The sequence below is a fragment of the Harpia harpyja genome, chromosome Z, assembly GCF_026419915.1.
Source record: "Harpia harpyja isolate bHarHar1 chromosome Z, bHarHar1 primary haplotype, whole genome shotgun sequence".
NCBI lineage: Eukaryota > Metazoa > Chordata > Aves > Accipitriformes > Accipitridae > Harpia > Harpia harpyja.
Genome location: NC_068969.1, coordinates 92,009,569 through 92,153,257, shown reverse-complemented (window position 1 = coordinate 92,153,257; position 143,689 = coordinate 92,009,569). Strand labels below are relative to the sequence as shown.

The 143,689-nt window shown below is 44.2% G+C and overlaps 4 protein-coding genes and 2 long non-coding RNA genes across 6 annotated transcripts; 4 read left to right on the top strand and 2 right to left on the bottom strand.

The window, feature by feature from the left end:
* Positions 1-78,255: 78,255 nt before the first annotated feature.
* Positions 78,256-97,046, bottom strand: LOC128137692 (uncharacterized). Its single transcript, XR_008233794.1, has 2 exons — positions 96,923-97,046; positions 78,256-80,172 (listed from the first exon to the last, which is right to left on the bottom strand). It is a non-coding gene; the product is annotated as an uncharacterized LOC128137692 (long non-coding RNA).
* On the bottom strand, positions 92,099-93,538 carry LOC128137693 (uncharacterized). The gene is made up of 2 exons (XR_008233795.1): positions 93,429-93,538; positions 92,099-92,681 (listed from the first exon to the last, which is right to left on the bottom strand). It is a non-coding gene; the product is annotated as an uncharacterized LOC128137693 (long non-coding RNA).
* A 1,154-nt stretch (positions 97,047-98,200) lies between the features above and the next one.
* Positions 98,201-120,829, top strand: LOC128137140 (zinc transporter 5-like). Its single transcript, XM_052777827.1, is given in 18 exon segments — positions 98,201-98,283; positions 98,576-98,698; positions 100,557-100,575; positions 100,577-100,624; positions 101,927-102,012; positions 103,991-104,078; positions 105,869-105,956; positions 108,698-108,774; positions 109,910-110,080; positions 110,695-110,983; positions 111,344-111,552; positions 112,639-112,796; positions 113,438-113,567; positions 115,047-115,245; positions 116,695-116,921; positions 118,856-118,881; positions 118,883-118,982; positions 119,589-120,829. Coding segments are annotated over 18 exon segments (2,283 nt in total). The 5' UTR covers positions 98,201-98,209; the 3' UTR covers positions 119,760-120,829.
* A 3,445-nt stretch (positions 120,830-124,274) lies between these two features.
* CCNB1 (cyclin B1) lies at positions 124,275-127,299 on the top strand. The gene is made up of 7 exons (XM_052776629.1): positions 124,275-124,523; positions 124,655-124,837; positions 125,226-125,384; positions 125,740-125,976; positions 126,381-126,518; positions 126,803-126,913; positions 127,195-127,299. The coding sequence occupies exons 1-7, from the start codon at positions 124,275-124,277 to the stop codon at positions 127,297-127,299; spliced, it is 1,182 nt and encodes a 393-aa protein (XP_052632589.1).
* Positions 127,300-128,050: 751 nt separating this feature from the next.
* On the top strand, positions 128,051-136,412 carry LOC128136691 (centromere protein H-like). Its single transcript, XM_052776628.1, has 10 exons — positions 128,051-128,093; positions 128,886-129,291; positions 129,443-129,498; positions 130,183-130,231; positions 131,137-131,211; positions 131,887-131,943; positions 132,841-132,904; positions 133,204-133,255; positions 134,424-134,587; positions 136,140-136,412. Exons 1-10 carry the CDS (start codon positions 128,051-128,053, stop codon positions 136,230-136,232), a joined length of 1,059 nt encoding a protein of 352 aa, XP_052632588.1. The 3' UTR covers positions 136,233-136,412.
* Positions 136,413-137,290: 878 nt separating this feature from the next.
* Positions 137,291-142,666, top strand: LOC128137633 (alpha-ketoglutarate dehydrogenase component 4-like). The gene is made up of 4 exons (XM_052778742.1): positions 137,291-137,367; positions 138,178-138,241; positions 141,092-141,294; positions 142,573-142,666. Exons 1-4 carry the CDS (start codon positions 137,341-137,343, stop codon positions 142,588-142,590), a joined length of 312 nt encoding a protein of 103 aa, XP_052634702.1. The 5' UTR covers positions 137,291-137,340; the 3' UTR covers positions 142,591-142,666.
* The last annotated feature ends 1,023 nt before the right edge of the window (positions 142,667-143,689 follow it).

The following is a 143,689-nucleotide window of genomic DNA, read 5'->3' as shown; positions in this document are numbered from 1 at the left end:
TTAACTATTAAAGCTATGTCAAGTGCAAGTGAGGGAAATAATAAAAACACAGTGTAGGTTTCTTCAGCGACGGGCAGACAGCAAAGATTCAAAGCTTAAAACTCTTTGCACAATCTCTAAATGAGTCACAGAAATCCAAAATAACTAAGCAATCATATGAAAGCTTTTTTAAGTTAAAAAAAAAAAAAAAAAAAAAAAGACGAAATTCATCTGTAGGAAACAATCTCAGGGAAATTATTCCAGGAAAGAATTTGTTCAGTATACATACAGCATTGTATGTCACATGGTCTAATTATAGGAATGAAAGCAACATAGGAATTAGATGGTCTTTTCAAGCCTCTAAGGAGTGTGAACAAAGAATATAATTACACATCAAGCCCGTTGATTAACCAATTACTAGTTAAAGCAGATTTAGACTTTAAATTAATTTGGTTCTGAATTCTGGGGATTTTGGGGCTAAGATAAACAGTGTTTGAAGATTAATTATCCTTGTCTAAGATGAAGGAACTCATTTCAATTTTGTTAGCATGTCGAAAGACTCTGGCTGTTGCATGGGAGAGGGTAGACTGTAAATTTCAGCAGTATTGAACTGACTGATTAAAGTGAATTCTGAGACTCCTGATCACTCTAATCCCCACAGAGAGTGGCGATATTACACACTACATTGTGTCAGCCCAAATTAATATTTAAATTAAAAACAGACCAACATTTACCTAGAGGACAAAGTGCACTGTCTCCAAAGAACCAAAGGAAGTCTGGTCAAGGAGTTACAAACTCAATAGTGAGGAAATACTGGAGCACGGCTCTCCATGCATCTTTGTCCAAAGAATAGTAACAGGTAAAGTAAGGGTGCTGTTGTGGCACCTGCCATTTCTCTGTACAGTACCAGTAGCACACCATAGCATCCTGATTGAACTGTGTGGCAGTGGTAATATGACATTTTACTTCTCTGTCAGTAAGCCAGCTGTAGCCCCAGGCAAGCATCTGGTAAACGAAAGACTTCACATTTCAATAGCTGTCCTGTAGTGTAGATAGATTTCCTCATCAGCATGCCTAGCAACGTACTTAGCTGCCTAAAGTCCCCTGGTGTACAGGGGAGCACGTACACTGTGGTGTTGGTAAGTGCCCTGGGTCAGCACAGCCTACTGCCTGCACCAGAGCATCCGGGTCCCCCACTGGGCTTCTCCATTAAATGTCCCCAGTTTGCCTCCATCAGGGGTCAACCTTTGGTTTCATGCTGGGAGTGTGTTGGAAGAGAATGATTTCCCCAGCAAGAAGGAGCCCAAACCCTAATCTAAATGCTAGGTTTATGTATAGATTGGTAAATACAATCAGCAAAGGATACCTTTTGGGAGGCCCCTGGAGAGCACAGTTGTACCGCTGCCTGCTGAGCACCCACTCTGCACCAAAACAAAGCATTAGTTTCACTAAACTTTGGTGCAATCCAGTAAGATCATTCCTTACGGCCACATTCCTTAGGCAGCATATTTCCACTGGATTCAGTATAAGGCATTGCAGTTTACAAAAACAAGCAGAAGGGAAACTATATTTTCGAAACCCAAGAGCCCATAAGAGGTATGGGCCTCCTTGTGCTAGGTTCTGTAACAGCATAAAGGGAGACAGCCTGTACCTTGGAGAAGATGGCAAAATAGATGCAAGATTGCAGAAAATTATGAAATAGATGAAAGACTGCAGCTTGCCTGCAGAATGAGGCATGTCTGATGGGGTTTCCAGAGTCCAGAGAAGTAAAAGAGCTCTTGCAAAAGCTAGGACCACAGGGACCAGGGCAAAGGAAGCATCATCCACTGCCACTGAACAATGTCCCCTCATGTCTCCCTGCTTCCAGCTCGGGTTGAGCCTGACCTGCATGTTTCCTTGCCCCAGCCAGCAGCACTGCAGGTGAAATAGCTGCCCTCGAGTGGAGTGTGCTGCCCCTCTCATCCCATTTTCTGGATGAATTGGTTGTGAGATTAATGACAACTACTTCTGCTCATAAAGCATTCACTGGGGAGGCTCCAGACCTTTGCCTTGATTAAACACTAAAATATATATATGTCCAGTATCTTCCCCTCAAAACCCTTCCCTTGAAACACCTGGTGCTTCCATGGCCAGGGCAATAAAACCCCAGCAAGCATGGGATCCTGCAGCATGAGCTCACATTGGGTGTAGGTAAACCTGGAGCCCTGGATTTTTTCCCATTAAGGTTGATTTTGCCCTTCAGCCACTAGAAGATTAATGAAGTTTTAGGCTTGTGAGTGTGTATGCGTGTGCGAGAGAGAAAGAGAGATATGATAAAGGCACAAGAAATATCTGATGTGCAAGCTTGTGGAATCTTATGTCATTTTCATATAAGGCGTGTCTTAAATGTACCCTTGCCTGAAATTATTGATTTTTATAATATTGCTATTTTATTACTGCAATTTCAGCCTAACTAGGAGTCTAGTCTTGGAATAAACCTCATTTTGCTAGATGCTGAACAAACATGTGGCTTCAAGGTTCCTGGCTTATCGCACTGGTGGCCCTAACTCCCACCTGGGGGGCAATGAACTGGATTACCCCCTGGTTCCAGACCCTGGCGGTAGCTGCCTTTCGGTCGTGTGGATGTGGCACACATATGAGATATGTTACAGGCTTCAGGTGAAATGTAAATTGAGCTACAGAATGGCAGAGAAGAGATCTATGTCTTTGTGTACAAGAACATCTTCAAAAACATGATTCTGGGCAACTGCTGTTGCATGCACCCTGCCAGTGTAATGTTTGACAGTTTCTAAGCACAGAGACTCTAGGGACAGCAAATGTATCTTACACGCACGCATCACTAACATCTAGGGAATTAATTATTTTTAAAGAAAACCTGTCCTGTGAACCCAAAACCTTGGATCCTCAACATTGAAATAAGCAAGTATCCTTATGCAAATAATTTTCAGAAATAAAGGAGCCAGCTTTTTTCCCCTCCTTCCTCTCCTCTCTGAGTCACACTCTCACATTCTCTCTAGTGCTCGCCCGCTCCTACACTACTCAGCCAAAGGTAGGGAAAATTCCTCTCCTGTGTTTCAAGAAGTCCCTCTGCAAGCCACAGGACCTACAAGCCCTGGTTTCCCATGGGTGGACATCCTGCAGCAAAGCTTCAGCTGCCTCTTTTCCCACTGATTTTAATTTCCTTTCAAAATCTCCTCCACTGCTTTCAGTCCCTGCCAGCGTCCCATTTACAGCTGGGTGGTAGAAACCCACTCTGTGACTGGGTTTGGGGTAGGGACGTCTGGCCAGTAGCTGTGCACCGAATGCTTACAGGAAGGACAAGGAAAAGGGATAACCAGGGCAGGAGAAGCATCAGCTGGATCAGAGGTATGGCAGGAGTGGGGGGCCTGTGCCACACTCCCCACCTTTCCTGCCGAGCCACGGGCTGGTGGGCTCACTGCAGCCGGAGCCGCAGGGAAGCCAGGTCTGCACACAGCTCCAGCAGTTCCCCACTGAGCCAGGGTGAACAGGGCTTGCACCTTGGGCAGGTTTGCACAGAAAAGGCAAAGTTCCCCGTGCTGATTGTCTGCACTCCCATCCCAGAGTGCACAACACAAAAGTATTATCAGATTTTACATATATATATATCTATATATATCCCCAGTTGTGTATGGATTAAAAAAAAGTATTTCCCACTGCCTTCACTTTCAGAAACAATTACATTGTTTTGTATGAAATTTAAATAAAACAGCAGCTTGAGGCAGATACGCTTGGCAAGAAGAGAAGCAGCGAGAAACAGACTCTTAGAATGGAAAATATTGTGCAGGCCTTTTAACAGGAGGTGCCACCAGCTCTGTCTGAAGCCATGAATTACTCATTTCAGCCCTTGCATCTCACAGGGGTTTCACAGGACCGGTGGTACAGCGCCTGACGGTGAATGGGCAGGCGGTGGGTACCCTGACAGGGTGTCAGGGCACTTGGTCACCAGATGGTGGTTTTTGATGGGGAGGTCTGGGCACCCCTGCCCTACTGACGCCCAAGGGCTGGCTGCTGCAGCCACCCATGCGTCACAGCCAGAAACCTCCCAGGCCCACAGCAGCACTGCACAGCACAGCTTTCCCTCAGCTGAAGCCATCCAGAGCGTTTATTTGATCATTGACATGCTGCTGAGAGCCATCATGCCCTCAGAGGGCCCAGTCTGTGCCAGGGACTCAGAAACATACATTTCTTGTCGGTGTTGTACCTGAGCGTTGACACATCTTCTGCTTTACCTGCAGCTGCTTGCGTTGCAGCATCCTGCAGTTTGGGTACGTTCAATTCCTCCAAGCACCCACCAGAAGTATGAAATGAAAACGTAGCTTGTTAGAGCATTGCTGCAGGACTGGGAACAGGTTCTGCTTTGTGAAATGGATACAGATCCCTGCTCGGGGAGGCAGGCGAATCCGCTCCCGGTCTCCCTCACCTTCCCAATTGCCCCTACTCAACAGGTATGGGGCTCTGGAACTTGAGGACCAGGCCAGTGAAGATCAGGGTGTAGATGAAGCGCTATCTAGGGAGGTGCCTAAGCCCAGTCGGGCATCCCCACGCATTCTCACATCCTCAGAAAAAAGAAAAAGGAGGGTAATTGTTGTAGGCGACTCCCTCTTAAGGGGGACAGAGGGCCCGATATGCAGACCTGACCCATCCCACCGGGAAGTCTGCTGCCTCCCTGGGGCCCGGGTAAAAGACATTACCAGGAAACTCCCTGGTCTGGTTCAGACCTCTGATTATTACCCATTGCTAGTTGTGCAGGTTGGCAGTGATGAGATTGCAGCGAGGAATCCAAAGGCAATCAAAAGGGATTTCAGGGCACTGGGACGATTAGTAGAAAGATCGGGAGCACAGGTAGTGTTTTCCTCAATCCCTTCAGTGGCAGGGAAGTACACTGAAAGGAACAGGAAAACACACCTGGTCAATACGTGGCTCAGAGGCTGGTGCCATAGGTGGAATTTTGGGTTTTTTGATCATGGGGAGACTTACACAGCACCGGGATTGCTAGCGACAGATGGTGTCCAGCTGTCTCAAAGGGGTAAGGGAATCCTTGCTCATGAGATGGCAGGGCTCATAGAAAGGGCTTTAAATTAGGTTTGAAGGGGGCAAGGGATAAAACTAGGTGCACCAGAGATGAGCCTGGGGGCAGCGTGCCGATGTTAGGGGTGGATTCGATGACCCAGCTCAAATGCATCTATGCCAACGCACGCAGCATGGGCAATAAACAGGAGGAGCTGGAAGCCATTGTGCAGCAGGATAGATATGACTTAGTTGCCATCACGGAAACATGGTGGGATGACTCCCATGACTGAAGTGTTGCAATGGATGGCTACAAGCTCTTCAGAAGGGACAGGCAAGGTAGAAGAGGTGGTGGGGTGGCTCTTTATGTTAGGGAATGTTTTGACTGTTCAGAGCTACACGATTCTGATGACAAGGTGGAGTGCTTATGGGTGAGGGTGAGAGGGAAAGCCAATAAGACAGATATTGTGCTGGGAGTCTGTTATAGACCACCTGACCAGGTTGAAGAGACGGATGAATCGTTCTACAAGCGGCTGGCAGTAGCCTCAGAATCATGTGCCCTTGTCCTTGTGGGGGACTTTAACTTTCCAGACATCTGCTGGAAATACAACACAGCAGTGAGTAAACAATCTAGGAGGTTCCCGGAGTGTGTGGAAGATAACTTCTTGACACAGCTGGTGGGTGAGCCAACCAGGGGAGGAGCCTTGCTAGACCTGTTGTTTACGAACAGGGAAGGACTGGTGGGAGGTGTGATGGTTGGAGGCTGTCTTGGGATTAGTGACCATGAAATGGTAGAATTTTCAATTCTTGGTGAGGCAAAGAAGGTGGTCAGCAAAACCACCGCTATGGACTTCCAGAGGGCTAACTTTGGCCTCTTCAAGGCACTGGTTGAGAGAGTCCCTTGGGAGACGGTCCTGAAGGGCAAAGGGGTCCAGGAGGGATGGACATTCTTTAAAAAGGAAATCTTAATGGCTCAGGACCAGGCTATTCCCATGTGCCGCAAGTCAAACCGCTGAGGAAAACGACCAGCCTGGCTGAATGGGGAGCTTTTGCTAGGACTTAAGAAAAAAAGGAGAGTTTATAATCTCTGGAGAAAAGGGCGGGCAACTTGGGAGGAGTACAGGGATCTTGTTAGATCATACAGAGAGAAAATTAGAAAGGCGAAAGCTCAGCTAGAACTAAATCTGGCCACTATCGTAAGGGACAACAAAAAATGTTTTTACGAATATGTTAACAGTAAAAAGAATCCCAAGGAGAATATCTATCCTTTAATGGATACAGAAGGGAACGTAGCAACCAGTGATGAGGAAAAGGCCAAGGTACTTAATGCCTTCTTTGCCTCAGTCTTTAATAGTGAGTCCAGTCATCCTCAGGGTACTCCACCCCATGAGCTGGAAGGTAAGGATGAAGAGCATAACATACCCCCCTTAATCCAGGAGGAATTAGTTAGGGACCTGTTACGCCATCTGGACACTCACAGATCTATGGGACCTGATGGGATCCATCCAAGAGTACTGAGGGAACTGGCAGAGGTCCTTGCCAAGCCACTCTCTATCATCTATCAGCGTTCCTGGTCAACAGGGGAGGTCCCAGAGGACTGGAGGCTTGCCAATGTGACTCCCATTTATAAGAAGGGTCGGAGGGAGGATCCGGGGAACTACAGGCCTGTCAGCCTGACCTCGGTACTGGGAAAGATTATGGAACGGTTTGTCTTGAGAGCACTCACACGGCAGCTCCAGGATAAGAGGGGGATCAGGCCCAGGCAGCATGGGTTTACGAAAGGCAGGTCCTGCTTGACCAACCTGATCTCCTTCTATGACCAGGTGACCCGCCTAGTGGATGAGGGAAAGGCTGTCGATGTTATTTCCCTAGACTTCAGCAAGGCCTTTGACACTGTCTCTCATGGCATACTCCTTGAGAAGCTGGCGTCTTGTGGCCTGGATAAGTGCACTATTCACTGGGTGAAAAACTGGCTGGATGGCCAAGCCCAGTGGGTAGTGGTGAATGGGGTGAAATCCAGTTGGCGGCGGGTCATGAGTGGTGTTCCCCAGGGCTCGGTGTTGGGCCCTGTTCTGTTTAATATCTTTATTGATGATTTGGATGAGGGGATTGAGTGCACCCTCAGCAAGTTTGCAGACGACACCAAGTTGGGAGGCAGGGTCGATCTGCTTGAGCGTAGGGAGGCTCTACAAAGAGATCTGGACAGGCTGGATCGATGGGCTGAGGCCAATTGTATGAAGTTTAACAAGGCCAAGTGCCGGGTCCTGCACTTCGGTCACGGCAACCCCATGCAGCGCTACAGGCTTGGGGAAGAGTGGCTGGAAAGCTGCCGGGCAGAGAAAGACCTGGGTGTGCTGGTTGACAGCCGGCTGAATATGAGCCAGCAGTGTGCCCAGGTGGCCAAGAAGGCCAATCGCATCCTGGCCTGTATCAGGAACAGTGTGGCCAGCAGGAACAGGGAGGTGGTTGTTCCCCTGTACTCGGCACTGGTGAGGCCGCACCTCGAGTACTGTGTTCAGTTTTGGGCCCCTCACTACAGGAAAGACATTGAGCTGCTTGAGTGTGTCCAGAGAAGGGCAACCAAGTTGGTGAGGGGCCTGGAGCACAAGTCTTATGAGGAGCGGCTGAGGGATCTGGGGTTGTTCAGTCTAGAAAAGAGGAGGCTGAGAGGAGACCTTATTGCTCTCTACAACTACCTGAAAGGGGGTTGTAGTGAGGTGGGTGTTGGTCTCTTCTGTCAGGTGTCTGGAGATAGGACAAGAGGAAATGGCCTCAAGTTGAGGCAAGGGAGATTTAGGTTTGATATTAGGAAAAATTTTTTTACTGAGAGGGTTGTCAAACATTGGAATGGGCTGCCCAGGGAAGTGGTTGAGTCACCATCCCTGGAGGTATTCAAAAAGCGAGTGGACAGGGTACTCCAGGGCATGGTTTAGGGGGCATGGTTAATGGTTGGACTTGATGATCTTGAAGGTCTTTTCCAACCGAAATGATTCTATGATTCTATGATTCTATGAAATTAAAGGGGTGCCCAAAGGCATCCTGAGCTGCTTCTGTCATCAAATCCTGCCTGCCCAGGACATGGGGTCTCAGGAGGCTGTGCTCTTCTCAGCGCTGGTGCTGCTGCCCTCAGCATCGCCGTCTGTAGCTGCAGCTGTGATTTATTTTTTCTACAGGGCTGGGGGTGGGTGAGTCACCCTGCAAAACAGCAGAGGAGTGAGAGGCCAGGCCCGTGCTCGGATATGCCCAGTTATACCCAGGACGTCTCCACTGCTTTCAGGGATCTTCCCTGCCAGCCAGGGGCCACTGGATGCACAGAGTGTTCAGGTGTGAATCACTCTTGCCTCAGCAGCAGGAAACTGGAAGCCACTGGGACAGCGATAGCAACAGGGAGAGACATTGCAGCATGCTGAATTTTCAGAGGCTCTGCATGCAATGGCACAGAGCTCCCAAACATCTCTGTGGTGGCCTCTGAGGGGCTTTGATCTCTGGAAGGGGAAGACAGTTGGGTTGCTGTACCACTGTTGCAGTGAGCTACACTCAGGCACTGCACAGGAGCAAGACAGGCTTTCCGCAGGAGGAAGGGTCTCCCGACCAAGCATGATCCCAAGGTCTCCATCACCCCGTGACTGCCCTCCACAATGCAGCAGGTGTGTGGAGAGGCAAGGAACAGCCTGCTCCTGCACCCCAGCAATTCTCCTCCTTTCTAAGAGGATATCTATGCTGTCATGTTACTCCATAGCTGGCTTGCTCTTAAGACCATCCAGAGAGCCAGGAAACCCAGGCACAGGGTGGGGACCGGCCCAGATTTGAATCGCAGCACTACAGGCAGCAGGTACGCAGTCAGTTCCAGCCACGTGGCATAGCAAAATCAACTGCATGCTTGGGCACAATTAACAAAAAACAGTAGAGATTTCACCTGCAGGATCATTGCAATGGAAGCACCTGGAAGCAGCTCTCAAGGTGCCTTCAAAATTATAGCAGAGGATGTTCTGAGTTCCCAGGGAGCAAAGATGACAGGAATTACTTTCCTTCCTGTCTCAGTTGTGTAGAGTACACGCATTACACAGCTGCTACTTTAGCCTATAGGATCAGACTTACCAAGACATTTAGGTACTAACTTCCTACTGAGTTCAATGCCAAGTTGGATACGCAAACAAGAAAGAGCTTGATTCCCAAATTCCTTTTTGGATCTGACTTCCAGCTTTGGACATTCTCATTCCAATGTTATTCCATTTGCTTCAGCTTCATATCTCTGGAGACATTCTAAATAAAGACTCAGAGGAAGAAAAAAACTTGCATACATGGAGCCGGTTATGCAGCTTTCCTACACAGGCACACTACTACCCCAGAGGTAATCAGTTGCAACACTGTAGGGTGAAATCCAGCCCTGGATTAGCTTAGTGCTACATGTGGTATCCAGTGATGATTAAAGTAGCCAATGCTTTTTAAAAATCCATCCATATATGCTTGACATTGAATGTCTGCATTAGTGAAGACCACAGGCTGTCTATTCAGTGTGCAAAGCGATATCCTTTGTAATTCCTTCTAAATTTATAGCCTTTAATGTCATAGACACCTATTGTTCTCATATTGTGGGATAGGGTCAGAAGGGAGGAGCTGATGAGTTCCCACTGTGCCCTTCAGAATTGGGAATATCTCACCTAAATGCTTTTTAACTTAACTCCTTGCTCAACTAGGGAAAGGCTTCTCTGGCCATCATTCTTACAATTTCTCATCCTATGGGACTTTTCTAAGCAGACCAGTTCTTTTCCTTAGTAGACCTTTCTACCTTTAAAGCAGGATTGAGTGGCTCCCAGGTCTTATTATGCCTCAAAATGAAGATGAGAGACTCAATGCATAGACAGCCTTTGAGATGCAGGAATGAGAAGTGCTAGAGGCACAATAAATATTCAGGTAGAAAAGCAGGACAGCAGGACTGAGCCCCTAGCTCTCCTCCAAGCAGTGCTGCCGCAAGAGCAAGGCCATGCGGCACATGTCTGCAGCCTCGGCACAGAGAGACTCCAGGTAGCTCAAAGCAAGCTTTGGCACCAGCGGTGCCAGGGGTGCCACTGTGCTGCTCTTCCTGGTCTAACTTAGCCAAGGCTAGGCAGTTCACCACACTAGCACTGTTCTGCACTGGGGATATATCATTTTCCATCATCTGCTAGCACAACAGAGATTACCCTCCACCAAATAACAGGTCGCAATAGGAGGCAAGCTTCCCCCATCGTACTGTACCAATGCCATTGAAAGTCCCAGGGGACATTCATAAACCCAAGGCACTTCTGCACCGGGTGAGATGCTTCACTCAGTACTGTGTAACGTAGCTGTTGAGGTTAATTAGGTGCACAAAGCAATGGACTTGCTGCCAACAGCAGGTTATCAAGGTACGAGCACTACACTGGCTGCACAGAAGTACACCTCTGGGACAGAAGACAGCTGGCCAGGTCTATGGGGTGGCACTCTTTTGGCTGGAGTGGTAGCAGGAGCTGCAAAGATATTGGATGTAGGTGAACAGGCCAGCAGTATCACTGGATACTCAAGGTCCCTGGGCACCCTGGGCTTGTTCGTACTGTACAAACACAGTCTTGTTATGCCCTGGCTCCCTCTGCACTGATTAGGAGATGTACAACCCATCGCACTCAGTTTGTAGTTGTAGATATATCATAAACCTATGCACTTCTCTTTCCTCAACTCTTACAAAATTAGTCCTATGTGGCTGACACTAGCAGCTACATTGTTTTCTGCGTGGTTTCAGGACAACTGATGTGGGGCCGTTTCACAATGTGGCTGGGTGCTGCCTGCCATGATCTTAAATCATGCAATGCCTCCTTTGCCAGTGTACTCCTGTTTGTTGAGTTCAAGTTAGCTGGGACAAGGTAAGTAGGTATCTAAGTATGCATAAAGGCAAATGGGAAAAGCCAAAATAAGTTACAAATGCTGCAGTCCTTATACAAACATTAGTCTTCAGGGCACTTTGATTACTTAGCTCTGGAAGTATGAGAGCTCCCGTGTTAGAAAGGAGGTTAAAGGACTTGCCCCAACAGTCACATACGGCAGAGGCAAGGTCAGGATTAGAGAGCCGGGTCCCCATCTTGCCAGACCACCAGCAGGCCAGTAGGCCATATTGACATTATAATTATACATTCCTCTTTTGCCCCTAGAGCTTTTTGCTAGAGCAAGATAATTAAGCTCTCCTTCTGGCTATCTTCTTTTAATGAAATAGTGCACGTAACACAGCTTGTTATTTATTAACGATAATGAGTTTTTAAAACAATTTGAGGCAGCAACTTACCTTTCACTTGTGTGGTTGTGGTGCATGTCCAGTATCATTCCCAATTTAATGATGCTATGCGTCTTGTGTCAGTTGCCTTTAGAAGGCAGTCTGTAACATAAAATACAGCAGCCTCCATTTGCAGTCAGGTCATTCTGAATGAAAAGCAGGTCCAGGCTTGAACTAACAGGACCAGATGCCAGTTTCCCCTCTCTTTGAGGTGCTGATGGTGGTTTATTAATTTTTAGCACAAGGTCACAAGTTTATTTGCCTGCTGAATCTCAGTTAGCGACCTCGCATCCTGTAGGCAAGTAAACACAAGCCTTCAATATCTGACACTCCCAATGTTTCTTAACATGGAGAAGCAAAAATATATACCTCGAGTTTACAAGAGCCAGCTGAGGTTATATATTAATACCTCAGTTGCTTGAGCTGAGATGGTTTGATTAGCGCAGATCAGCTGTCTGTCACAGAGGCTGGTGACAGTCAAAATCATGCTGGCATCTGCCTGCGATGGTGGAGGGCTGCAGTGCATGAACTACCTCACCAGTCATTTTTTAAAGATTCTGGTTTCCAGTGCAAACACTCTTGAAGTGACTCTGCTGCTTGGGATACATCCTTGGGAATGTCTCTGTAGGCTGATGTGAGAGGCTGCAATATGGTTGTCCTTTCCTGGGAGAGCAGGTTCTGGCCCAGAAACCCCTGCCCTGACCAGGATGGGACCTCTGAAAAGTCCGTGGTCCCTGGTCCCAGCCCAGAGACTGGATGCACAACCTTGATCAGGGCTTTTTCTGGAGAACTGGAGGTATTTTGAAAGCACATGAGGCCCGATTCCAATGATATGACATTTGTGAGATGAGGACACAGCAAAGGGATATATATTGCCATGTTACAGCTGCAGGGTGATGTGGCCGCAGGGGTAGCCAAGGCCAGATCCTGCCCCACACAGGCTGGCGCCATCCCTTCCAACACCAGGAACCATTGTGGGTTTCCCCCAGCTGCAGACCCCGACCGCTGGCTTTGTCTTGCCTCCAAGGGGCAGAGCCAGCTGATGGCAGCAGCTCCTGCCCTCCCCCCCCAAAGGGTGCATGAAGGGTGTGGGGCCACAGCCTCAAAGGCAGCCACGTGCCTGGGGATCACTGTGCTCTTCTCACCGCAAACTGGGAGCAGGCCAAGGGGACAGTGAGACCCTCCAGGACTTCCCACCGCTTCGCCAGGGCCTGGGGTCAGGGCGGATGCAGGATGCAGGACCTCAGCAGGCTTGCTCAGAGATGCCCTGCTTGGAAATATACCCTGCATCAGCTCCCAGCATGCTGGTCCCACTGGCTCATGTACCACAGGAGCACTGAGCAGCAGGCAAGTCCTGATGCTGTGATGGCATGGTTATTAATAAAAGACAGGAAAACTAACTGGGATGCTTTATAAACTGCATGGGCCCAAATCTGGCTCACCTGCTTACTCAGGGGAGCAACTCCACCAAGGACTGAGGAGTTGCACTGGCTGAAGCCCAAGCTGAGCTTAGCACAAATACTGCTTAACTTCTCAGTGAAACATTAGTGAGTCTAATAAATCCCTGCATAACACCTTCATTAAGCGGGATTTACTGTAATATGCTATATACGCTTTATGCCTTGCCTGCATAAACAGCCGTGTTAACGCTATAAATTACAGCATTCATATTAACATATTGCAAGCACCTCAACCAAGGTGAAATGTTTAATGGCTTCCAGTAAGCACCCAAATTGCAAGAAAGTGTGGAACAAGAGAGAAGCTTCTCTAGTAACTGAGACAGACTGCACAAGTGCTGTAAGCCTTACAAAATTATTCTTAAAAAAAAATAAAATAAAATAAGAAAAGACCTAAGCCCCCAAAGTTTTGCATATTGCAGTATTAGTGCTAGACTTCAAGGCTTTCTAACGGAAATTGGCTCTGATTTGTGAGATACACATTACATCATAGTCTTCTTTTAGGGCATTATGTCATTCCTGCTGAGACGCATTATCTCGGCTTGGCCCAGCATTAGCAATTTTTGCGGGCCTACTGCAGTGTTCCCAAAGCACTGCTGGGAACCACAGATTGAAATCTGAAACGTTTATCTTTTACAAAGCTGAAAAAGAGGAAAGATGTTAACATCAGGCATCACTGACTTCCTTAACCCTCTCCTGACTCTGCTTCTTACTGGGGCTTGGTTTTGATGTCTTTGAACACACTGCACAAATGAGGTAAACTTTAAAAATTCACATTAGAGGGGGCATAATACAGTCTTTCTTCCCACTCTCCGAATTGCCCTTGCAGCTGCCTGAATAACACCTCCCCGGTCTTTACAAGATGTCAACATGATCAGATTGTACCTACGTACACTGACAAGTTATATTCCACAGACACGGCTAGAACATGTATTAAGAATAAAACGGGAAAGCAGTGAAAAGCTTTATGTAACTCAACTCTTATTAAAATTTTACATAGTATCGAGCAACCCTGATATTCTATTTTTCAGCATGTACAGAGATCATGCATAACCAGACTGATACTCATATCCTGATCCTTTTGAGGACACAAAAGCAGAATTCCAGGAGGCTTATGCTAGAGAGCACTTTTTATGCAGGGAACTGAGCAGATATTATCTCTTCTGACTTCAACCATGAAATGAGAAGCCCATTTCGTCTCACTGCATCCACGGCAGGATTAGGGGCTGCATCATGGAAGGAACAGACAGGTGCTTTCAGGATAAAGCAAGGATATTCCCAAAACTTCAGAGAATCCCAACACCTCTCTCTCCACAAAAGCACCATTATAAAAAGGGGCTGTGAATGTTAAGAGGAAATAGGAAACATTCAACCATGACTAAATTATGATTCCCTCTTTTGTTATAAACTAACACTATTCATTGGAGGGCTTTAATTTCTCTGCTCCATTTTTTACTTAGATTGTGTATTTCAGTGAGTCGTCACATTTTGGTGCTTTAAGGCTCTCTGCTACAGCTGTAGCGTATTTTCTAGAAAGATTGCAACGGCAACTGTTTCCATCACAAAAGAATGATTAGCAGCATAACCAGAACTTGTGAGACAGGACATCATTTAAATCTGCCAGAGATCTCTTTCCCAGTTGGACTGAAAGCTTTTCCTTTCCTTCTTTTCCTTTCAGATTGCAGAGCCTGAATAACAAAGCATTAGGAAGAAGAACAAGTCCTTGCATGTACTTGACACCTGCTGTCCCCATCTCCATGTTTGCAAGGTGACTTTTTGGCCCTAGCAGTCTACTTTCACAGGCAGAAGTTTTATGGTTTGGGGGCCTAGTGCTTTTAATACTTAATATTCCCAAAGGGATGCACATGGCAAGTCCCCATCCTGCTACTCTTTGGCATTGTGACAAGGTTTTGCAGGTACCACCTCATTAGATGTAAAACTGCTACCCACAGGAGGGAAAATCCAGTTTGTTTTGTTAAAGAACTGGTCATGAGAGGTGGGAACAATTGGCTGTCCACATATTTTCACCAAAAATATACTCATGGGCTTTTTGGCAATGATTCCTTTCACCAAGAAAAAGTGATGATGTGCTGTAATACCTCACCCAAGGAAAACGTGAATGTCATGATAAGACAGTGAGTTACCCACCATCTGAAGTGGCAACAAGGCAGCCCACAGGCAGGTGGACTTGCTGGCTGTTAACCCCTTTGAAAGGTCAGGGTCTAATGTATATAACATGGTGGGACCTGCTAGATTCACTGAGGTGAAATGCTATTACAAACTGGTACTTTATGGCTCCTGCATGGCTCAGGACATTAGGCCACAATTCACCAGTGGAGGAGAATATATTGATCTGAGAGATCCACACTACTGAAAGATGCTTTAGTTAAGGTATCACAGCAAAATGCACTTAAAATTCAGAGCAAGTAAATACAACTACTTTTGGTCTGCACCCCAAGGACTAGTAAAACTGCAGTCACGGCATTATAAAATAACAGGATCAAACTCTGCTCCTAACCAACATAGCATAAATCTACATTATACCTCAGACTCTAGTGGAGCTACTCCAGTTTTATGCAGGTTTAAACAAAAGTGTAATTTGGCCAATGGTGCCAAGCGATGGATTAATACCAGACTGAGTTCATTAGGGAGGACTCACACAGGTTTCATGCATCCTCCAGGCTGCGCAAAGAAGGCCCCTGCTAGCAGAAGGTGCTGGATGATGGGTGGTGCCTGATGGCATTGCTCCGGCAGGAAAATAGCACCTGTGTGCCAGGGGGACACGGGAAAGGATGCTCTAACCCACAGCTTCCCTGCAGATGGAGGTCCACCCAATCTCCTGCTTCTCTCCCCAGCAGTTGTCTCTTCCCCCACATGCCAGATGTGGGATCCCTCCCTGCAGGGAGTGCAGGTCTGGTCCCACACCTCATGGACTCCTATGCCTTTCCCTCCACAGCTGTCTGTGCCTACATGAGCAGCAATCTCCAGCAGGTGCCTCCCCGTCTGCCTCTGCATGCCTGGAGCGCCTAAGAGGCCAGCCTGGGGTTTCCCCCTTGCCAGCACCCTGTCAAACACAGTGGGCAGGAGGGAACAGTCAGGAGTCCTCTCCAGCACCCAGCCCAAGGCAATGCACAAACTCAGCAGTGACTTCTCACCATTAGGGGACGGAGGGCTCCAGACCCTGCCTGCATCTTGGGAGCAGACCCTGCATAAGCAACTCCCCTTAGCTGCAGGAAAGAGTATGAGGCCAAAGGTGAGCCATACCAGCTCCTACCAGAGCTAGTTGGGTTCCCCGCCTTAAATATTCATTTGCCTTCTGTCCTTTTCACTCCAACATCCTCAGACATAATTTACAGAGGGATTCTTTTGATTTTAATTAACTTTAAACTCCTTTTTTTTTTTTTCCCCAACGGTGTGAAATTAGAAGCCTATGCCTGATTCCCCGCTGCATGGCTCCAGTTTTACAGCTGTGTAGCTCAACCGATTTTATACCTCCCTGAGTTATGAGGCTCACTGGTGAATTTATGTCAGAAGACACCAGCCTGCTACAGCCCCAGTGAGAAAGCTTTAACTCGCGGGGCTGCAGCTCACAGCATTAAGTCTAGCTTAGATGGGGAAGGAGTCTTTTTGTCAACAAGTGAATCTCTTAAATAGCTATTTTTGAAAGAATTGGGCCAAACTTGATACATTTCTAAGGAAAAAATATGTCAAAAGTATATCAAAGCTCAAGATTTTTGTGGGTTTTGACATTTGGGAATTTGCTTTAGAAATGCTGCACCATTTTCATTCAATGTTGAAGAATAAAACTTTTCTACTCCTTATTTTGAAACACCGTTCTCCACTACAAAACTGATCCAGGTCCCCCACTAAAATGGGAAAAAGGTTTTGGAGAGATTTAAGCAATGCCAAAATGAAACTGAAATATCTTTAACAAGTCAGACAGCATTTGGGCATTAATTTAATAAAATTTTCAAGCTTTCTTATTTTTTATTTGGAGGTTCCCCATAATTTTTGGTTTTGATTATCCACACAATTACAAAGCCTGTTTTTCACTCAGCTGTACTGCACAAGTCAGGCAAATAGGCATTGGTTCGGCACACCCGCTCAGGGTTGAAAACATTGGGACACGACAAAAGCCCAAGACCTCACAGTGGACACCTGAACTTCCATTCACCCCAGAGTGCTATAGATTATAGAATCATAGAATCATTTCGGTTGGAAAAGACCTTCAAGATCATCAAGTCCAACCATTAACCATGCCCCCTAAACCATGCCCTGGAGTACCCTGTCCACTCGCTTTTTGAATACCTCCAGGGATGGTGACTCAACCACTTCCCTGGGCAGCCCATTCCAATGTTTGACAACCCTCTCAGTAAAAAAATTTTTCCTAATATCAAACCTAAATCTCCCTTGCCTCAACTTGAGGCCATTTCCTCTTGTCCTATCTCCAGACACCTGACAGAAGAGACCAACACCCACCTCACTACAACCCCCTTTCAGGTAGTTGTAGAGAGCAATAAGGTCTCCTCTCAGCCTCCTCTTTTCTAGACTGAACAACCCCAGTTCCCTCAGCCGCTCCTCATAAGACTTGTGCTCCAGGCCCCTCACCAACTTGGTTGCCCTCCTCTGGACACACTCAAGCAGCTCAATGTCTTTCCTGTAGTGAGGGGCCCAAAACTGAACACAGTACTCGAGGTGCGGCCTCACCAGTGCCGAGTACAGGGGAACAACCACCTCCCTGCTCCTGCTGGCCACACTGTTCCTGATACAGGCTAGGATGCGATTATCAGACTGTGTGAACAGAAATCCCTTTTTGGTGTACTGACAGCTTTTGGCTTCCCATGCAGAGTCATCAACATGCCATATCCCAGCCATGCCCTGGATCCTGAGGAACCTGCACATTCATTCATCCCCCATTTAGTCTTGTAGGTAATTGAGCAGAATTGCCTTTGACTGCTGAGTTGTTCTCATCTAGTGAACATATATGTATTTAGCCAATTCTTTAATTTTCTGTTATGCTGCCCCATTGCAGTCTTGCTCCTACATCCACTGCCTTATGGGTTCTCCCCTTTACCCATTAATCTATTTTCAAATAATGCTATTTATAAAAGAAATTCAGCCTCTGTGTAGTTAGCCCTGATTGTGTAGGGGAGCTGTGTGAAGTCACTAGTGGTCACCTGCCTTGTGTCTTATTCACATGAGAATCAATATGGGTCTGACTCAAAGCCTGTTACAGCCTTTTTGTCAGCCTCGGCCAGCTTTGCATTCAACCTATCTTGAAAAGCAGGCTCTCGTCTGCTCTGCTGAAGCATTACTGGAGACGGAAGTTCTGTAAGAGGGCTCTGGTTTTGGTGAAGTTTCTTGACTCTCAGTGAGGGTGATTTTAAACTGGCTGTATGTGAGCAAAATAGAAAATTTTTTAAGTGTACCTGTAATGGACTACATCTGTCACTCATTTTATAGCCTTGTAAATTAAAGACCTTTAACTTTCAAACTATTCAGGAAAATTCACTCCAACTGAGTACTAATGCAGTCCAGTCATCCAGACAGAGCTTTCAAACCCTAGTACAAGGCTCTGAGTGGCACTGCTCTCTGCTCAGTGCAACATGAGCATTCAGACAAGGATGTGCTGGTATTTCTGTGGCCAACCTGGAAAAAAAAATTGCTGCAATATTATATTTCACTGTAATAGTTACTGTTAAGTAGACACATGTTCCTTGTTGCACCAGCTTGCCATTGGCACAGGGTGGGCAGCCAGGGCTGCAGGAATGTCGTGGTTTAACCCCAGCCAGCAACTAAACACCACGCAGCCGCTCACTCACTCCCCCCCACTCAGTGGGATGGGGGAGAAAATCGGGAAAAGAAGCAAAACCCGTGGGTTGAGATAAGAACGGTTTAATAGAACAGAAAAGAAGAAACTAATAATGATAATGATAACACTAATAAAATGACAACAGCAATAATGAAAGGATTGGAATGTACAAATGATGCGCAGTGCAATTGCTCACCACCCGCCGACCGACACCCAGCCAGTCCCCGAGCGGTGAATCCCTGCCCCCCACCACTTCCCCGTTCCTAAACTGGATGGGACGTCACATGGTATGGAATACACCGTTGGCCAGTTTGGGTCAGGTGCCCTGGCTGTGTCCTGTGCCAACTTCTTGTGCCCCTCCAGCTTTCTCACTGGCTGGGCATGAGAAGCTGAAAAATCCTTGACATTAGTCTAAACACTACTGAGCAACAACTGAAAACATCAGCGTTATCAACATTCTTCGCTCTGAACTCAAAACATAGCACTGTACCAGCTACTAGGAAGACAGTTAACTCTATCCCAGCTGAAACCAGGACAAGGAAGAGATGAATTTGGGTGATACCTGGAGGGACAGCACCTCGGAGCTAGTGATGCAAGGCCTATTCATTGGAAGCCTTGCTCTTCATTAGAAACTCATTAACCCGCAATCAGAAATAGTTGTCTGTGGTTAGCAGCAAAATATGGGAAATACTCTCCACTCTTCCCTACCTGGATTACAGGAAATTGCAAGGGGATGTTGGGTCATACCACAGATAGGTGCAAACAGGGACAGGCTCACACCTGAGAGAGAGAAGGGTTGAGGGGCATCCTCATGATGTGCAGAAGTAGCTACCAAAGTGCAGTGATATTTAGATTCTGTCACTGCCAGTAAAGCTGTGAGCTTGGTGGGCAGCCAGCTTTTCATTTGCACAGTCTTACAGGGGCTGCAACGGCAGGAGGAGAGGGAGCAGAAGGAGTCTGAGCTGCACTCCGCCCCAAAAAAGGGTGCCAGATTTGAAACAGGTGCTGAGGCTTTGGGATGATATGTCAGCTTTTGAAGCGCTGCCTGGAACCACCTTGCCTTTGTGCCCAGGTCCCACACTGCTGCACCAGGGGCTACTGAAATGCTAGGAGGTCAGGCACTCTCTTCATTGCCCCAAGGCTCCAAGGAGTCAGGGATTGCTCCCTTGCCCTCCCCAAGGACATGGAGAGATTAATTTCAAAGATGGTGGAGGGGCCAAAATACCATGTTATGGCTCTTGTCTTTGCTTACTGGCTGAATTGTTTTCTCCCTCCAACCCATGTTGCAAAGACTGAGAGGTGCCCCTTTGCTTTCTCTTCCTCTTTACAGCTGACAACTTGACCATCCTTGCTCTGACACCTCCCAAAAAGGAGAGGCTCCAGAAGTATATCTGAACTACAGAGCTGGAGCAGAGTCATCTGGGTGGAGTAGCACAGGGACACGGCTTGTGGGAAGGAGCAACATCTCTCAGCCATGAAGCAAGTGATGATCAAGGCCTGGCTCTAGAAGTCAATACAAGCAAGAGTCACAGGTAACAGTTGCTGGAGATTTGCAGCTCCTCCTTGAGCATGGGCAGCAGCTGTTGAAGGAAGATCAAGAAAAGGGGTTTTCACTCATTTTGCCCTCAGTCTGTGTACTCAGTGGCCATAGTGCATCTCCCCACCACAGCTGTAGGCTGCCTGTATGGGAGCAGACTGAGCTCAGCTGACACATTTTTAAAAATGAACTCAGTGAGGTGAAAAGATCATTTTTCTCTCCTGACATTTTCAACTACTTAGTTGCTTAATTATCTGTTACCAGAATATCTCCCTATAAGCACCAGTAATTTCACCCATTAGCAATTAGTGAGAACAGTTATTCTACTGAACTTTGTGCAGTTGAATAATAGATTAATACCATCCCTCTGAGTACGACTACATGGGGCAGATTCCCAGCTGGAGCAGGCTGACTTAGCATTATTCACATTAACATTTTACTTTCATATTTAAAAACCAATTTGAAAAAGATACATCTTTTTTTCAAGAAGAATGACTTTATCTCCTCCTGTTTGGATATTCTAGAAATGACATGCACTTTTGTCATGCAAACAGTTTCAGTACTGATCCAGTGAACAGATAAATTTCTGCCTTGCCCATATTCTGGTTATTGATATACACATTTTTAGAAACAGCAGCCAGTAGAAATCCCCCAAAATATGCAGGGTTAGAGTGAGCTTTAATGAAACTACCTTCACATTGCACCTTCCAGCTTCAAAATATCACAAAAATTTTAAAGAAGAGAACATCTAATGGAGTTACATCACAAGCAATAACTACACTGGACCATTAAAACTTGCCAATGGAAAATTCATACCACAAATAAGATATTGTAATTGATCGTTTTCATCTTCTACAGATAAAATAGCCATCTCCCTCCAGAAACTAAGCAATCAGGTCCTGTCTTTCAAAGACTTTGCAATAAAGCAAATTCAGTGTTTGTAAGTTAGGAGTTCCGTATAAAGAACAGCAAAAGACTAAAAAGGAGGGCTGAAATATACTTTAAAAGAAAAGAAGGATTCTTCAGAAACGTCTACAGAAAAAAAAATTAGAGAAGTCACTTTCTCTGGGTTTTCCCTTGTAGTTTTGAAGAGGCATTTATAATCATGACCCTGAGAACTGATCTGTGCTATTTTAAAACTGTTTCAACTTTGTGCAAGCATACATGGATTCTGTCACTAATTCACAAGGTTTCCTTTCCTAAGAACTGCTCCCTTGTTACAGGAACATTGCCTTTTTTTTCCTTAAGGCTGCACAGAGCTGCATGTGATTTCGATTAAAGTCAGGAGCTAGAGAGGTCAGCCACATCTGTGTTTATGTCTGTGATTACAGAGAAGCTCCTCTCTGCCGTGCCCGAGACAGACGCTGGGGGGGGAGGGGGTGGGGGAGGTGGTTCCAGCAGAGAAACATGAGATAACTATCAGATATCTCACAGCCTGAGGTGCAAGCCAGCCTGAGACACTTCTGCTGTTAGCTGACCCCAGTCATCACGGCCAGGCGTCTGAGGGCGGCCGCTGGGTGCCCGACACCTGTAAGACATTCAATCCCCACGCTGCCCGGGGTGAGGGGGGGCACATGCTGCCCCCGATGCACACATGTGCCTGGCTGCCCTGGCGTGGACCCCACGCAGCTCCCCGGGGTCTGGGCACCCGCCTCCACCCTGGGCCATCCTGCAAGGCTGTCTGGGCCACGCCACCTCTGTGGCCAGCCGAGGCACTGAAGGCAAATGGAGATTTTACAGCTCAATTTAGGCAGCTGCAGAAGCTGACCTGATATTCTCCACCACCCCCTCTGTGAGGTGCTTAACAGGAGGTATAAGCCCACCCTGCTGCCTTTGGGGCAATAGGTGGAGGAGCTCAGCCTCCACGCAAGGGTGGCTTATCCTTCAGGTGTGGAGGAAACAAAGTCAGGGGAGGCTGCGAGCACACGGAAAGGATAAATTCAAAATCTGGTAAGGGAGGTGATAAGTGTGGGTCCACAAGGTGCTCTACTCAAGAAGCCACTGGAGAAAGGCTCGGTAGGATAGGCATTGACCTGGCAGGAGCACACCTAGCTGGCCACCGGCCCCAGAGATCCTGGCACGTACCAAGGGACCCACGTTATGCTGGGTCCTCCTCTCTAAGTGTAATTCAGTCACCTCTAAACAGGACATTCACGCTATTAACAGCTGCTCATCAGAGGGTATTTATTTACAAGCAGCCTGTATTATTTTAACCCTTAGCGCTGGGAGTCTCTCTCTGTGCCCTGCCTCTTCTCAGTGTTAGCACCAAGGCAGGTGTAATGCAGGTATAACACAAAAGCAAACTATGCTCTTCCATGGATGAAAACTTTTAACAGAAAGCCCATTGTCTTCGCTTGGCAGCAAAGCATGGTGCATGTGCATGGCAGCCTTCTTTATTTCTAAGGAAAGTCACCATTTCCAGAGGGATGTGCAAGCTCATGCACAGAAACTGCGAAAAGCAGCTCCTGCGAGCAGCACTTGACTGCAGAAACAGGCCTGCCGCTGCCAGGAGGGAATGAGGGAGAAGAGCATCCACTCTTCTTGAAGCCAGGGAGGGACTGGAGAGACAGGACGTGGTTATTTGGGAATTTGGCCTTCTGGGCACCAAAGAGCTGGGGGATGGTAAACCATTTGCTGCTGACACTGACCCCTCTCTCACCTCAGAGATGCCCATGGGACACGCTCAAAAACCAAAAGCGAACCCCACCTTCCCGCCCCAGGCAGGTGCACATCCTGCTGAGAAGGAAGCCTTGCCTCCCCACAAACGACATCCTGCAGAAAAGGTCACTGCAGTAGCAAAATGAGCGGACACCTGCATGGCAGCAGGGGATCTTTTCACATGGTCTGCGTAGCAAGCCCCATCATTTCTCCTCAACCCGTAATTCACAATGGCAGTGCAGATACACTGGATTTTGACCTAACAGCTTTAAGCTCCTTTTCTCTGTCAGCTTGTTCAAAACATGCTAACAAGTCCTAGTTTCCTGAGCTAGTTCTTTAAATAGCTTTTCCCAGTTGTGCCTATTCTCTCCATTATCATTAAAGTTTTTGGCTGTTCTGGGAAAAGCTCTCTAATGATAGAGTTCTCTCATGGCTGTGCCATGCTGCCTCTGCAGTGCCAGCCCTGGCTCCTCCACTCCTCTGGCCACAGGGACGGCCAACAGGCTTCAGCTTTCCTACAACTATTTCTGCCGTGTGCCCTTTTAGCTAAATATTCCCCTGGTCCTTTTCCCCATTGAACCTGAAATGCCTCTCCACAGCACCGATGAGACATTTCTGGAAGCACCGTGTTTCAGCAGCTCTAAACTTAACAAGCGAGGCATGAGCCATATGTTCAGAACACATGTAGGTAAATGTGGGGAAAACCTGTCCCTGTGGGAATGTCCCTTCCCTTACTGTAACTGCTGCAGCATGCCCAAAGTTGGTTTGAATCCCTCCAGACCCTGGAGCAGAGTGTGTCCTCCTGGGCACCAGCAAAGGCCACCATGGTGTCCGCAGGCAGGTGAAGGCCGTGCACAGCGCACACCATGAGGTGTGCATGGCTCTCATTCCCGCTGTGTCACCAGGACACGTTGACCCCAGCCATAGCTCATTTGCAGGGCCCTCTCTGTCGCTCCTGCCCAACCTGGCTCTGTCCCCAAGGCTACGGAGGTCCCCATGCAGAGGCAGAGGAGGGACCTGCAGACCCTCTAGTGAGGCCAACCCACCTACCACGTGCAAAGTAACAGCATCTGGCTTTGCTGAGCCTGGGGTGGCAGAGATGAAGCAGAATAACCTAGATCAGGATCACACACAGCTTCTCAGACACATCCCCAACAGCTACTGAGAATCCGCCAAGAACTCTGCAGCAGTGATTTACTGATGACCATCAAGAGCAACCCGCTGAACTCTTTGCAGGCCGAGAGGACCTCCCTTCCCCTCAAGTTCAGTGTTCGTCAATGCCCACTCCTCACCTGCAGCAGCTGCTTTTGGGTTTGGTTCTTTCCAACATGAATTCCAGTGGAAGACCAGAGGAGTAAAGTGAAATGGCAAATTAAGTCTTTAATATGAAAAGCTCAGGGTGGTGAAGTGGTGGAGGCAAAATGAACACACAGGCAGACAAAACACATGTGTTGCTGAGCATGTTTGTGTTGGCCATTCTGCACAGGAGACTGCGGACACCTGTGGACATATCCGTAGGATAATCCTTGGAGACACTGGACAATGTTATTAGAGATTCTTTTTGCAGATACAAGAAGGGGATACCCTTATATCATTTGGTAGCAGCATTTTCAGCATTCCTCACATTTTATGTACAAGAAATGCTGCTCGTGATTTATCACCATGGCTCTTTACATACCACCTCCTAAAGGCCACCATGCCCTTAAAGACACATGAGCTCTTTTTCCTTAGCTTGCATTACTTAGCTACTGGTTATTCTGGAGCCTGAATTTACCTTAAAATCTCTTCCAAAATTTAAAGATTTGTTCTGCTTTGTTGTTGTTCCTTGCATATAAACATCTTTCCTCAAAGTGCAATTCTGCCTACCTTTGGCATCTGCATTTCTAAAAAGATGTTGAAAACCTGAAGATACTGCAGGTAAAAGCTGTATAAATTATTTCAGGGCTGGAAGAAGAGTGGTACAGGGAAAGGCTTCAGGAATTTGATTTGCACACTTTAGCAAAGCAAAGTGCTTTGCTGTGGTTCCTTTAGGCAATGAAAATGCTGAGTCCTAGAGGCCCTTTTAAGCTCAAGGAGAAAGGAACAGGCAAAACTAGCGGGTGGAATTTTAAGAAGGAAATGCAGCAAAGGAGCAGGTCACCATTTTTAAACAGTGTGGGTAGCAACTTTTGGACAAGCTACAGAGAAAAGTAACAGCTGCTTCTAATCAAGAGTAGGTAGCTTTTCAGAAAGTTTAGTTTCATCTAGCAGAGTTAGAAGAACATGCGGATAGCATGCAACGGCCTTCAGTGTAGAGGAAATAGAAGAGTCTGGAGGAAATAGCCTTTTCTTGCTTTAGCCTTGGTGATTAAAAAGCACTTATTCTTCACATCTGAAAAACAAGTTCAGACCTTCTCATGCTCACTGCAAAGCCCTGGGAAAATTCATCCGGTGACGTTTCTGATACACTGAAAATCGTCAGGTTTTGCAACAGAGAGGAAGGCAGAAATTGTGTAAAGGTCAAATACTCATACCTGAATGCCACAGACAGCCTTGTCTGCTCATCTTACTTATTATAAGAAATTAATAAAGCCATTACCTCATCAAGCCTACTCCGGACAGATGGTTATCTTGCTAAATAGATGGCTTAACACAGCAGATCGGGTTCATGCTGAGGCAGGAGTCCAGAACACTTTTGATCTGTCATCTAGAAGCTGCTGTAACCACTTTCCCTCCCTTCTAGGAACAGCAGGGCTTTTCTGTTCAGGCAGGTAATGATGGAAAAGGTTGTCCAACAGAAGCAGGGACTTGCTTCATGAATAACATGGACATCAGCTACTTCTGCAGCAAAATTTAGAAGCTACCACACCAAATCTGTGATTTAGGACCACCAAGAGGAGATGTTCTTTGTTTCTTTCTGTTTACAGTGCTTTAATGATCACAGGCAAATACAGTTGCAACTATTTTCTGATGCGGCTCCCTGGAACTATTATTTATAGCCTATATAGTTCCTCTCCAAATCCTGATTTTTTGGCAATGCAAAGCAGTAGCTAGGCCAGGCGTTAATGATTATGAGATAAGCATTTATCTCACTTGGTGCCATGTCAGCTTGTTCTACTTTCACATATTATTTGCTCTTATGCATGCTGCTCTTCTGCCAAAGCTGAAGAAAAATTACTATTCTTTTCCAAGAAAGAAAACACTGTGACTCGATTCCAATTAGCAGTGTGGGTTTTAAGTATAATCTTTGTATTGCTGCCTTATTTTTTTTTAATCCTATTTATCATTATTGCATACTTGTCATCTGTTACTCTGTACCCTTCCAACTCTTTTCTCATGTCTGAAGATATACTTGCGGTAGAGACATCTTGAGCAAAAAGTGAATTTTCAGGCTCTTGTCTGAAAAGACAGGGGCCCCAAGAGTTTATACTGTTTTTCTAGTGTGCTTGTGCACATTCAAGAACTGTCCCACTTACAAACACTTACTAAGTAGCTGTCTCCTGCACTGTACCCTGCATTCCCTTTGAATGTGTCCTTACCTTTCATTTTTTGTTCTGCATGATGGAGCCTCAGGTTACTGTCAGGTGGCTAGAGCTGTTTATTGCTTCCCAAGTGTTGCTGCTTGCTGTGCAATTGAAAATGGCAACAGTGTGAAGGACCAAAAAAAAAAGAACAACAGCCTCTGTTCATTTTATTATTTATCTAAGGATTGTTTCTTTGCGTCTTCTCGATGCAAGTGGATTGATCCAAGGATCAAAATGAAAGGTATTTTTCTCTATGGAACATGTTCTACTTTAAGAGAATATTTCTCTCTAAAGTTTTAAGTTGGCCACAGATTCACTGTCATATGCAAGTCTTTATACAGAGAAGCAACAAACAGGCAGTATATCCTATAACCCACCTGTGTTTATTAGTTGATATTTGACCGAAAACTGGAGTTTTGGTAAAACTCAAAACTTGAGACATTTAAATTACTCAGTCCTTTAATATACTGAATATGTAGTGAGAAATGCAGGGAGGTACCACTCCCTGTGAAGACATTAATTTGTAAATCCAGTACAAAAATCAAGCGATCACTTTCCTGATCGCTGCCTTCCAGAAGCAAGGTCTGCCTCTGCCTGTTTTTCACAGGTAGAAGGACATTAGTTCATAGCTTATATTCTTCTCTGGTTTCATTGATTTATTGTTTCTATAAGAATAATTCTGGGTTCTGGTCTACCTTTTGTTTTGTCATACTTTTCTACTGGCCCCATAAAAAGATCTTTAAAATTAAAAAAATTAATTTTGTTGTAACTAAATTTTTATTTGTACTTCTCTGTTTCAACATATTTTACAGACATTAACTAACTAGTCTAACTGGTATTCCTGTGAGTTGAGTCTAATTTTTTTATTTTTCCCTTGGTATTTAGCATTTTGTGAAATCTAAAGTGAACAGTAGTTTATGGTTTCAGGTTTTCAGTAGCTAATGATTTTTACCCAGAATCACTCACTCCACCAACCTCCAACAAATACTGGCTAAAACTTCTTTGTCAGGTTGTTGCTCTGGTGATCAGGTGACAGGAAACAGAAGGAAAAGTCTTCCAGTGACTTCATTCATTATGTATTCATCAAACTGCACTACCTACAAATACATTAAAAACTGCAGAGTTAAATTAACTCTTGTAATACATAAAAGGGCATTCCTCAAAAAATTAAGTAGATATTTAACTTCATACATGAATTTGTGAATCCATGAATCCATGCTTATGTCTTTTCAAAACTGGACAATAAATAGGATGTGCTTTCACTTTTGTAGCTAGAGGGATTCAAAATGAAAAATAAATGATAATATTTCTAGCAATGAATTCCAAACATTCAGAAACCACAACAGATAAGACCATTTTACTAAGATAGGCTATCTGCTAAATGTTAGGCCCTAAAAATCATTTTTCCTTTTTAATTTCCTCTAAAAAAATAGCAATAGGACCAGGGAAATAATCTAAAGTTCACTGCACATTTGATAAAAAAAAACTGCTTTAGCCAGTTTTCTGCCTAAAGGTGTATAATCAAGACTGAAAAACACATCATAAAATCTCAGCAAGAATATCAGAAATAAGCACATCTCTGCTATTTATATCTGTTTCTTCAGCCCCTCTTGTTCATACTGGTGTGGCGATGTCTAAAATAAGAAAATCAGTTGGCTAGAAATGTTACAGCTTATTCCTACTCATCAGGAATAAATAAAACCTTCTGAGTAGCTAGCATCCTGCCAGTCATACCTGGAGCCACACAAGCATGCACTGCCTTCCTTTTATCAAATAAACTTTGGGGTGAGTCAAGACATTGAAGTCTTCCTTACATCCCAGCAAAGGCATAGCTTCGGGAGCGGGGATAGGAAAATTGCCTGTAATGACAAAGCACATTTCACCCAAATCTACAGTAATGCCTTCAGCAGTGAGTGGGTTTGTACCTGTGCAGTGAGGCACCCCTCTGTTTGCAGCAGTGCACGAGCACCCTGCAGGTGCGTGCTTGCAGCCATGTCTATTAACTGCTAGTCCGCAAAAAAGTGTTTGAACTAAGAGACCAGCATCCAAATCACCTAACCTCCTTGCTCATCAAGTGTAAGGTGCCTAATAAAGCCGAATCTGTAAACAAATACCCATGCTCTGTGGAGCAAATACAACAAGGCTTCCAAAAGCTTCCAGGAGGGCCCTGCCTGCCAAGGTGTAGACTCCTGCCTCTGCCCACTCCACAGGCAGGGAGCACAGGCACTTCAGCAAGACTAGGATGCTCCACTAGGGGCCTAAAATTTAAGTGCAAGTCAGGTGCCAAAGTCAGACACCCAAGTTAGGCCAGCTAGGTCTCAGCCCAAGAAGTTAGTGGTCTGTTACACCCACCCTTCCTGAGAGTATAGGGCCCTCGGGCACACAGGGCTTCCCCACACACAACCTCTGTGCAGGCAGCTGCAAGCAGCACACCCCACTCACAAACGTTGAGCTCAGGATGGCTTTTTCAAACACTGCTGAGTGCAGAACAGCACAGCCCCTTCACCCAAGAGTGTGTTTCTTTAAAGGCATTGGGAGCTTTGGGTGGGGTTGAAGCCCATTCAAGACTGTCTCCCAAGAACTGAGGAGCATGGCGTCACCTCACACGTGCATTCCAGCCATCTGAGCCTTAAGTGAAGGTGTATTAGTGTATCAGTAATGGTATACCAAAGGCATGCACAGTGTCATATTCTGCTTCAAACTGGCTCTAATGCTTCTCTGATACATATACATGCTGAGGAGCTTTCTAGGTAGAGGATCTTGCCATTCTGTTTTTAAAAAAGCTGCTTGCAATGTCATATGATCCTTGCAGTTCCTCTAGGGGCAACCGACTCTGCTCCATGAGGGACGCTCTGCTACATCTGTCAGTGGCTCAAAAGCTGGCACGGACATGGCAGACAGTGACGTTGCCCGCCCGCTAGCGCAATGCCAGCTGGTGGAGTTGTGCATTTTGTCCCCAAAAGGTCCTCTCCTTCTGCACAGCACTCCTCCTCTGCAGTAGCCACAGCCCGAGGCAGGGGATGGTAATTGCACTGACAGCACAGGACAAAGCATGTGGCCATCGCTGTTGGATTTCAGCCAGCCTGGAGTCACTGTGGGGTTCAGCTCTGAGCACAGCATCCGTTCCTCGTGCCTGAAGCTGCACAGCACATGCAGGAGGACACGGGAGTGTGGCCAACACTGTTAGTCCAGCCATCTGTTAATAGACCTCCTACTTTCATGAAATGTGCAGGAACCTCCCTCTTGACCTCAAGTAAATCCGATTTAAATTGACAAACTAGTTCAAAAGTCACCAGAGTGACCGACAGAGGCTGAGGCTGTATAAGCTTTGTCTCCCCAGGAAAGCAGGGTAAACATTGGAGGAACGAGACAGAGAGACAGGAGAAAGGTTCTGCTAGGATATTATAGATCAAATATATGTAGAGTCTAGTAACCATACAGCTAAGCAACACAGGTCAACATTAGTCATCTGGCAGTAAATGGATTCTGACTTCTATGATGCAGAAAAAAGGTGCTTAAGAAATCCTGAAAATCCAAAGCGTGCCCTAAAAAAATCACATTTGACATCAACTCTGAGAAAATAAAATGGAGAAGACAATACTGCGGTACAGCGGAAAAAAAGAATGGCAAACATATTTCTGCGTCTAAAATAAACTTGGGCTGCTTCTGAAGTCCCTTTCCATTTCCCAGACCCAGAAATGAACGGAAGGAAAAATATGCAAACTTTAAGAGAACACTTATTTTAAAAATTGTCTGGCTATTTGCTGGAACATCAGAGAACTGAATCGCTAAATACTGTGTGTCCACCAAAAAAGGAAATGACAAATGAACCAAAGTTATTTTTGCTGGCAACTATATGTATAAACAACAATAAAAACAAAGACCTGTAATATCAAAAATAGAGTTTATTGTGTTTTACCTTCTGACCCCAATCAGGAAAGCAGTTCTGTTTCCTAACTGTTTAGTTAGCCCCACCTGCCACCTAAGTAGGTGACAGATCAAGCTGCAACCATTATACCATCGTCTGGGAAGGATTATTGTCACTGTACTCTTCAGAAAAACAATGGTAAAAGAAATACTGAGAAGTCATGATGAGGTTAAGCACAGTACAAACCAAACCCCATAATCCACTTGCCTACTGGCTCCCCTCTGGACTTCCTCCCCTCCCCTCTTTCCAGGATGCGGCTGAAGTTGCCAAGAATGGCTCAGAGTAAAGACAGAACATGATAAACTTGTTTTTCCATGTACCGTGGAGTGAAGACATGTTTCCATCTGGCCAGCTCACGACTCCATTCCACAATTCTGGATCTGAAACTCTCTATGACTGTCACAGAAGAAATATTGCGCTCCTATCTCACTCCAGCATGGGGTCTGAGCCTGCTCTCTCTGGTGCCAGAGGCCTCTGTCTAACATGTCCTCCCACTTTCTTCTGTTTCTCTCCCAGACAATATGAAAATCTGCAAGCAAGATGGCGTGAAGTCCCAAAAGCACAGTGGTTCACGTTGGTGTATACATCCTATTCTTTGTGCAGGTAACACACTGCATAAAGTGTTTCAGTATGTCCTTCAGGAAGATGTTTCATCATTTATTTTCTTTTTCTTTTCTTTCTTTAAAGAAAACATAAATCATCTGCTGTAAGGGTACCATCACCTGAGGTTTTATTCAGCCTTCTCCTTTTTATGGCTAGTGTGGATCATTACTCAAGGTAATGAGGTTAAAAACTCTTCAGTTTCTGAGCGAACACCACATCTGACTTCTCATCTTCCGGGGATTAGGCCAAACAGTAAGTGCAACAGTACTGTGGTGGGAAAAGCAAGAAGCTACAACATAGGAAAAGACACAATAGAGGGTGGTCTACTTAGTGATGGGACTAGCAGTGTGAAACAAAGTTAGGTCAGATGTGGAGACCCAGACAGCTATTTATACCAGCACTCGTTAAAGCAAATGTAAGCAACCAACAAGGCAGCCACACACAGGCTGCAGCTAAGACATGGGGATTTGTACAAACTGTTATTAGTTCTAGCCATGTGTCTTGTGCAACCCAGGTCTCTTGTGCCTGGTTGAGTGGGCCTGAGCTGGTTCTCAAGCTAAACATGCAAAGAGCATTTTTTAAAGTTCTTGGGGATTTCCCGGGCTTTCTTTAAGTGGCTGAAGCTCATGCAAGTCAGAGCCCACAGTAGCCATAAACCCCAAGTTGAACATATTGAAGTAAAAGCTCCATATTTTTGCTCTGCAGGTCCTATACCCTACTACCTCTGTCCAGGTAGCAGGCAGCTCCTCATTCTCCCAACCAAAGTTGAAGAAGAGAGAGTCACTGACACACGTTAGACCAGAGGGAAGTGGTTTGGTTGTAGCAGACTTGGAGTTAGAGCAGGCAGAGAGGCGATGCACACAGCAGGCTGTAGGAAGAGTACCCAAAGTGGAAAAGTTGGAAAACTGAGAGAGGAAACCTGTACAAATATCTGGGGCTACAGATTACTCAGGCCATAGAGGAGAAGAGCTGAGTATGAGAAGCAATACCCTTCTTCTCTTCCCTGCCTACTTATGTAGCTCTTCTGAGATGTCAGCCAGGCAGGGAGCCTGGGCTGGGGAATTGGTAGAGGTTACTCCTCCCCACACAAGCGAGGATTTCTGGGTTTGAGCCTAGCCAAGGCAAGGGAGCAGATGAAAGAAGGTCCTGCCAAAACGAGCAGTTGCTGGAAGGCTCCCCAGAGAGGAAGCCACAACAGTGGGGAGCTCCAGTGGGTTTTAATGGGGAGTTCAGGGACTAGCTGTAATTCAGTAACTGGTCTGGACAGAATGACACAACTCCCACACCACTGTCCTGTACCACCCTAAACCAGACTTTTCTGATTTCAGTTTAACATTGCAAGTGTTTTCACATGATATAAGATCCTTAAAAATATGTAAAGGAAAGAGAAAGGCTTGAGCCAACTTCCCACCCACCAGACATCAAATTTCGAGCAAATTTTTTCTATTTCCAAAATTGTTCTCCAGTGTGTTTAGAATCACCCTTAATGCCCAGAGCTGGCTACTAGTGCCTAAATAACCACTAGCATTCATTTGATACACTGGTGTTTAAATTTGTGTATTTCAATGTGTTGTATTTAACAATGTACTTCTGCTGCCAACATCCAGCTTTCTCAGCACCAATCATCTGGAAAACATGAAAGAAGAATCCCTTACATTTAATGTTTTAAGCTGATAACAGGTTCAAGATGAACAACTCTTAATACATTGAGATTACTGTGCTGATCATCATAACCTTTAGGTTTTTTACATGTCAGTGCCAAAATTATTGGTTTTCCTTTTCCTGATTATTTGACATTGATCTAGAACTTGGCCAACTAATATTTTTGTTGCTAGAGAAGGACCAAGAGGTACTGTCTCATTACTTTATCTCTTTTGTTGTCTCCTCAAAATCAACATATTCTGACATTTCCCACCAGAAGAAATCACATTGCAATGGTTTCCATCATAGTTTAAAGAGGAGCTTATAACTGTGTGGTATTCACATAAGTACTCCGGGCAAAACAGGAAGGACTATGAGGTATGTCTTTATATAAATGTACCTTCTATCCTATGTCACCTCATATGTATGTGAGTTGAAACACAGTCATGCCACTGTTCAGTTGCCCACAACTAGCCTGTGTAAAGCATAAACATGAGGTCAGGTTCTTAGCTGATATAAACCATCATCATTCTGTTGTCTTCCATGTTTTCCCATCATCCCCATCCTTGCATCTTAAGTCCAGAGGAGGAAATCTAGGAAGGGTCTACCCATTCCAGAAGCCCCGTATTTCCTTTCCCATTGATGCTCCTTCCATAGGATTTCCAATCCCTTCCTACCAAAAACTCCTGTTTTGACCACAGACAGAAAGCTGTGTTTCAGGATGACATGGAATTAAAGGAAAGGAGATAGTTGCCTGCAAGCACGTAATTAATAAAAACACCCACAAGAAGGTCTGGTAGTTTGCTATGCTCCACAACATACAATTAGCATTAAAAACAAAGGCAAAATTAAGTGAAGGACAGCTTATTCTGAGTAACTGAGTATCTGGTGGAATGTGAACTTAAACATATTTAGTCTAAGGTAAGATGGATGTTTTTAACAGCAAGCTTGATCGCCTGTGGAACAATTTATTGATGACCGCTGTAGATTCTTTACCACTTGAGGTCTTTAAAACAAGACTGGAGGGTCTTCTCAAAGTCATGCTCTAGCCAAGCATAAACTGCTTCATGCAAAAAGCACTTTGTAGCAATCTACACTGGATGTCTGTGAGAGGTCTGACCTGAAGGTCAGTCACGGTCCCATCTAGTTTCAGGTCTATGAATCCATCATGTGGGATGCCCCAAACCAGATTCAGTGCCATTAAAGATTTACACCAATAGACAGTCTGGCCCAGAGCATGAGTGCAATATATCCAAGTCCAAGATGCAGTTAAGATGTGTGGAAAGGCTCTTTTTGACATCTGTGAGTTTCGGATGACATCCTCAGAGGGTGGGTGCAGTGCAGGCAGTATGCAGTGACCAGGCATATCACTTCTAGTAAGTATTAGGTGACACTGCCCTCAGACGGTCAAGATGGAGTAGGTAAACACTTCCTAATTCTTAAAATAAACTTTAAGGTAGGGCTTAACAACTGCAACTATCTAAATACATTTCAAGTAATGCATGGTAAATAATTTTCTCCATCATAATGGACTGTTGAGGAAAATGGTTATTTCTTTGTCTACAGCCACCAGTAACCCGGAGTGTGAACATTCCAGCTTAGAAAAAAATGCAGACTTGCAACAAGGGTCAAGGTGGGAGACAGGCAGCTCTATCGCTCTTGCAGCTTCTTGCCATTTTTGCTGAATTCAACCTAGCAAAGAGAGCAATGTGCACTACAGACTCAGACTTTCAGCTGAAAAGGAAGAACAGGAAGGAAATTAAAAGCAAAATCCTGCTCCACATAAAACCTTTGTACCATAGCTAAATTTGTCTAGAAATTTAACATTAGAGAAATTAAATTGGCACTGCAAAGTCCTCCATTGGTTGAGAGAATATGATATTAACATCAGATATAGAATATAATTACATTTTTATAGCATCTTTCATGCTCAAGGTATAAGAGTGCTCTGCACAGTGTGTTACCGGGGATGCAGTGATAGGTTATACCACAGATCAGCAAGAACGAGGGGCACTGGGGAAGCAGTCAAAACAGACGGGGCTACAGGAGCAGATTTAGGCTCTTTCCGCAGATTTGGTATTTACAGGTTTCCTGCAGAATCTATGCTGTCATGTCACCCCAGAAACAGCGACGCAGTCCCTTGGAGGCACAGCAGCGCAGGTGCCTCCTCCCAGGCCTCTTGGCAGCCACAGGCTCCGGGTCAGGCTCCCACCACCACCCCGAGGAGGGCTGGCAGCACTGCCCGCGGGCGAGGGACCACCACAGCTCAGTCGACGGCTGTACTGGCAGGACGGCAGCGCCTGACCACAGGGTGATCCACACCACTGATCCTGTTCCAGCTCCCAATGGGCAACACGTGTTGGCGATCTTGCCAGCCGCTGTGTCCCCAACTCCTGCTCTGCACCAGAGGGGATGGCCGGTTCCCCTTCCTCACACCCGGTGGGCTGAAACAGGGTCCTGGTCTGTGGGCAGGCCGGGGGGAGGCCCTGGGCCAGGTCCCCAGGGACATCGGGGCTGTGAGCACCCTGAGAGGACTGATGCGGTGTGACACCAACATTCGGACCAAACACCCAAAGCATCCCGTGTAGTCTAAGCAGAGACTCAGGCTGCAATTCATCTGAGCTAATCTATGCTTGTGCTTCAAGATGGGATGAATCACGCTCCCAGAAGGCCCGCTCACTTCCTCTGCTCATGCGTGAGCCCCAGGTGCGCAACACAGACAGAGGCAGCTGCACGTCAAAGTTTGGGAAACTGTCGACAGCTGAGAAGTTGCCAACTCCCTCGGCTCTATTTAGGACAATCTGAGTTAGGAAGATAATTCACATTGCCGAAGATAGGGGCCAGAAACTCCTTTGCACAGGTAGAAATTCAAAGGGACTCTCCTCAAGACCTGGGCAGTTTAATCTGGAGTGGGAGAGGTCAGAAGCAAGCTCAGAGGGCACATTGCGCTGTAGTAAGAAACTGCCGTTTTCCCTTTCTTATTGGTAAAGTGTTCCTTACTACCTTCCTGCTTCTCCAGTCTACACCAAAAAGATGCTTCTGTCCAATCCTCTAAATTTCCATGGAAGGTTTTAATACAAAGCCAGAGACAACCAAGTCCTAAAATCCTTTTCATATATCTTCTGAGAGAACAAGTAAATAAAATCTCATCTTCCGGTTAAGCAGATTAATGACAGAAAACATGGCTGATTGCAGGAAAAACGTGCCTCTTTCAAATGCTTTCTATAAGGTCATTCCCATAATCAAAAGAAAACTAATCCTCTTCCACTAAATAACGGGCTTAGCTAGCCGGTGATTTTACTACCTCAGACAAAGGTTCTCTGAATTCAAAGATGAAAAGTGCCAGAGATTTCAAAATGCTTGAAGAGCATTGAGCAGAAAGTACTTGGGGGGGAAAAAAACCCCTTTTTTAACCTCTCTTTGTTTTGTTTTTTTTTAAAGAAGGAAAGTAGTTCCTGAGGGAAGAAGGACACTTTTCCATCTAGACTTCCATTATTACTTGTTGTATGCTGGTCTGTCACTCAGGGATTGAGCCAGCCTTTGCCAGCAGCTACCTCATAAGCGTTACAAAGGGGCGACTGTGCAAAAGGAGCTATGCAGGATATAAACGGGCCATTTTCACAAGACCTCATTTCTGCTGCAGTGGTGCCTGCCTTGACTGTTAGTGTATTGAAGAAATTCTGGTTTAGGCTGCAAGAATTTCCAAACTTTCCCAAAGCTAGGCAGATGCCTACAAGCTTTCCTGCAGGAGCTTTTTGCATACTTTAATTGACCAAGAAATATAAAGGACAAACAGCCTTCTCATTAAAAAGACAAAATGGTTGATTAAACTAAAGAAGTGACACCGGGTAATTCTAGCTGACTTCCTTTGTGACCTCTGTCACCTCTCTGAAATAAAATGTTCAAGACTGAAGCATCCAAATGCAGATTTAAGGCAGAAATGTATTTTCCAATGTTTGAAAATCATAGTCTTGGTAAATCTATTCTCCAGCATCTCTGTGAAAGAGGAATAATAGTCTCTCTCCCACAGAAGGATTTTGGCAATGAAACACAAATTATGTTCCAATGCACTTGAAACCCTGGACAATTAAGAAAACAATTGTCCCTTGCAGAAATTCAGTCCATCTCCTCAGGTTTGCTCAGGTCGCTCTCCCTCACCCCACCCACCCACACACATAGACATATTTATGCCATCACCTCCACCACTGCCATTTGGCTACTATTGGGTTTTCTAAATCCAGCCCACATTGGCCAGGCTGCCATGGTGCTGGGCTGGTGCTTACCAGAGGGAGATAAGCAGTTTAACAGGAACAGCAGCACAGGAGCCTAGACTCTGAGGTGCCAAGCATGGGTTTATACAGCAGACAGCTCTGTCATGATAGATCCTGTAAACACACCTGCAGGCAGCTCATTTAGCCAAGCCAGCTCAGGTATTATTGCAACCAGTGTAACAATGCTAAAATGCATTTTTTACATTTTTATGAAGCTTCCTGTACTGACCCTACGTTGCTTTTTGTTAGGTCCCCAGCTATCATTTTAATGTGACTGTGAAATATAAAGCCAGATTATAGTTGGTTCCTGCCCCATGACTTTGTTTCAGTGACACTCATGCAAACCCAGAGACACCACTAACACTAATGACATTTTACCAGATCCATGCTCATGAAGATCAAAGCAGAATCTGGCCTGTATAAATTGCTTCTTAAAAAATGTATTATTCCCAAAATTGGGAATAATGTGTTACACTTACTCCACTGAATTTATTCCAGATCTAACAAAGACCAGGATCAGTGCCTAGCACTCCTCTCTTGCAAACTCATCCAACTCTATTCAGAAAGCTATTATCCAATGTGTTAATTTTTTTCTTATCTGGTCTTACACTGATGAGAAATTAGAATGCTTTCTCACTCTCCTATCTTTTTATAAGTCAACAGCCTGCAATATGGTTTTGTATAGATAGAACACCCAATATATAAGCAGTAAATTATTCTGAAGCAAATGTTGAAATGTGGAAGGCTAGCGAATTATATCATGGTTTAGCTTGTAAATTAGGTGAAGCTCTCTAATGTAACCTGTGACAAAATTTGCACTTCATTGGAGTGTGATCAAGGTGTAGTTCTACGGCTCACAGGCTTATCAACATGAAGGAGGAACCTGAGTCTGAAATCTTAAAATGCAGACAGCATCAGTGGGGAAGGAATTGTGTTTTCCAGTACACCCATGCATTTCTATGAATTTATTCTACCCTATACTAGTTAGGCTTTTTCTTTACTTTGTCTTTTCTTTTTTCTCTCAACTACAATGTAACAATGACATGGGAAGGAAAATTTCTTGTGTTTTGAAAAGGGGTCAGCTGGCAATAAAAAAAAACAGGTCCTGTCCTGATACAGACTTATTGAACAAGCCCTTTAAAACAAACCTGCACCAGTGCAATCTTGCCAGCTAGCAGGAGGACTGATATTGAGTTATGATCAATGATAGGTAGGTGAACAGGTAAGTGAATACTCATGTGAGGAAAGGGTGAGGGAAGAAGACAAAATGGCAGATTGTTCCTTGGCTTGGCTAACACCAAACTGCTGATTAGCAAAAGTGGTTGAATCACAGGTTATACTTTTCTGCTCAAGCCTTAAACAACCAGATATCTTCACAGTGGCTCCCATAAAAACCCACCTTAATATCTCACAGTCTGCTGGGAGTGGAGTCTGTAGACTCCATAATGTAGGATGCTAACTAGGTCTACTGTAGGTAATACTCATGAGCTCCCTTGGTGACTCCAAACTTTCTTTTAGATGTCTGTTCTCTCCTCCTATGGATACCATTTTAAAGCAATTTCCTAAATGTTTCTGCTGGGTACCACAGTCAACAATGGCAGCTATACAGAGCAGTAGCCTGGTAGACACTAACCACCACAGGCTGTCTCTGTACCAGATCATGTACCCCACAGACTCCTGTTTGAGAAGCATTGCTTTGAAGTAAACACTATGTTATAAGTTTTAATCATCATCTTTTCATTATATTCACAACAAAGGCTGTTGTCAGAGTAGCTGCTCTTCCTAAGGCTGTGTTGCAACATCTGATTCATCTATCTTCACTTGACCCAAGAACTAGGACTGATTGAGAAAGATAGCCCTAAACCAAGATCTTCGAGCTGCTTCACCATACTACAGCTTGTAGCTGATCTTTGATCAAGTTTTTTGCCCTTGCCAAATGCAGTGCCTTGGCAAGGGTAAGGCAAGATATCTTGGCTGCTCATGGGAGGAGGCTGCCCAAAAAGGGCTGAGTTTTTGCATTCTTCCCTAATTAGGGAAGGTGAACAGTGAAATCACCAAAACGGCATGCTCACCCCCCCTCTCTTTCCTGCATTGTCTGGAAAGGTCTTTTCCACATGAAAGGGTAGCCAAGAGCCTGCCCTCACGCTATAGTGGCATCCAAGGGTTCCCTACACCTCAAAGCCTAAAAAAACTTAGCTGTCAGGCTATGCTCAGTTGGGCTTTAAGCTAGCACCTACTGTTCTTGTAATTACCTTCTTTTAGTGCTTTTGCTTCTAGGGCTTTTATTCAGGCTTGTCAGAAATTTGCCCCAGGTGTCCAGACAACTGCTATATGCTATGGCTTTGGAGCCATGTTCTTGATTTCATTGCAGTGATATGTGCCTTCTCTAACCTGAGGACCTTGCAGGTTTGTTTGGGTTTTTTTAAGGGAAGGAATGGGGGCTTTTACTGAATAGCCAGTTTTAATTGAGTGACTGATTTTCCTTCGGATTTGTAGGCACCACTGGAGCCCTAGTACATGAGTGGACTGAGCAGTACCTCAGCAGACATTTACCTAAAATGGGAATATTAGTTTTTGCAGTTTGCAAAGGGAACTTCCCTATTCAAAGCCACAAGCTCTAAGTGCAGACCAAATGCCTATAGTCTGATCTCTACCTCCAAGCACTGTGCCACTAGCTCTCACTGGTTTGCAACACGTGGCAGCACATTGATGGGCAATATAAGATATATGAAAATGAAGGATCAAAATACATGCAAGGCTTCAGTGGTGGTGCAAAGGGCTGGAAAATACCTTGTATAGTACATCATTTCACTGGAATTTCTGATTTTCAGGACATTGGTTCTAATATTACTGCAGTCATAGTGTTTAATGTCCCCATAGTGGAATTCCAACACTGAAAAAAAGAAAATCTATGGCTGCTAGTCAGGAAAGTGTACCTCACTGCTTTTGACCAGGCTGATAGTTTTAGGAGCTACACCCAGCTGTGCCAGGGACACAGCCTCCATGCTCTGACATGGCAAGTACCTGGTAAGAAAACCTATCATAAGCAAGAGCCCTCTCCATACAAATTCACACTTACAAATGCTGTTACAGGTAACAAAAATACTCTTGAGGGACAGCACGTATTATTTTAAAATTTTGCCTCTTTCCCTTCCTCTTTTTGTATTTAGCAACCACGAAGTTGTGATGTCTGCAGGAAGGACACTTTTTTTATTTGGGGCAGACCTTTTGGTAACTCCTCAGACTAGCCTGTTGATTGAAACTCATTCTTTTTATTTAGGGCCATCTCTGCCTGTGCTGTGTCTTTATGCAGTTCCTTATCTGGCCAGTATTAATTGATGCTGCTCTGTTGTGCTGAGGCTGGTGCTGTACATCTTTCAAATAAAATTAAAATTGGATAGGGGAACATTTAGAAGGGATTCAAATGACACACTCATTCCGATTATACCATTTCCACTGTTGTAAATGGCCTCTCTTTGGAAAACCAGGCACCATTATCCACTCTAGGAAGCACACCGGTCCCACAGCCACTTCTTAGACAGAACAGACTATTACAAAGGCTTTGTGAGCCTGCTGGGATGACACAGTGCAAAATTGAGAGGCAGAAATAACTGTTTCTGAGGATTCCCATGGAAGTGTCTCCCCTCTCCTCATGAATGCATCAGGAGGCAGGTAGGAAATGCACGGATGGGCGTTTCAGCTCCACCAGTAAACTGTTGGATTTGCAAAATACAACGTTTTGCTCCAAGTCCCAGTACTCCCGTGTGCTTACCTCAGACCTGCTGCCATGCATCAGATGTTTATGAGCATACATCCGGAGGCCAGGGCTGATTCCTGCCCAGAAGATGTCTTGAAGAGCTACAGAGCTAGTGCCAGACTCCAAGAGAAGCTCACACTGTTGGTCTGAGGAGCAGGTGATTGGCAGGACAGCATCTCTGAGACCTTTCCACCAGCTTTCCTCTCTCTTGAACTTGGGAACTCCCTTCGCCTGAATAAAGTCAACCTGTTCAAAAGATAGAATAAGCTTAGCTTTGCTCTGCCTTGTGCTGCCAGTCAACAGATGCTAAGATATGAAGCAACAAGCCACGTTATGGTAGAGGTGTCTCCTGGTTGTTCCTCTGTGCTGGGGACACCCTTTACCATGTGGTAAACTTACTAGAGGAGTAAAGATGACAGTAGTCCCACTGCCAGGACTGCCTAACACAGCAGGCAGTCTGGGTCCTGAAACGCTGTCAAACTGCTGTGTAGGCACACCCCAAAAAGTCCTGCAGAGAAGACATCTACATCCTTCCCAGCCTGTATCAGCCTACAGGTTCTCATGCTAAGGTGAGACCTTTCTGTGCTTGCTCAAGTTAGTTTTTAAGCCATTTTCCTGAGCTGGATTTGAAAGCTCACATGTGACATAAGCAGTTTTTATTTTTGTCATTGTCTGTAAAACCCTTATGTATAACTTGAGCCTGATGAGTGACACCTTCTCTTAAGCAAAATTCAAGGATTCCCAGAGGCTCACCTTGCTCATACCAAAACCAGTGCAAAAAGCTCTTTCTTCCACATCCACTTTTTTGGAGTTCTAATATACAGAGAGCAGCTTTACCTGTACAAAAACCTAATGAAAAATCTACACCACTTGGAGTAAAATTCTCCTTTATCTTGGATGTGGACTGAAGAAACAATGTCACGAGATGCAATAAATATTCAGAAACAATGTCACGAGATGCAATAAATATTCAGCTACCAAAATATCCAAGGGAATGGCTTGTGTCATGTTTTACAATATGCTTTAAACCATTTAATGGAACAAAGACTTTGGCACAAAATATCTCTGCATTTTGGCAGTATCGCTATTTATCATATTCAGTTTGGATTCACTTTCACCTAAAACTGAGAAGCTCAGGCAGCTACAGAAGGGGAAGCACTGAGGACCAGAGGCATTTCATGTAAGTGGGCATCAAGCATCTAAGCATCTTTGGTCTGAGCCTCAAAATGTCAATACCAACTTTTGGAAGAAAAAAAATCCCAACCACAGTGCTGGAGCAGGTAAAGGGAGGACTCAAAGACTTATGCTGGGATTGATAAGAGGCATTTGTGCCCCTGCACGGAGCTCAGCAGTGCCCACAGGGGAGAGGCGACCCCATGCAGCCCCGGAGCCACAACAGGAAACCTCTGCAAACCACCAACTCATTCTCACGCACAGGAGCCCACCTGGAGCTTTCTTATCCCAAGGTCGCTATTGCACCCATTATCACCAAATAATGGTATGTGTGGGTCTGTGCAGGAAAGGAGCTATGTAGACTTTTAGCCAATTAATTTCAGAATTGATTCTCTCTTCTGTTGGCATCCTCTACAGCCAGCAGGGCTCTTCGCTGCAATCCAATGCAATATACACACCTTTGAAAAATGATGCTTTCAAGCCTGCCCTGTGGTGCAGTAAATTTGAAAGTGCTCTTAATAATAATAAGGATCAACATTGACTTTAATGGTCTTCAAACCCTTCATGTAATTTCATTAGCTACCCAACACAGATGCAAGCAGCGGTGATGTCATACTTTCTCCCTTGCTCTGCAACCTGAGTCAGGCGCCAGAGATAGAAACCAGTTTTATTGCCTGTAATTGGATTAAAGTTTCTGGCAGCTGGTGATTGATAGGTCATTGCCAGAGTAATCTAGAAATACAGAAGGTTCTTGTGAAGATGCAGCACAGCTCAGATTGGGGTGAGGTCTTGCAGACTGCATGCAGAGCTGTGGATGCCATCAGATGTCTGTAAGGACTCTGAATCAGCATGGGCAATTTGGCATTTAATAGCATTCCTGTCAATGCAAGCACCAGAAGACAGTGCAGTTTCACAGCATGGAGCAACCTGTGTTTTCACACTGGTGGTGACTCACAGAACTCCCCCTTTTATTGCAAAGCCCATCAGCATAAAGACCTCGTGCAGCTACTATACCACCTTCACATGGTCAACCTAACACTTATCTGTGTGTGCAAGTTCTCTCCTGACCCCAACCCCTGTTGTCTTCCTCTGCTTGACACAGTGAGCAAGACTGAAGGTCTGAGTTTGTTAGCACCTTACCACAGGCTGCTATCTTTGCCAAGAATGGGATACAATAGTGGTAAACTTGTGATATCTGTGGACACAGAACAATGTCATGACCCCCACCCCACCTTGCAGAAGTCAGACCCAATGGATCAAAAAACAAAAAAGAAAAACCAGAACAGCCACCAAAGAGAAATGAGGAAGCTGGATAAGTCCATGACCATTGACTGCTTTAACAAGACTTTTTCAATAAGCTGATAAGATGCAATTACCTCATCGCCTGAATATTGCAGCAGTAAAATCAATGCTACTTAAGGAGTCTGACAATCATTTAGGCACTCTCTCGGTATTTGTGAAAGGCAAGGCAATTCTGTGTAAAACATTGATTCATGTGGAGATATCATTAAAGCACCACAATACTAGTCCCCTAATGGGTACTGAGAAAATTAATTTATACCAGCTATGGAATTCTGATAAAATCAGACCTCTGAATCTTCATCTTTAGCTGGATAAAGGCTTTTTCCCAGATGAGAGCTCTTCAGTGATGTCTCATTGGTGTTGGGTAAGAGGCATTCACACAAGACCCAGCACATACCTGCCTAACAACAAATTAGGATATAGACGAACTCTCTGGATGGGCTTGTTGTATATTAACATCATAACATCATTATCCAGTGGGTACTGCTAGACAATGTGATTTTGGCTTTACTTCAATGTATCTGATTAGTAAATAGACCCACAAACGTGTAACAAATAAAAATCAGGGTCACAAATACCCAAATCATCAAAATTATCTAACTCCCTAATATATTTTAATTGGTAGAAGAGGCAGGCATCTAGCCAACTTTCAGCAAGCCTGAATGTCCTGTGATTTATGTATACTACAGATGTCAAGAAGTGGAATAGATTGCCATGAAAGGTTGTGGAGCCTCCATCATTCAAGATTTCTTCATACCAGATTAGACAAACATCTGCCAGGAATAACCTGGGCACCATTGCTTCTGTGTTCCAGCCAGGAAATGGGCTGCACAGCCTCTTGAAACCCTCCAGCTCTACAACCCTAAAAAAGCCCCTGATATTCATTTCATGGTCTTCTGATTGTATAGAAGTCTGTCTGGCATTTTATCAGATATTTAGATAGTAAAGCAGTATTAACTTAGTCATAACAATCATACCTAGAATAACATGGATCAATTTTATTTCTGGCATGATGTGACTTCCCTGGAATTATATAAGGGATGAATTTAGTTCAGCATTTGGATAATTAATAATCTATCAATGTCTTACATTAATGTGTATATTGAGTTATTCTACCATTATTTAAAACAGTGGCATCACTAATGAGACCATTAACTATAGAGATTGTCCAGTCACATTGGATTCATGTTTTCATTATTTCTATCTAAGGTTAGTTTTTAGCTCAGCCAGTTAATAAATGCCAGGGTGATGCTGGCACAGAAAATATGCATCTCTTAATTTTCATTAAGATGTCATGGAGAATGCTAGTAAACAGACAGATATGACTGGTTTGTATCACAGGGTCCCACTAGACAGAGGAAAGCTTAAAGATGTATTCTCATTTAGAACATGATACACAGTTACTTTTTGCGTATTATTCCTGAAATTATTTGAGCTGTACCAAATTCAGAAGCTAATTAGGATCTAGTTCTGGAAAACACACCAGCTCAGTTTGCTGAACTTCAAATACACAAGTAGCTGCACTGAAAACAATGGCTAAATTTAAGCTCACAGCTGAGTATTTGCAGGATAGATTTCCGTGGCTCCTCAAGTGTGATTACAAACACAAATCTTATCCCAGCTCCCTGACAAATTAACTGAGCTTTACAACCTTTTCCAGTTGAATTGGGTTGTAAGTGAGTCTGAGGTCAGACAGCGGAATCCCCACCAGAAGCTCCATTTTAGACTAGTCGAACACCAGATCAAAACGTTAAAATGTTCTTTAACTTTGGTCGTCTTAAAACTCATACTTTAAGACCAACAATCTGAGCTGGAATGCAGGAAAAAATATTGTAAGAGCCTCAGTAAAGTGGAACTTTTAGGGCAAGCTTTAGAAATTACCTCATTTGGGGATGTTTTTGTTATTACATCTCTAGCAAAAATGAAATAAACTTCAAAAGATGAAAATTACACCTCAGTGCATCATATTATGTGCCAGACTGACAACGAAGAATCGGATTATAACTAACTGGGCACCAAGCCCATTCTTCATTGACACTCATAAAGAATAAATATTAAGAGATCAAGAACACAGCAGCAGTCAAGATAAAGAACAATCTGATCCCTGCTGCACAGGGTGGTTCTTTAAATATTCAGAATGTATCCCAGCAGTGATATCAGCCAGGCAAAATGAATTATTCTCTTGAGTCCATCAAAGAAAGAAAAAATGAGCACAGCTGAAAAAATATCCCGAAATAAGAGAGGCAGCAGTGGCTACAGCTGTATGGTGATTGGTAGCCATGCCTAAGTTCAGACTCAGACTCCATCAAGTGGTTTGCGCCAGTTGTAGCCACATTTTAGGCCTGGGTTTGTCTCTGACTCATGCGAGCTCCTTCCACACTGTCCTTGGTCCTCTGCCTTTCTACTGCTTTGCTCACCACTAACAAGGCCATCTAGCCAGCATACTTTCTCCCATGTTTCCCTGCCCCACACAACCTTGTATGTTCTCCTGTAGGATAAGAATAGCTAGGGAAGAGGTTGAACTGATCTATGTCTGTTCTAGAAAGCAGCAGTTCCAATGTCAGTCAGTGTGTATTAGTGTGGAAAAAAGAGAAGACAGAAATAGGGTGCTCTCCAGGAATTTTTCTTTCCATTTCTGTTTTTCCATTCTCATCCCCTTTTCATGACCTCCACTGGTAACGAATCGACATGGGCCCTCGCTGACTGACACCAGGCACATAGGTAGAGACTCTGGAAAGAATCACATTTTCTGTATTTCCCTGCCCTGTCACATCTTCTCAGAACAAGGCACAAGTTGCTTGTTTCCCCCAAACCCCATCTCCAGAGACATCTCCCGGTGATATGAAGCAGCAGCAGGAAAGTCCCACTAATGAGCAAGCAGATTTCTTCTGTATACTGCACTGTAAGTCTACATGGAGCTTCATGGACCAGTAAAACAAGAGATAAACTGACTTCTAATATATTCCATGTGGCTTCATAGATGGGGTAGAAGCTGTGCCCAGGGGAGGTGACACAGGTCCCCATGCATCCCCACAGCCCCGCTCCCAGCAGCAGAGCAAGAAGGACCCCCCTGTTCAGTGCTCCTGAGGTAGGAAGAAACCCTGTATAACCCAGATCAGAAGTGGGTGGGTTGTGCCCTCACCCCATGATTCCCCTTCAGCAGTAGCACTGCAGGAACAGGACTTCAACATGTAATGCATATATCCATCATTGAAGTTGGTTAAGTATTATCAGTAAGGAGTTGGGAATAGCCCTCCTGCAGGCCAGGAGAGAGTTACATGTTCATGCCCCAAGGATTTCCCACTCCGCACTGGTCTCAACCACTACTGTGTTATGGTTTCCTCAGAAACTGGAAACTGAGCATCTTGCAGAGAACCCTCTACAGGCTAAGCTCTTATATTTAGCATTGCACGCTGAAATAAATAAGGCTGTACATGAAAACCCACGATTTTCAAATGTCACTGAAATTACAATTCTGTATGTCCTGACTTTGCATGGCTTTAAATCTCATTTTTAACAGTGTAATAACACAAAAGCAGAGAAAAAGGGATGGGATGAATTTATATGCAACAGATAGTTCTTGTCTTTTGCTATTGAAAGACTTTGCTGCTGCTAAGAAATATGCTTCAGGCTTTCATGGGATCCTGATTAAAAATATTTAGGCCTAATTTAAGGGTGCAGAGAGAAACCAAGTGTTACTAGTTACACTGTTTACACAGCAAAGTGAAATAGTCCAAGTGCCAGTATCTTGTGTACAATTAATTGGCTCATTAACCTCAAACAAGGTCAAATACAAGAACCTAGCTGCATACATTTTCCTTCTTTGTTCCCACAGAAAAGTCACTCTTGTTGATATTGGGAGAGATTTAAGAGAAAAAGAAAAGATACCTGATGAGAGAAAAATATCAGTAAGGAAACACAAGTGAGAAAACATAAGAAAGTCCAATGACTGTGTTAGGGATGGCACACTGATTCCCCTGCTGTGCTGGTGGGGATGCTTGAGGGTGCTCCAAAACACCCAGGCTCTGCTGTTCCAAAGCAGGTTCAGATAAGCCTTAGAAAACTGTTCCAGGGAAAGTCCTCAGCCTGCGGAAATCACATAGATTTGTCGTCTCTCATGGTGCCTGGATGTCACCTTCAAACCCCAGGATACCTACTAGAGCCCATAAGAGCTCAAGATCCCTTTTCTTGGGAAGGCAATAGATAGCCAAGCTGAAAAGCTACAGAAGTATGAAGTCACTCTGCATTCTTAGTGACTTCAAGAATTAGGTAGTACATACAGCCAGACATATCTTTTATGCCATTTTATTCCCCATACATAACACAAATATTGTTATGGAATCTGTCAGCAGGTAGGTGATCCTACCATCCATGGAGTTACTCCTGAGTTCACCTCCTGGTCTCATCAATAGGGCAAAAGCAATTAGTTCTTACTGTTAGTGTAAGCAATTTCAACTATGGAACAAAGAAACATTTAAAAATTAAGACTTCAAATAAGGAATCACTATAATAAGGTCGTTTTGTGTGCTGACAGTGCTCAGACTTCATCCTGGTGCTTCTAAGTGCACACAAGGTATCCTGACTGTGCTTTCAGCACTCTCTTTGTAACAGTGCTGATTTCTCCTGGGTGTGGATCACGTTGTTACATCTCACACCATATGCAGGAAAAGATAAGACAAAAGGAAAAGTCTGTATTACAATTCCTGGGCAAGCTGGAATTCAAAATGCTGACAGTTGACCCGCAATAGTAACAGTAAAGTCCAAAAGGGATTGATAATTAGACCATAAATAGCCATTTTGGACATGATTAGCAGCTGTGTGTTCAGATACTGGGTAAGAGGAAGATCGCAAGCTTGCGTGGGCTGCTGGTTGGGCAGCAGTACTAAGCAGAGTCACACTTGGCATCATTACAGCAGCCCAGACAGATTCACAGTTGGTCATTCTCATCCATCCAAGGAAAAGATGGGCTCTGTGCCAAAGGGGCTTTCCATCTCTGACATTTCATGGCATGTGCCATCAGACAGATCAGGACAGAGAGTGGGAAGTTTATTAGCAGTGGCTGGCAGAGTTTAGACAGCTGTTGATTTCCACTGCCTTTCCGAAAGCCTTGGAGCACCAAAATTGTGGAGAATGTTATCTCCAAAACACTGATCAAGAACACATCTTCAGGGAATTCAACTTCAAATACATAAAAGGTTACAGCAAAGAGGAAATGGCTGTCCCCATGCTTGTGGTGGAACGGACCAGACAGAGTGGGCGTACTGCAGCAAGCTAGCTGGATACGAGCTAGACATTGTGAGAAGCTCTCTAGGAGCGAGGATAGTGAAGTCCTGGAACAGCTCACCTGCAAGGTCTGCCTGCAAATCCTCATATGGAGGGATGGTAACAAAAGTAACTCATCTTGTCACAGCAGAAGGAGATAAACTTGGTGTCCTGGTTTCAGCTGGGATAGAGTTAACTGTCTTCCTAGTAGCTGGTACAGTGCTATGTTTTGAGTTCAGAGCGAAGAATGTTGATAACACTGATGTTTTCAGTTGTTGCTCAGTAGTGTTTAGACTAATGTCAAGGATTTTTCAGCTTCTCATGCCCAGCCAGTGAGAAAGCTGGAGGGGCACAAGAAGTTGGCACAGGACACAGCCAGGGCACCTGACCCAAACTGGCCAACGGTGTATTCCATACCATGTGACGTCCCATCCAGGATAGGAACGGGGAGGTGGGAGGCAGGGATTCGCCGCTCGGGGACTGGCTGGGTGTCGGTCGGCGGGTGGTGAGCAATTGCACTGCGCATCATTTGTACATTCCAATCCTTTCATTATTGCTGTTGTCATTTTATTAGTGTTATCATTATCATTATTAGTTTCTTCTTTTCTGTTCTATTAAACCGTTCTTATCTCAACCCACGGGTTTTGCTTCTTTTCCCGATTTTCTCCCCCATCCCACTGGGTGGGGGGGAGTGAGTGAGTGGCTGCGTGGTGTTTAGTTGCTGGCTGGGGTTAAACCACGACACTTGGTGAGCTCTTGAGGGTCTTTCCAGACTTGCAAGTTTTCACATGTTTCACAGGCAATAAAACCATACAGATATTAGAGTTATACACTGCTAATAGTGACACACATCATTTTTAAGTCAGATCAGAAAGTTCGTTTCAGAGAAGTTTCCCCAAATGTGCGTGCATGACTTCAGCATAACTCAAATGGCTGCATACTTGGAAGGATTGTGCTGTACCTCTACCTCCTAGCACTATGCTTAAATACTCCTTTCCCTAGTCTCTGTGGAGTTACCAGGTCTTTCCTTCTGTGCTCTTCTGTGTCCACACAGACTTCAGCTAGCTTGGACCCCCAGGGCAAGCCACTTCAAACCTTTGGCAGGTATAGAAGATATCCAGCAGTGTGTTTTGCCTGGACTCTGTACTTCCCTACAACTTAACAGAGACACCTCAAAACCCTACTAGCATCTCTTTTTGATGCAAAGTTTTCATCTTTTGATTAAGAATATTGGTGGTCATTATCAAAGTAGATCAAGTGGCAAGTTTTTGGAAAGTACACAGCAAAAATCATTTTGTGGCAGAACATACTTGAGATTTGACTTTATAAGCAGCTAGAGCCAAGCAAAGAGTCTGGAGGGACTGCTGTGTCCTACCACAAGACTTAAATATGGGAGAAAACGAGAAGTTTAAAGCAAGAAGGGCTTCCAGGGAAAGACCACAGACAGTGCTGATAGAAGTCCCTGGAGGGGTCAGGACCAGCACAGGGCACAGCAGCCTTGCTGAGCTTGTCCCATGCATTTCAGTTTCCTTAAAAGGTTGAAATGGTCCTTGACCAGATATTTTTTAAAGAAAAACTTTTTAATTGAGGCAGTTTTTTCTGGTGCTAATGAAAACCCCTTCATGATTAATTCAATATCCTGATATTTGAAGAGCACTGATGTTGTGGTATTATATAGCTATCACAGAAAATTACCACTTCAGGACAGATGGTGCAGTGGTGTTGATGAGTAACAATTAAGCCCAATCATTAAGGGCTCTTCTGCTCATTGAAGACATCCACTGAAGACATGTATATGAGAAGTAGATATGACTTTTTTCTGCTAGCAATATCCTCATAGACTTTCTAGAGGGCCCTTTTTTATCTTTAGATGAATTAATTAAAGGGGCTATATTTGAATTATGACTTCTGATTCTCCTTCCTAAGTGTTAAAAGGTTTTAGAAAAAGTTTCATGTCTTAAGCTAGAGTTACAAAGTACTTGTAATCATTGAAGACTGATCCATTATACCTCACTGTTAAGTTTCTAATTTTGAACAACCAGGAGAATCAGATCTTTAAAACTTTGTATCCAAGGAACTCCACAAAGTCACAAGGAAGACTGTCCCAACTCCGTCCCCGAAAGGTACAAATGTGTTTTTATTTCAGTACAATATAAAGTGGGTAGTCTGTAAAATAAGGTGACTAGTGTGGATGGCTTAATGAACAAGGGCTTTTGGTATTTTCTTGATAGAAGTAGAAGAGAAGGATGATTGAAATGTCACATTAAATGGATAACAGTGATTGATATCGATTGAAATACAGGAAGTCCCATCAGACTCTAAGAGCAAATAGGTGACAAGCATCTCCTTACCAAGAGGAAGGTAGCTGGTGATAGGTCTGACCTCAGCCTGGTCAAAATGGTTGCCTGCACCATGCAAGTCTTCATTTACTTGTGGTAAATTTACACCAATGTGTATGGCCAGAGTGTTGCATCCCTTGCTGTGCAACAACCACAAGTGACGCTGGGAGCGATGGTGGAGCTGATCCAAACTCTAAGAGAGTCGTTACAGTCCATCCCTTTCACCAGGATCTGCAACAAGCCAGGCAGCTGGGAGGGGCAGCCAAGGGAGTAGTCTCAGCATTTATATCCAGAAAATACACATGGAGAGAGAAATCACTGAATTTGGTTGTGGCGGTAGGCTTGAAATCTAGCCTACATGGGCTGAGCACTGAGGCCTTTGGAGACACAGGGTCCAAACAAGACACAGCCAGGGGTCCTCGAGCAAGCCAAACACTGTGGTGTTGAAGACTGTAGCAGCAGCATGTTAAACAGATGTACTTAAACAAATCCGCATTGGAAAACAAGACCTATTCACACTCTGGGTCAAATGAGGAAGAGCAGAGCATTGCTTGTAACTGCTTGCACAGGGCTTGGAGGGAAGATCAGAACCTTGAGGTCTTGAGCAGAGATGCTGGTGGGGAGACCAGGTTCAACTGCAGGCTTTCTGTAACCGGGTCCCTTAATGAAAAAGAAAAGTTTAAACTCAGGGGTTCCTCTGTGCCATGTGTGCTGGTAATAACACAAATTACTGCTGCAGGAAGCCATGTGAATACAAATGAAATATCCATTTGGGGTGAAATATCCATTCAGATGTTTACAGAGATAGAGCAAAATTGCTTCATAGATGATAGTGACTATTCATCCCCAATTTTCTGATGAGAGCCTAGAGCTTAGAAGAGGGTCATGATAACCATTGCCCTCTTCTCCCCAGATAAAAGAACGTAGGATACCAAGGGAACAGAAAGCACATGTTAAATAGCTGACTTGCGCCTTGCTATTATCATCCTCCTTCCTACATAATAACCTCCTCTTCTCTATTTATATTCACATCTATATTTAATGCTCACTGAAGACTACAGACTTGTGTTTGATGTTCAGCTGAAGGCATGATTCATCACAATCCTCATTTTTAGTAATGGAAAAAGGCTGTGGTAGAAAAAAACAGATGAGACTGCTTTTCATCTTGGTAGCCATGTAACCTTTATGTGAACTTGGAAAGTCATACAAAGAATGGCAGCCTCAGCCTATCATGGGTGATTCACAAAGTTTTCTGAATGCTGCATGACCTCCCCTAGCAGTATCTGATCTCTCCTTCTTTAAAGAATGCCTGTTAAAAATGGGCAGCAAATCACCCATTCCTTAACCTACCCTTTCTGTTGTTGTTTTCAACATGAGATGTAAAAAACATAGCATTTATTATAAAAAGTTTTCAAAAAACCAGATGTTATCATCTCTATGTCTGTAGTCCCAGGAATGAAAAACAAGGAGCATAGGTCAATTATTAACTTGTTTTTCACGCTCTGCCCTGCAGCCAGAGCCACCAGTGTTATGACTCCCAACCAGGTGGCCAGAGGAGAGCATGGCACTCCCTTCATGGATACCAACACCACCACTCTAAGAACAACCCACTGCAGAGTCACTGAACGCAAACAACCGAAGAGCCACTGATATCAACTTACAACAAAAAATAGTCTAGTGCTCTTCCTTATGTGAATAACTGGAGCACCAGACTATTTTTTGTCATGGAATGTATATGCTCAGACTTTTCCTTGCATGGACAATGCCAATGTCCTTGGGGTTCAAAATATTCCTACGCACAGAAGCTAGTTGCTAGCTATTATTTAGCCACAACTTTATGAATCTTTTTGCACAGAAAATAGATTTACCTCCCTCTTTTCCAAACTAGCTAATTTGCCTTATAGTAACTAACATCAGCCTGTTAGAGATCAGACATAGCTGGGTTAGATGACACTATAATTTAAGAATATAATTTAACACTAACTTTTAATACCAATGTGAAAGATTGCAATTCCACTGGAATATGTGAATTCATTAAACTGAAGTTATTTTCATTCTTCAGAATGCGTTCTTTACAGAAATAAGCAATAGTATAAATGACCTCCAGATTCACAGTTGCTATTAGGGATATTGCAGTTTTGTTTGAATTAAAAACTCTTTTAGTTCCTGGAAAAAGAAAAGCGTGCATCCTTCAACTTTCTCATTCCCGCCTTCCCCAAAGGAGCTTCAGTCAAAGTGGGGTTACAGTGAGCGAGGAACCCAAAGACCTGGCTGAAACTGCACCTGCGTGGTGGTGAAGCCAAACCAGAAGGTGTGGTTTGGAGGCCTGAAGCAATACCTCTGGAAGAGGCAGGTGACTGAGACAGGTTCATCTGATCACCTCAAGTCACACCCCAGCACCGTTTGTTTGCTCAAAAGCGCTCCTCAGGTCCAAAATGTCCTGGAGCTGTTCCTATGCTGAGGAGCTGACACCCAGCTCTCAAACGCAGCTCCTCCTGGCAGAGATATCGAGCAGAGCCTGAGCCCCGGACACCTGCCATGGTGATGGGGCAGGGCAGAGGGCACACGCGGGTGGTCACTCAGGCACGCTGCCCCGCCATCGGGAAGGGGCTGTGCCCAGCAGCATGGAGACCTGAGCACCCAGCCTCCCGCCACCACTGCCTGGGAGCATTTCAGCAAGTGTGCCCACACAGCCCAGCCCTCAGACCTTGCCATGTGTCCCCCTCCTCATATTAATTCCCAATTTTTCAACATCCATGAATGTTCAAGTCCCCCAGTGAGCCAGCCTGTGACGTCCCTCTGGTTCAGGCATCATTCCATCTGTCCATCACTTATAGCGGGCAGTAAAAGTCATTTCTGCCTAACATGTAGGCTGCAGCTCCCAGTGTCAGTGCCAGTCCCAGCCACTCCTTTCTCCTTCCTCCCTCTTCTTCCTCCCGCTGGGGGTCCCAGCCCTCACACAGCCCCTCAGCTGCATCAGGTCTGCTGGTTGGCGTGGGCATAACTGGATCGTGGGACCAACCTGAGTTAAGCTGGTTTGTTCTGCTGGGCTGCTCTTCGGGGGCCTGGTTTTGTGATCCCCTGCTGGCCAAGGCAGCCAGGACGAGGAAAGCGGGAGATCAGTGCTGCTGAGCTGGTTCTGCTGCCAAAAGAAAGCCTTGTTCAAGTTTAGCCTCAGTGATACCATTAACTGGGATGTCTGGGACTGCATGCCTCATGCAACTTTTTAACCTGCACTGCCACTTTACGGAGATGCTTACAGCAACACCAGGGTGGGGTGCAGGGGGTGTCCTCTTTGCATACGTATGCTGTACCTCTGGACTTCTTTCCAAATAGCATGCCATTTCCCACCTCCCTTCTCTTCTTTCCGGCAGCCTTACCTCTTCCCTTCGTCTTGCCATCACTGCCTGCATGCCTGACTGGTGGGGCAGGGGATCTGGTGCCTGAGCAAGTGCTGTAGAGATGTTTAGGAAGGGACTCAGGCGATTCAGGATGACACTGGACTGGCCGTGCTAGAAATCAGGGAGGTCACATTTTATATGTGAAGGCAATTGTCAGTCGCAGCCCCACTCTCTCTTCTATCAGCATGGGCACTGCAGCACTGGGTGCTGCATAAGGGAAAATCCGGCCCATGCACCCCAGAAAATCTTCCCCCAGATGCATGAAGAGACTAAAACCAGACAGGCAGATCAGGTGCAGCTCTCTTTTCCTGCTATCCCCATCCCTCCCCACATCCCTATTAAAAAGCAATGATTGAAACCCATTTCCCTCCTTGTTATTCCTGCATTATAATTGTTTCTAAATGCCATTTTTTCTTTAATTACCCCTTCCTACATATACATGAGAATGATAGGGTAAAGAACAATCCAACATTGCAATTGAATTACAAAAAGCATTGCACACGGCTGTCCTATTAACTTCATAGCAGTGATGTGTTATAAAATGCAAAGTGCAGAAAAGGGGGTAGTAATTTGTTTATAAATATGTTAGTTAGGTGGAGCAAATGCCATATTGCCTGAGAAAAGAAAATCACTGATTGCAAAGTGTGCCTTCTAGCATAGATTTCACAGGACAAAATGTAGTTAATAAAACTACCTTTATGCTTTTTTTTACAGCTTTTTAGTATAAATAGCTAATAACCAATTTACATTAATGGTATTGGCACAAATGTAAATTAGGGTCTTTTTGTTTGTATTGCTGAAGTGCAATTCTATTGCCAGATGATTGTGTTTGGCTATTTCATTAACTGGAGAGATCTAAGAAACAGATACAATTCCAGGGCCTGCCCAAGGAATATTAATATGGAAAAGAAATTGCACCGCACAGCCGGTTACAAGCTGGGGCCTCACAAAGAGCGCGTGTGCTTTCCGCACCCAAGCCTGTCCCTCCATCACACGTGTTGGCATAGAGAGACCACACCTCGAGCAGGCTGGTAGTGTCTCAAATCAGGTGTAGAAACAAGGCTTTCCAGGCTCACACGGCATTTCAGGATTCCAGCTGTTTTCTTGTTCTTGTCACAAGCACCAAGGTCTTGGGAAGCTGGTTGCCACCAACCCTAACAAAAAGAGAAGACTGCAAAAGCACAACAGTAGTCTGGGGTCACTCACTTAAAAGAGGGGGGACTTGCCTCCGCAGGCATGGCAGCTCCACTGGGGACAAGGCCATCCGACATGCCAGAAACAGGGCTGTCCCCTCCCTAACGGGGCTGTGCCCTCCAGGTCCATCTCTCCTCTGCTAGGAAATACTCTCCTGCTCCTGACTGATTTAGAGCACCCTCCTCCTTGCCATAGCGAAACCGTTCTCCTGCAGCCGAGAGACATGCCTTGTATTTTCTCCAGCATAGTAAGCAACGTGGAACCTTGCATGGGATTTACACCACCACTTCTCCCCATTCCCCAGATGATGGCTTTCCTCCTTGACACCTAGAAAAAGGGATGGTTGCAACATAATGATTTTTATCAGTTTAGATGGCAGGTGGAGAAAGGGGCCTTTACAGCCTACTAAATCAATGCTTCTGCTAGCCAAAGATCAAATGTAAATGTTGGCAAATTACTGGCAAGGCACGTGGAAGCCACACAATCCCGTCTGCTACAGCAATAGCGGTTTTCCATTTCAGGCCTCATTCATCTGGGACCTTTCATATTCACGAGGTCTTTCTTTAGTCATGCTATGTAAGCAGCTACTGTATATACTGAAAGCCAATTTTCCCATATACTTAAGTGTGCTGCTGGAGGAACAATAAATCATTAATCTATTTCCAATTTCATTATCCTTTATATGATATTGATACAAAAGCATCCTGTGCCCTCATCTGCTTGTTTCTTAGATGAAGACTAGAAGAAAGGCTTCTTCTCTTTATACAAATTGGCAGTTAGCTGTTTTCCTTTCATCAATAGAGAAGGTGACAGACATTTTCTACAGCAAGAGGATTTTGGAAAAGGGATGTGTGTATTGGTTGTGTGTTGTTTTGCTTCCAAGCATGCAATACACTGGGCTAAATTTTGCTGCTGTTGACACCAGTACGACATCTGCAGAAAATCCCTGATGAACACAGAATAATTTTTTCGTTTTGAACATGAACAGCCATTTTAAAGAATCATTATGTAAATATACATATATATACATCAACCACAGCTCCCTCTCATCCTCACTATGAGCAAGGTCATTCTAGCAGATCAACAGAATTACGGTAGATCTCAGTCTTGTACTTATGCTACACTGCTATAAATCAAGAATTATTTCATTAAAGTTCATCAAATTCTGTTGATGCAGCCCCAATGTAAATGAGGTCAGAAACAGGCTTCATGACCTCTGGGTCCTCTTGCCCACTACATGCACAGAACATAATGAACTAAGCAAACATAGCAGGCAAGATAATGCTATTCCTGTAGCATACAAAATATTAAAAGCAATTAACAACGTCAACATTACGAGATGAGTGTTATGAATGGCCAAGACTTAGAAGAAGTAAAAGAGGAGAATCACTTCTCTGGAGACCTGGCACCAGGAGAGAGAACCCATCATATGAAGTCAGCACCCCAAGCTTGTTCTGGTTTGGTAATTACTTAGTTACCATCTGGTTGCAATTAGGTGGACTAAGTGAAAGACTTCATGGTTTCATTTCCATTCCTAAGCAACAAGACCAATGCTCCAGCTGGCACACGTGGCTCTCTTGCATATTATGAGCCATACAAATACCAAACCGAGCTACTTGTGATTCATGTTAAACTTATACCATCCGATCCAAATCCCATTATCTGAATACAATGATTCCCAAGGGGTTCCATGGGCTTTGGATCAGATCTACATCAACAAATGCCAAGTTTTTAGGGCCAAAATGAGCTGACTACACCAGCGTAATTTCAGCATAACTCTATTAAAGTCAGTGGGGCTACTCTGATTCCTAAGAGTCTGAGAGAAGAATTTAACCATTAGCGGCTTGCACTGGAATACAGTGTGCTTCTCATTTTATAGCAGTCCTAAAGATTTGGGGGTTATTTTATTTTTTTTAAAAACCCTGATTATTTTTTTCTTTCAGCCGTAGCTGTTACATGTTCTCCTGATGGTTTTTCAGAGGTAAGATAAGCCATTTAATGACCTCATGATTTCTTCCAGTAAAAATATTGGTTACAACCTATAATAGGACAGGAAAGCTTTTAGTACAGTGTAGCCTTTGAGCCAAACTTGGCTCTTACTCACACTTCAGTGGGATTCTGTTCTCACTTGACATCAATAATGTTGCCTAAGAGGAAAAGAGAGAGGGGTTTGGTCAATTATACATGTACAATTTTTACAGAACCAGCTTGAAAGTGACAGAAACAGTCATTAATGAAGACTAATGGGAAGATTCTGGGCTACAGAAATAACTATTTACTATTTCACTTTGAAAGCAAGAATGGGAGGACAAAAAATGAATGATCACAAGAGTTACAACCTGATATGGAGAAGTGTGTTTAGGAGTATATGGCTATTAATAAACTCATATGCCGGTATTTCTGTATGAATAATATCTCAAAGCTTTATGCAACTGCCACAGCCTTGGCTCACATTTAATGAGAAGGCACTACCTGCTGCTCTGAGTCACTGAACAGGTTAAAAAGCTGGGTAAAACTATGTTTGCTTCTCCTGAGGCTGGCTGGTTGAGGCAGCTCTGATACTGGGGAGCTGCCCTGTGCTGCCTGCTGTCGGTGTCACCATCCCCACCTGCCACCGGCACAGAGGAACCACAGGGCACCAGCAGCCACCTGCATGCCTCCCCAACACATAGGTGTCACAGTATTTTACAGGTAAATAAAGCTGTCTGCAAGGACAGGGAGTTGTCATTTATTTTCAAAAGTTATCTCATCTCCTGCAAGGGAAAAGCCTGTTTCTTTATCACTGGGAATAGTACTGTTTACAAGAAAAGGGCACCAAATCAGGCCAGTCTTCTCAGAGAAGCCCTACAGACAGACGAAGCTCAGGAGAGTTTGACTGCTGATTTGATGCTTCTTGCAATCCCCCTGAAGATTTGAATGCCTTGCCATCATTATTAGGGGATAAAACTGCATATTCCATAAACCTACCTTAATCTGACAACTTTTACAAGTGCTAAATTCCCTTTTTAAAAAGTGGTTAAAAAAAGTACCAAGGCACAGATTTAATAGCTGGGATTTAGTCAGTCAAAATCAAGGGCAGGTATGGAATAGCTCTTAAGAAAGATCAAACAGTGCGCACATCACAACCAGCGGTGGTGGGTGCAGTGATATATGGTGCAGTTCAAGCTGGCTCATTTGCCCAGAGTCACTGCATTACCAGCACTATATCCTAACTTAACTGCTCCGTAAAAGTGCTTTGGAATACGGAAGTGCGAGAGGAGCCATATAAAACCAAATTCTCTTCCGTTCTATCTAAAAGTTAAAGGCACCAGTAAAAAGAGAATAAATATCACTCCTCGCTTTATGCAGATGGGAATATCCATCATGAAATGATTGATAAGTCTTAGTTGAAAGGCAGCCTTCGGGGTGCTGCTCTGTGCCGCCTCGCTGAGAGACGCAGTGCCATATCCACGGGCCACGGCGGCAACAGTGGTGGGAAGCTCCCCACCAGCCTCTCTATGCCCCATGCCACCTCTGGGGCAGCCTGTGGAGGTGGCAAGCCTGCTGCAATATTTTGACTGGGGGCTGGGGCACGAGCCCTTGCATGTGCCCCATGGGTGGCCCTGCACTACACCATACCATATACCCCACCTGGACCATTTAATTTTGGAGAAGGAAATAGGGATGCTCTAGGCTATCCATGGCATCAGAGGAGATGTGCCAATAACTGTCCTGTCTCTGAGTGTGTCATTCCTTGGACGCCTTCTCTAGGAGAGGAAAAACTCTTGCCTGTGATCTTTAAGAACCCAGAGGGTGTGCAGGAACAAATAGTCTACAGCAGTTTCAGATGCCTGGAGACCCCTTCAATGGTGATTTGCAATACCTGCTGGGAGGAGTGAGGGAAATATTCAGTGGACAGCAGTCACTGACAAAGCCAAATGCACCTCATGAAGCGGACAGGAGAGGATTTGCACAGAAAGGCGAACAAGAAGGTGAAGCTGCCACACCAACACAAATTTAAATACCAACTTGTGGTCCAGAATAACTGCCTGCACTAGACATCATTAAAACTTCTGGGAAAGGGACAGCTAAATGAAACTTCTCACCAAGGAAAAATTATCTCAAGGAGAAAGATGCTTCAGGAGCACAGCAACCTCCTCCCGGCACTCAGCTCGCAACTGTCACTGTCTGCTGACGAGGCAGCAGGGCAGGGTGCCTTGGCAGGGAGGAAGCCCCGGTCAGCGCTCCCCACAGCCCTCACAGCCATAAGCCCTGCGCCCTGTGAGCCCGCAGCATCTCCTGCCAGCTCTCCTGGACATCTCTGCTTTTACCTGCTGGCACTCCAGTCTGCAGTCGCAACATGGAAGCGCGGGCATCTCGCGGTCCCCCCGAGGACTGGAGCATCGCCAGCCTTGGACACAGCACCAGGTGACCAACAGTATTGGGTGTAATTGCAAGTAAATTACTTAGATAAAGACCAGACTGTAATTGTGTTGAATTATGGGTCTGTCTTATCTCTAGCTCCTGTCAAACACAGTGACATTTCCCTTGCGCTAGCCTTGGCAGCCAGTGTCGCCGCATGCTGGCAGCCCTCCTCCTCACAGACAGCAGTGAGCCTGTCGGACCTGCACACCAAGCTGTCTCACACAAGGGGCACAGCCATCAGCCTGTGCTTGCCCCTGACCAGAGGCTCCGTTCACATTTCCAGCCCGTCCCTTCAAGAAGTTTCTGGAAGGTCTCGCTGATCGCCAGCTGACAGGCTGGCCCCTGCTGCATGCTTATTAATCCCCTCTAATTGCTAGGCGGTGGAATATATAAAACAGCTTCTTTTGTGACTGGTTTGTTGCCTGCAGTGTAAATTTTGTTTGCATTGTCCATATGGGGATGTTTATTTCTAAATTTTATTATTTTCTACCCATCTGTGTATAAGGACAGGTGTAAAAGAAATCTCTTATTTGATGTTACTTATGGATATGTTTCTTAGAAATAAAAGCAATTAAAGAAAGTGACCTCATATATGCCAGTCTGAAAATGGGCTTTATTAAATCACAAACATAACAAGTTTAACTGGTAAAGATACCAAATTATTTCTAGAGAAGGTTCCCTTCAAAGTTGGAAGCAGTGTCGCAGCCCCAGCGGGCCAGCACAGCGAGTTGCCACCTCCTTGGACAGGTGGCTGGTCTCTGCAGGGCAGCCAGCAGGGTGACAGCACAGCTGCCTGTGGCTGCCACATCTGGCAGAGGGGACGTTTGAGCAGCTGGTGAGGTGCAAATGGAGCCATCGTCCTTCAGACCATGTCTCTGAGTAAGGCCAGCAACAGCTCAGTTTACAAAAAAAGTTGCGCCAATTTAACATGGACCATCTTCTCTATAGAGGATGCTGGGCAGAATTCATTTCATTACCCAGTGAGTCCCTGAGATCCTCAAGGTAGGCAGATCCTACACTTTGCTTCGCTGCCCCACAGACCCCCACAACTGTATCTGCCAAAGAACAGCTTCTTTTGGTCTGACTGAGATATTTTGGTCTGTCTGGGCATTCAGCCTTGGTATGAAAACATCAGGAAATAGAAACTCCATCTCCCACCTCCATGGTTTACTCCAGAAATACCAGCACCCTGCACTACAGATCCAGCCAGTTACACCTTTCTCTGCTACATTAAATACTCTCTTAATAGCTACTATTCTCTCCACACAGAAGTGTTACTCATCACAAGTAAATCACCTCTCTGATAGATAACAGAGACAGCAAATGCTTTGATCCAGAGTCTGCATACACTAAAGTGAGGTAGGCCTGGTGGGAGCAGCCTCTCGATAACATTCTTTAGAGAGGATGAAGCCCTTCGGGTGTGAGTCACCTCCTTAACCTCGCCCAAGTCAGAGCTGGTGTCTGAGGTGTCCCATTTGGTAAGAAAGGACAGCAGCCCTCTGTCTTTGGTGTATGATTTAGTTTTAATACACTGAAACTTACTTGGTTTAAATGGGTGAATTTCTTCTGAGTTTGCTGTTCTCAGCAATAATTACTAATCCTTGTGGTAACCTCCACTAATCTTTGTGGTGGTATAGAATTTTCAACAGAAGCTATTTTACCTTTGGAAAAATGGTTACCAGTAACAATGTTGAATAACATGAGGTTTAGGACAGGTCTCAACATTACAGTCACCCCAACTCCGTAATGCTTCCCTGTGGCCACCCACTATTCCAGACCTATCAGTCCATTCCCAGTCCATGACCTTTCCAACTACTAAAAGAAAAAAAAGGCAGGCAGATTAGAAGACTTTCATAAAGTGTGAAGTCAAACACTTAAATGTGCTACATCTTTGCAGCCAGGCCTTGCAGGAAAATTTGTCCTCTCATCCAAGGAGTGTCTCAGAAAATCTTGGTTAGAGCTGTGTTTTCTGAAGCCAGCTCTGGAAATCAGATGGTTGTGGCCATTCTAATCGGTGACCACTTTTGCTGCTTCCCAATGAGACAGGGGTGAACAAGTGCACCTTTGTTTGCTGCTTCAGGGTCATCAGGAGATAATAAAAGTGCAGCCAGCAAATATGATGCAATGCACAGAAAATGCCTGTGTCTCATGCCTATGTCTACAAATAGTGTAGTGAAAACACACCAAAGCTCTTGTTGCTGCTTGTTGCCTCCAACCACATCTCCTCAGGAGCAGAAACATGGAGAAAATATAGGTTTCCTTCCACCGAATGGCTGTGTTTGAGAGCAAAGTTTCCAAAGACAAAAGGGCTCACACAATTCCAGCTGGAAGCACTGCCCAAGGGCTCTGCCAAGTCACACTGGGCCCACAAGGCAAACACATTCATGTGTTACCAGCCTGTTGGTAAGGCTGTCCCTTACAGCCAGAAAATGTCTCTTTACGCAGTCTCAGAGGACAGATGGTATAATTGTTACCATATGAGTTTCAGATGTAGAATTTCCTGGCCTGCAATAGCTCTGTGATCTTCAGCAAGTCACTTAATACCTTCCTGGCAATTCTTCACTCTTTAAAAAATATAAGGATGAAAATGCTTCCCTATTCACAGAGGTTGTAAGGATAAACAGCTCAGATGCTGAAGTGGTGAGATACTGTGATAACATATGTACCGTAAAAAGGAAATGTCTCATGAATACATTGAAGAAGACAGAAAACAGGTTAGACTTCAAGGAACAGCATATGTCAGTCTAGCAATGTACAGTCAGACATTTCTACAGCTTTCTCCTTTTCTGCCATGACGGACTAAAACCATGGCCCGCTAGCATCACTAGCTTGCCACCAAAGCAACAATGATCAGTCAACAGCATCAAAAGCTTCAGAGAAGATCTTAACTCTACACTAAAAATTAATAGTAAAACTTGCCTGGTGCCTGTAGCCTGTTACACAGAAGCAGCAGTGCACGGGGGACTATTTGCAACAGAACTAACTTTATATCATGACCTCTGATGAAATCTTGAAGTCAGTAAGGTGCCTGTGTTGTGGGGGAGAGGATTACCCACACTTACCATAAAGGTAAGTCTTTCTGGCAAGTCATATCTGCTTACCATAATGGCTGGGTCCAAATTTGCCTTAGCTCTAGGGAAGGGTTTAGGGCTTGCTTTGAAAGACAAGAGATGCTGGAAGGCCATGGTGTTCTAGGCAGCCTGAATGATCCTCAAGTAAAATTGGTAATGCTGGTCAAAAGCAACCTCAGGTACACCACCTTGGACCTTTGTGTCCAAAAACTGCCTCTGAGTTTAGTTCATTACTCATTTACTCAGACAGGTTATTCCGAGCCCCTACAGCGCCGTACATAGTTCATCCAGTGCAGTACATACAGGCTTGACCTTTACAGTGGAGCATCTCTACAACTTCTTGTATTGCCTTTTTTGCTATGACCTTCACAGGACTGTAGTATTAATAGCAAAATTGTTGTCGTGGTTGGGAATAAAGTCAGGTTCTCAAACAAAACAGTCTGTGACAGCTTATAGTACCAAAAGATAAATAAAAAGTCTGTAATTAGGGAAAAGAAAAATTCCATTAACCTGTAGCAGAACTTGGTGCTAAGTGGCTTGTAAAACCTTAAATAGGGCAATGGAAAAGAAGCTTTTGAAAGTTCCTGGGATAAGCTCAGGAAAATAGACAAAAACAGTGAGGGGTTAAACGTGATGACAAAATTGGATGGATTGAATATAAAACCAGTGTTAAAAGAAGAGTGTATGAACGAGGAAGAAAAAGGTAAAAAGCAAGACCAGAACAGGTACTCCACTGGTACAAGAATGTCCTTCTAGGAACAACATTAAGCTGTCAGAATTTGATTAAGGTGGAACCAATCTGTATGTCTGTTGTCATGAAAAACAAGAGGAAGATAAACACAATGAACAACAGCACAGAATATTGGGCTGCACTTAATCAGACATGAACACCTACGTCCAGGCTGTTCCTGCAGCTTGATCAGGGCACAGACTGCATTCCTCTGAATACACTAGCCCCGTGTTATACACTGGTGTACAGCAGTACTTTTGCCTGTCTTCTGTTTTTATCAGAAAAATGCAAGAAAGTATCAGCAAAATAACGATGCTTCTGGAAAAAAAAATTTCTTCTGATTCTCTAGCCTGCACACAAAAAGACAGAGTTGTATTCTCTTGGGAAGCAGATGTATTTGGATCACATGTTTTTTTCTTTTCCTTTCTCTTAAAAAGGAGAGGCATTTAAAAATAGTATAGCATCATTTTAAAATAGATTTATCATGTGGTTTTCCAGTTTCCCTTAGGCTTTTATAAGTGTGAAACTACGAGCATGAGAGGAACGCTCTGTCCTATGTAAAGAAGGCACCTCGCAGGGGACGCAGGCATGGCCACGTCTCCCACCCATGCCTCAAGCTCGTGGCTTCTCCCTACCAGAGCACTTCAAAAAAACACAGTCATGGTTTCCTTTGTCCCTTAATTTTCAGAACAAAGGCTGATAAATGCAAATAAATGACCCCCAGTTGTCATTCACAAAATGGTCTGTTTACACTTTTCTGGAATTTTAAAGAATTTCTCAAGGGGGTTCATGTTTAACGTTTGCTGCCCTTCCAGCACACACTGCTATCGAGAGCCTTGACTTAACAAGACTCATTGTTTCTCCATAAAGATGCCTTTCTAGATGAGCTTTCTGATCTTCTTGTTTCTGTTCGTGATTGGAAGTGTAATGTCTCCAAACTGCCAGTGTGAATCATTAGAGTGTAATTATCAAAACTGTTTTCTCCTCCAAGTAATCTTTGGCTAACAAGTCAATGTGACAAGTAAAGAAGACAGGAGTTTTTGCAGACAGCTTGTATGTATCCAGGTAAGGTGGACAGCAAGTGCACATGTAAGGTTTTTATTTCAGGAAGCTCTGCAGGATTAGATCACATCCTTCATACTGGAACAGGCAAAACGTGGTGCACAAACCCAAGCACTGCTCCTTTGTCTTCAGATGGTTGTTCCAATATGGGACTAACCGGATCTCACCCAAACTCATCTGCACAAGGAAACTCCACTGTGGCTCCTCTGGGCATCGTCAGGGGTCAGCTGGATGGAGACCCCTCTTCCACATTGGAACTGATGACAACAAATCTAAACACTGTATGTATGTTATTCAAAATGTAATGTGGCCCTGCAAGAAAGTGAGCAGTTTGGATCTGTGACCTTGACAGCCTGAAGTGCTGAATCTCTCCATTCAGGCAGTCCAAGGGCAAAAATGTGTGCATTTGCTACAACTGTAAGAATATTTTCAGTTAATAGGCTGCCTTAATGTCTAAAATTACAGTCTTTACACTTTCTCTGCCTTTCCTCTGAATACGCAGCTCCATTTGTGCATGTACAGACAAGAGAGATTTTGAATTAATAAATGTGGTATTATGACATGATCCTTTAAGCAACTGAGAGATGAAAGGCTGATTTTTGTTTCAGTCCTAAGCACACTGACATCAGGGGTAAATTTGGAGCTTGATGCAAGGGATTCAGCTGTGCAACTGACATTAAAGCTAATAGGAGCCACAAGAAAAACAAAATTACATTCTCTTCCTTGGACAAGAAATTAAATACAGATTGTAACTTATTCAAAGATTTCAAAGTCAATAACTTTTTCCAGTGAAATCAATGAGAAGGACTTTCCATTTCAGTTCATCAGACTCGCTGCCCGCTGAGAAGAGTGACTTTATCTAGCATCTCTATCACCATTTGCTTTCCTGCGTTTTGGGGTTTTCTTCTTTCTTTCCTTCTTTCTTTGCCTGATTGATGATCGGTGTCATAAATACAACATCAATTTTTTTCCAAAGGTAATTCCACTGCTTTCAATAACTGGCTAGAATTTTGAAAAATCACTGGAATTTTCCTTTAAGACACTGTAAATGCCACAACAAAGACCAATATTATCCGATGAAACATCCAAAGCACACATCCCCTTCCCCAACAGGCCCATTAAAATGTGGCTGCAGATCTATGGAGACACTCTGACCAGGATCAACTTTCATCCAGTAACCTCTCTAAAAATGGTGTGCATACTTTGCCTTGGTCTTCATTTGTCACTGTTTGGTAAGGTGGGTATCACTTGAATGGACTTGATCTTTTTCCACTGGCAGTAGTAGTATGCACAACAGCAGTCACTTATAAAACAAAACTGCTACAGAAGATGGAGTAGATGTGCCTGAGGGACATTAGGCTGATGTGTATGCTCCATTCATTCAAAGATGTCAACTCTATCTGCTTACAGGTACTGATCCCACATTTTGTTCTAGGGGATTGGGTGTTAGCATTGCCATCTCCAAGATCTGGCCTGATTCCCGGCCTGACAAATGTCATTCATTCTTAAAACCACATGTTCACACAAACAAGACATCTCTTCCCTTTATTTTCCATATGAGGTTTGTAGCTGCTCTGGGGCTAGTGTAAAATTAGTGCACCCTCCCAGCTTATGTAGAGCTACACCAGCCCAGGCAAGCTGAGGATCCGGCAGCCAAATCACCAGGGCCCAATCACTGACATTATTTAATAATCATCATAACATTTAGCTGCTAAGTAGCCAAAGTAATTAATCACATTGTTCTCAGCTTCCCACGCCCTGTAGTTATCTCGCTTCCTGCGGTCATCGCTCTGCAGCCCACCTGGTGTGCCCGCAGTGGCTGCTGAGTGATGTGCCAGACTGCACAAGGGCTCTGCCCAGCTGATTTCACCCCCTGGTCGTTTGCACCCCAAGCTTGTGCTTGTAAAGATGGATGTGCAAGGTGCAGCGGGGACACATGTGCGGTGAGGCGAGGTGGGAGCAGGAGCTGATGGTGCAGCTAACACTGCCAGAGCTGCGATGGCAGGGTGTAGCTTGCTGTGCAGTCCCCGAGGGTAAGGACATGGGGAAGAAGTCTGAATAGCACTTGCCCTCCCCCTCCTTGATACTACTATATATAAACACTAAATATATATATAGTATATACAGGATTTGCTATCAGTTAACTCAAGGAAACTATTATTTTAAGAACTGTTCTTCTCATAGTGGGTTTGTTTTACTCTTGAATTACAATTTGCAGTTTAAGCAAAAAAAATCAGATCTGTACTTTCATTAAAAATGTTGGTTTAGACTAGGAGAAAGAGAAAGAGGGAGAGACCCAGATCTTTTGAAGAAAGAGCAAAGAGCATGAAATACCCCAAGAAGACAGACAATGGGTTTATTGCCATGACTGAGGCTCTGTGCAGGAACATCTGTGTCAGCCACCCAAAAAAACCTGCACAAAGCGCCTTCTGATAGCCGACGTTGTGGTAAGAGGCAGAGTCTGTCATTTAGCAAACACCCATGTGGGACACACACTGAGCACCGGTATCGGGTCTCCGCCTGTTCTGGAAAGAGGAGCTTATCTTGCTGGGTTGAGCTGTGAGCCACGTCCAGCCCCACCCGAGCTCCCCACTCTGGGCAGGTGTCCATCTGCTGAAGGTGGGCTCAGCCCGAGCTCAGCCATGCCTACTGTCTGGCAATGCTTACACTTTGGTGCGGCATTTTTTTCAAAGCATCAAAGGCAGCAAATTTCACCCCAAATGAGATGCAATCTTCCTGATGAAGCAGACACCACCGTGCTGCAGCAAAGGTGGTAGGCATTTTTTTGCCCAGAGCTGTCACCCCAGGGCTCCCCTTCCCTCACAGGAGGGAATTGCCTTTCCATTGCAGGAGCTCACCGCTCCTGGTGTGGCATGCACCCAAAATGCCAGGATGCACCAAGCAGCCATGAAGGGACTTTATTTTGATCATATTGTCCATGGAAATACAGGGCTTCCAAGCAACAGTGGTGATTATATAGGTTGTAAGCTTCTAATAATCATGGTGTTGGCACCATGTAGATGTTCAGGACAGCCTAGTGGCTTGAAGACTGTTTTGGGGCATTAGAGGCATGAGTTCAGCTCAGGCACAAACTTCCCGGAGATAAACTGCTCAGCCTGTGAGCATCTGTGACTCATCATTCCACCTTTGCAAACAGAGACGCAATCTCACAGGGATGTCCAGAGAACAAAATAACCCAGAGATTATGGTGCTCTCACCTACACCAGCGCTGAAGGACAGGAAAGCCCCCAGAGCTCCCACTCTCACTATTCAGCAAGCAAGTGGTCCAGGACTGACCACCACCTCCGAAAGTTCAGAGCATTTAGGCCTAGTTATATCCCGACAGAGCTTTTACATGTATTTATACAGCCAAGGTTATAAAATAGGTTCTGAGATCACTAGGGCGAGTTACAATGTCATTAAAAAATCCAGTGAATCTCATTGCTTTTCATATTTCATAAATAAATATAATAAAGTGAGATTTTTTTTTCTTGATGTATCAATTTAATTGCTAAATTAACTTTCTGTTATTTGGTTCCACTCAGGATATAGTTCTATATGTATCAAAAGGATAAAGAGGACAGAAATGGAAGACTATCTACACTACAAAGATGAAAAGAATAAACATTGTGATCTGTGCAAACCCTCTGAAAACCCTACTTTTGCTCCTGATCTTATTTCTGCCCTGTATTTTTAAGAACTCGGTTGAAATAATAAATATCCCACCTTCTACCACTGGAAGAATCACTGCATTTTGTAACACATAAAACGGGTGTTCATATGAAGAGTTCATACTGCTTATTTTCAGATTCATATATATTCACCCAGATTATTAACCCTGTAATCATTTGGAATCACATTCATGTATGTGTGCCTGTACATATGTATTTCTTTCACTATGTACATTATTAGCAAATAGAAGTGTTTAAGTTACAAAAGGACAACAGCTGGATCACAACAGGATCCATGGCCACTACCTCATGGGATTTTTAGAGTACCATTACAGCAAAATCACTTGCAGTACTTTATATACCATAATCAGTGTATCCCAACAGCGCAACCAAGAGCATGAAGAGCCATCAGAAGCAAGGAAGGCAGGGGAAACAGCCCTCCCACCACACCAGCAAGCATCAAAAGTACAAGTATTCCAGTAATAAAAGTGTGTCACAACATAACCTTCCTCTGTGACAGTATGTAGTATTTGCTGTGCATTAGCATTAATATTTACTGTGACAGCGAAGGTGTTGCACCCAAGTATTCAGCAAAGGGACAGAGGCACTGAGTGTTGGGTTTCCATCAAAGGGCTCAGGTTGGGGGAAGAGAGAGGAGACCCCATGCCAGCCTCGATGCCCTGCCTGCTGTGAAGGGGAGGCAGCCCCGGATGCACCAGGGCATCTTCTCAGGGGGCCACAGGGGACATCCCTGCTCCCACCGCCCCCCAAGGCACCCCTTGCTCCTTGCTGAGTCACTTGGCTGTGGTGGATGAGCTGCTGGCAGCAGCCACCCCTCTCTGTCACCCTCCCTTGACAGTCCATGGGACTTGTGCTTTGCCCCAGGATGCTGGCTGGAGCCCAGGTGAGGTTTTGAAAGACTCCCCCCACAATGTGTTTTCCAAAATCCTGCCCTCTATCCTAGCAGCAATCTCAATGAGCTGCCCAGTCCCTGGCGTGCGAAGTGCCAGGAGAGCAGGGATCCCACAGCTGAGCACTGCCCCACAGCTCCCGGAGCTCTCCCATGGAGAAAAGAGACCCCTGGAACACTCAGAGAGCCAGAGCCCATCTCGACCCTACCTCTGCCCTAAACTCTGGGGACATGGAGAGCTTCATACCTTCTCTATCCTTTTTTTCAAACCTCATGATAACCTTGGCAAAGGAAAAGAAAAAAACATAATCATGAGAGAGCCCTCTGCTGGTAAATTAATTTCTGGCTGGAGTAGAAATGACAAAATTTGGCTTGTGTTGGGTTTCTTCTCTACGCTGTCAGCAGATCTGTAAGGTTATACAAAACAGCATCCTTTCATAACTGCATTAAAGGAACAAGGACATCTGAAAATCTATGTGCTGGGAAGACAGTGGTGAATGAGGTCCCCAGGTTAGGGAAATCAAGTTAAGACAGTTTGCTGCTGATTTTCTGCAGTAGATTTAACTATTGAGTTAAAAACCCACCAACATTAGAGGTGACATTGCAATGTAAGTCAAAGGAAGATGCTGCGGCAGTTCAGGCTGGAGAGCAGAGAAGGAGAGGACATGCTCCCCATTCCCTGTCCATGCACTGATTATCTGGGTGCATTGCATATGTGATGAATATCAAGTTCTTATAAAAGGCGCAAATCTGGTCTGCCATTTGTGCCACACAGGCTGTCATCCAAGTGTTGGGTATGAGCACTGCTCTCCCCAATCTCTACATTTCACTCCTAATACAGCAGAAGTACTGATGTACCAATTCTGTTAGGACAATGCTATCACCTTTGAAAATGCATTTAGGGTTGAAATAAACCCAGGGGAGAGCAGACAGCGATGAGGTGTAGGTTGTTGGTGGTGTGTGGCTGGAAGGCAATCAGTGCGGTGTCCCTCTGCAAGCAGGAAGGATCATAACCCAGGGCAGGAAGGCCATCCTTCCTTCCTTACGCAGCTTTATCATAACCCTCCCTGGGATTTTGCGATCAGTTCTGACCATTCCGTTATCCACGATGTATGACACAGAAAGGGAAAAGCGTGAAAAAGCACAGGTGAGGGATACTACACTTCAGGTATTTCTATTATCTTTCTCCATCAAGACCATTCAAATTAAAAAATGCCTCCAGCACTCTTTTCCCCACCACTGCCGATGGCCATGAACGCTATGCCGTGGTGGATGTCCCCTTGTTTTTGGTCACTGGCCACACACGAGAGAGAGCAGCATATCTGTACAGGACTGCCCCGGAGGAGGGAGGGATTCCTCAAAACCATGACTCTGTAAGCCCCTTCAATATTTATAAGTCGCATTAACCCTGAGCACCACATGTTAGGGTATTGATCTAAAAGCTGCTTGATAACACACAGAGAAATACTACATTGATGATATATGGCAAGGGGAAATACATCTGGGAGATAATGACAACTTGTTGCAGTTTGAAACGGTGACAAAATGTGATTATCTGAGGTAAAAATATGCTACGAATCATTTGGCAAGAGGTCAAGCATACTTGAGCTTCGTGGTTCCCTGAAAAGCCTGACAATAAAAAGCGGAGGGAAAGAACTGCATGAAGGCTTTTTTCTCACTAAGATCAGTTTTTTATGTTCATTTATTGAATTTTAAAACAGCCAATTTGGAGAGGGAGCCTTAATAAACTGACCTATTCTCTGCAACGCTGGTTTCATATTTTTCATCTCTTTCCTAATATAATCGATAGTAAAGGAAAGATTGGGCTGTAAGTAAAATTGCTCATGTAGGCAGTCAATGGCAAGCACTGAAAGGATGTTTTAAACACTCTTAATAACAATTAACATCTTGGAGAGGTGTTGCAGCTGTCAGTGGGGCCGAGGTTAGTGCACTGTCAGCGGGCACCACTTCCATCAGACCACATGCATCTGCCATGCCACAAACTTGTTTTTTGGAAAAATGTAGTGCACTGAGTATGAATTTAGCAGCGGTTAACTTCTTTGTGCAGGGAGAGTACAGAATGCCCAGTCCTTACTACAGAGAGAGGAGCTAAGTCCCACTATAGAGAGGGCAGAGCAAAAGGGGCAAAAGTATCATTGGACCCCAAACCACCCATGTCATGAAATCTATTGCCAACAGGACCCGGGCTGGGTACCTTTCCTGATCATCCTCCACTGAGCCACAACTTCCCCTTCAGTGGATTTGTGAAGGGGTCACCAAACCATCAGAAATTACGCTCTGACCACCAAAAATCCTGGCCATGGGTGAGCACACATGTTTCTTTGATCTGCCAAGTGGGCATGAGCCTGTTTCATATCTCCCAGGAATGCCTGCCACACCTGGCATGATCTGCCCTGCAGGAAAAATACCAAGAGCCTCTTTTTACATGTCTATACTGGGACCCCAGAAGTTCATCTAAGTGCCATTTGCAGGTAGTGGACTTCCTTTTTTTTTTTAAGTAATCTTGTTCCAAGAATTGCTGTACAGACCTCAAAACAGATTTTATTATTATTATTTTATTTATTTGTTAAAAGGTAAGGTTTGCACTTAAAACAGAGAATGGTCTCCAGCTGTCAGCCATCTTATGCCAATTCATTATTCATAATCCTGATATTTATTTTTTAATTAATGTTAAGCTATTGTCCAATAGCAAGTTGTGACTTTTCGGAGGGGGCGGGGGAATGAAAATAAATGCTTTTGAAGCGGGCCAGAGTCATTGTACAGGAACTGCAATTGCAATTATGCCTGACTGCTCCACTGCTGACTTACTCCTCTTCAGCAAGGTAATTTCTTGGACCCAATACTGCACCCCAACATCCTCTTTTGCACCCATTTGTCTGCCAGTGCCTGTGGAGGGGAGGTGACTTACAAAAGGATTGGTTGGTCTCTGTTATGGAAGATTGGAAGAGTTACCAAATGACACCAGACTGGAATCAGGTACTTCTACAACCTTTTAACAGTGCCCTGAGTCATCCAGTTATGAGCAAGTTGGGATTTTCATCATCTAAGTGACAGTCAGATCTCAGTAACATGTGTAGAGTCAGCTGGGCTGTGGTTTAAATATGTATGTCCCAAGTGCCGAGAAACTGGGAGGGTTTCATGTAAACTCTCCAGAGGCACTGCAGGGACCAGAGACACTGCAGTCCTGTTCACACAGAGGGTCTCTGCACTGACATACCTCTCCATCCCATAACTTGGGGAACTCAGTTCTTTGCCCGAAGCGATGTCATCTGAGCTTTCTTTTTCCCCTCACACCTTCACTCTATGTTCTTGGGCTTATTTTCTGTATAGTTTGCGCTAGCCAGCTTGTTCCAAACTATCCACTGTTCTGGGTGAGCAAGAATTATCACTGAAATAACCACACAAGAACAAGGGAGGAGAGATCCAAAAGCACAGATGAGCATGAGAGTCTCATCTGTGTCTTTGAAAATTCCCCTCATTAGTATGACAAGCGTATCTGGAGAAGGATGGCTGATAGTGCAGCCCATATGGTGAAAAGAAAGACAATGTTCAAATAGCAAGAGGCATATTTGCCAAAAGCCAGCACAGAAGCATCACCAGATTACATCCCAAGTGTTAAGTGCATTCCCCTGGGCACTCTGCTCATGCACCTTTGCTGTATGTCAGACCCTTACTTCACACCTTCTTCAAAGAGAAGTTACAAAACCTTTTAGAGAGTCTGATGAGACACCCAGAATCAGTGTTGTAACACAGCACCCACTTTGCAGTGCCTCCAAAACCACCCAGTGAATGCAGTATTCCCCTTGCTTTCTCATTCCAGTTTCTACTTGTTCCATGAAACTAAAATCTTGTCTCTACACAAGCTTTGCTCTATAATTCATTCTCCAGTCTTTGTTGAAAACACACCAGATTCCAGCTATAAACTGCTTCAAATATCCTGAGAACTTCTGCAAAGCACAATGCAAATTTGAAAAGTTCAAGTCTGGTGCTAATGCAATAAAAGAAGGTGAATATGATTCCAGATATACAGTTGGTGTAATGCCTTTAGGAACCGCTCCATCAGTTTGATTTAGAAAATGATTGTATTATGTTAAAACAACTAAATTGGATAAGAGGGAGAGGGATTTGTTGACGTAAATCTTGTCTCTGTGTTCCAAACCCCTCCAAGTAAATGCAAATAAGAAAATATATACAGAGAGAACTGCCAATTTCCCCTGAGGAGATCTTTTTTCAAGGAAGTAAAAGTCCATATTGGAAATCAATCCAGTTGTTTATAAAGCAAGAAACCTCTATTGGAAGTCAGCGGGAAGGAACATTGGAAGCAAACCATCAAATAGCAGAGAACAAAGGGAAAAAATACCCAAACTATACATCCCAAAGTTATTGTTTTCAAATAATGGTTCTGATTCTGACCTCATCCGCAATAAATTGCGAATAACTTGGCATGTGTCAGCCGAACACCACCAGCTCAAAGCAAACAAAACACAATGGAAGTGCAATCAGGAATAGGCCAATAGCTTTAGTAAGGGTCACCGCAAATAATCAGTACAGGGAAGAAACAAGGCAGGAACGACCTTAGGCAGCAGAAATTCTTCGAATATTTTGACATGGTGTGCTGGTGGTAATCTTCAGCCTACCAACTGACAATGATAGCTCTTCACTTTAATATTTCTCCTGCCAGAAGAGTCCTACCAAACAATATCAGCCTAGTGGGAAGAGGAAGCCTGGGCAGAGGCCAGGGTAGGCGATGAAGGATTTGGCTCTTTTCTGCTTTCCCCTGTCCCTACAGCTCCCCAAAATCGGGAGGAAGAGGGGCAGTGAGCAGAGCCTGCTGGAGGCACCTTTCCACAGACAGCTGTGATTTTACCAACCAATTCTTCTTCCAGCCCAGCCTTATTTGTCCCCAACCTCCTGCTTAAATAGGTAATTGAATATTGCTTGGCTGAATTAAATAGAAGATCTGGGAAATAAGTGCAGCTTTATGCTGTAGAAATGATGGGAAAAATTATTGATACGTACATCTGTGTAATGCTAAACAGCTGTCAAGAAGTAAAAAGAAACAAATCTGAAATGACACTGTTATACATCCCCATACAAAATTCTTTCCCTGTAACCATTACTGCTCCTTCATCCGTTACACCAGCAGGGAAACATTTGCTAGGTGATGAATTAACTCATTAGAGTATTCAAAGCTTTGATTGCTGAGCAATGGCCAAAGGCTGATTGGTTACCGTCCCTCTGCCCACAGGCTGGTGTGGCCACTCTAGTCACTCGCAGCCCTTCATCCAGGCAGATGGCGGTGGCAGTGGTGGTGACAGCTGCCCGTGCTCAGCGTAGGTGCTGGTACAGGTGACGGGGACATCAAGCCATGCACTGGGCACTGGCTTTGGGGAGAGGGATTCATTTTAAGGGTTGCAGGCCTGGAGGTGCCTGGATCCTAGCCTCAACTCGCCCTTAATTTGGGCTAAGTCATCACGCAAGCAAACATGAGTAAGGTAGTTCGTGAATCCCAATAGACATCATGGTTGCAAAGTTTATTACAGACAGAGGCTGATAGAAATGGAAAAACCCTTCCTTTATCTCCTCCTGCACAGACTGAAATCACAAGGGCATCTTGCCCTCACTGCAAAGCCACAGGACCTTAGTGACTGTGGGGGACGGGGACTGGTCCCTGGGCCAGTGGCAGGAGTGAGCTGGCTCCAGCCCCTCTGCCTGCCCAGGCACCACTGGTCCTTGGCCTGTTTCACTTGCCCTGGCAAGTGACCACTCTCACTTCTCCAGAAATGCTATCATCTTCTTGGCAGACTGGGCATACTCACTTCTTGTCCCAGTGGTACCAATTATCACCTGCCCTAGCGCTTGACTAAATCTTGAGTACATTACTGATCCGTTAAAGAGTAAAATGGTCTTTCCTGCTTGGCACAGTAATGGACTGCCCAAAAGCCTTGCCATACACTGAATCAGACATGGTCTGTGACCATGTAGACTAGTGTCCACATATTGTTCAGGCATTTAAGTCAGATCAGTGATGCCATCCAGCATTGCCTCTTTCACCAAGACAAGATAGAAGTAGGTATGGCAATCCATTTGGAAGAGGCTGATCCCGCTCTGGTTTTTGAGGAAGGCAGGGGCAATTATTCTGAGAAATCAGAAAACAGCAACAGCTCCTCACCAGCTCATGTCCTTGCCATGGGCAAACTAAAGAACAGTAAGAAAGAGGGTCTTTTCATTCTCTTTTATTGACATACAGCTCAGTCTTCAACAATAAGGCATGCCCTAATACCAGGGCTCTGATCCCATGAGGATAGGGATGAAACTAAGGGCCAGTGTTCCTGGCTACCAAACCACTGAAGGAATGGGTTTATGCATGGAAGAGAAAGCAAGCTGCGTGCCTTTCCTTGGACTTCGCTGTTTAAAACCAGGAGATCCCAAACTGCTGTATGACTACAGCACCCCAGCCCAGGAAAGGACCCAGGTTTTCTCACAGTCAGGGTTGTGGAAAGTGAAGCAACTGGAGATCAAAAAATCTCACCTGCCATTTGGCTGGTATTTTATCAAAGAAGAACTCTTCTTTTCTCCTTGAGAGCCAGTTCTCACTGACGCTCATAGGTATTCTTGCATTGTCATCTCATATTTTTGTGATCCTTCCCAGGGGACTGAAAGAACCTTATTAGCATTAGATAACTTAGTCTTCTATTACCCTGTTTAAATTGTGGCTGAGGGGCACAGGTACTAATTGTAAATGCAAAGGAACAGCTAAGCTCATTGGAGGTCTCACTTGGTGTCTTGCAGAAACCCTTATAGAGAGGCATCATCTACTGCTATCTCACTGCAAAGGCCCGTCACTCAAGCCATGGCAATTCATTTTTCATGAGGGAAGAGGGAGTTGATTGAAATGGCATTATCATAACTCCATTTTCATCCCAAGATGAGCTTAGCCTCTACCAGTGCTTGTCCTCAAACCTTACCCTGCTCCTGCCCAGTACCACCCTGATGCAACAGTCTGCTTGCACTCCTGCAATGCCCACGATCAAAAATGTCAGGTACATGCCTCTGAAATGTAAAAATGTTTCTCCTTCCCCTCGGAAATCCCTAGGTCAGCTGTATATTGCCATGACACTCCTGCAAGAAAAGGAAAAAATACGTTCATCCAAAAACTTCAGGTGCTGGAAAAGAGGGGTTTTCATCCTAAAACGTCCCACTGCTGCCTCTGCTGCTAGTAAAAGTCATTGTGGCCCTGTGCATGTCCAGCTTTCAGCCCTGATAGTGATTTCTTTTCCCAAGGCCACCTGCAGGAAAATCAGAAATGGGAATAAGACATCCTGACTCCAAATCTTACACTCCAATCATATGGCCATTGCCTCCCTCTTTTGCCTTTGCCAATTTTACACTGTTGTGCTTGCAATGACATTCATGCTCTACAGCACTCTCCCCTCCAAATGAAAATCAATAGAAGTCACCACTGGTTTAAAAAATGAAGCAAACAAACTTTTCAGTAACTCTTAACTATTGCTCAGAAAGGATGAGAGCACTCCAGATGCCTGTTCTGCATTGGGTTTCTAGAGCAGTAACTGTTGTAACCAAACTGCTCCGCTTCCCCTTGCCGTTCCCACCATGAAAAACCAAACTCGTATACCGCACTTTACTTGAGAGCATACCAATATCTACCATTCTGTACCAACCTGGGGAAAATAGGGAGGGGGAGTATAATAGCTATAACAACTAGCTTTATGTATGTATTAGCCAGACCTATACTGCTGGATAAATACACCATATGAAAATCCCTGGTAGAAGAGAAATGATGGTCACAGTGGCTTATCTGCATGATATTTGATTAACTGAAAAGGAGCTAAACAAACAGTGATTTCTCTTTGGCAACCTGTCCTCCTTCCTCCTTGAATGGTAGAGTATTGAAAAAGAAAGCAAAAAGCCTATTTTAGATACAGCAAGTTCTTGCCAATGCCCTGTTCCCGTGTCCCAGGCAGCTGCCGCCCGTTGAAGTTTTGAGGAAGGAGACCATCACCACTGCTGGGAGGCCTGGCAGCCTGCATCCCTGCGACACCAGACACAGCACCACGGCCACTGCACCAGGACCTCCCGGGGGCCTCAGGGGCAAGAGGCACAAGGCAAAAGCCAAGTCCCCGCAAAATCAATAGCAAAACTTCTGCTGAATTCAGCCAGGTCAGGGTGTCATCCAGAGGCTTTTGTAGCAGACGCTTCCATTTCTGACTTCATTTACTGTAACAGCTAATTAAATACATTTCAACTAACATTCACACTAGTGGCACATCATGTTGTCCTGCGTGGCACCCCAGGTGAACCTGGGCACAGCAATTCACCCCAGGGATGAGGAAGACTCTGCTGGCAGCCTGGCGTGGAGGAGTCCACACTGAAGGAGCACCCACATGTCTGTGTGAGACAGGACCAGGAGTCCATGATAGCAGAAAGATAATTCAATTCTCCTTTTAAAAAAAAAAAAAAAAGATCCTTGTGGAAAACACTCAAGTATATATAATTCACACCTGGGTTTTTGCTGGAAGCCTGGCCCCAGGGTATGTGTAATGATGCCAGCTAGAAAAACTCTTATTTGGGGAAATTAACTGTGCAACCTCAAAAAATCCCCTTCACATTAAAGTTATGTTTCTCTTATAAAACTGAAAAAATCCTGCTTAGATGTTAACTATTTTGTAGGCATCTCATTATGTTATTTGCATTAAGATGGGGATGGCAGAACTTCTCAGGGGAACCTCATACGGATATTTCAAGGGTGTCTTTTTTTTTCCTTTTTCCCTGTTTTCTATGTGCAAAACCTAATGGCTTGGTTTTTTCTTTTCTCAGAGAGAAAAAATTATCCTGATTCAAAGCAGCACTGAAATACAAGGCTCTGCCAGATGTTACATAAACGATGATGTAATGCTAAAGTATTTCATTACACATGCAGCTCTGTTCTTCAGCCCAGCAGTGATTTATTACATTTTGTCAATCCCATTTTATGTACCCACATCATTTTTACATCATTTTTCTTCATGACATTGTTACATTCTCACAGAAGCACATAGAGATAACATCGTAACAGTGCAGGCAATGAAGTTAGCATTTTACAAATAATGTTACTAATAAGTATACCAGTGAGGGGGAAATGGTCTGTCTAAGATAGTGAAAAGCAAATTTACCTTTGAATAATCTGATGGGGGGAAGAGGCCATAGGTCCAATAAGAAAACTGAGTTTGTATCCTCTCGGAGCATCTTCTGCCTTCATGTAGAACGGTGAGGAAATGCTGTTCTTCCCTCTTTTCAGTTTAATCTCACATTCTCTCTGTTTTCCTAATGTGTTCTATGTGCTGCCGTCTAGATCTCACACACCAGCTGCTTGGTCAAACAGATTCAGCAGCAAGTGCAAGAAAACCACCACTTAAAATCTGGTTTGACCCTGAAATTATCAAGCCATCAGATATATTAGCTTTTCTTCCTTGATCTTCCATCAAGGCTTGTTAGAAAAAGCACACCCAGCAACATCACTTCTTATCGGGAGAAAAAGAATTCCAGAAACTATAAGCTGAAAAGATATGAAGGTTGTGTCAATGCAGCAGGAATCTTAAAAAATGCATTCCTACAGCAATATGGTTAAAGAAAATAACCCTTCTAATGAGCAGGATGCCAAAAATCCTGTTAGACAGAAACAGAGAAGTCCTCTTTTCTAGCAGCCAGCCATTAACCTGCATCATGCAAAATGTTGCAGTGAGAAGCTGCAGTTGATAATAATTTAAAATTTCCTTCTTCCAAGGAGCACAGGGCCAAATTCTGCTTTTGCTATGTCACTAGAAAATCAAAGAAATCTGCTATTTTAAATGGTGTGTCCCTCTTGGGCATATAAAAGGCATATCCCTGTTTTATGCAGAGTCTCTGCAGGTCAGTATTTGTTACTCAGTATTTAAGATACAGGTCAGCAGATGACTCAAGTATATGCTTAATTCTCATTATTTTCAATGGTTAAGTACATGCTTAGATATTTGGCTAAACCAAAGCTTACTTCTCCTGTTCTTTGGGATATGCTTGGGCCCTACTACGAAGCCCATTAAAATTTGTCTGACGCCACCCACCAACTGCACTGCATCTGGGATTTCATTGCAGACACTCAGCCTACCCTAAAATGTCAGTGTTTCAAAGACACTTGCTTCTACACTTACAAATGGCTGAGTGCTTCCCCACTCTGGATGTCAAAACTAAGCAGACCCAAAAGGAAACTGCTTTCTGCTCCAGGACATCTCCGGATGACTCCGCAGACTACTCTTACTGTCTAAAGCAAGTGAAAAGATAAGCTGGGTTTATTTTTGACTCCCTGCTTGGGTTTCAGACCATTCCTAATTAATCCTGTAGTTGCATTGGTAGGTTGGGACTCGCCACCTACTATTGTTTGTGTTCTCCAGCTAGTGAGACTCCCCTTTCCACCAAAAGTAAGCAGAGACTAGAATTAGAGAAACCTCAACATACCACATTTTTCTCCTTGTCTAGTTTACACAAGATCTTGCCAAGCAGAATTTTTTTTTAAAAATTATGCCATTCTGCCTTTATTGTTTATTTACTTCAGTAGATCCAACCAGACATGGCACTGCAATAAGTCATCTCTACTGCCATTACGCAGTTCAGAAGAGGGGTGTGTGGACAAGGGAAGGCAGGGACAAGGGAGAGGACTTGCCCAAGGCCACGCAGAATTTGAATGGCAGAGCCAGAAATAAAGCCAGGTCTCCTGGGTGCCTGTCCTCTTACTGGACCTCAGTATTACAGTAAAATGCCGACTGACAGCAGAGTTTCATCTCTTTTGGATAACTTCAAGCAAAGAATTCATAGGTAGTTTTGGATGTTCAGTCTCTTGACTGGCTCATTTGGGGCTCGTACGTCTGGGGTGCCTCAGCAGCAGGTGAGATGCTGAGCAGCTGGTGGGACGGCATGTTTCTGGCAGGGCAGCACACCCTGCCTGGCTCCAGGCATGGCTCAGAGAGCCCATCAGGCTCTGAGGACATTTCCATGGTTTGGCTTAGAAGCTGGCATCGGGTTTTTTTGGAGGGGAAGGAGGAATGACTGGATGTTCAGCTGTCTCACAAGGACCAAAATAACTGCCAGCACCCCAGCGATGCAATGCAGTCGTCCTCTCAGCCTTGTCCTGCGTAAGGATACCTGGAAATGGAGAAAGAGCTTTTAAGGTACCATGGCACGCATGAGGATATAGCCCCTCGGTGGGTGCAGGCTGCTTTTATCTTTTCATCAGAGTAAAAAAAAAAAGTTTATTATCTAACTAGCCATGAGATTTAAACCGGGGCAAATAGGAATTTGATTTCTTTTCAGATAAAAGAGATGTTACAAATGAGAATTTTATCTTGCATGGAGGCGTGACAAAGTATGAGACAGAATCCTTCTTGATTACAATCTTCCATCATTTTGATTTTATAATTACTGAATGGAATCAATCAGCTTTCAATTGTTACCTTGGCAAAAGATTAAAACATCATTACTTGTCATACATATTTCACACTTTAGCAAATTTTAATAAACTGAATGCATGAGAAATGGTCGTATTATCTTTCACGGCACTGGGATGCTAATGACATTTCTATTGATTTTAATTCACATTTGTTGGTCAAAATAACTCAGATTCAGGCAAGGCATGGAGTTCCATAATCAACACTAACAAATGAAGACTGCTGAGCACTGAAATGGCTAAAGTGGAATCATTAATCAGAAATATCATAAAATAATCGCCAATGAGCTAGGGAGGTCTTATATTCCTAATGATCATCCTTTATGGTCTATCGATCCGTTTATAAGGGGTACATGTTGATGATCTCTCCGTCAGAGCGCTAGGGAGGAGGTAAAGGAGAGCACCACAAAGTAGGAGACACCAGACGAGCAAAGGAAGGCATCTTGGATGCAGCTGCCTATCAGCCATGACAGCCATTTTCACCACCCTGGTATTTCGGTGGGAAGCCAGGATGCCTCCTCAGGGATCTGGCCTTGGCTTGCTGTGGCAGAGACCATTTCCTCATGGTGCTCATCGCCCAGGCCAGCCAGGACAAGCCCTTTGAACCTGCCAGCAGTGTCTCTGCCAAACCACAGTTGGTGCTGGCACTAGCCTTTATGGCTGTGGTGGTCAATCCCATGACACTGTGTGAATGCCCGATCTCATTCCTGCTGTGCCAGCCTGGTCCATGCAAGGTAGCAATGCCTCTTCCATGAACAAAGCGATGGGGAACAGGTTTGGGAGGACTTTTAGTGGGTTCCAAATATCTTTTAAATACAAATTACAGGACAGTCTGCTTCTCTTACCACATATACTGTGAGTAAACCAATACTCCAAGTTATCCAACTAAGCTAAGTAATCCCATCTATTAAGACAAGCAGAGATACTTACTACTGAATATTCCTGAAAGTTTTAGTAACCTAGTGCAACCAGTACTTTTTTGCTGAATCATATTTTGTTGCTTGAAATCATATTGGTGCTTTCTCTTCTGCTTCTAAGCATGACTTAATAGCAAGATGATGTAATTAGATCTTGAATTACTCAGACTTCGTTACTATTATCAATACCTTACAGAACATTTACTAATCTACTCTGAAATGTTATAAATAATTAAAACTTAAATACATTTGTTGAATTGATACAGCACACTTTGTGATATATTTTTTTACTTATTCTCCTATGGGCCAATACTGGGATGCTATTAGCCTACAGACATGCAAGCTTTTAAAAATCAACTCATCTCTAAGCCCTTGAGAAGTGCCATTAACACCAATAGAGCTAGACACAGCTTTAAAGTTGAACACATGCAGAAGTGTTTGCAAGAACGGGATTTATCTTTCCTGCCTACTACTGATCTCCTTGAACTGCCATGTCAGTTAGTGGAGTAAGCAGGTTTACCATCCTGTAGGGCAACCCAATAATACTGTCTTAACCCTTTATTGTTTTAATGCATGCACTCAGAGACATATGCAATTTACTGATTTACAGCAGAATTTCACTAATCACGAAGCACACTAGCAAAACTATAACATAGCTGAATTACCAGCTGATCTCTACAATTACCACCAAAAACCTTAATTGTCCCTCTCCTGATCATCACCAAACAAGAACATGGGTGGGTAGGAGTACAATATGTCATGGTTTTGATGTGTGTAATGCAAAACAGTACATTTATTAGTGCTCCCAAATAGGGTGTGTTTGTTCTATCAGTACTGTGGTTTTTGTTTCAGAAGTGTCCCGCACAGAAGTATGGATGTAGTGTTGTATCTCTTTAGTAAATATTATTATGTGCGGCCCAGCTTTACCAGGCATAGAGAATGTATACCTACTGTGGTAACCCTTAGAAACCATACCCCATCCTGTTACACAGTGTATGCACACACATAACCATCCAACAGTCCCTGCCCTAAAAATTGCGAACAACTCATTTGCAATGCATCATACAATAGCAGATAAAGTGGATTATACAATTCATTCCTTGCAAATCATTTAACTACATAAAGAAAGAGAGATATAGGTACTTAGAAAACAAAATGTGGCATGTTCCTTTATATATTCCTGCTGGAAACAAATTACAAATTCCCTGCATTCCCTCTGTTGTAGAGATTATCAGTTACCCAGTGAATCTGGCTCCTCCAAGAATTGCACTGTGAGCACAGGCAAGCCAGGGTTTGAGGATCGCTTCTACACTGTACAGTACTGAATGAAACCCAAAGATATCAGGAGGGATGGAGGGGACCTCTTTACAGTTGGCATGGATGAGTAGATTTTTATGGACAACATGAACTGTAAACTTAAGAAAGAGCTACACCAAGTTGCACCACCTGAGAGTTTGGCTCTCAAGTGTTTTAAAAATATATCATCAGGGTGAGTGTACATCACTGGGTCATGTTACAGGCTTGGGAACCACACTTCAAGGCTGTTCAAGTCAAGGTTTCGTGATACTGTCCATCTTCTATCAGACATATCTGCTAGGTTAACTAAGGCATTCTTGTAAGCAGCAGAAACATTGCAAAAGCCAATACTTAATTTAAGATCTAACTCAGCTAAAAGTAAAATACAAATATATACGCCAGGAAAATTGAACTGAGCTTGGACCCTTAATGAAGGGAATCATGGAAGCAGCCAGTGTTCTGGACCAGCAACACCAAAACACAATGTATTGTAAATATTAATCTTCTCTTACTCCAAGATGATAAAACATGCTTCTCCTGACCCCTGCACCTCTTCAGAATGGGAGATATGATAACCCTCAAATGCTTTAGCAGAAGCACATACTACATTGTTTTTTCATACTTGTTCATTCTTTAAAATCACTATTCCAAGCAAAGCCACTCATGCATTTGCTTTCAGTTTGAGGCCCCAGGCAAGCTCTCCGAAACAACTTGTTCACGTCCATAAAATCAAAAAATTCCAGCCTCTGAATTTCCTTGGCAATGGGTGAGCAGCCAGCAAAACATCCCCTGGTATCAGCCCACAGGACTTCACATCCTCACCAGGAAAATGTGGTACCAGGAAAACAAAACCTCACCAGGAAGCCAGCAGCATTTTGATTCTGATTATAGGGGCTCGGGAACAATCAGGCACTGTCCTTCGCATCCAAAGGCACAAGAAGAGACACTAAGTTTTATCTTGTTGATGACTTGTTGATTAATGGCTTCCTAACAGTCGAGGTCATTTACTGCATATCCAACATAACTGATGCAACGTGCTGTGGTAATAATCTCAAATCAGAGGGACACCAAAAATGAGCCTGGAGGACAGAATTCTCTCTTCCCTATTCCCACATAATGGCCATTTATAAAGCTACAACAAGCCTCGAAGTCCACCCTGAAGCACCAAATTTAAACATAGGAGCCTGACTTGCAAAGTAAAATGAATGTAGAATAGTTTACTCGCTATATGTTTTAGCTTTAGAAGCCTCTTACAGTATCTCTGTTTAAAAAAAGATCGACAAAGTTATGGCAGTGACACTAAACCAATAAAGCAGATAAATTCAGAGTCAAGGAATCACTCTTACACTGCATCAGTCCCTAAGAGAATAAAATGTGTTGCTAAACTAAAGCCTCATTAAGATGTCATGTACTCTTCCTGTTTTCCTTTCCATGGTCACTGGTTACCAGGGTTTCTCCCTTCTAATCAGTTCCTTTTTGATATCTTGCTCATACTTGGTGAAATACTGGCTCTAGAGCCAGTGTAAGATTTTCCATTTACTTCAGCGGGGCCAGGACCTCACACTCAGATGTTATTGTGCCTGTGGCTTGGCATAGCCCTGCAGTGCCCCTTCTGCCCTGCACCTCTGCCCATTACCTGCCCTTCCCAACCCTCTGCACACCAGGTATCCCCACAGCTCCATCCATAGCAAGAAATTCCTACCTTTTACTGAGCAAATGGCTCATATACATATGTGTATGGATATGGATATGGATACAGACATGGATATGCATATGTATGTATGTATATCTCTGATTCCAAAGAGGGAAAGATAAAGTATATACACATAAACTAGAGATTTTGAATAACGTATAGGTCCCACTGCCATTATTAGCTCACACAGTTATCCCACCCAGGCATCCAGCTGCACAGCCCAGGCCACCTCAGAGTATCAGGACCTGGAGGGATGTGATCTCCTGTTCCCCAAGTTTTGCCTCCCCTCTGCTCTAAATTAGGTGGGACTTGAACTGCGGTTCCCGCAGGTCTGATATGCAGTCAGGGCCATGGGGACATTCCTGTCCCCCCTTCACTGAGGGTCATGGCTTTCCTGGGGCTCTCATTTTATGTAGTCCTCTGCTTGTCTGGTCATGGGCTGTCACAGGTGACTCACCACCACAAGGAAGAGAGAGACATGGGTTTCAGAGCTGGGAAGGTGCTGCAGGTGAATGGGACTCTCTCTCGTAAGTTGTGAATTTTGCCCTTCTCTGTTATAACTATAATATGCTTTTAACATCTTTATAGATGTATATGGAAGTGTCAATTCTGTTGTTGTTATGTATTGTTAAAGAAGCTATAAATGCCTTATGACTCAAGGATCTCCAGCCAGAAGAGAAGAGCTTAAAAATGGAACAAAATTGCCATCCATAATTTAAATGGGCAGCTCTCCCATTGAAAAATGCTTTTCAATTTAAACTCTATTAACAGGAAATTAGGAGATCTCCCATCACAGTGTGATTGTTTATTTTAAAATGAAAACTAAGAACATAAAAATACTATCAGCACAAATGTTTGATAGATCCAGAAATAAATTAAACCATTTTATTACATTTTTTTTACCCCCAATGTTTATCTTACAGTCTCCGGCAATTTAAATTTAATAGACAAAACTATTAAGAAGGTAGCGTAAATTGAAATTTTGGACCAACTCCTCATTGCTCTAAAATCAATGGCAGAACTGTCATTGATTTCCATATGATCAGGATTTAGACTAGGGGGTTTTTATTAACAGTGCAGATATCACAAGAGGGGCTGACCCTTGACTCTTTGCATGACAAGTCTTCCACTGGTGTCAAGAGAACACCACAATCATCACATGTAAAACAAAAGTTTCATACTTGCTGTCTGGATTCACTTGTAAAAAATACATCCAGTTATAGAGGTAACCTGTATGCATTTTAGGGATAAACGCATGCATACCTTTGTGTATAGCTGCAGATGCAGCTGTGTGTACGTACATATGTCAGCATAAGTATCCAACTGCACTGCCAAGGTGGCAAAGAGAGTGTAATGTAAATGGGAAGTCGGCTCCGGGAATTTAGTCCCTGTTAAATAGTTACATGTGCAATGTAGGGTTCAGCAAAACAGGTAACTCAATATTCCAGCATACAGAGTCCTGTATTTTTATTTGCAGAGCAACCAGTAGCCTGAGGCATAGTTTTCAAGTGTCCAAAACTACCTGATTTAGAAAAATTACAACATCACATGCCTTTTCTTCCAGTAAAGATTCTGAAAATTCCTCCTTCCAGTTTGGCCAGAAATATAGTAACACCAACTTTTCTGATAACATGTGGGTTCTTCTGTGGTAATGTCTAAAAATAAGATGTGTAAAGAGGTGCAAAAAGGAGAACAAAAAGGCTAGCTAGAATTTTGCAAGCCTCAAGAAAAACACAAACTGTAATTGCATTCACAATTAAAATGTTCCCAGTCATTGCAAGACAGCCAAGAAAGCTCCTGGCTTTCTTTAGTTTGAGTATTATTTTTTATTTTTATATGAACTGTATTGGCTCAGTCATTCCTTGATCTAGTTTTCATCAAAGTTTGCTTTTCCCATATTGTGTTTTTAGCAAAGAACTTCCACATGTTTACAGTAAAGAACCATGACTTCTTGCAGTACGAGGCTGCTTGTTTTTCTAGCTCATATCCTTTGTCATATGCCCTGAGGGCTTGGTCTCCATGAACCAACAAAACCCCAAAGAGCACCAATAAAACCTGATAATAACTAACAGTGTCAAAACATTTAGGCAAATGGGACAATGCCCTTCAGTGAGCTACACTTTACAGAGCACTCCTAAAGAAGGAAACGAGTCTGCAGGATGGGGTTGGCTCTTCCGTGACTTCAGCAGCAAAACTTGCTCCATCCCCTGGGTTCACTCCTGGTCCTCCTCTTCCTCCGGGCCAGCACCTGCAAGCCCAGCTCACAGCATGCCCCCAACACCACAGCATGCTTCTCCATGTACTTCAGCTCCTTTGGTGCCAGGATGCCTGCACCAGACAAACTCTCAGGTCTCAGGTCTGCATGTCCATTAAAGAAAGCAAGGGAGGGAGAAGTAGCACCAGGAGCCACTGAGCTACTGGAGTCTGGTTTCCTGCCGCTTTGCCTCACAGGCTTGGGCTTTCTAATTGAGCACAAACTCCAGGTGAAGCTTACTTTTATGAGGAATATCCAAAATATCCCTTTCCCATGTTGATTTTCTATGGGATTCAATAAGGGGTGAACACAGACAGGCGCCAGCCCCTCTGTGTGAAAAATCAATTTCCCACTGATTGGAAATCAATGCTTCTACATCTCTAGCTGAAATTAGCCCATAGGTCCAGGGGAGAGGTGCAAGCATACAGACATAGATCCACTCCACATGGCTACAACAGCCCTCTTTTTGCAGGGAAACAGGGCAAAAAGAATGGGTCTTGGCCATTATTGATACTGATGCCAAACTTCCCGAAAGGAACACCTACAAGCAAAGGCATGTTGCTCTCTTTGTGCTGCAGAGGATATCAAGCTGTAAGACACATTATTTGTCCCAGTTAAATCCCCCAGCTTTTCCTCAGATCCTCTCATGCAATGTGGCTGCCATCAGAGCTGAAATATCTCTCTCCTGGTAGCTCAGATGTCCGTGTTGCTCTGAGCCCTGCCACCCCCCTCGCTCCATCCCCTCTGCAGCTTCAGGTTTCTCCAGTGGCTGCATCTCCAGAGGCTATAGGGTCAACATATCTCCTTGGTTAAGGTGCATTGCTCCTCTGACTTCCCCACCTGCATGGGGAACCTGCAGCAGCTGTCAGATTGAAGCCAGTTTTGCACCAGCATCATCCCAGACACGAGACATGTCTACGGGGTAGATCAAAGGGAGGAACAGGCCTGCTTTGCCTCCCTGGCACAACATGGGCCATGCCATCTAGGGAAGTGTGTGGCCACATTAGCCTGATGCTGAGCTGAGTAATAATCCTTCTACACACATGCAGCACACACTCGCTCTGGCTGAGCCTCTCACCACAGCATGCTGAGGCTGAGCTGCTTGGTGTCCGACCAGCTCTGAGCACAGGCAGAGCTAGCACCACCCCTCCAGCCTGCCCCGTGGCTGTGTTTTAATGGCTGTAAGACTCAAGCTCTCCATGTCATGGCACATTTCAAGTGCTTCCAGCTGCTCTGGACAGGAGAAAAATGAGCCTTGGTAATAGGCTACACTAGAAGGACTGAGACATGACATCTTCCTCAGCTCATAATTCCAATAATTGTTTATCAGGAGACAGAGAGCAGCTTGATCATCTCCAGTATGGACTAACTACTTAGCCCAGTGCTTTTTCCTGAATTGTGGTAATCTCCTTCTTCCACATCCCATCTGTCTTTACACTCACTACCAAATCCAGACCTGGCACAATATGCTACTCCATTGGTTTCAGTGGACCCACACTTGTGGATGCCAGTGTCAGACCTTGCCCTTCATCATCCGTGATCCTACAGGACTACCCATCAGCTGCTGCTCTCTGAGTGCACAAAAAGCAACTGTTCATGCAGGAGCATCCACTCCAAGTGAGCTCAGTGATGTCAGGCTGTTCCAATAACTTTGACTAAATCCTTTCTCCTTTTCCTTGCTAAATCCACCTACTGAAAGAAAGGCGACTTCAAAGGGAGACTCTCGCCCTGCCTGACATCATGGCATGCTGAGATAATTCAGAGCAGTTATGATAAATGTTCTGACTACCGGCATCAAGAAACAAACAACGGGTTCACAGCAACGTAAGATTAAACATGTTTCCACAATTATCTGGGGAATTGTCTTGCTGACCAAGTCCTCTCTTGCTGTTTTTTCTGCCTGAAACAAAGAAGCTTAGAGGGTTGTGTGAAATGCAGTTGCAGTGCTTTAGACCCCCTCAAAAGGCAAGGAAGCTCTGTTAGAAAAGGGTTTTCACTTGCCAGGTAAGAAAGGACATGTTTGTAGCCTCTGTACCACAGGGTTCTCTTGGTCCATTTGAGAGGGAAGCAGTGCTGCTTACTAGGGCTAATTCTCACTGCTGGGAGGGTAATGCTGCACCATTAGCTTGGTGGAGGGAGGCTACATTCAGTCGGGAAAGAACAAGCCTGGGTGGCAAAAGCCAAAAGGATTTGCAGTGAGAGGAAGCATGGCCTGCCAAGCCAGAAAGCAATGCAAGCCTTGATCCTGGCCACCAGCTGTGCCAAAGAGCTAGGTACTCTCTAGCCCAGCCATGAAAACGCTCAGCCTTGCCAAACAGCAAGTGGGAGCAGATGGAGCAAGCTGGGGAGTACAAAAACATGAGCTCAGAGCTGTAGGCAGGACCAGATTATGAAAGAAAAAGAAGCAAGAAGTAGTTCATCAGAGCACCTCGATCTTAATTCAACTGCTCCTTTCCTTGTGATTCCCCCTTCCTTTGGTTTCCATTTCCATTGCTTCTGCAAGGACTGACCACTCAGGTTCCCTTCCTTCCACACCAGGACAAGCTACCTCATTTGGCCCCCAGCAACTCCACACACCTCCCTCCTTAAGCCAGCCAGCCACCCTCCATTGCACCCTGCCTCCAACCCATGAGATCTCACAGCGTAAATTAGCTGTGAGCAGTCACGCTGATGAGTTTCCTTGGGGCAAGAACCAAACCCATACCCCAAGACGACCTGAGGGTACCCACTGTCCACGGCCACATGTGCCAGAAGCCAAATTATTTCACAACTTCAGTCCAGTGCCCAGGCATGCTCACTGCTTAATTTCCTAGCTAGGTTCACTGCTGCTGGATGTGTGATTTCTACCAGCCTGCTTTCCTAAGCATTGCCTACAGGTAATTTCATTGGCTTTGCATTCACCCCCTCCTAAGATATTTTTACTTGTTGGCCAGCCTTAGCTACTGACGGAGCAGTAGATGTCCTAGAGACATTCAGTTCCCAGAGTTCCATGAAAATATGCAGCCAGGTGGAAGAGAGAGGCCTAGACTGGCGTCCCACTAGCGAAAAGTCTTCAGTATGAGTTTGATGCAGCTACCAGACAATAGAGAATCCACATAGATTAAGACCATCCTAATGCCTCAATAGCAGGAGTAGTTTCATTCAGGCTTAATTAATGATTCAGTGGTTAGAAAGTCATTCTAGACAACATACATATTATTAATAGCTATGATTTTGGCAATAAAATTGTTCCTTTGTTCACAGTGCCTTTTTTTATTTCTCTTCCCTTTTCTCCTCACCTTACCTGCTTTCATAATGATGTTTTTTAAATCCAGAAAAGTCTTTCTTCAACTCTATGTTCCAATATGGGCAAAAATGTATCCTCAGCATAAGTCCTGGTTCTCCAGGGACCAGGCCCTATTATACATGTTGTCAAAACAAGACCTGAGCAATACCAGTATGGATGTTAACAAGTAACAGTATGGGGAAAAAGCGTGATATATCCCAGGACAACATAGAAGAAAACACCTGCCTGTGCAAGCAGTACATACACATACACAAAAGAGCTCAACAATGGTCAGAAACCCTCCACTCTGCATCTTGATAAAGTAGACTAGCTGTCCCCCAGGGGCCTGCAGAAGAGGAGATGAATGTGTAATGTGAATTCTGCCTTCAATTTATGGCTTAATTTTAAAATAACTGGAAATAAAACATGAAGAGGAATATCACCCACAGAGAGTAGTCTGAACTCTGCTTTCTATCACTTTCCTACAGCTTCCATTTATCTCTGTCAGCACAGAGAGGTTTCTGAATATGCCTGCACTATGAGTTATGCATCGGGCCAGGCTTGTTCCCAAGGCTGGGCTTGCCTACCATCCACATCATTTCAAGCCCATACATCTGTTGTCCTCCATAGCCAGGAGCCTGAGGTCCAAGCACTTACTCATGGGCCATACACAGCTTACACAGGCACAAAGCCAGATACAGTGAGGCACAGTCTACAAGGACATAGCCCAAATATAGGGGTTTAAAGCACATTTTATTACACTTTTTTTTAACATATGCCCAGGGGCTTTTTTTTTAAGCCCCTGGGCAGTATTTGGGGGTAGGCAGGAGGGCAGTGAAGCAGGTCACAGGGCTTAGACCTTCTATCACCTTGAATTCACCATGTCTCCACCATCTCCCCTGCCTGCATTACTAGCTCTCTTCAATTTTCTACTAGTGCTAGAAAATGTAGGTGGGGTGGTGTAGACCAACCATTAATGTTTTTATCTCAGTATCATCCAGGAGGTTGAAGAGGACAATGTTTTTATTGCTAATGTTCACAAGATTGCGACTCTGTGACTGCTGCCTTCAGTCATGCTGGGGAAGGGGGAAATTTGAGGCAAAATGCTGTAGAAAGAGGTTTGTGTGGTTCAGCTTCTCAGCAGCATGTGTTCCTTGTTACTCAGGACTGTCACAGGGGAGGGAAGACAGTACAAAATAAGAGCAAACTGAAGCTGCTGTTTTCAGACAGTTAGCATCATGCATTTGTCTCTACTTACACTAGCCATGCTTCACGAGTTTCCTAAAGCAGAATTCACTCCGTCAGCAAAACAGAACATGTGTTAATTTACATCCTTAGGAAGGAAAGCAGTGAATCATTTCTAATAGTTCAGGTGCTCTATTCATAGCACCTAATTAATTCTGACTGGAAGGTTGCAAAAAATTCCCTAAGACAATTTCAAGTATTTATTTCAGCTTTATTATTAAATAAGTCGTAATGAATGAGGAATTGACCTTGTGGTTAAACCACTGGCCTAGGACTGAGGTTCAGTCCCCAACTCCGCTCCCTACAAAACCACATCACTTCACTGGCCCTTGCTGTATGTGTTCCCTCCACTAAACTTTTTAGCAAACCACACACATGGCCTTGGGAAATGCTCAGCTCTCTGCATGCATCACTGCCATCAAAGGGCCAAACCCTGAAGGGGGGACATGGAAGGGAGGACCGACTTCTGGGGTTTCTTGCTTTTCTCAGGGAAAACGCAGCTCAGACTGCAGACACTCTCAGCAGGGCCACACACCTGAGCACAGAGCTGGGTGGGGGAGGCTGACTGCTCTCCAGACCAGAGGGCATGGAGCTGGCCAGATCCCCACCACCAGCCCCATCTGTGCCCTGCACAGCAGAGCCAGAACTGTGCCAGAAAGACGGCGTCGGGGCCACACCGAGCGCTGCTGCTCAGTGTCACCAGCTTGCAGTGGGGAGTGGGGGGAAAACCATTGCCAGAGACCTGTGTTAACGAGCCCGTGTAACAAAAGTTGCTTATATCTAAACAAAAGCTTTCTGATAACACAAAATTAAAACGGACAGAAAGCAACACATATGTTAGAACACAGTCTAACAGATGCGTTAGCATTTGTTTTATGTAAATTTGAACAGGCACCATCCTCTGTGACCGGTTTGATAAGGTACACAACTCTCATTCCAACACAGCAGCCCTGTGTATGTTTTCTCAACTTTTATTTTCTGCTACATTGACCTCCGCTACAAATTTGCCAGCAAAAACACAATAGATGGTTTATGTCACATTACAGCAAATCATGAAAGCCTCTAAAGTGACCCTGATTTTCAGGCACTTTTCTGATTTTCTATCAGGCCTTTTTTCCCTTCTCATGCCTACTACATAGTTAATATTGGAGTTTTATAACAGGAAAATGTTATTTTTAAGTCACAATAAGGCTTTCTTACTATGTCATTTATTTTCTCTGAATTACTACAACAGAAGTTTGGGGGTGGTGTTTTTTTTTTTGCTTTCTCTTCTATCACTGTAATTTCACTAGTTTACATAGTGATATACACAGATATAGAACAGCAGTGCAAGAAGAGACAGAGATTCACAGCAATCCAAGTCACATTATTTCAGAGACAGCTGCCTGCCTTTCCTCGCTTCCTCAGCCACCAATCCTGAAATTCTCTGCAAATTGCTATGGGTCAGTTTAGTATCACAACTGAACCGAACTCCATGGACCACTGATGTCTGCACACTTCCCAGTAATGCCAGTGTCTGCTCAGTTATTCTTTGCTAGCTGAAAAATAAAAGAGCGTGGCTTGCATTAGAACCAGAAGGAAGAAATACACAGGCCAAGTCTCAGCAAAGTCACCGTCCCTTCATGCCGAATCAGAAAAGAAATTTTCTGCCATTCCAGTTATTTAGTTAATCCCAGTGAGCTTTTCCTGGAACAGATATCTGTGTCGCTATTACTCAATAAATACAAAGCTATTAGGATATTTTCTAAACAAAACTCTTAATGAAAGCACAACTTGGAATAAAAGTCCATCAGCAGCACAGCTCTGCGAGAGCTCCCCCACCAGGACATTTGCCACTGTCCCCACAGACCCGAGTCCAGAGCCAGCTCCAGATAGCCACTCCTGTGTTCGGTGGTACCCATGCACGTTTCCTTCCACCCGGAAGATCTTGATCTTTCTTGACAGACCAAAAGCTCAAATTTGAAATGACTCTGCAGCTCTTCACTGAGCACAAATTTAAGTACTTTTGCTTTCAGGAGGACGGGATTTTTTTTTTTTTAAATCTACCATAGTTAAGTGTAATCTTGAAATAGCAAAAAGAAGTACATCACTTAGAAAGTGGCAGAGGTCATTTTTTGCATCAATTGCCCCAAGATCTCATTTAGTGGAAAAAATGAAAAAAATTATCCTCCCACATTTCTCTCAGCCTTTCTCTTCTGAGTTTCCCTTGGTCTCACTAGGTCGCAGCAACAATCAGGTTTATTGTTTCACAGGGACATTTCTTAGGCATGTGTTCTCCTTCTTACCATGTCACATTTGCATTGAGGAGTAACACAGATACCCTAGGACCACTGCTAACACTCCAACTACACTTTTTCCCCAGAGCTCCAACCTTTTAGATACTCTGATTTCACAACTCAAGTATTCAGGAGCATGCAATACAGGCTTTGCAAGGCTTCTCCAAAAAAAAAAAAACAAACAAAAAAAAACCCACCTAAGCTTTATACACATTTAGAACTAAAAGAAACAATAGGTGTTCATACATGATTTTATGTCTTGATTTTCTCACCATTTCTCCATGTTTTGCAGGGTTTAAATAAGAGCCCTTTCAAACCCTATCCAAGAACCCCATATCTTCCTGCATATGACTTCTCTTTTCAATCATGAAGTCTCTGGGTTTGGGTCTATTCTTCCTAAGACTTCAGTTTCTCTCTCCTTCTCCTGTCCCTGTAGACTCCAACTTTGCTCTAGTCAATAGTCATTTGTTTTCACCATTCCCTTGAACAATCCTAACCAGTTTCACCAGGTGTTTTTTCTTCTACAATTGTTTTACCTACCTGTCCCCTGTCTTTATAGCAGGGCAGCAGCCATCTATGTGTGCTCCACTTGAATATATGACCATCCACTTTTAACAGCCCTCACAATGACCCTGGCAGGGTCTAGTAATGCATATTTTCACAACTAGTGGAGACATTATATGTTTTCACACATAATAGAGTTCACATGCTGACACCAAGACACCTCTTGGCCAAACCAAATACCACTGCACAAGGCTGACAAGCCAGGGGTGGATTTCCAGTATGTCAAGATCACAGGCAGATCCACTTGCACGTAAGCTCATCTCCTAGGTATGCTTCTGTAGGTACAGGTGAGGCAGGACAGCCGGTGTAGCGGGATACGTGTCCTCCTGGCGGGCTCCTTTGAGCCAGGTGTCCTGCCAGGGTGCACAGCCTGGGCAGGGGTGCCCTTCCACCACTCCAGCCCAGGACACCCAGCACCACCACCAGCCAAGAGGTTGCCACCAGGCACGGCTGCTTGACATCCGTGTTGAGGAGGCGTTCGGTGATGGCCAGCTGAGTAAATTGGCAGGCCAGCGTCTGGGACAACACAAGGCTTGTGCATGCTGTCACCACCCAGGAGTCACAGGCGAGCCACTGCAGGGCGGCAGCCTGCCCCAGCATGCCGCATAGTCCCACCCTTAAAAAGTGCTGAGGATCCATGCCTGCATCCCCCGGTCTTCACAATGCTGTCATTTAATTCACACGTCTATTTTTTGTGCTTCTCCCAGTTTTGGTCCCAGAAAGCTCTCCCCTGTGTCTCTCTAGCCTTCTTCTCTTCCCCCCTCTGCACGAGTCTGACCCAGCAGGTTGATTCTCACCCTCTGCCCGCTCCCACAGCACTCGGTCTCCCTGCTCGGTTCCCGGGCCACCCACCCACCCACCCCTGCCGCTGGTTTGCTGTCCTCTCCCTTGTGCTGTTTGCCAACATCTCCATCTCCCGGACGCAGCGCACACGGCATGTAACTAAACATCTTTTTTTTTCCTGTCTCCAAACGTTATCGACATCTTCTGGTTGATCCATGGGCTTCAGGGAACTTCAGGCTGTGAACTGAGGGCTTTTGGACAGGAGGCAGGACCGGTGGATTAAGCTTTGAAGGGGTCTTCACAAGGCAGCTGAAATAGCAGAGCCGGCATTTCTTTTAATAGGTTTATGCTTGCCATGCAGAGCTCCCCACCTGCACTGGGAACAATTTGCAAATCTCCAAATAAAAAAAAAAAATCTTTGACTTCTGACCAGTGAAATTCTGTGTCCTGGTTTCAGCTGGGACAGAGTTAATTGTCTTCCTAGTAGCTGGTACAGTGCTATGATTTGAGTTCAGTATGCGAAGAATGTTGATAACACTGATGTTTTCAGTTGTTGCTAAGTAGTGTTCAGTCTGAAGGATTTTTCAGCTTCTCAAGCCCAGCCAGCTAGAAAGCTGGAGGGGCACAAGAAGTTGGCACAGGTCACAGCTACGGCAGCTGACCCAAACTGGCCAACAGGGTATTCCATACCATGTGACATCCCATCTAGTATATAAATTGGGGGGAGTGGGGGCGGGGGGAATCGGCACTCAGGGACTAACTGGGTGTCGATTGGCGGGTGGTGAGCAACTGCACTGCGCATCATTTGTACATTCCAATCCTTTTATTATTGCTGTTGTCATTTTATTAGTGTTATCATTATCATTATTAGTTTCTTCTTTCTGTTCTATTAAACCGTTCTTATCTCAACCCACGAGTTTTATTTCTTTTCCTGATTTTCTCCCCCATCCCACTGCGGGGGGGGGGGGGGGGGGGGGATGACTGAGTGGCTGCATGGTGCTTAGTTGCTGGCTGGGGTTAAACCACGACATTCTGAAATTTTCATTTGCCAGCAGCCATACTTCTCTGTGCTCCGACACCTCCACCTCTTCCCACTTAAAAGTTTACCCAAGCTCATTACTTCCAAGAAATCCCAACATGCAGCTGGCCATTGCTGAGACTCATTCAACACATGATGCTAGCAGAAGGGGACTTGAAATAGGCAAGGCCGGTATTTACAGTCCCCCTTCTTCTCGCTTGTCCAGTCTCTCCTCTCTGAGACACTTGATCCATATCCCTTTCCCTGTGCCACCCCTCCCCAACTCCACCTCCCTTCAGATCAGTTGATTTCTGATTTCTTTGTCCTGCCTCAGTGCTGAACTAAGGACCAAAATCATGTGTTGGGATAGTCCCTAAACCAGGGAGTTTGATACATGGCTAGAAGAAAGCTGCTATCTCACGATATGGGCATTTCCAACCTTCTGCCTCAATGTTGCCACTAGTTTCAGCTGGACATTTTAGTCCCCCATGCTCTTCTGTAGTATCTCCATGAACGGTTACACAGTTTGCATGTCATCCAGGATGTTGTTCCACTTTACCTGTGAGTGAAGCAATCTCTGTGCAGAGACCTTACTGGTACACTGGAGGTGGGGTGAAACCAGCTGGGTGTTCAGGCACTTCACTGATAAATACTAAAACTCACCACTGTGGAAGATTTCCCAGCTTCGTGACCATTACCAGAAAATCCTGAGCAACCTAGCGCATGCATGAAGAACCAGCCATATAAATAGCTTCACAAGCAAGATCAGGGTTGGGTAGAAGCATGGTCATGTTGATGCCGTCTCCAAGAAGTGGGGGGCACGAACAGAGGGAGGCTGACTGTAAACACTGCCACAGGCAGGAGCACCAAGTATTGGTTATTCAAAGCAATGAAAGCTCTCAGGCAGCTCACGAAGGCACGATCCAAGGTTTCTGGCTCATTCACCAAATCACCAGGCTGCTGGTCTTAAACAAAGAATCTGATCCCAACAATCTGTGTAATTAGAAAATCATCTAGGAAATGAGGACCACACTATGCTTTTGTAGCGCAAGGAAAAAAGAAAAGATACTCGGTGAATGACGGGCAGCAATGGTCCTGAGGAAAAGCAAAAGACTGAATGTAGTTTTGGTGGAAGTACCTGGATGCTTGGAGCCGTCAGCAGGGAAATCCTCTCCTGCTGCTTGATCCTGAGAGTGGTCAGGACAAAAAGGCTTTGCACATAGTAATACAAAACAATACAAAATCGACAGGCTTGCATTAAAAAAAAAAAATTACAATTCCACAATTCGCCTCCCCTTCTAATGGAAAGAGGTTGCAATGCTTTACACGTCGAGCAGCTTCTTCAGACGGAAAGGGGTGATGTAACACACTGCAGCCAACTCCTGCTACCGGTTCCACCGGACTGGAACTGCCAGCACAGTGTCCTCCAAAAATGAGTTACTGGTCTATACCATTTTATTAGTGAGGACGGCTGCAGCATACATCTGGTATCAGCCGGCGCGATACAGCCCGGTTTCCAGGGCACCAGGAACACCGAAACCCGCAGAGCCCTGGCAGAGCCTTACCCTACAGCACCGCGTACGAAATTACCGTAAGGCAGGCTGCGTACGTCATGGGGCGAGGTTTTAAGGACAAACGTGCTTCCTTCACAGCACAGGAACAGTAAAGGAGAAAACTCGAGTATGGGCTGGGAGAGCAAGTCACAGAAAACGCGCGGCACATCCCTCTGTAGCACACATGCGGCGTGTGTTATCATTTTAAGGCTCCGTTTCACCCATGGGCCGTTCGCCCGTGCCCGTGCCCCCCTTGGCTCCCCTCCCACCCCGGCGCCACGCTGCCGGGTCACAGCGCCACGTACCGACAGCGCGGCTCCCTTAAAGCGGGCGGGGAGCGGGGGGGACGGGATGGGACGGACACACGGGGACAGGGCTCGCCGGAACACAATCACCGGTTTTCTTTCCGCATCGGACACCCAAGGCACGCGGACCCAGAGGGGGACACGCCCCATCCGCCGACCCCCGCCGGAGACCGACCAGCACGCCCCGCAGCCGGCAGCCCGCTAGGGGCGGAGGCCGCCCCCAGGGCAGCGGAACCCGCCCGGACCGACGGGGCCGCGGCCCAAGGCTGGCCCGCCGGGAAAGGCAACGCCGCCGCCCTTCCCGCGTCCCCGCCGCCGCTTCCGGCGCCCGCCGCGGACGTGCCGGCCCACTCCGCTAGGGCGCCTGCGCACGGCGGACGGCGCATGCGCGCGGCGTGGCCTGCCCTCCCGCTCCCTTCCCGCTGCGGCGGCCCTACCGGCCGCGGAGGATGAGGTGCCCCCGCTGCGGGGGAGGCGGGCCGCGCCGCGCCTGAGCGCTCGCACCCCTTCCCTCGCACCTCTCCCCTCGCAGGGGCGTAGGGCCGCGCCCGCCTGCCCTGCCCCGGCATGGAGGAGAAGTACAGCGGGCAGGCCTTGGCCGGCGGCGGCGTGCTGGGGCCCGTCGATGTGCCCACCGCCCGGTAACGGCGGCGGGGGGGGGGGCGGGGGGGGGAGCGGCCGCCCCGCTGGGTGAGGGGGGCAGCCCGTCGCCGTCCCTCCCTCTGGGGAGCAGCGAGCATCGCCCTTCAGCCTTCCGCGGGCGGCGGGAGCCGGCGGCCTCCTCCGCGTGAGGCGCAGGGGCCGCCGGGGAGGGGGAGGGACCGGGACCGGGGGCGGGGCCTGGGCCTGGGCCTGGGACCGGGGCCTGGCCGGGGGCGGAGGCGGGCGTGTGCGTGTGGTGGCAGGCGCGAACGGCCCTTTCCGCTTTTGCAGGCTGACGCGGTACATCGTGCTGCTGTGCTTCACCAAGTTTTTGAAAGCCGTGGGGCTGTTTGAATCCTACGATCTTCTGAAAGCGGTCCACCTCGTGCAGTTTATCTTTATAGTGCAGCTGGGGTGAGTGTGCAGGGGGTGAAGCCCTGTCCGCCGCTGTTCAGGCACACTTTGTCCATGGTGTTCTCTGTCAGCGTCAAGCTTATACCCCGCCTTATGTTGTTATAGATTAATCGAGGAAGAGAAGGTTGTACCAGTGGATCCAGGAAATACTCTGTTCATAGCAGTGTTTTTCTCTCATATCTCTGCTCACTATAATTTCAGAAATGTAGAATATCTCTAGTTGGAAGGGACCCATAGGGATCATCAAGTCCATCTCCCTGCTTCTTGCAGGACTACCTAACACAAAGCCACATGACTAAAAGCATCATCCAGACACTCCTTGAACTCTGACAGGCTTGGTGCCATGATCACTTCCCTGGGGAGCCTGTCCAGTGACCGACCACCCTCTCAATAGAAAACCCTTTCCCTCCCCTAATGTTCAATCTGAACTTCCCCTGACACAGCTTCTTTCCATCTCCTTGTGTCCTATCGCTGGTCACCAGAGAGAGGAGATCAGCACCTCTGCTGCCCCCCTTGAGGAAGCTGTAGGCTGTGATGAGGTCACCCCTCAGCCTTCTCTTCTCCAAGCTGAACAAGGCAAGTGACCTAGGCCACTCCTAAGTCTTGCTCTCAAGGCCTTTCACCATCTTGCTCACCCTCCTCTGGACGCATTTAACAGTTTCCTATCCTTACATTGAGGCACCCAAAACTGCACACAGTACTCAAGGTGGGGCTGCACCAGTGCAGTGGAGAGTGGGACAATCACCTCCCTCGACCAGCTAGCTGTGCTGTGCTTGATGCACCCCAGGACACAGTCGGCCCTTTTGTCTGCCAGGGCACACTGTTGACTCATGTTCAACTTGCCATCAACCCAAACCCCCAGATCTCTTTCCACGGGGCTGCCTTCCAGCCTCTCCTCCCCAAATTTGTACGTGTAACCAGGACTACCCCGTCCCAGGTGCAGAATCAGGCACTTCCTCTTGTTAAATTTCATATGGTTGGTGATTGCTCAGCTCTCCAGGTCTATCCAGATCTTTCCATAAGGCCACTTTAGCCTTGAGAAACTTCAATGTTTTTGCTACTTCAAAATTGATCATGCTATGACAGTACTGATCATAGGAAACTCAGACATGTCCAAATTTTCTTAAGAAGGGTGTAGAAGACAAGCTTTCTTCCTTGTAATTTCTATTCCTCTAGTTCTTGTGAGCTTCAACTGCTGTTTTTCCTTGATTGAGATCTGAAGTGTAGAAACTGATAGCAAATATACAGAAACAATCTTTGCAGACACAATCCTGCTTCATGTTTACCTGATATGATGTGGAAGAGCATTTCTGTAATAAACCGGGCAGAGCTGGAACATTTGGAACCTCATTTTTGTCTTCTATTTCAAATTTGTTTACATTTCACCATAGTGTTTTTCCCCATCACTTACTCTTGATCCCAGTTGAGGAAGATGTGTGCTGTTCCTTACCATTTCTAACATGCTGTGTATTCACCGTTCTGTATGTGAGTAAGCCTTCAGGTGTATGTATCTTGCTAATAAAAAACATAGTAGTATTTCTCCTCAAAATTTCTGAGATCAGTATTTTGATTTTTGTAAATCACAGGTAGAGTTCTCATTAGTCATTCTCTGAAGAACTTGCATTTAAAATTGACCAGAACTGAAGTTCACTTGTCATGACCTTTGTACTGATTTCTGACACAATGCAGCAGGGAAAATAAAACCAGTGGGTGTGGTCAGTGTGGCCTTTTAATGAAAAATGTAGAGAAGCCATGTTGTCAACTGAGCCTGATAGGAAAGGCCTAGTTATTTAGAGCTGGTGTGAATAAAAAGCTGACTGCTAATACACAAATAGAGAAAACTTTCTTCTTTTAACAGGTCTGCATTTTTTATGGTTTTTGTTTCAAAAACCATTTTCTTCTGGAAAAGTGGTAACCAAGCATCAGGTGAGTTGACACATGTAATAATGATTCACGTCTTTGTAGATATTCTTGACAGCATGGCTCTTGCCAAAAATGAAAGGGGAACAAAGGTTGCTGCACTTGGAAGATGTGATAGCAATTCCCAGAAGCATGTAACTAACTTTGTGTCTAGTGCACTGTAAAAAACAATCAGCATTTTTAGCCATGTATTGTGAAAAGATTGGTCCTTGGCTCCATACAAGCATCTGTTCTGAGGACTGGATTTGCAAGAAGAGCTTAGTCTACTTGGCTGACTTTGACAGTTTCAGAGGGCAGTTTCTGGACTGCCAGAATGTTGAAATGCTCCAGTCATGTTCCCCATGCCAAAAGAGTGCTTTTGCGTGGTGCGTTGTGATGAGGGGCTAGTCTATGCTCTTCAAACCTGTGTTGAGTTCCCAGTATCCTGAGATGTCAGAGTAGGGCCAGGTTGGAACCTGCTGTTTAAGATATTTTCATTTGCTCCATATTCATCTTGGTTTTATGTAATTGTGTGCACAAAAACTTGATCCATGCACGATGTCATCAGTGTATGTGCTAAGTAGAGAGAATCTGAAGGATAGCCTGAGAAATGTTACAAATGTCAACTGCTTTCCTGATTAGACATGTATGGCAGAATTTTAAAGTGTGAACAGGAATAAATTGCATCTTTGATTTGTGTTTGGAAAAATCTGTGTGTGTATTGTTTTGCTCTTGTTTAAAATTTTTAAATTCTGCATTTTGAGGATGTGATGTTTGTTGTAGGTACTTTGTCTTGTTTAATGTATTTCCAAAATGAGTTACTTTTCTTTAAAAATTTGCATTTACAGTTAATAATGTATTGAATAGCTGAATTATAACCTGCATCCTGAAGAAAGAATTTAACACATGCATAAATGTATGTAGACTTAAGGTCTTAGTCTCTTTATCTTGGATGTTTTATCTAGTTCTATATATATTTATCAGATACATAAAATAGATTAGAAAACAAACAGCATCTTTGACAGGTAAATGGACTTGAATTTTTTTCAGCGTTTTTTCAGGCTTCTTATTAAAGAGATCTCAGACTATACTATAGAATCTAGTACTGTGGTAGAAAAGAAATAAGTAATTCTGGTTCATGATATGTCCAAAGAAACCTTAGTTGCCTGGCAAAGTAGTTAAGATAATCGTACTCTAAATTTTGCAGAACTTGCAGAGCGTATGTTTTCCCCTCTATTTCTACAGCTGCTGTGCTAGAAGAATGCTAATAGTGGGGTGTTTATTCTGAAACAGTGGAGAAAATTATAATGAAATACCTTTCTTTTGTAGTGGATCAAAATTTTTAAGCATGCTGTTGTGGGATCTATCATTTCACTCTTGTGGTTTTTTGGCCTTACTCTTTGTGGACCACTGAGGTAAATATATATTAACTGTAAACAATGTGTTATCTTTTTAAGCTAATTTTTGTGATCTTTCCCTGTCTTGTTCCTTTGGTTTTTTGTTTTGTATCCATTAGCTCATGATGCCAGCCTCTTGCTCTATTTTTTGAAATTTTAAATGGATCTTTATGCTTTTTCCAGTGAACTCTGTTGTGCTTGGGAAAAGCTACATGTAATTTTCTGTAGAATTTGTAATTTTCTTCATTCATTCTTTGACAAGATGCCAGTGGAAAGTCTTGATAGTGCTTGAACTATTGATGTGAATGATATGAGATCACTGACTGTGGATTTCATCATTTCCTAGTCTCATTAATGTAACCCCAATTGTTTATGTAACTGTTGGGAGTCCATGGCTTGACAGCTAGTGATAGCAGCTTGTATTCCTGTGCCAGGTAACTAGAATCAATTTCTGCATTTGTTGCAGGGCACTGCTTTATCTAATCATATGCCTGTGCTGTGTTGGAATTGGGTGGCATTAGTGCATATACTCTGAGTAAAATCACTTGTGCTGTTTGTTGGCAGTGCTGACTGAGTAACTAAAAAAGAATAACATTAGACTTCCAGAAATGAAGGTTAATGGATTAGTGTCGTGGTTTAACCCCAGCCAGCAACTAAGCACTGCACAGCCGCTTGCTCACTCCCCGCCGGGTGGGATGGGGAAGAGAATCAGAAGGCTAAAAGTGAGAAAACTCGTGGGTTGCCATAAAGACAGTTTAACAGGTAAAGCAAAAAAAGGAATTCATTCACCACTTCCCATCGGCAGGCAGGTGTTCAGCCATCTCCAGGAAAGCAAGGCTCTATCACGCGTAACGGTTACTTGAGAAGACAGACTCTATCACTCCAAACATCCCTCCCACCTTCTTCCCCCAGCTTTATATGCTGAGCCTGATGTCATATGGTCTGGAATATCCCTTTGGTCAGTTGGGGTCAGCTGTCCTGGCTGTGTCCACTCCCAGCTTCTTGTGCTGCACCCCCAGCCTACTCGCTGGTGGGGTGGTGTGAGAAGCAGAAAAGGCCTTGACTCTGTGTAAGCACTGCTCAGCAGTAACTGAAAGATCTTTGTATTGTTAACACTGTTTTCAGCACAAATTCAAAACGTAGCCCCATACCAGCTACTATGAAGAAAATTAATTCTATCCCAGCCAAAACCAGCACAGTTAGACAGCATCTTTCATTAGAGAGAGGAAGGTAAAGCCTTAAATAATACATTTTATGAAGTTGAAGTTTTATCCTCTACACAGAAGAAGGCACACCCGAGAATAATAGGAGTTCTTAATACTGTAGTGCCTTTCTGGGTGCTGGCAGTCTTCCCAAACAGAACCAGTAACGTGGACCCTAGCAGCCTGGATTGCTGTGTGGAGAATGGCAGAAGCATTTGGTAAACTTGACAGCGATTATTACTGTCATGTTCCACTCTGAAAAGCTGTCAATATAGCTTGTTAGTCAGCCTTTGCTATCTGAAGGAGATAGTGTGCAAGTTAGAATTTCTTATTTTCAGCAATTAAGATGTTCTGAGGTTGCATAAACTACTAGACCATTAACACCTCAATAAACAGGATACAGGACAGGACCTCTTTTTTCTGAGAGCCAGAAACTTTGGTTTAGAGGAGGTATTGTAATGGGAATAATAATTCCATTTTGAGTAAGTTAGTATCTTGTTGTGTTACTAGAAGAAAGTACAATTTAAAGTAATCTATAAATGAATAATTTTAATCTGTTCCTTGATTTAGGAAGTTCTTTGTTTTGTGATGCGTCTAGCTGTCCGCAGCTAGATCTATTGCTGGTGAAGGCAAATAGATTTGCATTTATCCTTTTGAATTGTTTAAACTTGCTATTGAAATCACAGGATAAATCTTTGACTGCTGTGTCATTGAATTTTAGCTGAAATAGTATATATTAAGCTTGTGAGATAAACTTATAAGTGGACATAAGTGTTTATTTCACGTTTTTCTAGGACATTGTTGCTGTTTGAGCACAGTGATGTGGTTGTGCTATCACTCCTTAGTGTCTTGTTCACGAGCTCAGGTGGAGGACCAGCAAAGGTATTTAAAAATTCATTTTACCAAATGTAAAAGATACTGAATGCTATAAATTCAAGTACTTTTCTACCTGGAACAAACAGTGTTTTGGACCTATGTTCATAGAAACTGTGCTTTTTTTAGTTTAATTAGTGGTAAAATTATAAAATGTACTACTTGAAATAATAAATATGACATTAAGAGAGAAACAGTGGGTGAAGCTGCTGGAGATCCATGGCAGATACCTGAGAATTTTTTCTGTTTGAAGGCGGAAAAGAACCTTGAGAATGATTTTTACACTTCAGCATTCTTTGTAACAGGATTTGGGGTCCAAACTGACAAAAGGACATATGTGCATGTCGTGGTCCTGGCCTTTAGGCACTGAAGTCCAGCAATACAGTCTCCAGATCCCTGCCTAGCCTCTTCAATGTCTGTAGCTTTTTCATGTACTTTGTTGGTTTTCTGCCAAAAAGTTCTCTAAGTACTTTAAGGTCTGCATGAGCCTGTGTGTGCTGAATACTTGGGCCCAGTCTTTCACTTAATTAGAGATCTGTACTTGAGACATCCTTTGTCTGAGTCCCATTACACACAATTTCGCAAGGTGTTCTCTAACTGTGCCTAATCAGCCCTAAGTGGAATGAGCTCGTGCCAGCACCTAGGAGTCTTCACCACTTTCACTCAAAAAAGTGGAGCTGGAGGAAGATACCTTATGATGTCATATGCCTGAGGCTAGAATACTTGCTGTGTAGGAGAAGGTCTGGTTTTGGTGCTGCCTCAGGCTGAGAGTTTTGAAAACTCTGAATCATAACTGCTGCTGGAGTCCCTTAATCACTTTTAGGCTGGCCTTAGAGTGAGTAGCACAGTCATCTGCTCTGACTCTCTATGCCCACCCCCCTCAAATTGAGATGCTTAGGGCATCCAGCATGAAGCTCTTCGTCTAGAAGACAAATTTTTTCTCCAGCCAGCCACCCAAGGGGTAGATGCAGAGCTTCAGAGAGGTTCTTTGTCAATCTGTGTTGTGGTGGACCATGCTTGGCAGTTAAGCTGCATATCTAACGCAGCAGAAACAAGGGAGTGATAACGCTGTCCTTTGAGTATTTCAGCTTTATGAAGTGAACTGTGGCAAAGAGGTCAGCTGACTTTCCAAAACAAGAAGGTGATAGCTGTATTTGGCTTCAGAAGATGAATTGTAATAGTATTTTTTAGCTGTAGAGCTCAGTGTCTTGCCAAGATGATGAATACCAAAATTGCAGTGTCTTAAAACAGGGTGGTGAAAGCTCTGGGCGCTGGGATTTCATAGCTACCTCTGTACCATCCCTATAAAAGCACTGCAGAGCTCTGCTTTCTTAGAGCCTTTGCACAGTGCTCTAGCCTTCGCCTCCCCTAAGACAAAATTCTACAGTTTGTCCACTAGATCTTGTTTATGGCTCCTTGCTGCTACAAAATATTAAATCATCAGGCTAAAGTACCTGTGCACTCTGGCAGGCAGAAACACACCATGAAGAAGGAAGCAATCACACTTGAAGTTTGTAAGATACAGGCTTCTAGCTTGTTACAGTGGTGATTTGCCCTGAGTTATCTGGTAAATCTGAAAACCAGAATAAATATAAAATCATATTGTCCAGGTCAATTTTTTAAAAAAATTAAAAAAAAAAATATTTTTTTCCTCATGTTTTTCTTACTTAACAAAAATATGCTTAGATTGATCAGGAGGAGGGGAGGGAGAGGACTGATTTCCTGGATTTTTTTAGATTAATCTGTTTCAGCACATAAAAATATTTGGGGTGTGTTTTTGTGTTTTGTTTTTTTTACAGACAAGAGGTGCTGCATTTTTCATCACAGCTGTCATCTGCTTACTGCTTTTTGACAATGACGACCTCATGGCTAAGATAGCAGAACATCGTATCCTTTCTTGCTATGTGTAAGAGCAAGAGCAAGTGCCTATTATTACTGGGACAGAGAAAATGTGAAGTTGAGTGCACTGAATTAAATATGCTTGCATTTTTCCTAATAGGAATCTTACCTTTCAAGAATATTATAACATAAGATTTTACTTTTACATCTACATACTGATATTTACAGCGGAATGAATAGCATTGCTTACTTTCAGAACTTAGAACATAGCTATAGATTTTAAATTGTAGTTCAAGGCTCCCTGCCCATTTGCACATCTCAGACCACTTAGGATTGTTAGAAGCTTTTTTGATCAGCTCTCCTTTTTTTTAGAAATTCTAGACATAATGGCTGTAGCCTAAGTCTGTGTATTAAATGGTTGACAGCCTGGCTGGCAGTCTTCTCCATATATCCAGAAAGATTCGTAGAATCACAAAATCATAGAATGGTTTGGGTTGGAAGGGACCTTTAAAGGTCATCTAGTCAAACCCCCCTGCAGTGAGCAGGGACATCTTCAACTAGATCAGGCTCAGAGCCCCATCCAACCTGACCTTGAATGTTTCCAGGGATGGGGCATCTACCACCTCTCTGGGCAACCTGTTCCAGTGTTTCACTACCCTCATCGTAAAAAATTTCCTTATATCTAGTCTGAATCTACCTTCTTTTAGTTTAAAACCATTACCCCTTGTCCTATCACAACAGGCCCTGCTAAAAAGTTTGTCCCCATCTTTCTTATAAGCCCCTTTTAAGTACTGAAAGGCTGCAGTAAGGTATCCCTACAGCCTTTTCTTCTCCAGGCTGAACAACCCCAACTCACTCAGCCTTTCCTCACAGGAGAGGTGTTCCATCCCTCTGATCATTTTTGTGGCCCTCCTCTGGACCCACTCCAACAGGTCCATGTCTTTCCTGTACTGAGGACCCCAGAGCTGGACGCAGTACTCCAGGTGGGGTCTCACCAGAGCGGAGTAGAGGGGCAGAATCAAGTCCCTCAACCTGCAGGCCACGCTTCTTTTGATGCAGCCCAGGATACGGTAGGCTTTCTGGGCTGCGAGTGCACATTGCTGGATCACGTCCAGCTTTTCATCCACCAGTACCTCCAAGTCCTTCTCCGCAGGTCTGCTCTCAATGCCTTCATCCCCCAGCCTGTATTGATACCAGGGGTTGCCCTGACCCAGGTGCAGGACCTTGCACTTGGCCTTGTTGAACCTCCTGAGGTTCACAGGGGCCCACTTCTCAAGCTTGTCTAGGTCCCTCTGCATGACATCCCATCCCTCAGGCATGTCAACTGCACCGCTGAGCTTGGTGGCATCTGCAAACTTGCTGAGGGTGCACTCAATCCCATTGTCTATGTCATCAATGAAGATACTAAACAGTACTGGTCCTAATACAGACCCTTTGAGGGACACCACTCATCACTGATCTCCGTCCGGATAGTGAGCTGTTGACCACTACCTGCTGGATGCAACCATCCAGCCAATTCCTTATCCACTGAACAGTCTACCCATCAAATCCATATCTCTCCAATTCAGAGAGAAGGATGTTGTGGGGGACCATATCAAAGGCCTTACAGAAGTCCAGATGGGTGACATCTTCCCTTGTCCACTGAGGTAGTCACTCCATCATATAATGCCACTAGGTTTGTCAGGCAAGACTTGTCCTTGGTGAAGCCAGGCTGGCTGTCTGGAATCACTTCCCAGTCCTCCGTGTGCCTTAACATGGCTTCTCGGAGGATCTGTTCCATGATCTTCCCAGGCACAGAGGTGAGGCTGACAGGTTGGTAGTTCCCTGGGTTCTCCCTCTGCCCTTTTTAAAAATGTGTGCGATGTTTCCCTTTTTTCAGTCTCTGGGGACTTCACCTGACTGCTGTGACTTTTCAAATACCATGGAGTGGCTTAAAGATTGTTTTGTGCTTTTGCAAATGTGGTAGTCTCAGTTCATCTGCTAGGCTGAAAAGCGGTGTGAAATAGCCTGCGGTAGCTCCAACAACAATGGACTTTAAGCTGCAAGTGGAAGCTGGCTAACATGCTTTCAAAGGCACTGAGTAAATTGAAATTGATCGTGAAGTAAGTTTTCAACAGGTCGTCTCATCATAGTGAAGTGTACTGGCAAAAAGTGGTACATCTTGAGGATGGACAGTAAAAACAAATAAGGTGAAAGTAAACTTTCTCAAGGAGGGATGAAAACATGGAATTACAGATGCAGATGGTATATTCAGGAATAGTATTGATTAACCCACTGAGTTTTCAGTGAGTAAATTCATTGTTAAAGTGCCCTGTAGTAGTTTTCCCAAAAGCTATCATTATTTTAATATTTGCTGCATTATGCTTGTCAATTACTCTTTGTTTTCTAAAGTATAAATATTTAGAAACTGGAAAGATATAGACGATATTTCAGGCAACTTGCTGCTTTAGGGCTTTTAGTGAAAATCAATCTAATTTTTAATGCTGTTGAGTACATTTTTCAAAGTCTCATTGCCAAAATTAACATAAATCCTGTATCATGACTGCTGTACAGTATTTAACAGTGACTATGTGCTCATGTTTTAAAATACTCTTCCCCCTTGTCCTTAATATTTTTAACTATTTTCTGTGGAAATATTTTCATCTTTCCTAAATTTTAAGGATCTGACAAACCTTAAAGCTCAGTTTGCTTACTTCTGCTTTCTGTGGTTGTCTTCTACCTCTGTCTGTTCTTCAGTTAAAAAAAAAAAATCATCAAATGAAACTCTTCCTTAATTTTTTTTTATTTAGCTGAGGGGCATCATGACAGTGCTCTTACCCATGTTCTGTATACAATCATTGCTTTCCTAGGTGTTGCAGATCACAAGGTAAATAACTAAATAACTTGTATTTTAGTAGGTTAATATAAGGTAAGAATTTCACCACCTCAGAGCTAATCAAGCATAAATCAAAACCAAAAAGTTCAACATCTGCACCCCATATTGGAACGGAACTAGCACTTTAATTTTTACATCCTGATTGAGTATGAGCATCTTCAATATAGCAAACCAAACCATACAATATTCAACTTGTATAGCTGAGAAGGACTTTGCTGTAATGCGTAACCTAAAAAGTCTTATTAAAATTATCATAAAGTATTGTGTCATCAGTATCCTGGATGTTCATAATGCTTTGCATATAAGCTGTTTCTTGCTCACTTTTGGGGTCTGTGTTTTGTTGCTGCTTCTTTATCTTTCCCCAGTCTTTCCTTTATATTAGATGCTTGTATTTGAAGACACAGATTCTGATACTTCTCCATAGTATACTCCCATTATAATTGGTGGCATGAATAACTATCAAAATCTTACTATATGGGATTGACCTATCTGATTGATCTGTTCTGTTAGCTTAGTCTTGTTGCTAAAGTGGCTGCATTGAGGACTAAAACAGGAAAAAAAATATATGGAGCAGCTTAGAGAGACTGGTTAACTGTGCAAAGCAAGTGTGTTCTAAGGGAGATGAGATGCTGTGCGTGCATCTTGTTCATTTGTAGAACAATTTTGAAAGAAAATATTGTGAAGAAATATGGTATGGTGCAATTAAAGGTAAGGGAATGAAAAGGTTATGAAAGGCTTAGAGGCCAAGGTGACATCACACTTTGGGGCTTTACATATGCTTTCAGCACTTTTAATAATGGAAGATGGGAAACCAAGTTTTGTGTGATTTTTCTTTTTCTTCGTATGCTGTTTGCTACCTATTCACTGCTGTTGTATGTCAATTAACACTATTGAGAGTTTTAAACTTCAAGTCATAGTAGGCTGTTGTGAGTAGTGCTGAGGTATAACCATGTATACTATGTTACTGGTTTTAACTAGAGTAACAATTACAGGAAATACCTTGTCTTTGGCTTTTGTTGATAAGTTAAGGAAAGCATATTAATCTTTTTTCATGTAAGTGTCACTTTGTTTGGAGTGAGGTATCTGGCTCTTAAGAGATGCTAACGTGATCCTTCTGTGTTTCCAGGGAGGAGTACTGCTTCTGGTACTGGCATTGTGCTGTAAGGTTGGTTTTCACATGGCTTCCCGAAAACTATCTGTAGATGTAGGTGGAGCCAAGCGTCTTCAAGCTTTGTCTCATCTTGTTTCCGTCCTTCTGTTGTGCCCCTGGGTCATTGTCCTTTCTCTGACAACAGAGGTAAGATAGCAAGTACAAAAATACATCATTTTTTGTAATGCTTCTGCTTTTGAAGTACAATTTAAATCTTTCCTTTAAAATACCTTTACAATTACCAAAGTTGCCATCTTTATTTTTGTAGTAAGCTCTGTTTGAAATTTTTCCTCTATATTTTGATGTATATCTGTGTGATACCATAATTTCCTCTTCTGTGTGATAACTTTATTTCATCTTTCTAGCTCAGATATTATATCCTGGATTCATATACTAACATAGCACAAGTATTAATGACTGCATAAATACAGGGCTCTTTTATTCCTGAGGAGTAGATTATTAAAGACATGTTCGTGATGCCTGCATGCTTATGGAGAGTAGACCGTTGCAAACATGGCGTTGCATATGGCATTGCTTTTAAGCACACGAAAGTATTTAAAGTAAGGTACTGTAGTGCATATTAACTGTATGTCTCTTTCTATAGCTAGAGTGTTGGTTTTATGTGATAAATTTGAAGTATAAAAGTATTTATGTTTTGATGGATTGCTGAAAACATTTGTAATGAAAGTGAACTAGATTTAATGCTGTATATACACACCTAATGGTGAACAATCCTGTTTGAAATGTATTTTTTGTTGCAGAGTAAAGTAGAGTCTTGGTCTTCTCTCATCATGCCTTTCATAACAGTCATCTTTTTTGTTGTGATCCTGGATTTCTACGTGGAGTCCATATGCTCTGTCAAGATGGAAGCTTCCACGTGTGCTCGATATGGATCCTTTCTTATTTTCATTAGTGCACTGCTTTTTGGCAACTTTTGGACACATCCAATAACAGACCAGCTTCGAGCTATGAATAAGCCACCACACCATGAAAGCACAGAGCATGTTCTTTCTGGAGGTGTGGTAGTGAGTGCTGTCTTCTTCATTTTATGTACGTATTCTTATTTATCTTTTGATAAATCTATTGTCCGTGTGACTGGGAAGCCAATCAGAAAATGGATGTGTGCAGAATTCTTTTGGATGAGCTTTTACGGATTCTTTTGGATAAAAAGGGCCTGTAACTTTGTGCTCTTACTGTCTGTCTACAAAAAAAAGAATGCAATAGATCTGTTGTGAAAGTGATGATCTAATCTTACATAGCAATGAAATCTAATGATAAACTTCAAGATGAAGTTGACAATAACTTTGCTGCCTGCAGATTTCATGTAAGCTTTGACTGCTGATAAAACACATTATAAAATCACTGTGAAGCTTAGAAACAGCAACAAAAACTTCAATACTTTCCTTGCAGCTGCCAATATCCTGTCCTCCCCCTCCAGGAAAGGGCAGAAGGGTACCCTTATTGGCTATTCCCCTGAAGGCACTCCTCTCTATAACTTCATGGGTGATGCATTACAGCAGAGCTCTCAGTCATTACCCCGGTTTATTAAGGAGTCACTGAAAGAAATCCTTGAGGAGTATGATTCTAGGCAGATCTTCTATTTCTTGTGCCTAAATCTGGTAAGTGCCTGTTGGTTTTTTTTGTCAAACCCAACCACAGTAGTACATACATAGTACAGTAAGAAGAGTTATTCTTTAAAAGGGCCTCATGATTGATTGTTTTTAAAGTGACCCTTGATAGAGTAGTTTCATTAGATGGAATGTTAAAATAGAAGATTCTTAACACTAATCTTACAGTAAGTGGCAGGTCACTTTGGTTTGTTGTCACACTGCGGCACTGGTTCTATGTGGTAACTATTATACCAGTAAGTAAATACTTGTATGATGGTACGTTTAAGGTGAGGTATCTCAATGTTACCAGCAGATAAGCTGAAACTAGTAAGGCCTTCAAGGATGGGGACAACAGAAGAGTAAGTGTGGGATTGCTTAGTGTCATTTTGGAGTAGGCTAGTTTTATTTCTAGCTTCTCTTTCGAACAGGAAAAGATCATACAGTAAGCAAGATTGATAGAACCTCATTTGCAAAGATCTCTCTTCATTCTTTGGCAATTATTCAATGAAACGGGGAGAAACTTGAAGTATCCGTGATAACTTTAACAAATTCCATTATAGAGTATAAAAGATGGAAAAGAACGCTTATAGGCAGACCAGTTAATAATAGTAAATCATACAGGGAAAATGCATGTATTAAAAATATTTCCTCGTGTACCGTTCTCAAAACTAATTCCTGAGGTTAAACACTCAACTAATTGGTGAAGAAAATTCTTACAGATACATAGACAGCATTGCTTTTACACTAATAATAGATCAGATCAGAGTTGTTACATTGTTTAATGACAAAATGCTGAAAATTTTGTCTGCACAATGTTAGTTTAAAATTCTAAATGAAAACTTAAATTTACTCCTGTGGAGGGTTGTTTTCTTAGGTCTAAGGCTTCTGGGAGTGTAGGTTCAAAAATGTCTCTTCATAGACTTGGAATGTATCGCTTTTGTTTTGTTGGAGGAGAGAGAAAATGGTCTAGAAATACTTCAAACAATACCTTTGAAAACTATCAAGTGTTCTATGATAAGAGTTTCCTGCTAGCTACCAAGACATTAAATTACAAGTTAATCTTTGAGGAAAAATTCAAACTCCCTTTTGTTTTAGGCTTCCACTTTTGTGGAGCTTTTTTATGGAGTATGGACCAATAGCCTTGGTCTCATTTCTGATGGATTTCACATGCTTTTTGATTGTTCTGCCTTAGTGATGGGGCTTTTTGCAGCTCTGATGACAAGATGGAAAGCAACTCGCATATTTTCCTATGGGTATGTATATTAGGTTCTTGAAGGACTATCTGAAAATTATTCTACTTGCTCATTTTCAAAATGTCCTGCTATAAAGATATGTTTGGGAAGTTTTAGTGTTGCATGCTTCTGTGGGGTTTTTGCTATGTCTCTTCCATTTGTGGTCATGCTATTCCCCTCTTACCCCTGCAAAAAAGTGTCTGAAATGTAATTTTCATTTATCTCTACAAATAAAACTTTATCACTGTGAATATTATTTAGAAATTGCCTCACTCTGTATATATATATGTATGTCAAACAAAAATATATGTTCAAAGTCAGTGTTTATATGAGGATTTCAATTCTGCTGACATAATCAAAATTTGTATGGCTAAATTGCATAGCAGTTTAGCAGTTTGAAGCCCTGAATGTGCACTATATATAAAAAAATACTTACATTATTATAGCTTTATACTATTGGTGTTTGGACAGTTGCAAACTAGCTTCCTCCTTGTCAGAAGTAAATAACCCAGAAATTAAGGCACAATTTTGTGGCATTGAGGAAAAAAATCAAAGCAATCTTAATGCTGTATTAAATGTATTATGATTTTATTTATTATAACTTTGAAATTTGTTCAGAGTACCCATTCTTCACTCTCAAAAGTACATATGTTTGCTTTCAGGTATGGACGTGTAGAAATTCTCTCTGGATTTATTAATGGCCTCTTTCTGATGGTAACTGCTTTCTTTGTCTTCATGGAATCGGTGGCCAGACTGGTGGATCCTCCAGACATCGATACAAATATGCTAACTGTAAGTTTTGTCATTCTGTTTCAGTGTTGTTTGGCAGTTAATGGTTCATTTATGTTTGTCTTAATTAAAAAAAAAAAAAAAGTTAGGAGACTAAAGTTGCATACTCTAATCTAAACTGTGCCTTGACTTTTTAACATATTCTAATTTTAAAGTCCAAACTTCATCTAGTTTTAAAATATGAAAATATATAGGGGTGAATATAATTTAATTGTAACAGTTAAATTGAATTTTTTTCTAAGATGTTACAGCTGTAATCTTTTTAGATGGTTGTCTTTCTACAATAAAAGATACTGAGTAAATAATCTGTACAAGACTAAATTTGGTTCAGCTGTTATGTATACCAATGTCAGTTATTACAGAAGAGATTTTGTGTTAGTCTCTGAGAAACCTCAGAAATCAGGCAGAATTCATAACATAATGCTGAGTGTGTTACTATGGCATAAACAATCCTGAAGCTGTGCATAGCTAATCTTAACTACACCAGCGTCTCTCTACCTTCCACAGCCTCTTCAGGGGCTCCCTACTTAAATTTTCAAGCTTCCATCCATTTCTTTCAAATGCAATAGTTCATTTTCTTCAAACTAAATTTTTTTTGTTATGGAATTCTGCAAATCCATGCCTTCATTTATCACATTTCCAGCTTCACTTGTTTTCTTTCACACGCACACACAAATTTGTGCTCTCCTGCTCTCTTCGGTAACAAAGAGAAAGATTTTTATGTAGGCACAATTAGAAATGGGCACTGCTGGAACTGAGGCCTGATTTTTTTTTTTTTTTCTTTTTAATCTTCAATATTTGCTCCATTTTTACTACTGATTTTGTTTCTTGGTGGGGGGGGAAGGGTTGCCCCCTCTATATGAGCACAGTCTGCATAGCCAAGAAAAGGTCTAATAACACCTGAATAGGACTTGCTTAATTCCTCTATTAGCTGGAATTACTCTTATGCTTTGCTTGTTTTTCAAGAGAAGAGTAGAAAAATAGGCAGACAGATAAAAAGCACAACTCAACCAGTAAAGCAGCAGTTGCTGTCTTCAGTTGAGTACAATTTTAGATGAGTGTGCGTGTCCTACATACAATATAGAATTTGGGGGGGAGGGGGCAATGAAAGCGAAGCAAACCTTGTATTCGAACCACTTTACCTCTTTATGAAAGTAGATAAAATCAATCACCCCTTCTTAAAACTAAATTTGCTATCTTGTCCTAATTTGTGGATACCAGGTTTTGCATTTTGGGTGGGGTTCTTGGGAAGGTTGGGGAGAATTGGATTTTTTTGAGAGGGAAGGAAAATTCCTTTGAAACCAGCTTGTATACTGAAAGGAATATGATGAGGAATCCATATTAGAATAATCCTGTTGATGTTAATGCTTCCACAGTTTTTCTTAATTAGGTGCATAGTGTTTCTGATTACCATGTTCTAGAAAATAAACTTGAACTTCTGGGCAGATGTAGTGAAGTTTAAAACTTCTCTTCCTCTCACAGCCAGTCTCTGTTGGAGGGCTGATCGTAAACCTTGTTGGTATCTGTGCCTTTAGCCACGCGCACTCCCATGGGGTTTCTCGGGGAGGTTGTCACTCACACGATCACAGCCATTCTCACCACGGGCACAGCCACGGCCATGGGCACAGTCATGGACATTCCCACGGGACTTCTGGAGGAGGCATGAATACCAACATGAGAGGCAAGTACAGATTGTTGAATCGTAAATGATGTATGTGATTTCCAGCAGGCTTTGAAGATTCTCAGAATCAGACCCAATACTATGCATCATTCTTAAAATCTGTCTCCAGAAGTGATCTGACAGCCATTTAACACGGTATACATGAATTTCTCAAACTGTTTCTTCGTTAGTGAGTTCAACTTGAAGAAACACAACTTGAAACATTTCTTTGCATGGCTTTGAAGAAACATAACTTGAAACGTTTCTTTGCAAGGCTTTCTTAGGTGTGGGTAATACTTAAGGACCAATAAAAAGCATTAATCTACAGCCTTCACTAAGATTAATAAGTAGTCATTGTAAACCTTACTGAATAAGCTTAAAGTCCTTGTTTCTAAGTTCCATCTGGAAATGAAAGTACAAGGTCTCTATCTATAAAGGTATTACCATGCTTCTAGGTATCACATGATAGCTGGTTGTAAAAACACTGGAGGAGGGGATAAGAAGCAGAACAAATGCAGGCCAGCAACCTAGAATATGCTTCTATTTGTGATTCAGAAGATAACAGTGGTAAAGATGAAACTTTCTTTTTCAAATCTAAATTCAGAAGCTAACTGAGAAGGGCAATATATCTAAAATTTCAGCATAGCTACTTCTTAGAATTTTTTCCCCTAGCAGTTAGAAAGTAGTTATTTACCGACCACCTGGCTTATAAAAAAATCTATAAAGGAATGAGTTGTTCGTGTAAGCTTGTCAGAGCATAAGCATTTTAGCGAATAGTCTCATATTTCATTGGTTATATTACTTCCTAATTCAGTTGGCTATTCTGTTGTCTGGCATTTTTGTGAAGTCTGCCCATACTCTTAGCTGTTTCAGTATTCTTTCAAATCCTGACACTTAACTAGCACTAATCTTACAAAAGGTTAGAGATTATTTTTCTATGCCCGTTGAGTGTACATTGAGAATGCTACCCATCCTTAAAGCAGTATAAAGTATAAAATTCATAGCAGTAGCAGATAGACAGTCTTATAAAATTGGAGCAGAACTGGCATACAAAAACCAAATGATACATTAGTGTCTGTCCACATGAGCAGGCCAATGCATTTGCACTGATCTTATCCTCTGTTACGGATCAATGAGTCCCTCTATACGCAGTTAAATGATTATGCTATACAGTACAAATCCCACTAACAATTTAAAGACTCTTCACGTTTGGTTTAATCTGTGAATGCTTGCCTAGATCATTGCACTGCGGAGTAAAAATGGTTTTTTTTACATTGATTTGTAATTAAATTTTAGAAAAGCTAAATGTTTTGTTTAATTTTGCACCAGGTTAGGCAGCTAATTGCCTCTGTTTAGCTTGAGGGGCGTTTATTACGTTTAATAAACCCTACTGTGTTTCCGCTGTTGAACATGTATGTACATTTTAAACAGAGCTGTTCAACTTAATCACTCAGTTCATTTTGTTTTCAGGTGTGTTTCTGCATGTGTTAGCAGACACTCTTGGCAGTGTTGGTGTTACCGTATCAACGATATTTATTCAGCAATTTGGATGGCTCATAGCTGATCCACTCTGCTCTCTTTTTATTGCTACATTGATTTTTCTTAGTGTTATCCCACTATTGAAAGATGCCTGTCAAGTGCTTTTGTTGAGGATACCTCCAGAACAGGAGAAACATCTGCATGCAGCTTTAGAAAAGGTCAGAACTACAATTCTAAATGTTTTTATACACAAACATACAAAGCTAAAACTTGTTAATAATTATTAAACTCAAGTAGTTCAGTCTGACAGCTTCCGTTGTCTTAGACAACTTAATGTCTTGGGTTGTTTTAATTCTATTTTGCAGATATGTGACAGGATTAGGAGTTCTACTGATGAAAGTTGTTTTGCAGCTAAAAAAACTTGTACTGTTTTTTGCTTTTATGGGTAGCTCATCATTTCAGACAATTATGGTAACAGTGCAGGAAAAGTACTTAGCACTAAGAAAGTAAGGTAGCAATTCCCAAAAGCTTGCGGCCTTTTTAAACTTGATGTGTACAGTTCAGGCTACAAGATTATATCTTGAGCCTGTAATTGCAGGTTTTCTTATTTGTCCATACCATGAAGGGCATGCTGGTTCACAGTAGGTGAGATGGAAAAAGTACAGCTTTTTTTTCTAATTACTTTTTCATTCTAGTCCATTCTTTTCCTGTCTGCTGCAGTACGGTATCTACTTTGAGGTTGTACTTAGTCTTCACTGTTGGCTCATTTGAAGTTCCTGCCCAGAATCATAGTGCAGACCTCAGTGTGGGAAACACCTCTCTGTCAAAGAACTAGTTACATGTTCGTTGAGGATGCCATCAACTAGAGGCAGCAAGGAACACTATCCTGATGTCCTGTCAGTTAGTAGAGAGGGAGATGTGTTCTTGTCTGCATGAGAAAGAAAAGAATGAATGGAAGTTGGCTGGGAGAGGCTTGCTTAGCGAAAGGAAAGTGAGGTGCAGAGTGGGGTTTCACTTTTTGACAAGGGAAGACAGCAATTCTGGGAGACCGAGGATGAAGAAGGCACTTTTTGAAAACAGTGAAAGAGCAATTCATTGAAAGATAATAGAAAAAGCCTTTTAAAAAATACATCACAGTAAAACAATATGGTTGCTGTAGGTTGACCCCACCCAGCAGCCAGGCATCCACACAGCCACTTGCTTGTTCCCCACTTTACCACCACCACTGCTGGTGGGACAAGGGAGAGAAAAGGAAGAGCAAAAGCAAGAAAAATCTGGGAGCAATACAAAGGCGGTTTAACAAATGAAGGAGAGAGCGAAAAAAAAAAAGCACTGCACCACCTCCCACAAGCACACTGATGCCCAGTCAGTCTCCAGGCAACAGCCACCTTGGAAGCCAAAAAACCCCCTTCTTCCTCTACCCCAGTTTTTACTGCTGAGCATGGCGTTATACAGCATGCAGTTTCCCTCTGGCCAACTTGGGTCAGCTTTCCCAGCTGTTTCCCCTCCCTACTTCTTGCCCACCCCCAGCCTACTCACCAGGGCATGAGCAGAGTGGGAAAAAGAAAGCCTTGACAGTGCCCAAGCACTGTTCAACAATAGCCAAAACATCAGTGTGCTATCAGAACTGTTTTAGGCGCAAATTCAAAACACAGAACCATACGGGTTGTTGTGAAAAGAGTTCACATCATCCCAGCCAGATCCAGTACAAAGATCAATTTAATAAAATGATAAAATTATGGGAAGATACTATGTCTCTGAATTAAGTGCAGCTATGATAACTAAATAGCTGCTTATCCTGGATAGTGAGGTAACAGATGCCCTAGAAATTGTTAAATGCCCAGCCAGCCTCCTGGTTGGTCTATACGTTGATGTTATTGTGATCTGTACACTAAATGACTTTTTTCTCTTCCTATTTAGCATTGCACTGTGCTCGGTTTTTCATTTAGTTTGACTTTTAGCTTCTTGTCTTTGACAGTAATAGCAAGGTGACCTTTCAGTACTACATACTTCTGAATAACAGCTTAGCTGGAAAGCTGCTTTGTTATACAGCTTTGTTTCCCTGTGAAATATTTGCCACCAACATCCATGTACGTACACAAGTTTAAAATGGGTTCTTAAATTAATTGTTGCTAATGTAATTTCTTTACAGATTCAAAAAATAGAAGGAGTCATATCTTAGAGATCCTCATTTTTGGTGTCACTCTGCAAGTGTTGTGGCAGGTACAATACATGTGCAAGTGGTATCAGATGTGATGGAACAGAGAATTGTACAGCAGGTAAGGTACAAGGTTTTTAGACCCTAACGTCTTGATTTCTTACTCTGTAGCCCTTTTTCAGAGGCTGAAGTTTGAAGCTGCTGTTTGTGATTATTTTTGTAGTTTTTAGTTAATGTCTTGGAGCTGGTCTCTAGTGCTGTACTTCCTCTTGCCTGCTAGCTTGGAATTAGCTGCATAAAGAGTTGTTTGCTAAAACATCTACCAAAAAAAAAAAGTATGGGCATTTTTTTCTCACTGTTGAAAGTGGCACTACATGTGCTCTGAGACAAGGAGGAGGAGGTGGATTTCGTGCTACAAAACAGGCACTAAACAGTAGGGATATCGGGATGCTAATCATGGGTTTATAACTGGCTTGCTAGTATCTGCCTGCCTTGGGGTTTTCTTTTCCTTAAAAAGGTGGTTATTTACTTATGCAAGACACTGAGAATTACCCATTATGCAGAAGTTGCAAAGCTATACCCTCTGAAGCTCAATTTTCCAGAAAATTGAATTCTTCATGATGATATTTTTTTAATCTACAGTATTTCAGAGCCAGAATACTACTGCAAGTTACTGTGAGATGCATATTAAGTGTAATACTAATGTTAACCATACTGTTCTATTCAGGTTACAGCAATTCTGAAAGATGCTGGCGTAAACAACCTAACTGTCCAAGTGGAGAAGGAAGCTTATTTTCAACACATGTCTGGACTCAGTACAGGATTTCAGGATGTCCTTGCAATGACTCAGCAACTAGAATCCATGAAATACTACAAAGATGGTACTTATATCATGTGATAGAAAGTTATGTTCACCAAAGGAGGTGCAAACGGTGAAGCTGTAGGATTCCATACTCGTATTTTTGACAGGAGATCTTGCACATACATGTACAGAAACAAATGTACTATATATTTGAATTTTTTTAAGCACTATATTAAAATAGGATCAAGGTGCTTTTATAAAGGAAATAAGGACTTGAATATTTGCTGTATATGTGAAAATAATGGAAATCTGTACTTGGTGTTTATTAAACAGAAGTCTGGATATGTTCCATGCTTAATCTTTTACGAATGGAACATCATGATTATAATTTCATGTTAGCAGTGGGAAATGGAAATAGTTTATATTGGAATGCAAACGTAATTGTTGTGGTTTAAGCCCAGCCAGCAAGAAGGCACCACACAGCTGCTCGCTCACTCCCCCCCCTCCCAGTGGGATGGGGAGGAGAATTGGGGACAAAAAAGTAAAACTAGTGGGTCGAGATAAGAACTATTTAATAACTAAAGTAAAATAAAATATCATAAAAACAATAATAATTAATAATAATAATTGTAATGAAAAGGAATATTAACAAAAAAAAGGGGGGGGGGACACAAGAAAAGACAAGCGATGCACAGTGCAATTGCTCACCCCCTGCTGACCAATGCCTGAGCAGTGATTGGCCCCTCCCGGCCAACTCCCCCCAGTTCATATAGAGAGCATGACGTTCTATGGTATGGAATATCTCTCTGGCTAGTTCAGGTCAGCTGTCCTTGCCATGCTCCCTCAGCAGAGCATGAGAAACTGAAAAAATCCTTAACTTAGGATAAGCGCTACTTAACAACAACTAAAACATCAGTTTGTTATCAACATTATTCTCGCACTAAATCCAAAACACACTGTACCAGCTACTGAGAAGAAAATAACTTTGACCTAGCTGAAATCAGGACAATAATCAATTGAAAAATATTTTTCTTTCTTTCAAATGTAGCTTGAAGACTTCTTGAATGAAAAATAATTACATGCTTATTACAGGGAGTAAAAAACAACATGAAGTCATGTTTTTTGCACACTTTGTTAGATAATAGAAATAAACAGTTTTTATATTATGTCTCAGCATACAAATCTGATTTCTAAACTTAATGAATCAGAGCAAATAGATGTTACTGTTTTAAATTTATGTCAAGTTATTTTTTTAAGGAGAGAAATCCACAGGTTAACAGTGAGAAATAGGGGAAAAAATTGTAGACACTTTTTTGTTTCCTGAGAAGACTTAAAAAACACACTGTAAAATAAATTTTTTGTACTTTTTATATGAATAACTGCAAACGCAATAGTTTGAAGCTTAAAGTAATTAATTAGTGAGCATCCTGGCACACAGGTAAACTTCACTTCTTCAAGATACATTATTCTGTCATTTACTTGATTTTTTTCATAATACCATAACACAGCTGTAGGTGTACTGTAGCCAACTATACCTTTTTGTCTTACCCAAGGAAGCAGTCCAGATTTAGAATGCTAAACTGTGACAGTAGTCTGGGACTTGGCACATTGCTGAAACAAACTGTAAATTGAGACTTCTTGACTGGAAAGAGAAAGAGTGTGTTTAAGAAAGAATTATGCGTGTTGGGGTCTTAATACTGCAAAGAAAACAATCTCTTGTCTTCAGTGAAAACCTGTCAACAAGGTAATAACATAGGTCTTCAGAGATAGTTACCTTACAGCTGTTTACAGTCTTCCTGTGCCCTCTTTTCTTCTTGTCTGAAGCCCTTAAATATTTTCCTTGGAATTCAGCAAATCAATTCAGTAGTTGGCAAGAAATGAGGACATCTTTCATCATTCCATGTATCGTGGCAGTCTTATTTTGTCATACTGTTTTCTCGTTCTGGTATTTAGGATCAGTACCTTTATCAGTATCATGATAAAGATTGGACTTGATGTTGGTGGAATTTGAGGATAGACCGATGTAGGAGTTACATGGTCAGATCAGATTTACCAGCAATGCCGTTTGAAACATCCTTGAGCAATTCTGCTTCTCTTGTGATCAGACTGTTTATGGAAACTGCACAGTTTCTTTTGTAACTGTTAAACAAGTTTGCATTCCATTGTCCCCCCACACTCCCCACGGTGCTGTGTTAAAACACTATCTGCAATATGGGGCTGACTTGAAAAACTGCAGCCAGAAAGTTTCTAGAAGTCGCATTGCTTTTACATACAGTAATGAAGATTGAGTGATCACAGTCCCTCATTTCTCGGGGTAATGCTGCAGAACCAGCAGTGTTCTTAAAGCTTGATCCTGTTTTCTTCCGATTTATGCCTTTGGCGGTGCTTTTCTCACCTTGCCTCCTCCAGAAGGCTCAAGTCACTTGAATAACAGTGCTACAATTACACTTGGCCTATAAGCAGGGTGATCTTTCAGTTTTGAAAACCATACTCGAACAAAAACCTTCAGTTAATATTTACACGTGCCACTCATGTTTGAGGTGATTGTACAGCGTTTCACCAAACCAAGCATTAGCCCCATTGTGATAGGTAGATGAAAACGGGGGTGATTTTTCTTTTCAAATCAAGTTAGCTTAACATAATGGAAAAGCCTTCACGCTTGCCACAACTTTCTGTGAGGAAAGGCTGATTTCCTACTTCAGCTGCTAGCAACAGGACCTGGAACCAGTGAAGGTGGCTGGGACCACGTTAGGTGATCCTGGCAGCGAAGGTGAGCTGGTACCTGGATACTTCAGGCAAGTGCAAACCTGCACCTTAACACGCGTTCAGCAGGTTTTTGTGTGTTGCTCAGCAGACATGCAGGGAGGACAATGGCAATAAGTGTTGTCTATCTTAAATTCGTCGAACAAGAACCGGTATCCGGCAGTAATCCTCCAAAGCAGCGTTCAGGCTTCCCCCCCGGCAAGATCTGTTAGAACCGTGCTGCCAGGGCGGGTTTTCAAATCGCAGGTGTGGGCCAGCTGATTTATGTTTTAATAAATACCGTGGTGGGGGAGTTTTTAGTCTAGTCACTTGATTTGCGTGCAGACAATTGCAACAAAACACTTTCGAAGATGGAACAAAGATGTAAAACGAACTGCAGCTATGTATGGTACATCTGGCGGCAAGCCACGTATCTGTGCATAACGAGTTAAAAAATAAACGCGTTTTTCAGCAACGCTGTAAGTGCATCTCGACTTCTCTGGTTCAAACGTCAGCTGGGATGTAAAGCGCAAAGTTGCCGGGGAAGAGCCTGCGTCAACAGCGCGCTCTGGGTCCACCTCCGGCTGGGAGCGCAGGAGCCGGTCGGGGGCAGGCGCCGCCGAAACAGGGGCTGCCGGGCCCTTCCTTCTCCTGGGCCCGAGCGCCGCCTCCCGGCGGCAGCCGGCCGCGGGGCGGGTGGTGGGCCTGTCACCGGCGGCTCGCCCGCACAGGGGCTCCCCGCCGAGGCCGCCGCCTGCCTGTCGCCCCCCGCGCGGGGAAGAGCCCCAACCGCCTCCGGGGCGCGCACGAGCAGGTGCGCCCGCCGCGGCCGTAGTCCCGCCCCCTTTCCAATGACCTTGGGCGTCCGTTTGGGGTCGCCACGGCAACGGAACGCCGGCAGCCAGCAGGGAGGCAGAGGGCGACCAATCAGCGGCGGCGGCCGAGGTGTTTAAACCCTCGGCGGTGGCACTGAGCTCTGTACTTGGCTTGCTGCTGCTACTGCGGCGGCATGTCGTTCAAGGTACGGACGGGACGGGACTGGGGAGCAGAGCGGAGCGGGGCTTCACGCCGCGGGTTTGGGCATCGCTGCTCGCCCTCATACGGGGCGGTGGGGGAAGCGGCTGTGAGGCCCTACGGCGTCCTGCTCCCCAGTTCCCTTCCCCTCTGCCCAAAAACCATCCAGCTTCGCGGGCGGAAAGGTCTGCGGCGGGGCAGACATCGTGACCTCTCCCACTCACTCCAGTTTCTCCCTGGTGGGGGGGATGGTGATGCGTGTGCACAATTCTCCTGGGGCACCCTTTCCGTTCCCCCCGGCTCCCCTTCAGTACTCAGGTCGGGGCGGGGGGGGGCAGCCGTGCAACCCCCCAGGTCCGCATCTATAACCCTCCAGCGCTGGGGCTATGTAGCCGTGCAACCCCCTGCCCCGGGCCCTCTTCTCCAGGCCACCGCTTTGGGGCATGGGGCGAGTGCCTGCAACACCCCCCGGCCCCTCTTCTCCAGACTGCTGCTTTCAGGTGAGGGGTGAATGCCTGCAACCCACTCCCAGCCCCTCTTCTCCAGGCCACCACTTTCGGGTGACGGGCAAGTGCCTGCAACACCCCCCAGTCCCTCTTCTCCAGGCCACTGCTTTTGGGAGAGGGGCGAGTGCCTGCAAGCCCCGCCACCAGCTCTCCTCCTCTAACTCTCCAGTTTCGGGGCTGCAGCTGTGCATTCCCACCTGCGCCCCCCGCCCCCAAAGTCACCACTCGTGGGGTGCAGCAGCAGGCCCAGTGCCCCCCCTGTCATGCTGCTGCTGACCGCCCTCCCCTCTCCCCACAGCACACCCATGGGGCCATCCATACAGTGGCGAAGAGCAGACGGATTCCTGTCATGAAACGCAGGTCAGTGATGGTGGCTCCCAAGCTGGGGCTTTGTATCCGCATCGCCCTGGGAGACATCGGCAACTGCACCTCTGAGCCAAAGACACAGGCTGCCGCCAAAGTGATGGTCCTGGGCTGCAGGTGGAAGCGGGCCATCAGGTCCTTTCTCATGATCTCCCTGGGGAAGATGGCTACCAGGAGGACCATGCTGGGGGCCACCACCAGGCAGGTGCTGCCACCAGCCCTGAAGCCCTCCCAGGTATGGCCCGCCGCCTCCTCCCCAGCACTGCGGGGCTGCTGGATGCAGCTCACCCCACAGGAGCCCTCACTTGGCCTGGGCTGAGCTCTGGAAGGAGGTGCTACCCACACTGATCCCGAATTTCCTTGTAGTTGGCGCCTCAGTCTCCAACCCCCATGGAGGTATCTGAATGTTCCCCATCAGACGATGCGCTATGTCAGGCTTTTTCTGATGTCTTGCTTGATATGGAAGACGTAGATGCGGAAGATGCTTCTGACCCAAGCCTCTGCAGCAGCTATGTGAAGGACATCTACAAGTATCTGAGACAGCTTGAGGTTAGTAGGAGTAGGTCAGAAGTGCAAGGGGCATCTGCTGACACTGACAGTGAACCTGTCATAGGCATGGCTTGCAGCTGGTATTCACTTTCACCTATTGATTTTCCTGAGGCACTAATAAGTCATCCCTTAACTTTAAAATACAAGATTAAACTGAGCTGATAACATAAACAGATGCTGGTTGTTAGACCAAACAACTAGTAGTACTAGTATCATGCTCTTTCTAGCCCATCTCTAGTAAACAAAGAAACCTGGTGCCCTATGGCCTACACCTATGGGCTATGCATGTACTGAACTCCTTGATAAGCCTTAAGATGCAACAGAGGCTAGGCATTACAAATCCTTCAGCTAAGTGACGAGATCTAATAACTGTATTCCTTCCACACAGCAAAAAAACCCAGTCAGACCCAAATACCTGGATGGCCAGAAAATCAATGGGTACATGCGTGCCGTGCTAATGGACTGGCTTGTGCAAGTACAGTTAAAATTCAGACTCCAGCAGGAGACCTTGTTCCTGGCAGTTGCTCTCACTGATCGCTTCCTGCAGGTGAGTGTCTCTTGCCCAGTGTCAGGCAATGCTTCTACCCTAAGCTAATGCATAACGAGCACTGATCAGTAACACCCTATGTGGGCATTTGATGTTGAATTGTGTGCACCACATAACCCTCTTAGCTATGAACAGTGACTTGATATATCAAAACTGCTTATGCCTCTCCCCGATTTGATCTCAAAGCCTTCTAAATACCCCTGCAGATACCAATAGAGGTAACAGATGATGTACAGTTATTCCGTATATGCCAGTATGATCATCCTGCTGTAGAACAAACTTCACACTGGCTACCTTTAAAAGCTGTGTTCTGAGCAAAGTCATTCAGATAAATCTCTACTGCTTCTTACTACAGGACAATCTTGTTTCCAAGAAGATGTTGCAGCTGGTTGGTACTACGGCTATGTTCATTGCCAGCAAATACGAAGAGATACTTCCCCCGCATATTGGAGACTTTACCTATATAACTGCTGACACTTATACAAAGCTACAAATCCGCCAGATGGAGGTGAAGATCCTGCAAGCCCTGGACTTTGGTCTGAGCCTCCCTCTCCCTCCGCACTTCCTAAGAAGGATTTCAAAGGTTTCAGAGGTAATGCTGGGAAAATGCATTACTGTAAGCAACACCTGGAAAAGTCAATACTCTACTGTGGCAGCTTGTTAAAATGGTTCAAAACCTTAGAGTACTGCAACCGTTGGCAACTGAGCCTGGTTGAGACCTGTCTCTTGTGTGTTTGTCTGCTTGTGGTCACATGAGCCTAACCCACCCAAAACCAGAGTTAAAATGTGTGCCTGCTACTGCAGGTGACTGCTAGCCTGCCATTGAAAGGAGTGTTCCTAGACTATGAGCAGCCTGTGATTAAGTTACTTGGATTTCAAGCCTATAGCTCCGAAAATGTTCGCTAAGGGAGTATTTCTTTCTGCTTGACTAAACAAAGGCTTGACAGGATGTTCTTGCCTTGGAGATAGCCAATACTTAACTCTGATTTCCTGCAGATGAACTTCCAACAGCACTGTCTGGCTAAGTACCTGATGGAGTTGTCCATTTTGGACTATGATATGGTTCACCTCCTTCCATCCAAGACTGCAGCCGCTGCCTGCTGTTTGGCTCTGCAACTCACTGGATGTGAGTGGGTAAGTCATGCTTGTCAGACCACCTCCTAGTTTGGAATTTGGTGTGCCTGTGCACCAGCTTAAAAGGCCACCCTGGGCCAGGTGCATGCCTTCTGCTTCCTTCACGGTATCTCAGCATGTCGTCTCCCTGTGGCCCATTACAAGGGCACAGCAGTAGAGCAGTAACTGTTAACCCTCCCCTGTGAGACAGGAGACTGCAATTGCCCAAGCCCAACAGAAGACAAAGAACCCAGTGTACTCAGATTGTTCTAGTAGGCTTGTCTAAAGACTTACCTTCGTTTCAGACACCAACTCTGCAATCCTGCATGTCTTACACTGAAAGCGACCTTCTCCCAGTTATGCGGCATATAGCAAAGAACGTAATCCTTGTGAATAAGGGTGTTACCATGCAGAAGGTAAGCAGCATCTCACAGGGCAGTCGGGGAGTATGTGTGGTTAAGTGTCAATATGTGGTGCTTTGAAGCTGGCTTAGCTGAGCCACTGCTGTCAGGCTTGGATCAGACTGGCTCACTTCAGCTGAAGATCTCAATCTTGCCCAAGTGGCATGAGCCAGCTGTGAACTGGTGGTGTGTGCTAGGGTGGGCTATGGGCTTGGCTTGACCATCAAGCCTCAATTGAGCTGGAATAGTGTAGGTTTATGAACAGGATAAACTTAATAACACTTATCTCTCTGCAGGCAATCAGGGACAAATATGCCAGCAGCACCAATGGCAACATAAGCACCACTGGACAGCTGAACTCTTCTTGCTTGTGGGATCTAGCTCAGCCTCTGATTAAGTAGCAAATCGTATCTGATATCAAGCAGAATAATGACTCTCTGCTATTGTGTATATAATGTACCTTATTTGTGTGTTTCAGCCTTTTAATAAAGTATTTCCACTTTGTGTTCTGTGGGGTAGCACAGATGACTTCCTACAGTGGAGGTGTCTGGCAGGGGGGGGCTAGCCCAGCTGGACTGGCTGATCCCCCATCTAGGGCTATAGGCACCTGCTGATGTAGTGGCAGAGACAGCATCTGCCAGGTTAGCCAAATTGGAGTGCAGCTCTATTTAACTTAGTATTTATTTTTTATAGGATATTTTTGTTAGTAGCTGTTGTGGTTTAAGCCCAGCTGGTAAGCCACTCGCTCACCAATCCCCCCTGACCCCCATCCCTGGCCATGGTGGGAGGAGGAGAAAATATAAAGGCAGGCTTGTGGGTCGAGATAAGGATCAGGAGGGATCACTCACCACTTATGGTCACAGGCAAAAGTCAGGCTCAACTTGGGGAAGAAACAAAATCCATTTAATTTACTACACATCAAAACAAGGATATTAGGAAGTAAAACCAAACTTTAGAACACCTTCCCCCCACCCCTGCCTCCTTCCCGGCTCAACTTCTCTCCCTCCTCCCCCACAGCAGTGCAGAGGATGGGGTCAGCTTGCCACACGTCTCTGCTGCTCCTTCCTCCTCAGGGGGAGGACTCCTCACTCATCCCCTGCTCCACCGTGGGGTCCCTCCCATGGGATACGGTCCTTCACGAACATCTCCAACATGGGTCCTTTCCACAGGCTGCAGATCCTCACAAACTTCACTGGTGTGGGTCCTTTCAAGGGGCTGCAGTTCCTCCTGAACTTCCCTGGCGTGGGTCCTTTCTGCAGGCCAATCTTCAGGCACAGACTGCTCCAGCGCGGGCTTTCCCACAGAGTCACGGCCATCTTGGGGGGCATCCCCCTGCTCCGTCGTGGGGTCCTCCCCGGGCTGCAGGTGGGCATCTGCTCCCCTGCTCCCCTCCATGGGCTGGGGGGGACAGCCTGCCGTCTCACCACGGGCTGCAGGGGCATCCCCTCCTCCCCCGCTCCTCCGCCCCCTCCCTCTTCACTGACCTCGCTGTCTGCAGAGGTGTTCCTCTCACATCCCACTCCCCTCTCTGCTGCAGGTTCCCCTTCTTAAATCTGTTCCCCCAGAGGCGCTACCACCGTCGCTGGTGGGCTCAGCCTTGGCCAGAGGCGGGCCCGACTTGGAGCCGGGGAAGCTTCTAGCAGCTTCTCACAGGAGCCAGCCCTGTGGCCCCCTGCCCCACTACCAAAAAAAGCCCCGTGCTGCAGGAACCCGTAACAGTAACTTGTGACTAGTCAGCTCTGCCTCTAGGAGAACACCACTGAGAGAGCTGTATCTGCCTTCACTTGGCAGCAATAACTTTTTTGTCGACCACTTCCCCCGTGGGTTTGTTTTTTTTAAATCTCTGTTACAAGTATTTAACTGTACTTCTCCTTCCCTTCTGTTATTTATCTGAAAAACACCCAGGAGAAGGGACTGCCTCCCTCCCTTCTTGCGCCTGCCACAGGTGAAGGGGCTTTTTACGGGAAGGGCCTGTGTGGGCAATAAGCTCCGCAACCACCACATGCCCTTCTGACGACCGCGGGCAGCCTGGGTCAGACACGGGGCGCTTGTTCGGGCCGGGGTGCCACCGTCCGTGTGCCCGCCCCGCCCCTGGCGGCGGGGCGCGCCCGTCCCCCCCTGGCGGCCGAGCGCCGAAACGCCGATGGGGAAGAAGAGGCGCGGGATTGGCTGGAGCGCCGCCGCACCAGGCAGAAACAACCGCTGGCCGCGCTGCCGAGGGCCGCGCGCGGGATTTTTGAAGAAGAGGCCATGGAGCCGATGCAGTGGGAGCCGGGCGCGGCCGACGTGGACACCGAGGCGGAGGCGGACACAGACACGGACACGGAGGTGGACGCGGACGCGGCGGTGGCGGCCGAGCCCGAGAGGAAGGCGGACGTCCTCATGCTGCTCCGGTCAGTGCCGGCGGGGGGGGGCCGGGGAGTCGGCGGCGGCGAGCTAGGCCGCGGTGGGGTGGGCGTGAGGGGCGGCGGCTGCGGCCGGGCCCCCGCAGCGCCCGCCGTGCGGGGCCTGACCGGTGTCGCTTTGCTTCTGCTCCTGCTCCAGGCTGAGGGACCAGATCAAGCAGCAGCTCGCGGAGTACAGCACGGCGGTTCATGCCCGTAAGCTTCTCCCTGCTCTGACTCCCCCCGACCACCCCCGGCGCTTCCTCTTAATGTGATGTTACAGTAATACAGCATGTGGCGTGGCTGATAGGTGTATTCTTAAAAACTATTTATCAAAAGCGCTCCTCATAGTAGTGAAATACTTTTCTTGGCTGAGCATCTTACTGCATTTTCTAGACGGCTCTTGGAGACCTGTTTGCATACTTACAAAACTGCCTCGTGACTGTTGCCAGCTGCCCTTTCTCCTCTTGGGTTTTCGCTTTAGACCCAGGACTCTGACACGTGATGGTGGTTTTCAGGAATCTGAGTACTGGGGATGAAGTCGTACCAAAAGTCCGCCAAAGTGTTTGGCAGCAATACTGATGTAAAGTGTTTCTTCTTGTTTCCGTTATTTACGCCTTCTTCCACTGAACCAGGCAGCTGCATATATAGAGCAATGCTGTGAGCCAGCTCTGGCATGTCTAAAACATGCTAATGGAAATATTTTAAAGCCTAATTATTTCTCTGCTGCAGCTGATCGACAGTGTAGTCTCACTAACAGTGGAAGAGATGATAAGGCGTGGAGGTAGGAATAAGAAATACCTTGTTAGTATAGCCATCAAACTGCTAATCCTTTACGCTCTGTAGATAGTATTTAAAAGTCTTTGTTGTGCTTTTTTTAGTGACGTTCTTTCTTTGCAGGTCAAGTAATTTGCTGCGATTACGTCAAGAACCAAAACAAAATCAAGAAGTATGTCATTGCGTAACTTCAAGCTTTTTATGTATTTTAAAGTAAAGAGGAGAAGGGTTAAGAACTGAGCTTGGACGTTCTCTTCTAGTTATTCCTTCTTAGTAAATCTCTGGATTAACGATCAGTACTTTGTAGGAGTCCAGTGAAAATAAAGGAAACGAAGAGAATCATAGAACAGTTTGAGTTGGAAGGGACCTTAAACATCATCTAGTTCCACCCCCCCTGCCATGGGCAGGGACACCTTCCACTAGACCAGGTTGCTCAAAGCCTCAACCAACCTGGTCTTGAACACTTCCAGGGAGGGGGCATCCACAACTTCTCTGGGTGACCTGTTCCCATGCCTCACCACCCTCACAGTGAAGAATTTCTTATGTGTAATCTAAATCTACCCTCATTCAGTTTAAAGCCATGACCCCTTGTCCTATCACTATGTGCCTTTGTAAAAAGTCCCTCTGCAGCTTTCCTGTAGGCCCCCTTTAGGTACTGGAAGGCTGCTATAAGGCCTCCTTGGAGCCTTCTCTTCAGGCTGAACAAGCCCAACTCTCTTAGCCTGTCTTCACAGGAGAGGTGTTTCATTCCTCTGATCATCTTCGTGGCCCTCCTCTGGACTTGCTCCAACAGGTCCATCTTCTATATGGGGAAGAAATATTTTACTCAGTCTCCTAATGTAGTTCTGTATCTGATGTGTCTTCTAAACTTGCAGTCTTTCTTGTGATGGCTAGAATTCACTGATATAGTTCCACATGCTAAAATACTCTTGGCCTTAATAATTTGTGGTTTATAAGAAAAATTCTTGCTTTAGACATGTAGAGAGCCAGTTAAAAGTGTGACATTGCTTTTAAGTTTTTGTTATCTTCACATTGTTTGGGGTTGTGGTGTTTTTGTTTTGTTTTTTTTCCCTTCAGGGACACAGAAGATTGGGAAAGACGTCTGGAGGAAGTAACCATCTCTTTACAGAACAAGACGTTAGCCTTGCAAAGGTAGAATTTTCTTCTTGTTTATTTGGAGGTTTTCTGTTTGTTTATGTGTGCGCACGTACGTGCACATATACATTATTCTGATTAAAATAGGATTTCAAAGTGGTATGGTGTGTGTTACAAACATGAGAGATTTTAGTACCATCTAACCAGTAAGAATGCAGATGGAGATACTGTAGAGAACAAAAAAAATTACAAGTTGAAATGTGTAAATCCAAAGTTTCCTGCAAAATTGTGAAAGTCTGACTGTATAAATCAGAAAACGTATTTCTTGGCAGTATTTTGCCAATGCATATGAAAAGGTGGAAGTTTGATAGGTGTTATACATCTCCTGTGTTACATGGCAGTTCATTTGAATTCCCACCTTTGCCCAGCTTCCTTTCTGCAGACTCTGGGATTAATGGTGTCCGAGTATGTTTGGCAAGAAAGGAAGGAGTTGTCACTCTCACAAATAATCACTGGTACGCCTTTCTTGTCCTGAGAGTTATGCCCCCTTATTTAAGAAGTGTGATATTTAAAAGGTACTGAGTATTTTATACATATAATCCCAATGTGAAAGTGGACATACATACATACATGGAACCTTGGAAATACCTCTTCTGTTACTTAGCTAAATCTGCTTCTCTCAGTTTCTTACCAGTTCTTATCAGTTATATGTTTCTTCCCCACACTATGCAGGATCCAACTTACGTTTGCCCTGAGAAACAAAATGAAGCAAAATGATGATGACTCACGGTAAGGTGTTCTTGGGTAAAGAATGGCTAGAAAGGAATGGACTTTACACAGTTTAATGTGACATGTTTCTACATTACTTCATTGTACCTTGTTTAAAAGCAAGCTTCCTGCTTCTAGTTTTGACTGAATGATATACTGTCCACCTTCTGGCTAGAGTCAGCATGATCAGACCTCTTATACCTAGGGTGGATTTACATTGGGGCTCTGAATTAACCAACCTTTGGTTAAAGAGATCATAATTTTTGATTGACTATTGAGAACTGTTTGTAGTTAAGAGTTTTTTGTCTTTAATGCATGAGTTACCTGCATTTATAATAGCTGAGCACATATTACAGGCTTGTAACAGAGCCTTGCCTCTGCTTTGCTGCCTTCATTAATTAATCATGTAGGAGCTTAATGTCTTTGAAAAAGAACTGAAAGTTTCAAAGATGTTTAAAATTAGCTTTTAATTTCCTGCCCAATATTAATGGGTGTGTGCATGTGAAGTGTTATATGAGAAATTTAATTTCTGCCAGAAATACAGCCGAAAACATTGCATCTCCATGATGTCCCTGCCATGAGCCAGAATTCAGGAGCTTCAGTTCTTAGCCATTCTCAGGTGGCTAGGCTTCCTTGATGCCTTCCAGGCTCTGTGATTTGAAATGTTAAACAGACTTAACTGAAACATTACGGAAACTGAGAGGGAAGTAAGGAGACTCTTTGGCCCCCACAACAATACTTGGTATTAGGAAGGGTGCAGTGTGTCAAAAAAAAAAAAAAAAAAAAAGGTATACTTTATTTTGGTGTTAGGGGAAATGGGGATTTTTTTCATTTAATACAAATAACCTTGATTAAAATATTTATGCTGGTGACTCATATTAGTGGTCTTAAAGTATGCAACTGTGTTTTCTTCCTTAGACTGATCACGGAAACTGTGAAACGCATAGTAACGCTCAGCCAGAGAATAATTAAATGTCAGCAGGTAAGTGGCAGTTGTAGCTTCTGTTGCAGTCGTGCAGGTCTACCAACCTTAACGTGAGCAGGAGTACAATTTGAAAGTAACAGGATCACACAAGTCATTTGAAGCTAAATGTGTGGCCCAAAGGGTGAGGTTTCTACTAATAGTAAAATTACCAAAATGATTACTGAAAGTGAGTATGTAAGAAAGTCTGCTTCTAGAGCCGCCCTTAACTGCTTTTGTGGATTGAATTAGCATCTTTCAATATTTTTTGGAGCCAAGAGTCTAGGAGATACTTTTTTTTTTTTCTTTCTTTCTTTCAGCAAGCACGTGAGAAGGAGCAGAAATTGATTGACATTAGAAGGAAAAGACTCAGTAAGTGTTAGCTGTATTGACTTTGTTTTATATTTGAATGTACAGTTCATTTTTTAAAGTCCTTGTAGCAATATTAATTTACATCTGAAGTAACTGCAAAACTCTCAACACAGTTATAAAACTTCTGAAAAGAGTAGGAAGTACTGTAAAAATGAGCTGGTGTGTTGTCTACTTGAGCATGAGACTGACGTGTTAGAATGAGAGATGCAAGAAACTCAGAAAGTGTGTGGTGGTGGTTTATTATTTAGTGGAAGCTCCCCAGAAAATTACACATCATTAGTAATTTAATAAGTCCTACAACACCTAAAGGATTTTATTTTTTGTCAGACTGTACCTTTATGAAATGTTTGCAGAATAGGGGAGGGGATTTACTTACAAAGAACTCTTGTAATAGTATATATGTTGGTATTCAGTAAGCTTGTTAAGAGTGGATCAAATTTAGATGTGAAGTCAATCTTCAGAACTTAATAAGGTAAATACGTTTTTTGAATGCTCCTAATGTCATATGACCAGGTTTGCCAACAGTTTTAACTGGTTTTTGTTTCATGCATAGGAAGTGGTGTATATGTTGACAGTAATGAACACAGACAATGAAATACCTGCCTTCATAGGAAAATGAACATCCCTAATATCTTCGGAAATAAAGGAAGAAATGCTCTGTCAGCATTCTTTCAATGTATAAACTGTCCCTAACTGACCTTATTCAGTCTAGTTTTTAGCCTGGTTTCCTATAAAAAACTAGTAATATTCACTGGTGTTGTCCATATGTCCCTTGTATGACTTCAGAATTTGGTTTCAATCAAATTTGAAAAAGGGGAAAGGGTCTTAAACACCACTGACTATACAAGTTGTGACAACTGAAGACAGGGTGTAGGACAGATGTTCAAATTACGGTCCGTGTCTGATGGAAATGCAAAGAGCATACAAAGTACTTTCTGTTTTGCTAGCAGCCAGGGATCAATGAGCTTTGACACCAGGTAGCCACAGCACGTGTTGTCTCTCGTGTGAAAGAATTATCTTGAGGTGTGTTGGAGGGAAGGGACAGAGTGTGAAGTTAGGGTTATTGCAGTGGAAGTGCCTTGGATGCCTCTGAGGAAAAAAGCATATCTTTAGTTCTATGGCTCACCTAACTACTTCTTAACACTTCATTTTCCTGATAATGGAACAGCACTAAAAACAGCTGGAAGGGAGAAACTACTGCAAGTTCATACCGTGATGAAAAAACAGAAGGAGGAACAAGCAAGGGTGAACATGATCGAAACACTGGAGGTGATACGTAATAAGTTGGAAAAAGAGATACAGATGACTACAGTAATTAAAAATGTATTTCAGGTAATGTGTTGTAGGTTTTAGTAGCAAGTTTGCGGTTTTGCATTACAGTCAAGATAACATAGTGTATGGTAAATGTAACTTCAAACAAAATTGTGTTTTCTAAAATCTTTAAGTAACTAGGGTGATGGAAAAACTGCTGTATGAAAGGAAAACTTTAGTGCTTTAAAAGCTAAAAGCATGAAATCATCACAAACTTCTTTGGAATAATTATTTACAGAGTTTAGAGATGGTCTGTCTATCTTTATTCCTTTGTTCCCTTAAAGGTACAAAAATAATCCATTTTCTCAGAGAATATCTGTCACAGAAGTGGCTGTCTTTCCTTATGCTGTCACCCTACACCCCTCCAGATCAGTTTCCCCATCTTATGGTTAGGAAAAATAAGTAGGTCTTAATCCCGTGATACCAGCAAGCCAGACTGCTGCTCTCAGTCTGCCCCTTCCGACCACATGCGCTTCTCTGTTTGCATCGCCCACTGCAGCCTTGTGAAAGCCTTGGCCTGCAGCCATGGCCAGTCTCGAAATACTTTCAGTGGTGTAGCCTTCAACCTTTTGGTTACCCACATATCAGAGGCTGCTGACGAGTGTGTATCCATGGAGCTGGCTGGCAGGTCATGTGGAGTGTGGAGTCATGCAAAGTGAGGAAGAAAACCTCATGATTTGGGGTGGGTGGAAGGGCCTCCTGCAGCATCCTCTGCTCCAAGGGGCTCAAGTAAAGCTCACATACGCTGTGCTGCAGTCTGGTACTCTGCGTCTCACTGTGTGACTTGTCCTGGCTTCCTTCACCTGGGTCCACAGATCAGTGGCTTAAGTAGAAAGATGGGAGGCACAGTGAATGGTAAATTGCAATTGCAGTACTCTTGAGTTTATCTGCAAATGGGTTATGAAATCCCGTTCAGTGCACACTAAGTTTATTTAAAAAATATAGGCTGGGGAAAAGAGAGAACATATTGGACAGCTTCAGGTAGAACACAGGATATAACCATGTCGTGAATTTGAATGATCGGAGAATTTCAAGGACAGAAAGTGAGCCACCGGTTTTCATATTACCTGTTATGTCTACTACTAGTTTGCATTAGTAACAATGTTATATCTCAAATTGAGAACGAGAAATTAAACATTTTAGTGGGTTTTAGATTAGATTCCTAGAATTATCTTCTGGTTTTGTATTCCTGAAATCTTCTGAGCTGTGAGTAGAGCAAATCTTCTTTGGTTAAATTTAGTAATTCCCATTTTCAATCCAGATTGGCAGGGTGAGAACATTAACTGTGTTATCTTGTGTTTGAGGCAAACTTTATTCCATGTGTTTAAAAAACAAAAAAAATATCCTCTAGGAAATTCAAAGCACTGCTTTTGCGGGTTTTTTGCCTATGTATTGACAATAGGATCTAAAACAATACTTCCCTTCCTCCTCTTTCCCTTCATCCCGCCTACTTCAAACACTGCTGTGAATTTCAAGGGCTTCTAAATTAAAAAATGGGCAGCTTTTGAGAGGTTTTACTAGGAATAATCCTTTTTAAGGGCTTTTTTTAACCAATAATCTTTCCTTCTTACAGAGTATCATAATTGCAAGCAGAGTTAACTGGGCAGAAGATCCATCTTTGAAGGCAATTGTTCTACAGCTTGAAGATGATGTCTATTTGCTGTGATTCAGGAGAGATACTGTTTAATCTTATATAGTGTATGTAATCAATGGACTAAACTTGATTGCTTTCATAATGCATATTAATCTCACTTTAGGAATTTGAAAATGTAACCTTTCTGGTAGTTGTTGTTCTCTCAAGAGACTCAGAACGTGGCCATGCAACTCTTTGAAGTGAAATTTAATTCTTGGCACACAGTGAATGTTTGAACAGGTAGCGTAGCTGGTGAAACTAACTGAAGAGCCGCTTTGTAGCTGTCCTGTCCCAGGTGCTCATCTCCCTCTGCAAGGCAGCAGAAACACAAGAAGAATAATCCATATATCCACACAAGCTTTTTTGTAAAATTTGGCTTAAACCAAGGCCCTGTCATGTCTGTCCTCACTCCCTGGGCACCAGCAGTCTGCAGAGCTCAGACAAGATCCAGGACCCTGCTCTGCCCCTGGTGGAAAGCTCAGACTGGAAAAGTTAGTTAAGTCACTCTTTGGTGTTTTTTTTTTTTAAGCTTTTTTATTAAAGTATTATGTATAACTTTAAACAGCGAAAAGTTTGTAGTTCTTGATTGTAACAGCCACTTGTGACTGTGCTATATGCTGATTAGTGAAGCAGAGCATCCAGCTGTAGACGCAATCTGTAGGTGCCGTCCCACGTAGCAAAATATGACACCACTAGGGAAAATGCACGTGAAGTGGAAGCATTGAGTTCATGCCATTGAATACTCAGCTAAGCAGTATTCTAAATATGGTTTTGCATTGACAATTGTGTTTTCATTTTTTTGCCTGAAGAAACTCGTTCATGTTTTTATGCGTGTAATGTGTTAAAATATTTTTACTTTTGGCTTGGCACGTGATTATTAGCTTTAAAAAGGTGGATGGCAGGTCTCTTGATGGAATGAAAATAAAACAGGCTATCTTGAAGCGGGTTTTGTTGCCGTTGGTTGTTTTCCTTTTAAGGCGCCGCCCCTCAGGTTTGCCGTAGTCGGTTTTTGACACAGCCCTGCGCCGGGCCACGCCCCCCTGTGGGCGGTGCCGCGCCCTGTGGGCGTGGCCCGGCGCTGCCCTTCAGGCGCGGGTGGCGGGGCGCGGCGCGGCGGCGGGGGGTCACCACGGGCAGTAAGATGGCGGCCGCCACTAGGGTCGTTCAGGTAACGGCGGGGGGCGGACGGCCCGGGGAGGGGGTGGCTGGGGCCGGGAGCCCGGCTGGGGCGGCGGGCCTCGCCTCGCGTGCTGCCGCCCAGGCCTGAGGCGGCCGGGGCCTGAGGCGCCGCTGGGGGGGCCGGTGTCCTTGGCGCGGAGGGAGGAGGCGCGCGGTAGGGCCCGCCCGGTGTCGCCGGTCATTTGATGCCGGTGGCCTGGTTCTCTAGTACCAAAGGATGCTACAGGGCAGCCCGCACCCATCGGTGGGCTGTTCAAGAGGGGAGGGGGCTAGCCGGCAGCTCCTTTCTAAGCCATCCCTCTTCAAGGTGAAGGCGAGACGTGGGGTCTTCTTCAAAAGACGCGCTTGAAAAATAAGCAGTGTGGCTTCGACTCCCAAGCTTTATAATTTACAGTCTTGTCTTACCGGACCTCGTCAGTCCCATCCAGCCAGCTGAACAAACACGTACCGGCAGAGCACAGCTCGCCGTTCTTGTGCTGAAACTTTATAATTGTGTTTATGCCACTGCGGTAGCCGTTTCTGCGCACACACACGCTGACTGCTGTGAGAAAAGGAGGAGAACGCTTGTTCCTGCTCAGGACGTTAGGGTGGAGGACTGCCTTTAAGGGTGAAGTGTCTCTGCAGGTGAACATAGAATGTTAATAGGTAATAAGTTTATCAGAGCGGTGGTGCAGAAAGCAGTGGTATAGAAGTGGTTGTTTAATACGTTGTATGTTCCATTTTATTATTGCAAAGGTAATGTGTGTCTAGAAATATATTTTACTCTCCCTGTTTCTCCTGCTACCTTGCCTTGTTCTAGGTAGTCAAGCCACATACTCCGTTAATTAAGTTCCCGGACAGAAAAAGTAGTCCCAGACCTAAAAGTAAGTTATTTAATCTCTAGATACAACTTGTGCCGCCTTTCTTTGCATTAACTGTTTATATAAGAACCAGCACACAGTTTTTCTGCTTCAGCTACACGACTCAACTGATTTTGAGCAGGGTTTCTGAAACACAGTTGTTCTAGTTTGAAGGCAATGCTTTGACTCTTCAGACTCTATACAGCTGTGGGAATATACATAATACATGCATGGCTTTGTTTCTTGGTCAAGGCAGATTCACAAAGATTTCAAGTGTTGCTTTTCTACTCATATAAAGTCCCATTTTTCTGAATACTAATATTTGCTTGAAAGGATTGTGCCCAAGTCAGTTTGAAGCAGCTTTAGGCATTCGGTGGTACTTGCAGAAATGTTGCTGCATTTTCCTCGTCTCTTCTTTTTTTTAGTTGGAGCGTGTGATGTCTGTGGTATTTAAAACCCAGATTATAGCTGGGAGAGCCATTCCACTGTACATTTTAAGAAGCGTTTCCTTGTGCTACTAGTTAAGGCTGAGAAAAAATCAATTTCATTGCAATCTTTGACATTAATTTTTATACCCATAGCTATGTTGATATTTAGAGGATTCCCAATATGCTTACATTTAGACACCAAAGTTATATGAGTGGTATGTTGATACTCCTTTTGAGTCAACAAAACATTTGAAACTAAAGTAGGAGACATCTTAAGAAGCTGTTATATTATTCTCACTTGTTTAGAAATCGTACTGTACCACATTATTTGCTGCAGCGTTCTCTCGTTTGTGATTCAGCTTTAAGTTTAGTTTATCCATTAACATTACAAAGTATCTACAGAGCACATCAGTGCCACTTCTGACTTACCTGTGAACTCTTCAGGAACTATTTTCTGCAATAACTTTCTGTCAGAATTCTGTATGTTGTGTACCGTTCAGCCAAATGCACCACCTCTCATGCCAGTGCTTTCTCAAAGCCTTGAAAACATGTTACTTACCTCGTTTATCTCTGCATCAGAAGATTTTTGTGACTGTATCTTTTAAGCATGTTAGACTTTTCTACCTTAATGAGGTTCTGTCATGTCATTAGTAAATTGCAATCTACCTCATCTTGCTTGAATGCTGTAGCAGTAACTGTGTTTCACTGTGCCAGACTGTTGCTTCTACGTAGCCAAACAGAGCTCTGCAGATCAAGACTAAGCTTTGAGGGGTGTGGGTGCTTGAAAGGCTAGCCAAATTCTTTTACCATATTACTACTGCAACATGACGGGTCTCGAACAGGGAAGGGAAGAATGTAGTAGAGACTGTATCTGAGCTAAAGCAACAGCAGTATTAAGTCTGGTACTTTGGAGTCTTGACTTCTGATGTTTTTAATTGGCTAATGCATCTACTCCAACTACACTTCAGACTAAAACATACAGTAGAGGAAAATCCTTGGCAATCTCTAGACATTTTTGTGGTGTATGAAAAAAACCTGGAGAAACTTTTCACATAGAAGGTGTGTTATTTCTTGAAACAAAAATAGTTTGCTCGCCCTGTTCAGAATATGCTCCTTCCAATGGACTCTCTTCCTCTTCACTCTGCGTGGGACCTTCCATTGTTCCTGAACCACCTGATCAACTTGGGACTTTCAGATACAGTCTTCAGACTGAGAACATCTGAATATGCCTCTCAATGGTGGCGTGGTTTTTTTTTTTTACCAATAAGGTTTGATCACATTGCTGTAGGTGTTTGATGTCCCAATACTGCCATTGACTCAGACTCACTGTGGCCAAAACTGGCTCCTCTCCTTTGTCCTCATTGGTCTTGTTGGAGGCAGGAGGGAGAGAGGCAGGCAATGCTGTGGTATTTTAACTTCTCACATTCTTTGACTCATCCAGTCTTGATGCTGCTTATTTTACAATTATATAGTCCCTCTGTCCCAGACGTTAGATGTTTCATCTGTCTTGCTCGTTTTTCAGGAGCACTGAGAGGGACTTGCTGCGGAAGCATTCTGCTTTATCAGGTGTTTTAACCTTATGTAGAGAGGTCTGAGTGCTCATGAAGTAAACATACTGCTGTGAGACTTGGTCCTGGCTGGTGGGGTAATTGCATACTTCCAGTGTAAAATCAGCCATGGTGGGACAGACCTAAGGTTCAGAATGCTGACTTTGACAACACTGCCCTTTTGTCATCTCTTCTCCTGTCCTCAAACTCAAGGCGACTTCTCTAATGGGAATTCCTTAAGCCTACCTTCTGGGCCTCACGCATAAAGTACTTGATGCACTCCTTGGTCTCTGCATTTCATAAACATTGATTGCTGATGCCCGATATTTGGTGGTCATTTTGCACATCATTAACAAAATTTGATATGGTGCCATTTTGTAATATTAAAAATGGGTACAATACTGCATTGCATGTTGTGATATGTCATAGCTGTGAGCTTTATTGTTCTGTAAGCCTCTACCTCTTTTTCACTTGTCTGTCTTTACAGTCGCAGTACACAAAAAGCATCATCTCAGTGGATCTTAGTGATTTATCTTTGTTTATCTTTCTACATAATTGCCTACACACACACATTTATGGTACTTTATGCTTCTTCTGTAAGTACAGCTTCCCAGTGAAAAAGCCTTTGTTAGGTTATATGCTGATTTATCTTCTGTTTCCACATCAGTATTTCTGCCACTTAAACATGCTTTCTCTCATTGTCAGAATTTTTTCACTTTGCTCTTGATATATTTAAAAACAATAAAAGCAGGTTGTGAGAAGCAGAGTGTCTCAATTCTTTTAGGTATTTGTTATAATGAAGAAAATTGTCAATAACTGGTAACTTTTATTGCCTGCTCATTAATTAATTTTACAGTCTTGTTATATTTCTGTAAATGGTCTTGCAATGTGGGTTTCGGTACAGGAATCTCTACAAGCAAGTGTGCCGTCTCTCCATGCTTCAAAAGCACAGGACTCTGTAGGAGGCAGATCACCGGCCTTTCAAAGTATTTCACCTGTTAGTAGAGTACAAGGTACACCAGACACTTCTGAATTAGCAAGAACCTTACCTCAGAAATACAGAAGGAAACTTATGTCAGACGAAGAGATTGAATATATTCAAGTAAGTTTCATTGATTGGTGTGTATTGTCTGTATTTACCTAGCATTTAGCTTATATTTCTACACCTTCTTCAAAGTTTCAGACATGGTATTACATTGCAGTTCTTGCTAAGTGTGTGCTCTGAGCTTTCACTGCTTTGATGCACTACACCCAAGCTACAAATTCTTAATACAGAGGGTGCCCAACCCTCACTAATTAGTAGCTTGTGGTATTGCTAAGTAGAGAGATACGGACTTAAAACAGACATGCAGATAGCTTGCGATAGTCATAGCCTATGTTAATCACCGTCACTACCTGTTTTGTAACAGCTGTTTAATGTGTAATTTGAATGCGCTGGACAGGAGCACGGGAGTCTGCTCTTAGATGAGCAAAGGCTATTACCAGGTGATTGAAGTCCAAAATACTTCTCAAACTAGTTTTTATAAGTTATTTATTAGTAAGCTAACTCTTGTATTTCTAGTAGTGGAAACATTTTATTAAACTTCATACAATTTTTTTCTGCAGTATTTGCAAATATGGTATTGTACATGAAAGGCAAGAAGAACCTGCTTTTGTTCTCAACAGTGTTCAGTCATAAACACTGATGCTTTAAAAGGGAGAATGCACAAAATATGAAGAACTCGTGAGATAGTTGTGACCTGAAATGAAAAGACGCTTGCATGGTTTTGTTAAATGATAAGGACACCTAACAGTGTAACCATGTTAGTAGAGGAAAGCAGTTTTCCTGTGTGTGTGTGGGTAGGGTACTATAATTAGAAATAAAATGAGTTATTACCCATAGTAATACCCTTCTTGACCTCTAGCATAAATTTTCTCACGGTGAGGTAAGTTGTAAAATAATTTTCTTGGGAAAATAATGAATTGTGAATACTTTCTGATTTCTCATAAAGATTGTCATAGCTCACCTTGGCTTTGTTTTTACTTTGCACTTTGGAATTTGGGCAGTGAAAATAATTCTAAAACCTGTGTTCGCTACTGCTGCGTTTGTCAGACCTTTCTGAAGTGAGTAAGAGTCAGGTTTCTTCAGAGTGGGAGAGTGGAAGCATCTGTAATTGTAGGTCGCAGGTGTTGATCTTTTCGTATTCTGCCCTGAAAAAAGTAGGAGCTGTTGCTGGTAGATGTTGATACCTGACACTGTGCATGTTCTTGTATGGATTAAAAATCAATGTATAAATCAGAAAATAGAAGTCTCTTAGTCTGTAAAAGTGCAAAAGAAGCTTTGATCTCCATTTCCCTTCCTTTAGTGGAATGTATTTAACTGTCTGCTTGTCTTTTACAGCGTGGAGGTCCAGAATAAGCACGGAAGAGAGTTTGTTGGCCACTGTTGAAGTATTGTGTTCACAATAAAGGCATTTCCTTAATATTAAAAACAATTGCATAGTAATAGCTTTAATAAAAACCCATATGAAGAGTGAGGTTGACACAACACGCTACATACGAGTTTGTGATTGAGAAGGATTTTCTGTTGATGGCTGACTAGCAGTTGAATAGATTTGATGTCCACCCACCCCATTAAAATATTTTTCTAATGAGCCATTTGCAAACTTGACAATCTAACGGAGTCATTTTATTTTTCTACTTTAAAAGATTCGGGTGTCCCACGAGGAGCAATTTTGCGGGCGGGAAAGGGACACTGAAGCATTCTCTGAGACATGATGGAGGCTTTGTGGTTGCGACGCAGCCTCGGCCGGGCAGTTGCGTAGCAGCCTTTCTTCCCCGAATAGCCCATCTGAGGTCGGGAGCAAAAGAAAAACAGGTTCTTCTGGGATAACTTCGGTTGTCAGCTGTTTCAGCAGACAGCCCGTTGCCTCCGGTTGCAGGTAGGCGGCCACGGTACCCCTGATCTGAGCGCCGAGTTTGTAAGGGGCAGGGTAGCGCGTAGGCCTTCGCTACGCCCTCGGGCGTGTCAGAGGGAAGCGAGCCCCTGCGGCCAGAGGGCCCGCGCCGCGGGCAAGTACCGCCGCCGTTGGGGCCGCGCCGGGCAGCCCTCTCGGGCGCGGCGGAGACACCGCCCCGCCGCCCCCGCCCCGCCTCCCGCCGCCCCCGCCCCGCCTCCCGCCGCGCCCCGCCTCCCGCCGCGGGCTGCGACGACGCCCGCCCTTTCCCCGCCCCCGCCCCCTTCGCACCGCCTACGCGTCCTTGGCAGTGGGGGGCGGGGCCTCAGGCGGCTGCGCGCGCAGGGGGCGGGGCGAGGGGCGCGGTGACGCCGGCGGTTGCCAGGGGCGGGGCTGGCTCGCGCGCCGGAAGCGGCGCGGGGCCCGGCGCGGGCCGTTTTTAAAGCCCCGTCGCCGGCCTCGCTGCTGCTGCCGCTGGTGCTGGTGCTGGTGCCGGTGCCGCTGCTGGTGCCGCTGCTGCTGCTGCTGTCGCTGCCGCGCCAGCCGCCGCTGCCGCCCACA

Excerpts from the sequence above, each read along its gene's own strand:
- CCNB1 (XM_052776629.1), top strand. The coding sequence starts at position 124,275 with ATGAAACGCAGGTCAGTGATGGTGGCTCCCAAGCTGGGGCTTTGTATC. Across the intron at positions 124,838-125,225 it reads AGTATCTGAGACAGCTTGAG|CAAAAAAACCCAGTCAGACC; the intron begins GTTAGTAGGAGT and ends CCTTCCACACAG. Across the intron at positions 126,519-126,802 it reads AACTCACTGGATGTGAGTGG|ACACCAACTCTGCAATCCTG; the intron begins GTAAGTCATGCT and ends CCTTCGTTTCAG.
- LOC128136691 (XM_052776628.1), top strand. The coding sequence starts at position 128,051 with ATGGGTCCTTTCCACAGGCTGCAGATCCTCACAAACTTCACTG. Across the intron at positions 130,232-131,136 it reads AACCAAAACAAAATCAAGAA|GGACACAGAAGATTGGGAAA; the intron begins GTATGTCATTGC and ends TTTTCCCTTCAG. Across the intron at positions 134,588-136,139 it reads TAATTAAAAATGTATTTCAG|AGTATCATAATTGCAAGCAG; the intron begins GTAATGTGTTGT and ends TCCTTCTTACAG.
- LOC128137633 (XM_052778742.1), top strand. The coding sequence starts at position 137,341 with ATGGCGGCCGCCACTAGGGTCGTTCAG. Across the intron at positions 137,368-138,177 it reads CCGCCACTAGGGTCGTTCAG|GTAGTCAAGCCACATACTCC; the intron begins GTAACGGCGGGG and ends GCCTTGTTCTAG. Across the intron at positions 138,242-141,091 it reads AAGTAGTCCCAGACCTAAAA|TACAGGAATCTCTACAAGCA; the intron begins GTAAGTTATTTA and ends TGTGGGTTTCGG.